The sequence below is a fragment of the Stegostoma tigrinum genome, chromosome 8, assembly GCF_030684315.1.
Source record: "Stegostoma tigrinum isolate sSteTig4 chromosome 8, sSteTig4.hap1, whole genome shotgun sequence".
NCBI lineage: Eukaryota > Metazoa > Chordata > Chondrichthyes > Orectolobiformes > Stegostomatidae > Stegostoma > Stegostoma tigrinum.
This window is the reverse complement of record NC_081361.1, coordinates 91,143,668-91,287,846: the sequence shown is the minus strand read 5'-3', so window position 1 is coordinate 91,287,846 and position 144,179 is coordinate 91,143,668. Positions and strand designations below refer to the sequence as shown.

Here is a 144,179-nt window from a genome sequence, read left to right as displayed (position 1 = left end):
AAAACATCAGTGTCTGAATTATTGAGAATAACTAATCTGGTTTAGGGGCACCATTTGACGTGCAGGAAACATTCTTGATCAGACTGAAGATTGGGTGAGCGATAAAGTTCCAAAAACATCCTTACCTTAGCTTTCTCCTTTGTGATTATTCTATAAAGCGCTCAAGAGAAAAGCTGGAGAATAATATATATAGAGACATAATTATGTCTATTAACCTGGAATTTGATATAGTGACAAAATTATTGAAAATATTCAGGTGAAAGGTTGCGGTGCTGTCTGCAGCGAATTAATTATACTGTTTTATTGTATGTTTTTAATATTATATTTTACTGTTTACAATTGAGGACTTGCTGGGAGGAGACGGGGTTAAAATAACACATTAAGTTCTCTTTCCTGTCAGCATTTGATTTTAAACCTGGGTTTTTGCTTTACAGGAAATAGTGGCTGCAGCCTCCTCCTACCTTCACCGAGCTAGCAAACAGCAAGTTTATTTCGCAGATGTGAAAATCCTGCTGCCTCTCACATGGCCAGTAGGTTCCCACCTGGTTCAGACGCCAATGGCTCAATCCTGCAAGAAGGTAAGGATAAGTTGAAAAGAGATTAGCCACCTGCACCTTCCTCCTGCTCAGCCAGTCTGGCTTCCCCTGAAAACCTGGTGCCAGTAGCAGTACAGGCTCTGCTCAGAGCTAATTCCCAGAAGGATCTGACACTTACCGGAAGTTTTTTCTCATTTTTGGTTTTTGAATTGATTTGATTTATTGTTATCTTGCAAAACACACGTAACAAACAAGGACACAGTGATCATAGATAGAACTAAGCAGACAAGAAGGAGAGCATTACTAATAAGTTTTAACAGACTTAGAATTCAGGTTTAAAAGCCCAGAACAGTTGTAACAAATGTGAGAATAAGATCTGCTGTCAGAGCGCGCAAAGAGTCATCCCTTGTCAGTGCCATCTTAAAAAATCTACAAGTTGCTTGGCAATTCTGCAGCAGAAAGTTAAGGAATACCTCCTTCAGTAATAAAGAAGGGCATAGTACTTAATGTGGAGTGATTGTATTGTCAGGTTCAGATCATTGAATTCCCACAGTGTGGAAATAGGCCTTTCAGCCCAACAAGGATGCTGTAGGTTGCAGAGAGACATAGATAAGCTGCAGAGCTGGGCTGAGAGGTGGCAAATGGAGTTTAATGCAGACAAGTGTGAGGTGATGCACTTTGGTAGGAGTAACCAGAAGGCAAAGTATTGGGCTAATGGTAAGATTCTTGGTAGTGTAGATGAGCAGAGAGATTTTGGTGTCCATGTACGCAGATCCTTGAAAGTTGCCACCCAGGTTGACAGGGCTGTTTAGAAGGCATACAGTGTTTTAGCTTTTATTAATAGAGGGATCGAGTTCCGGAACCAAGAGGTTATGGTGAAGCTGTACAAAACTCTGGTGCGGCCGCACTTGGAGTATTGCGTACAGTTCTGGTCACCGCATTATAAGAAGGATGTGGAAGCTTTGGAAAGGGTGCAGAGGAGATTTACTAGGATGTTGCCTGGTATGGAGGGAAGGTCTTACGAGGAAAGGCTGAGGGACTTGAGGCTGTTTTCATTAGAGAGAAGAAGGTTGAGAGGTGACTTAATTGAGACATATAAAATAATCAGGGGCTGGAATTGAACCCGGGTCCCTGGCGCTGTGAGGCAGCAGTGCTAACCACTGAGCCAGCATGCCACCTGGTTGCTGGCTTCATGTTCAGTTAGGTGCACCTTCACACCTTTCAGAGCAGAAGAACCAAGGCTGATTCTTTAATTTCATGCAAAGGGAGTGCTGCACTCATTCTTCGAGTTGAAATGTTAAACAGGTGCCATCTGCCCCCATCACCTGGATATAAAAGATCCCAGGAGTTAGCCCTAGTGACTTGGCCAATATTTATCCCTCCAACAAGATGACTACAGTACATCATCTGATCATTATCTAATTACTGTTTGTGAGAGTTTGCTTTGTGCAAATTGCCTGCTGTGTTTTCTACAATACAGCAGGACATTAATTCACAGCGTTCATTAATAAATCACTTTAGAAAGTGTGTCATTTACTGAAAAGTGCTTTGAGACATCCAGTGGTCATGAAATGCATTACATAAATACCAATTGTTCTTGCCTGTCAGTCAAGGATGTCTGAATATGTATTCAAAATGTACAGCATTCTACAATTTATTTTGGGGTACTTTGGGGATGGAATTCTACAATTCTGTTTTGTTCATTACAAAGATATGATCCCAGTGGGTTTGAATCTTGTTAAATGTTCTTTTACCTCTGCTTAAGATAAATTTCTGATCTATTTGAGTCTAACGGACACAGTGTTACAACCAGTCCCAGGGCAAGGGTCCCTAATTTGTTATAATCCCAGGTAAGGATGGATGAACTGTTTCTCCTCTTCTTTATTCACAACCCTACCTTTGCTGGCTGCAGCCACGTTAATTTGAAAGGACCCCTTCCCTTGTGGATACTTTTTCCCAACCCAAATGCATTTATGTTTTAAAAGAACATGGTCTAGCCACGCTTACTAGAGTTAAAGAATGTGAGTTTATTGGTTAATAAAGCATTCGAAAAGATAATGAAATGTGATACTGTGATACAGTAAAAGGCAGAACCCTTAAGTGTACTGATCGGCAGAGGGATCTGAGTGTACAAGGAACACAGGTTACTGAAAGTGGCAATGCAGGTGGGAAAGGTAGTCAAAAAGGCATACAGCATGCTTGCCTTCATCGGCCGCATCATGGAGTTTAAAAATTGGCAGGTAATGTTGTGTCTTCATAGAACCTTAGTTAGGCCACATTTGGAAGATGGTGTTCAATTCTGGTCGCCTTATGACCAGAAGGATGTGGTAGCTTTGGAGAGGGTACAGAAAAGATTTACCAGGATGTTGCCTGGTACGGAGGGCATTAGCTACGAGGAGAGGCTGGAGAAACTTGGGTTGTTCTCACTGGAACAACGGAGGTTGAGGGACGAATTGATAGAGATCTACAAGATTATGAAGGGCATTGAGAGAGTGGGCAGTCAGAAGCTTTCTTCCAGGGTGGAAGAGTCGTCACCAGGGGCCATGGGTTTAAGGTGCGAGGGGCAGGGATTAAGAAAGATGTATGAGGCAAGTTTTTTACACAGAGGGTGGTGGGTGCCTGGAACTCGCTGCTGGGGGAGGTAGTAGAAGCAGATACTCTACTGACTTTTAAAGGGCCTCTTGACAAATATATGAATAGAATGGGAATAGAGTGATACGGTCCCCGGAAGGCTAGGGGGTTTAGTTGTGACGGGCAGCATGTTAGTGCAGGCTTGGAGGGCCAAAAGGCCTGTTCCTGTACTGTAACATTCTTTGTTCTACCCAGACACACAGATTAGAAATAAGTTCAAAATATAAAGTTTAAAAAGGAGTGCATGGATCAGTCTTTGTGTGCACGTGACAAATTGGTTGTGAAATATTACAGCCAATAGGGCTGGGTGATTCTGGCAGCACTGACCTTGAGCTGTTGTCTGGAGATTCTAAGTGGTTCCAGCAGGATGACCACTTTACAATCACTACAGAGGACCAGCCAGTTGGTTTTTCTAAAACACTTCTATGGTGGGTGGCTCTGTGGGGGAGGGAGTAAGTGGTTGTGAGTTTGTCTTCCTGTCTTTTTTCTGGGCTTTAGTTTGCTGCTACAAAGAGACCATTAGAGCACTGAGTCACCGAGACCTGTCTCCCGTTGCTCATGGAGGGGAAACTCTTTCCAGTCTGCGCATCAAATGGACATGTCTCAATAGCAGGTACTGACTCCGTCACAGTTCCAGGCAACTTCCGACTGAAGAAAGGGAAGAAGTACATAAGGAAACAGAAGCTGCAATTCACAAATCTCTCTTGGAGTTGCAGTAAACCACATCTGTGCAACTGAAGCTGATTGTAGGAAGAGTCAAGCTAAGTGTCTATAGAGGAAATGTCCTGTCGAAAAGTAAGGGAAGGTCTTGTGGTTCCTGTCTGGGTAAAGTTGAGGGAACGTGGGTCCAAGATAATAAAATGTGAGGCTGGATGAACACAGCAGGCCAAGCAGCATCTCAGGAGCACAAAAGCTGACGTTTCGGGCCTAGACCCTTCATCAGAGCCTGAGAGCCTGAGATGCTGCTTGGCCTGCTGTGTTCATCCAGCCTCACATTTTATTATCTTGGAATCTCCAGCATCTGCAGTTCCCATTATCTCTGGAACGTGGGTCCAGCTGTTTTATCTAGTTGTATAACATCTCTCAGACATTGTGCATGTAGTTAGGTAAAAAAGGTTGAAACAAAAATATCACTGAAAGAAAGGAAATGGTAAAACCGCTCTGCTATGGAAGAATGTGATGGTAAAATAGAGAAGTAATCACTAAACTGTAGGTAAATATACATTGAGACTTCCTGGCTGAATTCAACTTGTTATATAATATGACGTCATGTTTCAAAATATACCAAGCTTTTTTTTAAGAAAAGCCCATATCTAAGGTAAAGCAGTAAAATATATGACAAGGTTGCATAGAAAGCAAGGATTTGGTCATGTGAAGCTAGGGTTTTAAAAGCTTGCATTTTCTAAGATAGGGATAAACAAGGTTGAGTTAAAGAATTCCAATTGTACAGCAGAAAGTCTTGTTTTCAATGCTGGATCACGTAAAAGAGGGGTCAGTGCATCGTGTTTTCAGAACATATAAGGGAGATGAATATTCAATGGAATAATTAACATAATTGTGAAGAAAATGTGGTCATTCTAAACTATTTCATAAATGTGCCACAAAACCAAAGATTTAACCTTACTTCCTGCAAAAACTGAAACTCTTAAGTGTTTATTCGTGCTGCCGTTACCAGAAGGTCAATGGAGATGTCTCCAGTTCTGTTCAGTTTAAATCAAATGCTCAAAAATAATAATATGGAACATCCTTTATTGTCACTTGTGCTACAACATAGAAGTATGGGAGTACAGTGGAAAGTTTTTACAATGGCTGCTTTTTAGTGGCACAATCTTAGGTACAAGTCCCTAGGTACAAGCCTTACAGAGTAAAAAAATGGCCTTACAAAAAGAGGATTAGAGGAAAGCATAAGCATTACTTGCAGATGTAGTTAAAACATAGTGAAAGGTTTTAAGTTACAGCCTGATAACAGTATCCAGGCCCAAGTCCATCAATTGTCCCACATCTCTCCAGCCTTCAGTCTGTTTCTCACCGGCACTCAGCAGCATCCAGGTAAGTTGCGCTGTACTGGGATTCGTATCTCAGCCCCTCCATCACTCTGGGACATGGTCCCCCTCTCACTCTGGAAACTCGACGCCTCCATCCCTCCAAGGGCTTGGCCCCTCTGTCATCATCTCGGGCAGACTACTGCAGGGTTCTTCCCCGCACTGCTCTGGGGCTTGCAGCCCATGCACTGCTGCAGGACTCGCTGCTTGCATTGTTCCAGGGCACGAGGTTACCATTTGGGCAATCGGGCAATGTAAAAATGTTGCAAAAACAAAAAACTTTATTGTTCAAGAACAGAAACAAACACAGGAGCTGCTTAAGAAGCTCAGCAGGTCTGGCACAATCTGTGGAATCCAATATAACTCTAAGATCGAGAGTGGATTTGAGACATGCCTCCAATCCATGTTCTTCCTCAGACATGGATCCATAACAGTAACTCTGATGCTGCCTGACCTGCTGAGATTTTCCAGCAATTTCTGTTTTTCTTTCAGATTTCCCAATATCTGCATTCTTTTGGTTTTTTTGTCCAGATCAAGAAATGCACACTTGTGCAAAATCTGAAATAGCATGACCACTTCCATAAAGTTTTGTAATCAACAGTAATATTTACTAGTGGATCAGTGACACTCTACAGGATTATTTCTGTATTTCAGACTGTCTTGTGCAACTTCTTACATTTATATGTTTCGGAGTATCTTTGTTTAGGATAGTTGCCTTGAATGTCTATGAACTGCTTTCATTGTAAATCTGCTTAGATTATTCATCCCTCTCTAATGAGAGAGCAGCCCAATGATCATTTTGGACTAGGATGGCATTAGTGTACTTTTTATTTGGATTGTTTCTGATTATGTCCAGGGTTTTAATGAATCAGGAAGGCACAGTTGCCACATCAGATGCAACTTTGGTACCTTCCTTCCCTGTATGTCCCGAGGACTGGCTGCTCTCCTACTTGCCTGTCACTGAGATGGTAGGGGGTGCTGTTCCAGTCCAATCTAAAGTCGTGTTATAAAAGTGCCTGCCAATTACCATCTCCCACAAAGGGGAATATAACCACCTGTCTCTCTTTCACCACAACTGAGATCACCCACCCCTCCACAATCTAGCTATCAACATGCTGGGAGTTACCACTGATGACTTGAACCCAGCCAGCAATACAAATCCTGTGGCTACAAGAGCAAGTCAGAGTCTGGCAACTCTGCAGCAAGTAAATCCTGACTCCTCATAGCCTGTCCACTATTTACGAGGCACAATTCAGGATTGTACACTCTCCACTTGCCTGGATGGATGCAGCTCAATTGACATGTAAGAAGCTCATCCAGGGACGAAGTAGATCATCTGACTGGTACGCCACCCACAGGTTAAATGTTCCCTCCCTTCGCCACTGATGCACCGTGGCAAGAGTTTGTTGTAAAAGGGTGTAAAGGTCTGAAAGGGTTCGTACTTAAGAATGCCTTAAATACTGGCCACTAACATGAGTTTATGCAAAATGTGGACAAAACAGGTTAGGAACTCGGAGCAGTGATTCCTAACATCCAGATTGTTCTCAGTCTGTGGAACAATGCCTATTGTATCGATATGACCCATAACTAATAGCTAACATGCAGTAAATGACATCTTGCTCATCACAAGTGCCTCTTCTAGTTAGACCTGGAAGAGGTTTGCTTCAAACACATGAGACCAACCAGGTCCTATACACCTTACGGTTAAAGAAGATAGTGGCAGCAAACCTGCCCCATGGTGAGATTCAGACTCAGTTTAAGTGCACATTCAACGTTAAGTGCCAACTATAAGATACACTGCAGCAACTCACCAAGGATGTTTTAACAACCAGTTGCAAACCACCAGTTTGGCCACGGAGAGACACATGCACGGAAATATTATTGCTGGGCTGGCTGTGTCTAAGATATTTGTCTCTTCGAATCATTTGATTAAGGCTCAGGCTGCAATTAGCATCCAGGACTGGCCTCACAGATGAAAAATGCTTGCTTGTGTTCAGCCTGGTGTTCTTGGAGAGGAAACACGCAGTGTCCACCAATGCTCTTGAAGTCCAAGGGGTGGAGTGCTTCCTTTCTCTTCCAATTCTGTTTTGATTTGATACCTACCCTGCCCCTTCATGTTTTTCACATAGGTATTCCCCCTACTGAGCTTTGCTCGTTACTGGTTCCCTGGCCACATCGGTGTATTTCCTGGTGGTGGAAATATAGAATAAAATTGTTCAAACAAATGCTGTTTTTACTGAGTCCCTGCACAACAACATAGGTGCTGTGGAGAAAATAAGCTCTACTACTGTGCAGTAGAGCAGGGGAAAGAGAAAAAAAACAGGAGATTTGACAAAGATAAAGAAAAAGATCAAAGCTTGCATGGTCTGTTCCTTTTTTTAACTCACATTGTCCCAAAGTCTGTCAGGCATTTTGTTATAGACCAGACCAGACCAGAATTTGAGAGCTTTATTAAGCTGCACAATCAAATCCTTACATTCTACTGCAGATTTAAAGGTTGCGAACGGATCATCTAAGTAGTGAAGTAAGCATGGAGTGGGAGATTTTATAGATTTGGAGACAACTGATGGACCAAAAATTATGATATCTAACTTAAAGAAAAGCAAATGAGTGCAGGAAAAGCTCCAGGTATTGAGGAAGTAACACAGATCATCTAAAAGGTGTGAGCGAAACCAATGACAGGATTTTGTGACCAAATATATCCCTAAACATACCTTCCTAGTGATTTGCAACATTCAGTATCTTTCCTGAGTCCACCTTGAGACCAAACAATAAGTATCAAGCTGGAAGAGAGACAACCGAGTATATTTCGAGTGAAGAACAGGGTATGATGAGGCTTTGGACTATCTCCAAGATTGTTTATTTTGTACACAGATTAAATGCTGAGAGAATTCACTGTACTTCTGGTGATCAGAATTAGAGGGATAAAAAAAACCAACCTGTGGCTCAGGGAAGACACAGCATTATTTACAGAATTAAGAAGCTCAACAAAATAACATAAATCCTATACAATGTGGAATAAATCTTGAATATAGATGAAGCAAGTCCTTTATATGATTCACAGCTTTTGGTCATTTGGTCAGCAATCTCTTTCTGTGGCAAAGTGATGGGGAGCAGAAAGAGGGGTTGAACTAAATGTCATTGTATGATCAAGTTTACAGAGTGGTCTGCTGAGAATCACAGTGAATGTGTGAGCATTGTGCAAAATAGACGAGAGGCACTAGATCCTGGCAAGAGTAGCTACAAGCGAAAGGAGTCCAAGTCTCATCCGTTAAAAACATTCAAGGGAGCCAAAGATGTTAGGGTGTCAGTTTTCAAATCAATAATGTAAGCCTTTTGCTGTTTCCAATTTTTCATCATTTTAAAGGCATCTTACTTATGCTTTTAGGATCCAAATCGGATGACCTCACATTTGCCTACATTGAAATGCATTGTCACAAATTTGCCTCGTTTTGTCCATTAATGTCTGTTTGTAATTATATTCATCTTTTACATGGCTTATATGTGGCATATATTTATGTCCTCAGCAAGCAAACTCTCCACCTAACCCACTGACTATAGTGAATGTGGTGTTCCTTATGGACCATCACCTGTCAAATTCAATTCAAGTACCTGCCCATTATCCCTGCTGTCTACTTCCTTCTGCTCAGCTAATATCCCAACAAAGTCAATCTTCAACTCAATGAGTTGCTACTTTAACGAACAGAGTTCTGTGAGAAGCTTTATTAAATGCCTGTTGTAAGTCCACATTAATGTTCACAAACGTTCCCTGTCATTTTAAAGAGAGTTTCAAAATAATGAGTGGGTTGGACAGAATCAATAGGGAGAAGACGTTCCTGCTCATGAAGGAAAAAAGGAATGAGAGAGCTGAGGTTTACATTGAAATGCAAATAAAGCAAGGGTGAAATAGGTTAAAGAAAAAACTTTTTCATACAGCAAGGAATTACAGTCGTGAATGCACTGCCTGGAAATGCGGTGGAGGCAGGTTCAATTAAGGCATTGAAGAAGGCATCCAATGAGTATTTGTAGGGAAATGAGGTACAGGGATATGGGGAACAGGCAGGAGATTGGCACGAGGTAGTAGAACTGGTACAGTCACGATGGGCTGAATGGCCTCATTCTGCATCACATCAAATCTGTGATGTCAACAAATGAGACATTTAAAATTTATTTTTACTTTTATCGTTATATTTGCATTTACCAATCCACGCTGATTCTCTCTGATCCAAACAGATTGAAACAGTCCAAGCTTTCACTCACTCAATCCTCAATGATAGCTCCTCGAAATTTCTTCATTACAGATGTTTGGTTGAAGACCATCAAAGTTGCCTTCTTTCATTTTGGAATTTTCATCATTGATTTATCTTCGCCTGTTTCTTTAGATATCTGAAGCATAATTGTAAAGACCACTTCCCATCAAAATTGTGCAGTTGTAATATTTGTAGGTGTAAAGATATTGTCTTTTCCTCTTGTCTGGATCTAGGGGCCTCTGGTTTACAATAGTAGGAGATCAATCAGCAGAAAGTCTGAACCATGCTTTTGTCTTTAACAAGATATGGTTTACTGCATGATAGCAATTACTGCATATTGTGTTGATTTGTTAAGCATTATTATAATAATAAGAGCATCCCACCCAAACCCACCCCTCTTCCCGATCCTCAATACCCCACACTTACCATGGTTAATCTACCTAACCTGCACATCCCTAGGCACCATGGACAATTTAGCATGGCCAATCCGCCTAACTGCACATTTTTACTCTACGGGAGAAAACTGGAGCACTCGGAGGAAACCCACACAGATACGGGGAGAATGTATAAACTTCGCATGGACAGGTTCCCAAGGCTAGAAGTCAACCCAGGTCCCTGGCACTGACTCCAGCTCTCATTCAAAGCAGTTTTATTCTCTTACTTGGTACCAAGGAAAGTGAGTGTCGATCTTCACTGGCACCCGACTCTGCTAACACAATGTACAACAGTCTCATTTATACAATTAACTTCAGAGCGCGACGTTCGCGTGACATCTTGTGCTTGTTGATTCACTCGTGGTAAGTTTAAAGAAAAACAGACACTGCTCGAGATGACAGGAATGCTGTTTTACAGATACTTCAATAATTACTTTTTCAAATGACCTTCGGCATGCAGCTAGCATGAGGGAGTGGTACACGGTTCGATTGACCTCTAGCTTATCAGTAACTACGTTCCACGGGGATAAAAGGGACATCTCTAATTCATCCTAAAACCTTGGTATAGTGACAATATATCAAGCGATCCTCCTCTAGCTTGAGCTAAGATAACATGCACATAGTGATGACGCAGGCTGAGTACCTACCTCCCGACTTCTGCCAAGCTCATTAAAACCCCACACGCTAAGCTAATGAAAAATTCTTTCTCTATGCAATCAGCTTCTCCCATGTCTGCCCTTTCTGTCTTGCCCTAAATTCCCATCTACCTTTGTGATGTAAAATTTTACTTCCACACACATCCCAATGTCAGCACATTCGAAGACAATATGACAGTTTTCTGCCCTGCACCATGGATAAGTGATGTCAAAGACAGGGTTGTGAATCTAAAGTTCTCAGTCAAAAATATGCACACAGGCTGTGAATGCTGAATGGCCTCTGAACCCTTAGAACTGGGCAAATGTCGTTCCTCTGAGACTATCTCTGTGCAGTGACTGGCTCATTGGGTGGAATTTAATGCTTTCCCTTGTGACTTCTTTTGTGGTGGGAACAGGGACATTTAATCCAGAGGGACAGTGACTGAGACTTACTGCTCACTTGCCTCCATCACGAAGTCTGTGGTAGGAATATCTGTGGATGGTATGCCTGTGGAGCCCTTCTGCAATCAAACCCCTTATCTCAGCCATTAGTGCATGTTTCGGAGTCTCATGCCTGTTGTTTCTGGTATTCATCCAGCTTGGAGCTCACCATTCAGGGAGTGTAGCAAGAACTCACTATTGGCTCACTTGTCATTATTTAAGATTGATCCCATAGCGCAGAAGGCTGTGTCATCGATAATTTGGATAACAAGGAGATGAAAGACACTCAGTATGTAATAAGGAGACCTGGCCTCAGGAAGGAGGTGGGAGCTATTTGTCTTGCTGATAAACAGCTCCACTGCGACAAATCTCCAACCACAGAGGCCTCATTGAATGCCCAGCAGCTTCAATGGGCTGAATGGCCTGCTTTTGGTTTAAATTACAAGCAAATATAAAACAACTTGGCATAGAAAATGTGTAACCATGTCCCTGATACTTTTACCAAAAATTTCACCTCCTACTTTTCCATTTTTGTTATTCCTCTCATCATAGTTATTGATCACCATCTCTCTGCCCTCCATTTTGATTTTGACGTATATGTTTCCCTTAGTTCTGTTTCTCATTTTTTTTTGCCTTGACATTCTCAGTAATACCTGCAGTGCCCCAAGGGTACCAATGGGTGCCAATAAAAACCCAATTTACAGCTTTGACTTTTGAATCAGTCTTCGTGGGCAACACACTGCACTGAATTTGTCTTTTATGCCTCAAGTGGAGGCGTTGGATTGTTAATCCAGAGCCCCAAGTAATGTTCTGAGGATTTGGGTTCAAATGCCAGCGTGCCACAGGGTGGAATTTGCATTCAGTAAATGGAGAACATATAACATATACAGCATAGTACAGGCTCTTCAGCCTACAATGCTGTGCTGACCTATTATCCTGCTAAGATCAATCTACCCTTCATACCCTACATTATAATATCAGTCAGGTGCTTATCCAAGAGTTGCTTAAAAGTCTCTAAAGTATCTGATTCCACTCACTCTGCCGGCAGCACATTCCACACGCCCACCACTTCCTGTGTAAAGAACCTACCTCTGACATCTCCCCTATACCCTCCTCCAATCACCTTAAAATTATGCCCCCTCATAGTAGCCATTTCTGCCCTGGGAAAATGTCTCTGGCTATCCACTCTATCTATGCCTCTCATCATATTTTATGCTTCTATCAAGTCAGGTTTCATTCTCCTTCACTCCAATGAAAAAAAGGCCCTCAGTCCAGGCAGTATCCTGGTGAATCTATTCTGTACCCTCTCTAAAGCTTCCACATCTTTCCTATAATGAGGAGACCAGAACGGAACACTTCTAGGCCCGAAACGTCAGCTTTTGTGCTCCTGAGATGCTGCTTGGCCTGCTGTGTTCATCCAGCCTCACATTTTATTATCTTGGAATTCTCCAGCATCTGCAGTTCCCATTATCTCTGACAATATTCCAAGTGTGGTCTAACCAGGGTTTTATAGAGCTTCAGCATAACTTTGTGGCTCTTAAACTCAATTCCCTGAAAATGAAAGCCAACACACCATACGCCTTCTTTACAACCCTACCAACTTGGTCAGCAATTTTGAGGGATCTATGGATGTGAACCCCAAGATCCCTCTGTTCCTCTACACTGCTGAGAATTCTGCCAATAACCCTGTACTCTGCATTCAAATTCTACCATCCAAAATGAATCACTTCACACTTTTCTGGTTTGAATTCTATCTGCCACTTCTTTGCCCAGCTCTGCATCCTGTCAATGTCCTGTTGTAACTTACAGCAGCGTGCCACACTATCCACAACTCCACCAACCTTTGTGGCATCAGCAAACATACTAACCCACCCTTCCACTTGCTCATCCAAGTCATTTGTAAAGATCATAAAGAGCCGAGGTCCCAGAACAGATCCCTGCAGAACATCACAGGTCACCAATCTCCAGGCTGAATACTTTCCATCTATTAACACTCTCTGTCTTCAATTGGACAGCCAGTTTTATATCCATACAGCCAAATTTCCCAGAATCCCAAGCATCCATGCTTTCTGAATGACTCTACCATGTGGAAACTTATCAAATGCCTTGCTAAAATCCAAACATACCACATCCACTGCTCTGCCTTCATCGATGTGTTTTGTCACATCCTCAGAGAATTCAATAAGACTTGCCATGCATGACCAGTCCCTCACAAAGCCATGCTGACTATTCCTAGTCAAATTATGCTTTTCTAAATAATCATAAATATTATGTCTCAGAATCCTCTCCAATAATTTCCCCACCACAGAAGTAAGACTAACTGGCCTATAATTCCCAGGGTTATCTCTATTCCCGTTCTTGAACAAGAGAATGACCTTTGCCACCCTCCAACCATGTGATACTACTCCAGTGAACAGTGAGGGCGCAAAGATCATCACCAAAGGGACAGCAATTTCTTCCCTCGCTTCCAGTAGAAACCTTGAATATATTCCGTCTGGCCCAGTGGACTTAGCTATCCTCATGTTTTTCAAAATTTCTAGCACATCCTCCTTTTTAACATTAAACTGTATGAGCATATCAGCCTGTTTCACACTGTCCTCACAAACATCAAGTCCCTCTCACTGATGAATACTGAAGCAAAATATTCATTACCTCCTCCTCCGACTCCATGCACAAATTCCCTCTGCTATGTTTGATTGACCCTACTGCCACTCTGGCCATCCTTTTGTTCCTCAAATAAGCATAGAATGCCTTTAGGTTTTCCTTGATCCTACTCACCAAGGCTTTTTCTCCTTCTACCTCTCCTAAGTCCTTCCTGGCTACCTTGTAGATGTTTAGAGTCCTGTCTGATCCTTCCTTCCTCAACCTTAAGTAAGCTTCCTTCTTCCTCTGGACTAAATGTTCCACATGTCTTGTCACCCAAGGTTCCTTCACCTTGCCATCCCTTCCTTGCCTCAGTGGGACAAACCTATCCAGTACTCATCGCAACCTCCATAATTCTTTCACGCTGGAAAATCTGTAATAAAAGCCTAATGATGACCATCAATCCATTTTTGATTGTAATAAAAACCCATCTGGTTCACTAATGTCCTTTAGGGAAGGAAACTGCCATCCTTACCTCGTCTGGCCTACACGTGACTCCAGACCCACAGCAATGTGGTTGACCCTAAACTGCCCTCTGGGCAATTAGGGATGAGCAATAAATGCTGCCTGGTTAGCGATGCCCTCATACCGTGAATGACTAAAAGAAAATGGTGCAGTTTCAAGACAGGATGATGTTGACGTGGAAAGGACCTTGCAACTGTTGGAGTTCCTGCTGCTCTGGTCATTCGAAATTGCAGAGCTCATGAATTAGTATGGAGGTGTAACAAGTGCTGGTCTAACCAGAAATGTCCTCATCTTGAGGAATCCAGAATCCCTACAGGGTCGATTGAAGACCATCCCAACCTATCCCTGCAATTACCATGGTTAGCCCACCTAACCTGCATATCTTCAGATTGCTGGAGGAAACCAGAGCACCAACAGCAACCCATGCAGGGAGAGCATGCAAACTCCACACCGACTGTTGCCCATGGCTGGAATCGAGCCCAGGTCCCTGATGCTGTGGACCACTGTGAAAGAATTAATAAAAGAATTCCTGCCGCAGTTCCCACATCCGAGGGAAGTGATACCCACAGTCATCACCTGATCTTCCAGGTTCGGAGCAGCGAAATGGATTTTGTGTAGTTTAGAAGGGTGTTGGTGTCTGGAGAATAGAGTGAGAGGGAATAATGATTGACCATTAAAAAAAAGTCACTTGGCGATCACAAAGACAGCTACAGTGGCTGTCCTAATATTCCCTTAAGTCGACCTTAATGCTTGACAGCAAGTGGTGTTATAAGTGATTGTTAAACAGATAAAAATGCAAAATGGTTAGAAGCAAAGTCTGATATATTTCTTTGACCCTCCTTAGGCAATCAAAAATGTACCAGATGACCTAACTGACCAGGTTATAGGTACTGAGCTTCCTGTATTTGTTAATGTACCACAGAACAGATGTGCTAGCAAAGCTGAGGTTTCTGGGAATTAAGGGATTGTGGCTAACTGGCCCCGAAATCATATAAGAAACAGAAAGTTGACAAAAAGAGAGATGAATAACTCTGGCTGTTCCCAGTTAGAATTGTTGTGTTTTATGAGAAATATTAATGACTGGAACTTGACACAAGAGGAGTTCATTTCAGAGTTTACAGATGTTGTGAAATGCCTTTGAAGCGAGAAGGCTGATGACAGATTTAGGAGAACACAGATGGTTGAAGCAAATGAAGCAGATCCATTTAACAGGGGGAGGCAATGGCCTAGTGGTATTATCGCTGGACTGTTAATCCAGAGACCCAGACAATGTTCTGGGGTTCTGGGTTCAAAACCCACCACAGCAGATGGTGGAAATTGAATTCAATAAAATAACTGGAATTAAGAGTCTAATGATGACCATGAATCCATTGTCAATTGTCAGGGAAAAACCCATCTGGTTCACTAATGTTCTTTAGGGAAGGCATTTGCCGTCCTTACCTGGTCTGGCCTACATGTGACTCCAGACCCACAGCAATGTGATTGACTTTAAACTACCCTCTGGGCAACTAGGGATGGGCAATAAATGGTGCCCTAGCCAATGACACCCTCATCCCATGAATGAATAAAGGAAAAAAATGTTGCAGTGTAGAAGAGAGATAAGGTCCCTCTCACTGATGAATACTGAAGCAAAATATTCATTACCTCTTCCTCCGACTCCGCGCACAAATTCCCTCTGCTATGTTTGATTGACCTTACTGTCACTCTGGCCATCCTTTTGTTTCTCAAATAAGCATAGAATGCCTTTAGGTTTTCCTTGATCCTACTCACCAAGGCTTTTTCACACCTCCTTCTACCTCTCCTAAGTCCTTCCTCGATAAGGTGTAGAGCTGGATGAACACAGCAGGCCAAGCAGCATCAGAGGAGCAGGAAGGCTGACGTTTCAGGCCTAGACACTTATTCAGAAAGTGTAGAAGTAGGCATTTCAGCCCATCAAGCCCATGCCAGCTAGCTGCAAGAGGGTGCTGGGAGTTGAATAAATTCAGTGAGATATTACACAGGTCTTTGAGGGAGATAACCTTACAGCTCTACAAGGTTGGGGCTGGGGAATGATTGAACCACACCCCAGGGAAATGGTCTTGATGCACCAAGCCAACTCTCTGTGCCATCATGACTTGATTTGTGGTCTTACATAATTTGGTGTCGGGACCCATGTTAACCCAATCAATTTACTTGAATTGAACTGTCTACTGAAAAACAATCTATTATCATCATTATTTTGTCAGAATCACACTTGGGACTATGTTTCTCTCAATTGTGAAGTGCTTGCTATTCGATCCTACTTTGGGAGCTAAGAGGCTTTAAACTAGGTGTTACTCTGATGGGGTCATCCAGGCAATTTCAGTATAGTACAGAGGGGTTACTTCCCTGTAGCAATGTAATCTCTTAGACGTCGTATCATCACAGGGCTCTGTCTGTTGAAGCAGGATGTAAAAGATCCCAAAGCATGTTTCAATGTTGAGAAAGGAAGTTTTCTCTGGTGTTCTGACTGTTATTTAGGCTTTAAACCACCATCACAATAAATAGACTACCTCGCCATTATCACATTCGAGCGATAGTGAGCCACATTTCTGCCACTACAACAGTCGCTGCATAGTTTTAAAAAAATGTATACTTTATTGGCTTCAGCATGGCCTTAGATTGTGAAACATCAAGCATAAATTCAAGCCTTATTTCTTCCAAGAGCCACACACTTGAATTGTCCACGTTATGTTCATTTTCCACTGGTGTGCGTACTTTTCCTCGAACCTATATATATGCATAACAGTCATTCGGTTCACCTGCATAACTTTGACCTTTTGTAAATTAGGCATCATTGGCCAGTCACAAAACATGTCTCAATCTGACTGTTGTAGTTGTGGATTGTCTGCTGTCCTCTCTCTTGCACTTAACTTGGTGTCAACTGGAAACTTGTAGATCATTCCTCCACAAGATGCACATCGAGAGAAAATCGTTAGCAGCAACAGTTCCACAGTTACACAGCTCCAACATAATCACCAGGAAATCCAATGGGGAGCTCTTGTAGTGCAGTGGTAGCATCCTATCAAATGCCACCTGCTCCAGAAAAGTATCATACTTCTGAACAGTTTGTCCATATGGAACACCACTGCAAGTGCCCAGGATCTTACAGGACCTTTGTATCAACAAAATACACAGCAGCCATTCTCTTGTGCATTCATCAGTATAATGCCTTAACCAATTAGAATCAATCTGCCTCAGTTTCATTTAAACAAAGCTCAGCAATTAGCTTATGATCATCATCTAACTGGAGCATTCCCTGTGGCAATGCCTCTGCTGTTGCCAAATATCAGCACTCATTTCTCATACAGGATAAAATATTAAGTTATAACTTGATAAGACATGACCTTTCCTGCACAAAACCAAATTGTTTATCACTGACAAGCCCATTTTCTTCCAAATGGGAATAGATCCTATCTCTCAGTATCTTCTCTAGCAGCTTCCCTACCACTGACGTCAGGCTCACCGGTCGATAATTACCTGGATTATCCTTGCTGCCCTTCTTAAACAAGGGGACAACATTAGCAATTCTCCAGTCCTCTGGGACCTCACCCATGTCTAAGGATGCTGCAAAGATACCTGTTAAGGCCCCGGCTATTTCCTCTCTTGCTTCCCTCAATAACCTGGGATAGATCCCATCTGGACCTGGGGACTTGTCCACCTTAATGCCTTTTAGAATACCCAAGATTTCCTCCCTCCTTATGCCGACTTGACTCAGAGTAATCAAACATCTATCCCTAACCTCAACATCCATCATGTCCCTCTCCTTGGTGAATACCGATGCAAAGTATTTGTTAAGAATGTCACCCATTTTCTCTGACTCGACGCATAACGCTCCTTCTTTGTCCTTAAGTGGGCCAATCCTTTCTCTAGTTACCCTCTTGCTCTTTATATGAATAAAAGGCTTTGGGATTTTCCTTAATCATGAGCTAAAGATATCTCAAGTCCCTTCTTAGCCCTCTTAATTCCTCGTTTCAGATATGGCCTACATTCCCGATATTCTTCCAAAGCTTCATCTGTCTTCAATCGCCTAGACCTTATGTTTGCTTTCTTTTTCCTCTTAACTAGTCTCACAATTTCACCTGTCATCCATGGTTCCCTAATCTTGCCATTTCTATCCCCCATTCTCACAGGAACATGTCTCTCCTGCACACTAATCAACCTCTCTTCAAAAGCCTCCCACATATCAAATGTGGTTTAACCTTCAAACAGTTTCTCCCAATCTACATTCCCCAGATCTTGCCGAATTCTGGTATAGTTGGCCTTCCCCCAGTTTAGTCCCCTACTGTAATTTCAACCATCTAGCCAGGCTCATTCCCCAAAACCAACCAGCATGGCACCTTCCCGAGTTGGACTACATACATACTGCTCTAGAAAATGCTCCTGGATGCTCCTTACGAATTCTGCTCCATCTTGAACCCTAACACTGAGCGAACCCCAGTCAATGTTGGGAAAATTAAAATCTCCCATCACCACCACCCTGTTTCTCCTACACCTTTCCATTATCTGTTTACATATTTGTACCTCTAACTCATGCTCGCTTTTGGGAGGCCTGTGGTGCAGCCCCAACATTGTTACTGCATCGTTCCTATTTCTGAGTTCTGCCCATATTGCCTCACTGCTTGAGTCCTCCATAATGCCCTCCTTCAGTACAGCTGAGATATCATCTTTGACCAGTAATGCTACTCCTCCCCGCCTTTTACCTCCATCTCTATCCTGCCTGAAGCATCGATATCCTGGGATATCTAGTTGCCAATCATGACCTTCCCTGAACCAAATCTCAGTAATTGCAATGACATCATACTCCCAGGTACCGATCCAAGCCCTAAGATCATCTGCCTTATCTACTACACTTCTCGCATTAAAACAAATGCACCTCAGACCACCTGTCCCTTTGTGTTCATCATCTGCTCCCTGCCTACTCTTCCCTTTAGTCGCACTGACTTCATTGTCTAGTTCCCTACAGGCTTTAGTTACTACCTCCTTTCTGTCCAATAACCTGCCCAATATTTGGTTCCCATCCCCCTGCAACATTAGTTTAAACCCTCCCCACAGCATTAGCAAAAGACCCCCCAAGGACATTGGTTCCAGTCCGGCCAGGTGCAGACCATCCAATTTGTAATAGTCCCACCTTCCCCAGAACCAGACCCAATGTCCCAAAAATCTGAGCCCCTTCCCCCTGCACCATCTCTCAAGCCACGCATTCATTCTGGCTATTCTTTCATTTCTGCTCTTACTAGCACATGGCACTGGTAGCAATCCTGAGATTACTACCTTTCAGGTCCTACTTTTTAACTTGGCTCCAAACTCCCTAAATTCTGGTTGTAAGACCTCATCCCATTTTCTACCTATATCATTGGTGCCTATTTGCACCATGACAACTGGCTGTTTGCCCTCCCCCTTCAGAATGTTCTCCAGCCGACCTGAGACGTCCATGACCCGTGCACCTGGGAGGCCACATACCATGCGAGAGTCTCATTTTCGACCGCTGAACCACCTATCTGCTCCCCTTAAAATGGAATCCCCAGTAACTATAGCCTTTCCACTCTTTCTCCCGCCCTTCTGTACAGCAGAGCCAGCCACAGTGCCATGAACCTGGCTACTGCTGCCTTCCCCTGGTGAGCCATCTCCCCCAGTAGTATCCAAAATGCAATGCCTGTTTCGGAGGGAGATGACCGCAGGGGACACCTGCACTGCCTTCCTGCTCTTCCTCTGTCTTTTGGTCAACCATTCCCTTTCCCCCTCAGCAATCCTAATCTGCGGTGTGACCAACTTGCTAAACGTGCTATCCACGACCTCCTCAGCATCACGTATGCTCCAAAGTGAGTCCATCCGCAGCTCCAGAGCCGTCATGCTGTCTAACAAGAGCTGCAGCTGGACACACTTCCTGCACATGAAGGAGTCAGGGACATCAGCCGTGTCCCTGAGCTCCCACATTGAGCAAGAGGAGCATAACACGGGCCTGAGATCTCCTGCCATTTTTAATCTTAAACTTAATTTAGATAAATGAATAAGGAACGAAAAAGGGTTCTGGCAATCACACGATATAAAAACTGAAATAGAAAAAGCCTTATCTTATCTACACACCACCGAACCCTTTTAGTTGGTCAGAGGAGGGCAGGTGGGAGATACTACACCTGCTCGAGGTAAGCTTTTTAAATTGGGAAAAATTTACCTTCCCGGCAGAATCCTGGAGCTCTCTCTCTCTCTCTCGCTACTCCTGACAAAATGATGTTAGTATGTTTGGGCCCTTGGATACTGAGGAGGGAGGAGGCAAGGACAGGACTGACAGCTCAATGTTCTGGGTTTCAATACGAAGGATAGAAAGGGAGGTGCCGTAGGGCTGTGGGGTCATGTTGGGGGTGATGGAAGAGTGGACCACCGGAGGGAACGGTCCCTGCGGAAGCCAGACAACAGAGGGGAGAGGAATATGCGGCTGGTGGTGGCATCTTGCAGGAGATGGCAGGAATGGTGTCTGATGATGATTCAAAGATTTGGGAGGGAATTGGCAGCTCTTCTAATGTTGATGGCAAAATAAAATGGTGAGGGAGAAATGGTGACTCACAGAGTTGAACGAGGATCATGATAAATCAGTGTTACTATTCCAATGAGTGGCAGGAAAGTTCTGCTTCAAGCTGTTTCTCACCCAAGACGGTGAAGATCCACTGGTAGACCCTTTACTAATGTCATTTCTAAACACGATGAGCTGAATCTTACAATATTGTGACTGTGCCAGTTTTGTCAAGTTCCAGGGACAGTTTCTCTCTGGGCGACCGAGCAATGTTTCTTCCAGAAACATCCCAAAATCACTCCATTAGCTCTCTACTCTGTCCTTGTATCACCACTCTATTTTCAATTTTCCTTTTTATAATTTTCCCTTCACACTGCCATATGGCAGCAGTAGTTTCTGCCATGAGACTTTTTTTTCCCCTTACTTTAAACTCTATGTCCCTGGGCAATCAGGTTTCGCCAGCCTGGATCCCACCTTTTGGTTTTTACGGGGACCTTTCTTCCCGCTACTCTTGCTATTTCCTCTTGATTTACAACCTTATTATCCTTACACATTTCCAAGATCTTTCTATATATTTGTTCTTCAATATCCCTCTGACTATTGGGAGGTCTAAATTACACTCTCATCAGGGTGATCATGTCTTACTTATTTCCAAATTAAACCCATATATATGTTCACTGGGAGATTTTTCAGAAATATCTTCTCTAGTTCCAGTAGTAATGTTTTTCGTAAACAAACACACCACTCCCCATCTTCTTTTTCACCTCCCTTTCTATCCTTCGTATTGCATCTGAAACCCAGAAAATTGAGCTGTCAGTCCTGTCCATTCCTCAGACAAGTTTCTATACTAGCTATGATGTCCCATGTTCCTGAACATGCTGGGAGTTCATTATCCTTATCTGTAAGATGAAACACAAAGTTGCTGGAAAAGTTCAGCAGTCCTGGCGGCATCTGTGAAAGCAAAAACAGACTTAATATTTCGGGATAATAAAATGTGAGGCTGGATGAAAACAGCAGGCCCAGCAGAATCTCAGGAGCACAAAAGCTGACGTTTCAGGTCTAGACCCTTCATCAGAGAGGGGGATGGGGTGAGGGTTCTGGAATAAATAGGGAGAGAGGGGGAGGCGGACCGAAGATGGAGAGAAAAGAAGATAGGTGGAGAGGAGAGTATAGGTGGGGAGGTAGGGAGGGGATAGGTCAGTCCAGGGAAGACGGACAGGTCAAGGAGGTGGGATGAGGTTAGTAGGTAGATGGGGGTGCGGCTTGGGGTGGGAGGAAGGGATGGGTGAGAGGAAGAACAGGTTAGGGAGGCAGAGACAGGTTGGACTGGTTTTGGGATGCAGTTCAAGCCCACCGGCTCCCACAGCTACCTAGAATACACCTCCTCCCACCAACCCTCCTGCAAAAATTCCATCCCCTATTCCCAATTCCTCCGCCTCCGCCGCATCTGCTCCCACGATGAGGCATTCGACTCCCGCACATCCCAGATGTCCAAGTTCTTCAAGGACCGCAACTTTCCCCCCACAGTGGTCGAGAACGCCCTTGACCGTGTCTCCCGCATTTCCCGCAACAAATCCCTCACACCCTGCCACTGCCACAACCGCCCAAAGAGGACCCCCCTTGTTCTCACACACCAACCGACCAACCTCCAGATACAACGCATCATCCTCCAACACTTCCGCCATCTACAATCCGACTCCACCACCCAAGACATTTTTCCATCCCCACCCCTGTCTGCTTTCCGGAGAGACCACTCTCTCCGTGACTCCCTTGTTCACTCCACACTGCCCTCCAACCCCACCACACCCGGCACCTTCCCCTGCAGCCACAGGAAATGCTACACTTGCCCCCAAACCTCCTCCCTCACCCCTATCCCAGGCCCCAAGATGACTTTCTATATTAAGCAGAGGTTCACCTGCACATCTGCCAATTCGGTATACTGCATCCATTGTACCCGGTGTGGCTTCCTCTACATTGGGGAAACCAAGCGGAGGCTTGGGGACCGCTTTGCAGAACACCTCCGCTCGGTTCGCAATAAACAACTGCACCTCCCAGTCGCAAACCATTTCCACTCCCCCTCCCCTTCTTTAGATGACGTGTCCATCATGGGCCTCCTGCAGTGCCACAATGATGCCACCCGAAGGTTGCAGGAACAGCAACTCATATTCCGCCTGGGAACCCTGCAGCCTAATGGTATCAAAGTGGACTTCACCAGCTTCAAAATCTCCCCTTCCCCCACCGCATCCCAAAACCAGCCCAGTTCGTCCCCTCCCCCCACTGCACCACACAACAAGCCCAGCTCTTCCCCTCCACCCACTGCATCCCAAAACCAGTCCAACCTGTCTCTGCCTCCCTAACCTGTTCTTCCTCTCACCCATCCCTTCCTCCCACCCCAAGCCGCACGTCCATCTCCTACCTACTAACCTCATCCCACCTCCTTGACCTGTCCGTCTTCCCTGGACTGACCTATCCCCTCCCTACCTCCCCACCTATACTCTCCTCTCCACCTATCTTCTTTTCTCCCCATCTTCGGTCCGCCTCCCCCTCTCTCCCTATTTATTCCAGAACCCTCACCCCATCCCCTTCTCTGATGAAGGGTCTAGGCCCGAAACGTCAGCTTTTGTGCTCCTGAGATTCTGCTGGGCCTGCTGTGTTCATCCAGCCTCACATTTTATTATCTTGGATTCTCCAGCATCTGCAGTTCCCATTATCATTAATATTTCGGGTCTGGTGACCCTTCATCAGAACTGATGGTGGCTGGGAAAATGTCAGTTCATCTGCAGAAAATAGGAAGGTGGGTGGAGTAGGGAGTAAACAATAGGATGGAGCCCAAAGAGAGAGAAAGACAGTTGGGCAGATAAAGGAGTTGCTAATGATCAGGCTGGGAGGGTGAATAGTTGTTAATGGGGACTGTTAGTGACTAACCACAGGGGGTATGTAATGGCAGGCTATGTGATAACAAGGCCTGGTGTGTCGGGGAGGGGGCTGGGACATGGGAGAGTTTAGACCCTAAAATTATTAAACTCAATATTGAGTCCAAAGTGCAGTAGGGTCCCAAAGTGGAAAATGTTGTTCCTCTAGCTTGCGTTGGGCTTCACTGAAACACAGCAGCAAGCTAGAGAGAGAGACGTTGGGCAGGGAGCAGCATGGTGCAGGAAGGTAGCAGGCAAGATGTACCTCAGGGTCTTTTTTGAAAGCAGAAGATAGATGTTCTGTGAAGCGGTCGCCCATTGTGCAGGTGAAGTGTTGCTTCACGTGGAAGGTACGTTTGAGCCCTTGGATACTGGCGAGGGAGGAGGTAAGTGGGCAGATGTTGCACCTTCGCTGGTTTCAGAAATTTATTTACAGAAATTACACTGCAGAAATTCACCAAAGATACTCAGACAGCACCTTCCAAACCCAAAACTACTTCAAACCAGAAGGATAAAGGCAACAGCTATATTGAAATTGGCACTGTCTTCAAGTTCGCCTCCAAATCATTCACCATCCTGACTTGGAAATAAATCGCCATTCCTTCACTGTCACTGGGTCGAAATCCTGGAATTCCCTCCCTAATACCGTTGTGGGTCAACACACAGCACGAGGAATGCAGAAGTTGAAGAAGGCAGATCACCACCATCTTTTCAAGGACAACTAGGGATTGGCAAGAAATGCTGGCCCAGCCAGCGACATCCACATTCCATGAATGAGTAAAAAAAAGCCACGATTGTATTAAATACAATGATTTTACACATCATGGTGCTGTCGGTGGTATTATCAGGTGGAATGCAGTGGAGATAGAAATTATTACAAATACATGGAGTCTTTACAGGAAGCACAGTGCATTCTTAAGAATATATGCACAGCATTATCTTATTTCCAACTGTCAAAAGAAACTCCCGATGTTTAGATTCACAATCCGTTCTCTATGGTGGGAATGTTAATTGTTTAACAATCCCAGTACTAGTGGTATTTTACCTCATGATTTACAATAATCTAAAATATGTTTTCCTGAGTAAAACTACATTTTCTATCACAATAAATGCATTGAGGTTTAATGAAAGAGTACTCCAGGGATGGGTTACAAATGATGTTGAATTTTGGAGCAACTTCAATACTGACTCATATTTATGACAGAAACAACAGGACATTTTGTTTCTGCAACTTGCTAGCCTCCAGTGACTGGTAGGATTCAGCAATAACTGTTCCCTGTTTTGAATGTTACGGTGAGGATAATGGTTAGATTACTGGGCTAAAGGCCTAGGCTAAGGTTCTGGGGACTCAGGCTCAAATCTCACCACATCAGCTGGTGACATTTAAATTCAATGAATAAAATAGACCATGGGGAAAATCTCATAACAGCCTGGGTGAAGCTGGTTATGGTAAGATTTGCAGCAGGTTTCAATGGAAAGCCTGGTTATGTTCAAAGTGATGGGAGTATATTTGTGCATTCTCTAATGTTTTTGACAAGTGGCACAGTGAGTTTCTTGCTAGGCAGTGGCAAGTTGCATTTAAGGGGTATTATTCCCTGTTAAGCACCAAGTTAATGGCCCAAATTACTACTGTCCTTCCGTTCTCACATTCTGATCACGCAATTTGCTCAATCGGCACACTTTCTCCTCCAGCTCTCCACCCCCTCCAACTATTACAGAAATGCTGTCCCTTCCACACTTCACATGTCAGCTCTGATGAAGATTCACCCAGACTCGAAACATTAGCTTGCTTTCTCTCCACGGATGCTGCCTGACCCGCTGTGATTTCCAGCATTTTTTGGTTTCAGGGCAACGACTAACTTGTTGGCACTGCGTAGGGACTATTTCTGCCCTTACAAACCTTGATGTGCATATCTCCCTGAAGTAATTTCCTCTTAAACAGAAGAGAGGAAGGAACAGTTAGTACAGATCGTGTGGTTGATGGATGGATGATTATTATTTTAATGCTGCCTTATTAACGATGTGAAACAATGGCACTGACCCTCTCTCAGTACATGGATAGGTTTTGTGCTTTGACGGAAGCGAGTGTGGAGCAATAACATGGAAAGTGAAGGAACACAAATAATTCCAAGAATTTTAGTTGTCACTATAATATGTTGTGTTCCTGGTGCCAGGATTAAGGACATTTCAAAATGTTTGAAGCATTTTGTTAAAGTGGAGAGTCAGAAGCCACAAGTATGAAGGAAGACATTAGCGCAGTGTGGAGGGGCGATGTTTTCCCACGTAGGCGAGTAAATATTAAGATAACCGAGGATGAATGTGAATTTGAAAGGAGCAAGTCAATTCAAAAAGACAGACATGAGCAATTCACTGCACGTCGTAACTCAAAAGGAGTGCATTTTATCTCATCGCAAGAGATCTTACAGGTAAAAACCAAAAGAACTGCAGATGCTGTCAATCAGGAACAAAAACAAAAGTTGCTGGAAAAGCTCAGCAGGTCTGGCAGCATCTGTGAAAGAAAATACGGTGTTAATGTTTCGGGTCCAGTGGCCCTTCCTCAGAACTGATGGTGGCTGGGAAAACACCAGTTTATGTGCAGAAAATAGGGAGATCATTGGGGTAAGGAGTAAACGATAGGATAGAGCCCAACGAAAGGCAGTTGGATAGACAAAGGATTTGATAATGATCAGGCTGGAAGGGTGAATAGATGTTAATGGGGTCTGTTAGTGACTAACAACACGGGGTGTGTGGTGGCAGGCTATGTGGAAACAAGGCTTGGTGTCTGTGGTAGGGGGCTAGAACATGGGAGCGTTTAGGCCTTAAAATTATTGAACTCCATCTTGAGTCCAGAGGGCTGTAGAGTCCCCAAGCCAAAAATGAGCTGTTGTTCCTCCAGCTTGCGTTGGGCTTCGCTGGATCACTGCAGTAAGCCAGAGACAGACGTTGGCCAGAGAGCAGGATGGTGCATTAAAGTGGCAGGCAACAGGTGGCTCAGGGGCTTTTCTGCAAGCAGCACGTAAATATTCTGTGAAGCGGTCACCCATTCTACGCTTTGTTCCCCCACTGTAGAGGAGACCATGTTGTGAGCAGCAAATGCAGTAGATTAGGTTCTGAGAAGTGCAAGTGAAGTGTAGCTTCACGTGGAAGATGTGTTTGGGCCCCTGGATACTTAGGAGAGAGGAGGTAAGTGGGCAGATGTTGCACCTCGGCTGGTTACAGAAATTTATTTGCAGAAATTACACTGCAGAAATTCACCAAAGATCCTTAGACAGCACCTTCCAAACCCACACCTACTTCAATCTGGAAGGACAAAGGAAACAGCTATATTGAAATTAGCACCGTCTTCAAGTTCGCCTCCAACCCATTCACCATCCTGACTTGGAAATATGTTGCTGTTCCTTCACCGTCACTTGGTCCAAAGCCTGGAATTCCCTCCCTAATACCATTGTGGGTCAACACACAGCACGAGGAATGCAGCGGTTCAAGAAGGCAGCTCACCACCACCTTTTCAAGGACAACTAGGGATTGGCAAGAAACGCTGGCCCAGCCAGAGACGTCCACATTCCACGAATGGATAAAAAAACAACAGCCACGATTGTATTAAATACGATGATTTTACACATCATGGTGCTGTCAGTGGTATTATCAGATGGAATGCAGTGGAGACAGAGAAGCTATTACAAATACATGAAGTCTTTACAGAAAGCACAGTGCATTCTTAAGAATATATGCACAGCATTATCTTATTTCCAACTGTCAAAAGAAACTTCTGATGTTTAGATTCACAATCCGTTCTCTGTGGTGGGAATGTTAATTGTTTAACAATCCCAGCACTAGTGGTATATTACCTCATGATTTTCAGTAATCTAAAATATATTTTCCTGAGTAAAACTACATTTTCTGTCACAATAAATGCATTGAGGTTCAATGAAAGATTACTCCAGGGATGGGTTACAAATGATGTTGAATTTCGGAGCAACTTCAATACTGACTTATATTTTTGACAGAAACAACAGGACATTTTGTTTCTGCAACTTGCTAGCCTCCAGTGACTGGTAGGATTCAGCAATAACTGTTCCCTGTTTTGAATGTTATGGTGAGTATAATGGTTAGATTACTGGGCTAAAGGCCTAGGCTAAGGTTCTGGGGACTCAGGCTCAAATCTCACCACATCAGCTGGTGACATTTAAATTCAATGAATAAAATAGACCATGGGGAAAATCTCATAACAGCCTGGGTGAAGCTGGTTATGGTAAGATTTGCAGCAGGTTTCAATGGAAAGCCTGGTTATGTTCAAAGTGATGGGAGTATATTTGTGCATTCTCTAATGTTTTTGACAAGTGGCACAGTGAGTTTCTTGCTAGGCAGTGGCAAGTTGCATTTAAGGGGTATTATTCCCTGTTAAGCACCAAGTTAATGGCCCAAATTACTACTGTCCTTCCGTTCTCACATTCTGATCACGCAATTTGCTCAATCGGCACACTTTCTCCTCCAGCTCTCCACCCCCTCCAACTATTACAGAAATGCTGTCCCTTCCACACTTCACATGTCAGCTCTGATGAAGATTCACCCAGACTCGAAACATTAGCTTGCTTTCTCTCCACGGATGCTGCCTGACCCGCTGTGATTTCCAGCATTTTTTGGTTTCAGGGCAACGACTAACTTGTTGGCACTGCGTAGGGACTATTTCTGCCCTTACAAACCTTGATGTGCATATCTCCCTGAAGTAATTTCCTCTTAAACAGAAGAGAGGAAGGAACAGTTAGTACAGATCGTGTGGTTGATGGATGGATGATTATTATTTTAATGCTGCCTTATTAACGATGTGAAACAATGGCACTGACCCTCTCTCAGTACATGGATAGGTTTTGTGCTTTGACGGAAGCGAGTGTGGAGCAATAACATGGAAAGTGAAGGAACACAAATAATTCCAAGAATTTTAGTTGTCACTATAATATGTTGTGTTCCTGGTGCCAGGATTAAGGACATTTCAAAATGTTTGAAGCATTTTGTTAAAGTGGAGAGTCAGAAGCCACAAGTATGAAGGAAGACATTAGCGCAGTGTGGAGGGGCGATGTTTTCCCACGTAGGCGAGTAAATATTAAGATAACCGAGGATGAATGTGAATTTGAAAGGAGCAAGTCAATTCAAAAAGACAGACATGAGCAATTCACTGCACGTCGTAACTCAAAAGGAGTGCATTTTATCTCATCGCAAGAGATCTTACAGGTAAAAACCAAAAGAACTGCAGATGCTGTCAATCAGGAACAAAAACAAAAGTTGCTGGAAAAGCTCAGCAGGTCTGGCAGCATCTGTGAAAGAAAATACGGTGTTAATGTTTCGGGTCCAGTGGCCCTTCCTCAGAACTGATGGTGGCTGGGAAAACACCAGTTTATGTGCAGAAAATAGGGAGATCATTGGGGTAAGGAGTAAACGATAGGATAGAGCCCAACGAAAGGCAGTTGGATAGACAAAGGATTTGATAATGATCAGGCTGGAAGGGTGAATAGATGTTAATGGGGTCTGTTAGTGACTAACAACACGGGGTGTGTGGTGGCAGGCTATGTGGAAACAAGGCTTGGTGTCTGTGGTAGGGGGCTAGAACATGGGAGCGTTTAGGCCTTAAAATTATTGAACTCCATCTTGAGTCCAGAGGGCTGTAGAGTCCCCAAGCCAAAAATGAGCTGTTGTTCCTCCAGCTTGCGTTGGGCTTCGCTGGATCACTGCAGTAAGCCAGAGACAGACGTTGGCCAGAGAGCAGGATGGTGCATTAAAGTGGCAGGCAACAGGTGGCTCAGGGGCTTTTCTGCAAGCAGCACGTAAATATTCTGTGAAGCGGTCACCCATTCTACGCTTTGTTCCCCCACTGTAGAGGAGACCATGTTGTGAGCAGCAAATGCAGTAGATTAGGTTCTGAGAAGTGCAAGTGAAGTGTAGCTTCACGTGGAAGATGTGTTTGGGCCCCTGGATACTTAGGAGAGAGGAGGTAAGTGGGCAGATGTTGCACCTCGGCTGGTTACAGAAATTTATTTGCAGAAATTACACTGCAGAAATTCACCAAAGATCCTTAGACAGCACCTTCCAAACCCACACCTACTTCAATCTGGAAGGACAAAGGAAACAGCTATATTGAAATTAGCACCGTCTTCAAGTTCGCCTCCAACCCATTCACCATCCTGACTTGGAAATATGTTGCTGTTCCTTCACCGTCACTTGGTCCAAAGCCTGGAATTCCCTCCCTAATACCATTGTGGGTCAACACACAGCACGAGGAATGCAGCGGTTCAAGAAGGCAGCTCACCACCACCTTTTCAAGGACAACTAGGGATTGGCAAGAAACGCTGGCCCAGCCAGAGACGTCCACATTCCACGAATGGATAAAAAAACAACAGCCACGATTGTATTAAATACGATGATTTTACACATCATGGTGCTGTCAGTGGTATTATCAGATGGAATGCAGTGGAGACAGAGAAGCTATTACAAATACATGAAGTCTTTACAGAAAGCACAGTGCATTCTTAAGAATATATGCACAGCATTATCTTATTTCCAACTGTCAAAAGAAACTTCTGATGTTTAGATTCACAATCCGTTCTCTGTGGTGGGAATGTTAATTGTTTAACAATCCCAGCACTAGTGGTATATTACCTCATGATTTTCAGTAATCTAAAATATATTTTCCTGAGTAAAACTACATTTTCTGTCACAATAAATGCATTGAGGTTCAATGAAAGATTACTCCAGGGATGGGTTACAAATGATGTTGAATTTCGGAGCAACTTCAATACTGACTTATATTTTTGACAGAAACAACAGGACATTTTGTTTCTGCAACTTGCTAGCCTCCAGTGACTGGTAGGATTCAGCAATAACTGTTCCCTGTTTTGAATGTTATGGTGAGTATAATGGTTAGATTACTGGGCTAAAGGCCTAGGCTAAGGTTCTGGGGACTCAGGCTCAAATCTCACCACATCAGCTGGTGACATTTAAATTCAATGAATAAAATAGACCATGGGGAAAATCTCATAACAGCCTGGGTGAAGCTGGTTATGGTAAGATTTGCAGCAGGTTTCAATGGAAAGCCTGGTTATGTTCAAAGTGATGGGAGTATATTTGTGCATTCTCTAATGTTTTTGACAAGTGGCACAGTGAGTTTCTTGCTAGGCAGTGGCAAGTTGCATTTAAGGGGTATTATTCCCTGTTAAGCACCAAGTTAATGGCCCAAATTACTACTGTCCTTCCGTTCTCACATTCTGATCACGCAATTTGCTCAATCGGCACACTTTCTCCTCCAGCTCTCCACCCCCTCCAACTATTACAGAAATGCTGTCCCTTCCACACTTCACATGTCAGCTCTGATGAAGATTCACCCAGACTCGAAACATTAGCTTGCTTTCTCTCCACGGATGCTGCCTGACCCGCTGTGATTTCCAGCATTTTTTGGTTTCAGGGCAACGACTAACTTGTTGGCACTGCGTAGGGACTATTTCTGCCCTTACAAACCTTGATGTGCATATCTCCCTGAAGTAATTTCCTCTTAAACAGAAGAGAGGAAGGAACAGTTAGTACAGATCGTGTGGTTGATGGATGGATGATTATTATTTTAATGCTGCCTTATTAACGATGTGAAACAATGGCACTGACCCTCTCTCAGTACATGGATAGGTTTTGTGCTTTGACGGAAGCGAGTGTGGAGCAATAACATGGAAAGTGAAGGAACACAAATAATTCCAAGAATTTTAGTTGTCACTATAATATGTTGTGTTCCTGGTGCCAGGATTAAGGACATTTCAAAATGTTTGAAGCATTTTGTTAAAGTGGAGAGTCAGAAGCCACAAGTATGAAGGAAGACATTAGCGCAGTGTGGAGGGGCGATGTTTTCCCACGTAGGCGAGTAAATATTAAGATAACCGAGGATGAATGTGAATTTGAAAGGAGCAAGTCAATTCAAAAAGACAGACATGAGCAATTCACTGCACGTCGTAACTCAAAAGGAGTGCATTTTATCTCATCGCAAGAGATCTTACAGGTAAAAACCAAAAGAACTGCAGATGCTGTCAATCAGGAACAAAAACAAAAGTTGCTGGAAAAGCTCAGCAGGTCTGGCAGCATCTGTGAAAGAAAATACGGTGTTAATGTTTCGGGTCCAGTGGCCCTTCCTCAGAACTGATGGTGGCTGGGAAAACACCAGTTTATGTGCAGAAAATAGGGAGATCATTGGGGTAAGGAGTAAACGATAGGATAGAGCCCAACGAAAGGCAGTTGGATAGACAAAGGATTTGATAATGATCAGGCTGGAAGGGTGAATAGATGTTAATGGGGTCTGTTAGTGACTAACAACACGGGGTGTGTGGTGGCAGGCTATGTGGAAACAAGGCTTGGTGTCTGTGGTAGGGGGCTAGAACATGGGAGCGTTTAGGCCTTAAAATTATTGAACTCCATCTTGAGTCCAGAGGGCTGTAGAGTCCCCAAGCCAAAAATGAGCTGTTGTTCCTCCAGCTTGCGTTGGGCTTCGCTGGATCACTGCAGTAAGCCAGAGACAGACGTTGGCCAGAGAGCAGGATGGTGCATTAAAGTGGCAGGCAACAGGTGGCTCAGGGGCTTTTCTGCAAGCAGCACGTAAATATTCTGTGAAGCGGTCACCCATTCTACGCTTTGTTCCCCCACTGTAGAGGAGACCATGTTGTGAGCAGCAAATGCAGTAGATTAGGTTCTGAGAAGTGCAAGTGAAGTGTAGCTTCACGTGGAAGATGTGTTTGGGCCCCTGGATACTTAGGAGAGAGGAGGTAAGTGGGCAGATGTTGCACCTCGGCTGGTTACAGAAATTTATTTGCAGAAATTACACTGCAGAAATTCACCAAAGATCCTTAGACAGCACCTTCCAAACCCACACCTACTTCAATCTGGAAGGACAAAGGAAACAGCTATATTGAAATTAGCACCGTCTTCAAGTTCGCCTCCAACCCATTCACCATCCTGACTTGGAAATATGTTGCTGTTCCTTCACCGTCACTTGGTCCAAAGCCTGGAATTCCCTCCCTAATACCATTGTGGGTCAACACACAGCACGAGGAATGCAGCGGTTCAAGAAGGCAGCTCACCACCACCTTTTCAAGGACAACTAGGGATTGGCAAGAAACGCTGGCCCAGCCAGAGACGTCCACATTCCACGAATGGATAAAAAAACAACAGCCACGATTGTATTAAATACGATGATTTTACACATCATGGTGCTGTCAGTGGTATTATCAGATGGAATGCAGTGGAGACAGAGAAGCTATTACAAATACATGAAGTCTTTACAGAAAGCACAGTGCATTCTTAAGAATATATGCACAGCATTATCTTATTTCCAACTGTCAAAAGAAACTTCTGATGTTTAGATTCACAATCCGTTCTCTGTGGTGGGAATGTTAATTGTTTAACAATCCCAGCACTAGTGGTATATTACCTCATGATTTTCAGTAATCTAAAATATATTTTCCTGAGTAAAACTACATTTTCTGTCACAATAAATGCATTGAGGTTCAATGAAAGATTACTCCAGGGATGGGTTACAAATGATGTTGAATTTCGGAGCAACTTCAATACTGACTTATATTTTTGACAGAAACAACAGGACATTTTGTTTCTGCAACTTGCTAGCCTCCAGTGACTGGTAGGATTCAGCAATAACTGTTCCCTGTTTTGAATGTTATGGTGAGTATAATGGTTAGATTACTGGGCTAAAGGCCTAGGCTAAGGTTCTGGGGACTCAGGCTCAAATCTCACCACATCAGCTGGTGACATTTAAATTCAATGAATAAAATAGACCATGGGGAAAATCTCATAACAGCCTGGGTGAAGCTGGTTATGGTAAGATTTGCAGCAGGTTTCAATGGAAAGCCTGGTTATGTTCAAAGTGATGGGAGTATATTTGTGCATTCTCTAATGTTTTTGACAAGTGGCACAGTGAGTTTCTTGCTAGGCAGTGGCAAGTTGCATTTAAGGGGTATTATTCCCTGTTAAGCACCAAGTTAATGGCCCAAATTACTACTGTCCTTCCGGTCTCACATTCTGATCACGCAATTTGCTCAATCGGCACACTTTCTCCTCCAGCTCTCCACCCCCTCCAACTATTACAGAAATGCTGTCCCTTCCACACTTCACATGTCAGCTCTGATGAAGATTCACCCAGACTCGAAACATTAGCTTGCTTTCTCTCCACGGATGCTGCCTGACCCGCTGTGATTTCCAGCATTTTTTGGTTTCAGGGCAACGACTAACTTGTTGGCACTGCGTAGGGACTATTTCTGCCCTTACAAACCTTGATGTGCATATCTCCCTGAGTAATTTCCTCCTAAACAGAAGAGAGGAAGGAACAGTTAGTACAGATCGTGTGGTTGATGGATGGATGATTATTATTTTAATGCTGCCTTATTAACGATGTGAAACAATGGCACTGACCCTCTCTCAGTACATGGATAGGTTTTGTGCTTTGACGGAAGCGAGTGTGGAGCAATAACATGGAAAGTGAAGGAACACAAATAATTCCAAGAATTTTAGTTGTCACTATAATATGTTGTGTTCCTGGTGCCAGGATTAAGGACATTTCAAAATGTTTGAAGCATTTTGTTAAAGTGGAGAGTCAGAAGCCACAAGTATGAAGGAAGACATTAGCGCAGTGTGGAGGGGCGATGTTTTCCCACGTAGGCGAGTAAATATTAAGATAACCGAGGATGAATGTGAATTTGAAAGGAGCAAGTCAATTCAAAAAGACAGACATGAGCATTTCACTGCACGTCGTAACTCAGAAGAATTAAAGTGCTTTTTATTTTATTGCAAGTGATCTTAACAGCTAAGAATCAAAAGAACTGCAGGTGTTGTAAATCAGGAACAAAACCAAAGTTGCTGGAAAAGCTCAGCAGGTCTGGCAGCATCTGTGAAAGATAAAACAGTGTTTACGTTACAGGTCCAGTGACCCAACCTCAGAACTGATGATGTCAGCTTATTCACAGAAAATAGAGAGGTGGGTGGGGTTATGAGTAAACGATAGGCTGGAGCCCAAAGGGAGAGAAAGACAGTTCACAAAGGACTTGATAATGATTAGGCTGGAAGGGTGAATAGTTGTTATTGTGGACTGTTAGTGATTAACAACACGGGGGTGTGTAATGGCAGGCTATGTGGTAACAAGGCCTGGTGTGTGGTGTAGGGGGCTGGGACATGAGGGAGTTTAGGTCCTAAAATTATTGAACTCAATATTGAGTCCAGAGGGCTGTTGGGTCCCCAAGTGGAAAATGAGGTGTTGTTCTTCCAGCCTGCGTTGGGCTTTGCTGGAACACCGCAGCAAGCCAGAGACTGTAATGTTGGCCAGGGAGCAGGGTGGTGCATTAAAGTGGCAGGCAAAAGGTAGCTCAGGGTCTTTTTTGCTAGCTGAAAGTAGATGTTCCGCGAAGTAGTTGCCAAGTCTACACTTTAGTTCCCCAATGTAGAGGAGACCACATTGTGAGCAGTGAATGCAGTAAACTAGATTTTGGGAAGTGCAGGTGAAGTGTTGCTTGGGCCCTTGGATACTGGGGAGGGAGGAGGTAAATCAGCAGGCGTTGCACCTTCACCGTTTACTAAGTTCGACATCATGTCGTGCCTGAAATTCATTAAGGTGGGGACACAGAGGAATAAAGGTGAGGCCTTTGCTGAGTATAGAACATTGAGCATCAGAGAGTGGAAGGGTACCCTCCTGGGCGCTCGTTGTGCATGTCTCTTCATGTGGTACGTGGAACGTTCCTTGTTCCAGTCCAATTCCAGAACGCAACCACAACTCTTTCTCCGATACATTGATGATATCATCCACGCTGCTTCTCTCTCTCTCATCTGGAAATGGAAAACTTCATCAATTTTGCCTCAAATTTCCACCCTGCATTCACTTTCACCTGGTCTATCTCTGACTCTTCCCTTCCCTTCCTCAACATTTCTGTTTCCATTTCTGTGGATAGACTGGACAATAATATCCATTACAAACTCACTGACTCCCACAGCTACCTGGCCTATACATCTTCACACCCCACTTCCTGTAAAGACTCCATCCCATTCGCTCTGTCTCTGTTGCTTATGCTCAGGTGAGGCCAACTGGGACAAGGGACCCTCTGAAATGTCCACCTTCTTCCTCAACCGAGCCTTCCTCAGCTCCATTGTCGAAAAGGCACTCTACCAGGCCTGACACATCTCCCACACTTCGACCCTCACTTGTTCTCTTCCCTCCCACAACAGCGATAGGGTTTGCTTAACTTTACGGGCCATCTCACCAGCATCCACATCCAGAAGATCATCAAACATCACTTCCACCACCTCCAACGAAATGCCACCACCAGACACCTATTCCCCTCCCCTCCGTCGTCCACCTTCTGCATGGACCGTTCCCTCTGGGACACCCTGGTCCACACTTCCTTCATCCCCAAAACCCCCAACAGCCCTACGGCACCATGCCCTGTAACCAGCAAAGTAGCAACACCTGCCCATTTAGCTCCTCCCTCCCCAGTATCCAGGGGCCCAAACATACCTTCCACATGAAGCAACACTTCACCTGCACTTCTCAGAATCTAATCTACTGCATTCGCTGCTCACAACATGGCCTCCTCCACATTGGGGGAACAAAGCACAGAATGGATGACCGCTTCACAGAACATCTACATTATGCTTGTAAAAAAGACCCTGAACTACCTGTTGCCTGCCATTTTAATGCGCCACCCTGCTCCCTGGACAACATCTGTCTCAGGCTTGCTGGAGTGTTCCAGTGAAGACCAGAGCAAGCTGGAGGAACAACACCTCATTTTCTGCTTGGGGACCCTACAGCCCTCTGGACTCCATATTGGGTACAATAATTTTAGGGCCTAAACACTCCCATGTCCCAGCACCCCATCCCACACACCAGGCCTTGTTATCACATAGCCTGCCACTACACACCCCCATGTTGTTAGTCACTAACAGTTCCCAGCCTGATCATTATCAAGCCTTTTGTCCAAATGTCTTTCTCTCTCTTTGGGCTCTATCCTATCTTTTACCCCCTACCCCGCCCACCTCTCTATTTTCTGTGCATAAACTGATGTTTTGCCAGTCACCAACAGTTCTGAGGAAGGATCACCGGATCCAAAACGTGTATTCTGTTTTCTCCTCCACAGACACTTCCACATCTGTTGGGTTTTTCCAGCAACTTTGTTTTAGTTCCCTCTTAAATCTGCCTTGATGCTGGTAAGAATAGACAGTGAAAAATTCACAAGAAAATTATGACTTGTCCATCTATAGCTGCCCTGTACCAACAACAGATTGCTGTTTGTTTTCAGCTGTTGCTGGCACTTTGACAGCAGTCAAATCTTTTGGATGCCAGTGGAAACCATGTGCCCTGCGTGTCACTGCAGAAAAGCCTTAAGTTACGTGTTATGACAGCGGAGGCTATTACATATGTACATGACAAGGTACAGTCTGGGGACAATCTGAGCACATTGTGAAACACTGCTCCCTCCGTTCACACCAGTTCTGATGAAGAATGATCTAGACTCGTAACTTTAGCTTGTTCTTTCCACGCATGCTGCCTGTTTGCTGAGAACAACAGTGATGAGATTCCAAAAAATCTTCATCTTTGGGCTCGGCTATCTTCTCTGCGGTTCTATTCTCAAGTGTTCCGGAATAAGGCTGGAGAATAATGGATATAAAGACACAGTTTTTGCCATTAACCCTCAAACCCAATATAATGAACAGCTTATTGCAAATATTCAGGTGAGTTATTGAGGTGCTGTCTGAAGTGAATTAATTATTTTGTTTCACTGCATGTTCCTTTAAGTTATATTTAATATTTAGAATTCAGCATTTGCTGAGAGGAGGGGGAGTGAAAGGAATATATCGCTTTTTGTTTTGTGCTTAACTCACTGCCACATCTCCTACAGGTTTACCTACCTTGAAGAAGCTCTGCTTCTCAATTGTGAGGAAGTGTCACTGGACTTGAAACATTGACTCGGCTTTCTCTGGACGGAGCTGTTCGACCTGCTGAGATTTCCGGCAATTTCTGATTCTTTTCCTCTCTCACCATTTGATGAACGAAGGGAGCTGTTTTGATTATAAACCTGGGTTTTTGCTTTACAGGAAATAGTGACTGCAGCCTCCTCCTACCTTCACCGAGCTACCAAACAGCAAGTTTATTTTGCAGATGTGAAAATCCTTCTGCCTCTAACGTGGCCAGTAGGTTCCCACCCGGTTCAGAGTCCGACGACTCAATCCTACGAGAAGGTAAGGACCCAGTTGTGAAGAGTAACAATGACCTGGAATCTCCTCCTGCTCAGCTGCTGGGGCTTCACAAAACCCATCCACAATTGAGTGGGTTTTATTTTGCCCCACTGGTGTAGCAGCAGCGACTCCAAAGCAATTTTCACAGAATGTGGGGCTCAAGAAAGGTTTCCTTGAGTGTGTTTGCTAACCCCTGAAGATTATCTGTGGCTTAACAGCTCACAGGGAATATCTTCTGTGTGAACTAAAGCAATACCCAGGTGTCAGTCACTGAACAGAATAATTTTCCTTTCTATTGCACAGCTTTCGAGAATTTACACTGGTACTTTGGGGACTAAGTTTCACAAGCCAGTCCATTCTTGTATGCAACAGATAGATCAGTTGTGCAGAACATCATGACTTCACCAGAGTGTTAGATTTAACATAATGGTCAAATTCGTTTTGTACAGCTCAAATGAATGATTATTTGTATGTATTCTTGTTTTTTATTTCTTTCCTCCCTCTGCGAGTCTCTGATGCCAATTTGAAATACTAAACCAGAGCAATTAGCCAGTACAATTAAGAGGGTTGTGTGATTCTGGAGAACAGATGCCTCTTTTGAGATTTAGGAAGCCTGCAAAGTAGTTCTGCAAGTGGTTGGCAGAGCTGCCTCCCACTGCCAAGGACATGGGTTCACTTCCAGTCTTGGGCAACAGCCTGTGTGCAGTCTGCACATTCTCCCCATGTTTGTGTAGATTTCCCTGAGATGTTCTGGTTTCCTCCCATAGCCCACAGGCGTGCAGGTTATGTCTATTGGCCATGGGAAATACAGTGTTACAGGGAAGGGGGATTGTGGTGATCTAACCTGGTCAGCTAGGGTTATTTGTTCAGACTCCATGTATAAATAACCTCCATATGCAAAGCCAAGAAGAATATCCAGCCCTATCCAAAAAGGAAAAAGAAATTCTCAAGTAAGTATTTTTTTTAAATTCATTTGTGTGAGGTGGTATTGCTGGCTGGTCTAGTATTCAAGGATAATGGGAACTGCAGATGCTGGAAAATTCCATGATAATAAAATGTGAGGCTGGATGAACACAGCAGGCCAAGCAGCATCTCAGGAGCACAAAAGCTGACGTTTCGGGCCTAGACCCTTCATCAGAGAGGGGGATGGGGAGAGGGAACTGGAATAAATAGGGAGAGAGGGGGAGGCGGACCGAAGATGGAGAGTAAAGAAGATAGGTGGAGAGAGTATAGGTGGGGAGGTAGGGAGGGGATAGGTCAGTCCAGGGAAGACGGACAGGTCAAGGAGGTGGGATGAGGTTAGTAGGTAGATGGGGGTGCGGCTTGAGGTGGGAGGAAGGGATGGGTGAGAGGAAGAACAGGTTAGGGAGGCAGAGACAGGTTGGACTGGTTTTGGGATGCAGTGGGTGGAGGGGAAGAGCTGGGCTGGTTGTGTGATGCAGTGGGGGGAGGGGACGAACTAGGCTGATTTAGGGATGCAGTAGGGGAAGGGGAGATTTTGAAACTGGTGAAGTCCACATCCTCAACAACTTCTCTTTTGACTCCTCCCACTTCCTACAGACTAAGGGGGTGGCCATGGGCACCCGCATGGGCCCCAGCTATGCCTGCCTCTTTGTAGGTAACGTGGAACAGTCCCTCTTCTGCACCTACACAGGCCCCAATCCCCACCTCTTCCTCCGGTACATTGATGGCTGTATCGGCGCCGACTCTTGCTCCCCAGAGGAGCTCGAACAGTTCATCCACTTCACCAACACCTTCCACCCAAACCTTCAGTTCACCTGGGCCATCTCCAGCATATCCCTCACCTTCCTGGACCTCTCAGTCTCCATCTCAGGCAACCAGCTTGTAACTGATGTCCATTTCAAGCCCACCGACTCCCCAGCTACCTAGAATACACCTCCTCCCACCCAACATCCTGCAAAAATTCCATCCCCTATTCCCAATTCCTCCGCCTCCGCCGCATCTGCTCCCACGATAAGACATTCCACTCCCGCATATCCCAGATGTCCAAGTTCTTCAAGGACCCAAGCAACTTTCCCCCCACAGTGATCGAGATCGCCCTTGACCGCGTCTCCCGTATTTCCCGCAACACATCCCTCACACCCTGCCCCCCCCCACAACCGCCCAAAGAGGATCCCCCTCGTTCTCACACACCACCCTACCAACCTCCGGATACAACGCATCATCCTCCGACACTTCCGCCATTTACAATCCGACCCCACCACCCAAGACATTTTTCCATCCCCTCCCCTGTCTGCTTTCCGGAGAGACCACTCTCTCCGTGACTCCCTTGTTCGCTCCACACTGCCCTCCAACCCCACCACACCCGGCACCTTCCCCTGCAACCGCAGGAAATGCTACACTTGTCCCCACACCTCCTCCCTCACCCCCATCCCAGGCCCCGAGATGACATTCCACATTAAGCAGAGGTTCACCTGCACATCTGCCAATGTGGTATACTGCATCCACTGTACCTGGCTTCCTCTACATTGGGGAAACCAAGCGGAGGCTTGGGGACCGCTTTGCAGAACACCTCCGCTCAGTTCGCAATAAACAACTGCACCTCCCAGTCGCAAACCATTTCCACTCCCCCTCCCATTCTCTAGATGACATGTCCATCATGGGCCTCCTGCACTGCCACAATGATGCCACCCGAAGGTTGCAGGAACAGCAACTCATATTCCGCCTGGGAACCCTGCAGCCATATGGTATCAATGTGGACTTCACCAGTTTCAAAATCTCCCCTTCCCCTACTGCATCCCTAAACCAGCCCAGCTCTTCCCCCCCACCCACTGCATCCCAAAACCAGTCCAACCTGTCTCTGCCTCCCTAACCTGTTCTTCCCCTCACCCATCCCTTCCTCCCACCCCAAGCTGCACCCCCAGCTACCGACTAACCTCATCCCACCTCCTTGACCTGTCCGTCTTCCCTGGACTGACCTATCCCCTCCCTACCTCCCCACCTACACTCTCTCCACCTATCTTCTTTACTCTCCATCTTCGGTCCGCCTCCCCCTCTCTCCCTATTTATTCCAGTTCCCTCTCCCCATCCCCCTCTCTGATGAAGGGTCTAGGCCCGAAACGTCAGCTTTTGTGCTCCTGAGATGCTGCTTGGCCTGCTGTGTTCATCCAGCCTCACATTTTATTATCTTGGTCTAGTATTCATGCTGGTCCCTAGTTGCCCTTGCGAAGGTCGTGTGAGCTGCCTTCTTGAACCGTTGCCGTCGGTAGACCCACAACGTTGGGAGCAAGATCTCAATGAAATGTACTTCTCGGGATAGACAGAGCTTTGAACTAATTACTGCAGGGAGTGAACATTTGAAGTGAAGATTTAAAATCAAAACCAGGATTAAAATTAAGGGTCGCGAAGAGGCGAATGATAATCAATGTGTGACAGGAAGCAGTAGAAAGTATGTGCAGAATACATCACGAAACGGAAGCAGAATAATTAATAACAATGAAAAGCTTTTGGCTTTTTATCTGAACACATACAGTGTTTGTAATGTGTAGGTGGTAACCTAGCAGCATTACTGCTATTGTATTAATCTGGAGATGCGATTATGTTCTGGGACATGGCTTCCAATCCCACCCTGACCTGTGGTAGAGTTTGAATCCATTTGAAAAATCAGGAATTCAGAATCTGATTATGACCATGAGGCTGTTGCTCATTGTTGTGGGGACAACCCATCTGGTTCACCAATGCCATCTGGACCAAAAGATAAAGGAGCATAATTAGGCCATTTGTCCATTGAGTCTGCATTGTAAATTGATCATGGCTGATATGTTTCTCAACCACTTTCTCCAACCTTCTCCCCAAGTCCCTTGATCCCTCTACTTATTAAGAGCCTATCTACTGCAATGATGTGGAGGTGCTGGGGTTGGAATGAGGTGGACAATGTCAGAAGTCACACACCAGGTTGTAGTCCAACAGTTAATTTGGAAGCACACAGGCTTTCCTATGCTGCCCCTTCGTCAGGAGCGGTCAGACTCCAGAGCACACAGACATAGTTTATAGGCAAACACATCAAACGATCACAGAACTGGTATGAGTGGAGTGCTAAATGGTAAGTTTCTGCAGGTGACCTACAGTGTTAGACGGTGAGCAAAGTGTTTATAAAGTCAATGTCAGTACTGTGCTACCATGACAATCAGAGTGATAGGAATATACAAAAGGTATTATTCAGATCAGACACTGAATTGTAGGTGTGAGGCTTTGTTCAAAATCTGTCTCAGAGTTTTAACCTGGAATCAGGCTGGTTTTACTCCAAAAGCTGGAATTTAGAAGATACCACACTGACTGCGATTACAAATTGTGTGTTTTTTCAACAAAATTGAATGTATCCGTAAATAAACAAATATCTTGGATGAATGATTTACTCCATAGATTTCTGTGTGTGTGCGTGTGTGGTGGGGTGAGGGTGTGGAGCGGAGTGGGAGCATGTGGGACTGTGAGAGTATATGTATGAGAGAGTGTGTGTGAGTGTGAGTGTCTGACCTGAGAAGTCACCTTTTGTATATTCCTGTGGCTCTGCCTGATTGTCATGACAGTACAGCTCTGACATTGACTTTTCAACACTTTACTCACTATCTGACACTCGTGGTCCTCTGTAGATGCTTATCATCTGACAGTCCACGCACACCAGTTGAATGATCTTTTGATCTCTCTGCCCTTGATCTCTCAGCCTATACACTCTGTGTTTGTGTGCTCAGCACTGTCATTACACCTGATGAAGGGCTGCGCTCCAAAAGCATATGTGACTTCAAATAAACCTGTTGAACTATAACCTGGCGTCATTTGACTTCTGACTCTACCTACCACGGATATAAATACACTCAATGACTTGGCTTCCATAACCTTCTGCTGCAATGATTTCCACAGATTCGCTGCCTCTGCCTGAAGAAATTCCTTCTCATCTGAGCTCTGAAGACTCATCCCTTCACTTTGAGCTGTGCCCTTGGGTTCTTGTCTCTCCTACAAGTGAAAGTATCTTCTTTGTGGTCACTCTATCCAGGCCTCACAGTATTCTGTAAGTGTCAGATTCCCCTCATCCTTCTTAACTCCATGTAGAGACCGGGAGTACTTACCCACTCCACATATGACAAACCCTTCATCCCCAGGATCATTCTTGTAAATCTCTTCTGGCAATGTGTCCTTCCTTGGATGTGGAGTCCAAAACTGCTTACGTTATATTTCAAATGCATTGTGCCCAGACCTTTACAGTGCCTCAGCATCACATTCCTACTTTTGTATTCTAGTTTTAGGGATGGAAATTGCCAAGTTTAGTTTAGATGAAATTTCAAGTGACACCAGACCCACAACGATAGAATTGTCTTTTAAATGATATTCCCTTGCTGCTCGTGAGAAGATAGCAATGAGCTGCCTTCTTGAACTGCTGCAGTCCATGTGGATAGAACCACAATGCCATAAGGGAGGGAATTTTGAGATATCACCCAGTGACAGTGAAGGAATGGCAGTATATTTCTGAGTCAAGGTGGTGAGTGGCTTGGAGGGGAACTTGTAGGCGTTGGTGCTCCCATGTAGCTGCACTTCTTATCCTTCAGGATAGCAGTGGTTCAGGGTTGGAGGAATGGTCAAAGGATCTTTGGTGAATTTCTGCTGTGCATTGTGCAGATAGTACATGCTGCTGTTTCTGGGTGTGGGTGGTAGAGGGATTTGATGCTTGCAGATGTGATGCCAATCAAGTATACTGCTTTGTTTGGATGGTGTTTTGAGTGCTGTTGGAGCTGCAGCCATCCAGGCAAATACACAGCATTACATCACACTCCTGACTTGTTCCTTGAAGATGGTGTCAGGTTTGACAAAGCCAGGAGGTGACATATTCTTTGCAGGATTCTGACCACTGACTTGCTGCTGGATCTACAAATTTATATAACTAGTCCAGTTCAGTTTCTGGCCAAAGGCCACCCCAGCATGTTAATCGTGGGTGATTCAGTGAGTGATTTCAAGGGACAATGTTTAGATTCTCTCTGGTTGAAGATTCCCCTGGTACATGGATGTACAAGCATTGCAGGTAGTTCAAAAGAGATTCACTGGGCTTGGTCCTGGGATGAAGGGGTTGACTTATCATGAACAGTTAAACAGGTTAGTGTTAGAAGAACGATGGGTGTGTTATTATTGAAACAAAAAGATTCCAAGGGGACCTGTGTAACAATACTTCAGCTTTAAAAGGCAAAATTTGTCCATTTTTTAATGAAGGACAGTTGAGAAAGCGGTGGTGAGAGTATGCGCATGCCATTAACGTAAACAGCTAGTGAGGCTTCAGCTTTTTTAAAAAAAGAGGTTGGGACAATAGAAGCAGCCTGAATGGGTGGGGCCACACTCCCATCAAACCAAGATTTTTAGTGATAACACAATGTGGAGCTGAAGGAATACAGCAGGCCAGGCAGCATCAGAAGAGCAGGAAAGCTGATATTTCGGGCCAGGACCCTTCTTCAGAAAGGGTTAGTTTTAGTTTTGGTTTCAGTTACAGTTCCTGGTCAGGTTGTGAAATTGGAATGTGAAAGCCTTTATCCCTGTTTGTGTTACAGCTAAAACTTGAGTTTTTTTTGCTGTTAGAATTACATGTGAGACAGTCTAGTTTATTGAATAAGCCTTTGCAAAGGGTGTGTTATGAGATGTTACTACATTAGAACAGTTAATTATTAGTAGTTAATACCAATTTAATTTAGTTAAGCATTTCAACAGAGTGAATTAAACCAATTCTTTTCTATTACTTTTATTTTGTCTGTATTTTTACAGGACAGTTGAAACAAAGTGTGTTTTGCTTTAAGTCCAGTAATATGACCAATTGAATGGCATCTGGAATGTAACACCTCACACTTACCTTGAAAATAACAACAAGTTAGGGTCTAGATCATTTTCTTAAAATATTTGGAGGGCTTTGGTCCTGTCCATAACACCCGATAGTGTAGAAGTTTAGATGTTGCTTCCATTCGTGGGGAAGCTCAAACTAGTTCCAGATTAAATGAACATTTGTTTAAAACTGAGGTGTGAAAGAATTTCTTCTCCCAGAGTGGAGTGGAACCCCAAAGAGTTGAGGAGGCTAGATCATCGAAAGTGTCTAAAGAGGAGGTATTATAGGGAGTTGTGGGCTATGAGGAGCTGGCATTAAAGATGTGTTGAGGTCTCTCTCAGAATAGCCACAGTATTGTTGACTGCCAGGCCATGCCTGGGAATTGGGGGTGAATGGCCTAATCCTGCTCCTTTGTTTTATGTCCTTTTATTCTTATGAGGATGGTAACAATTACATCCCATGAGAGAATAACTTTTAAAAGAAGGATGGCATTTGTTTGCAGTCAATAAGGAAAATCAGCATTTTCCAATGTTGTGACACATTATTATTTCCTCAGCCACTTGGGAAATGAAAGCATCCACTTTGGATCTGCGATAATTGTTTTTTCTTCTGGTTGTAGCATCATTACCTTCAGGTGTAACATTAGAACTGAGTAAAATTGCTTCTTCTTTCACAGCTGGCATGCCATATGTTTAAAATCAACCACTTGTTTTGCCTTGTGAAGGAGAATCCAGAGCTAAGTGTTGCAAACAAAATTATCAGTAGGAAACACAGCCGCCCAAGACTTCAGGAGAAGCTTCTGACACAAATAACAGGGAAAATGTGGAACTGTCAGAATAATAATGGCTTGGGTATTAGATATTACACAATAACAGGGCCAAGAACCAAAAGCACACAGGAGAGAGTTCAAGAATTTGAATTTGAATCTTTTATGGTCATGTGTATCCCATGTAAACTACAGTGAAAAATGTGTACCATTGCCGTGCGTAGATGCCATTCTCATTAACTTAAACCAAGATAAAAAATGTTGAAAGATAACTTGAAAAGAGTCTAAGTTTTCCTTCCTCTACCTCTGCGGTCCTGCTTCAGGCTGCACAAGCCCACACCATGCAGCCAGCAGGGACCCCGCTCTGGGCTTCACAAGTCCTCGCCACAACGCTGCCAGAGACCCCTACAGGGCCTCACGAGGCCAGGCGATGCACTATCAGGGGCCCCCTTCAAGGGCCTCACCAGGCCAGGCCATATCACCACCAGGAGACCCCTCCAGGGCCTCACCAGCCCAGGCCATGTCACTGCCAGAGGCCCGCTCCACATGAAAGCGAGAGCCCGGTCCAGGCTTCACAGGCCAACCGACTCTATAGTCATACTGCCTGTGAAGACACCGCTGCTCCAGAACCCATCAAAGCTGACTTCCTGCTCTCTTTATCAGGTACGTTTTCGTGAAAACTAAACCAAACAGAGAAAAGATGAAAGGGAGTAAAGGAAAACAAAAGAAAAAGAGGACAAGTCTGAGGACAGGAGCCCAGATGGTGCCGACTCCACAGTCACTAACTTCCAAATTTGGGGACAGACTGAATAGCACATTTCATACCAATGATAGGAAGCCTCGATCAAAGTTTGTCAAGTTAACTCTATCAGTTTGAGTCTGTTACAAAAACCTACATATGAAGATCACCATAACTGAGCAAATGAGATGGATTTCATTATCTACTTAAGGGGAAGCTGGAATAAACAAACAGGCAAAAAAGAAATAAAACGTTATGCAGGTAGGGTTAGAGGAAGGAGGCTCATGTGAAACATAAGCCCAAGTACGGGGAGGTGACGTCTTTGTGATAACATTGCTGGACTCTTAACCTAAAGACCCAGGGAATGTTCTGGGGACTTGGGGTCAAATCCAAGGGCGTTTTTTTTACACCGAGAGAAGTCTGGAATGCACTATCCAGGGGTGGTGGTGGAGGCAGATATGTTAAAGGCATTTAAGGGACTTTACATAAGCACATGAATATGCAAGGAACGGAGGGATATGGACCAAGGGCAGGCAGAAGGGATTAGTTTCATTTGGCGTCAAGTTCGGCATAACATCGTGGGCCAAAGGGCCTGTACTTGTTGTTAAAACCGAAAGTTGACTCCCCACCCCCCTAACCTGTGATAACAAAAACCAAAACACCCAGAGAGGCACACCCTACCTTATAATCAGTTAAAAGAAGTGTGAAGAGTGGCATCGCCTGCCTTTCATCCTCAAGCTATAATAAAGGGGACGTTAAATAAACTCCTGACGGTCACTCTAGAACCAACAAGTAACAATTTACTTATCTAACTCAAACAGTGAACAAATTAACAGAGCTAAACAAACTGAACAATTCTTGTGCAGTTCCAAAAACAAATCCCTCTTAATTTCAAAAAAACGTAAAACTTAAACTCTTAAAAATTACAGACATGACATGTCTTCCAGAATATCAGTGCCTTCTCTGCTTCCTTTGGTCAGGAACGCCTTCTGCTGTCAAATTCTTTTAAAAATCTCACAGAGAGTTTTAAAATCTTCAATCATGGAAAAAGTACATCATCTTCTAAAGGGACCACACATTCTTCCCCTCCATCATTTTACGAACTCATTCTAACATTCTGCCTCCCAATCCACAAATACTCTACTCAACTTTGCAACACTGTGCTCCACTGTTCTATTTTCTATGTTCTAAAGCCTGTTACAGCCAATGTTAGAATTTGAAATGAGTGATGCCCAGCAGCTATAAAAGCACAACAGAATTACTGATAGCACACTAACCCTGTAACTAAGACAACCATAATAATTCAGATTTTATGATAGTTAGTTTTCAGGAAGCAGGCATTGTTAACAAGGCCAGCATTTATTGACCAGCCTTAACTGCCCCAGGGAAGGTAGTGGTGAGCTGCCTTCTGGAACCATTGTAGCCCATGTTGTGCAGTGCACTCACAGTGCTGTTAGGAAGGATTTTGACACAGTGACAAGTTTTTGACTGTTGGTGGAGCTGCACTCATCCAGGGAAATGGGGAGTATTCCATCACTAGTCAGGTGAGTTACTCCTTGTATAATCCCTAGCTTCAAGCCTACACTTGAACCTCCTATTAGTCCGATTCAGCTTCTGGTTAATGGAATTACTCTTCCCAGGATGCTGACAGTTGGGGATTCAGCAACAGGAAAGTCATTGAATGGTAACAGGCAATACTTGCATTCTCTCTTGTGGTCACTGACTGGTAATCATGACACATAAATATAACTTACTGCTTAATAGTCCGACCCTGAATGTTATTCAGATCTCATTGCATTTGAACATAGATCTCTTCACTACCTGAGGAGTTGCAAATGGTGCTGAACGTTATACAATTATCAGTGAACATTCCTCTTCATGAAGGAGGGAAGATCATTTATTAAGTAACTGAAGATGGTTGGGATCTGGTCACTGCCCTTAGGAATCCCTGAAGTGATGTCTTGGAGCTGAGATGATTGACTACAAACAATCACAGCCATCTTCCTTTGTGCCAAGTATGACTCCAAACAGTGGAGTCTTTGACCCTGATTCCCATTGACCTCAGTTCTTTTTAGGGCTAATTAATGCGACTTGACAGGTATCTGTTGACCTGGGTATGAATCCTGCCATAACAGATGGTGGAATTTGAATTCAATTTTTAGAAGAATCTGGAATCACGAATCTACTGATGACCATGAAACCAATGTTGATTGCTGGTAAAATGCTTTCTGGCTCCCTAATGTCCTTCTGGCAAGGAAACCTGCCATCCTTCTCTGGTCTGACTTATATGACTCCCAACCCCACAGCAATCTGAGATAACAAGGTGTGGAGCTGGATGAGCCAAGCAGCATCGGAGGAGCAGAAAAGCTGATGTTTCTGGCTGGCAGCTGCAGTTCCTACTATCTCTGCAACAATTTCCCCCCCTGCCAACAGCAATCTGGTTGATTCTCACTTTTCTTCTGAAATGGCCCAGCAAGTCACTCAGTTCAAGGGCAGTTCAGGGCAGGCAATAAATGCTGGCCAGCCAGCAACACCCATACCTCATGAGTGAATTTTAAAGAAACTATTGGTCAGAACTTGGTTCAATGTCAACAGCGGTCACCTTCACCTCCTCTCCGGAGTTCATCTCTTTTGTCCATGTTTGGACCAAGGCCGGAATGAAGTTCGGGGCTGAGTACTCCTGGCAAAACCCAAACTGAATGTCAGTGAGAAGATCAGTCTGAGGTGAATGCTGTGATAGTGTTGCCAATGATACTTTTAGGCGTAACATTTCAGTTCAGGCTTGCACAATACGAGCCAAAGTTATGACAGCAGATATCAGATATCAACAGATTCTTATATCCGTTGCCTTTTCCTAGGCGGATGTGATCATTGCTGAACCAAACCGTAAATACGGAGATGACCCATACACCCTTCAGTATGGCGGATGTGGTGAGAAAGGACGGTACATTCACCTCACACCGAACTTTATACTGAACAGCAGCCTGGCTTCAGTTTATGGACCGAAAGGTAAATCATCTGAAGTAATTTAGAATGTAGAAGCATACGCTTTGCGCACTGAATTAAGATTGCTAGCTGGTAAACATTATCCAAGCTGATACTTATAATGTGGAGGTGCCGGTGTTGGACTGGGCTGGACAAGGTCAGAAATCACACAACACCAGGTTCAAGTCCAACAGGTTTATTTGAAATTGCAAACTTTTGGATAAAATGAATGTAGGAGTTATTATGATAATGAGGTATGATGAAAGCAAAGTTGGAAATACTGCAAACCTTTTATTATCTGGCACCTATTGGACCAGGAGTGTGTCGGTTGCTCAAATATTTTGGTTGATCAAGAGGCTATTTCTTTCAGCAAGTGTATGTATTGGATTTTTATTTTAACAGAAAGTGCTCTTGTTTCTACAGATAGAGTATTTGTTCACGAATGGGCTCATCTTCAGTGGGGAGTTTTCGATGAATATAATGAACTAGTGCCCTTCTATTTACATGAAGGAACCAGTGAAGTAACAAGGTCGGACAACATTGAAAAATGTCTCCTGTGTTATCTTGGTAACTTACAGTGCCGACAGGGTAACATTTTGTTTGTGCAATCTGCTCCAGTAGATGTAAGACAGGAAGTTTGTAAATGTTAGAACATCATGACCAAGATTGAACTTCTGTATCAGTCATCAAAGGCGATGAAATTTTGCCTCACTACCTCGCATAGGAATGTAGAAACATTGGAAGAAGAATAGGGTTTTTAGCTCCTCGATCCACCATTCAATGAGATCCTGGCTGATCTGTGGCCTAACTCCATACACCCTCCTTTGGCCAATATCCCTTGATACCTTTGCTAAACAAAAAATAAACAATCTCAGATTTTAAATCATCAGCCGATCCAGCGTGCACTGCTGTTTGCAGAAGGGAGTTCCAAAAATCATTGTGTGTAGAAATGCCTCCTTACATCTCCTGTCCTTCCTCCTGCCTCAAGCCCCATGCCCATCTCCTACTTACTAACCTCATCCAGCCCCCTTGACCTGTCCATCCTCCTTGGATTGACCTATTTCCTCCGTTTCTCACCAGCTACACTCACCTTCACTGGCTCCATCACCACCTCTTTGACCTGCCTGTCTCCTCTCCATCTACCTTCCCTTCCATCCGTCATCTATCTGCCTCCCCCCTCTCTCCCAATTTATTTCAGAACCCCCTTCCCCTCCCCCATATCTGAAGAAGGGTCTCGGCCTGAAATGTCAGCGTTCCTGCTCCTCTGATGCTGCTTGGCCTGCTGTGTTCATCCAGCTCCACACTTTGTTATCTCAGATTCTCCAGCATCTGCAGTTCCTACTATGTCTCCTGAATGGCCTGGCCTTAATTCTCAAACTACGCTCCATGACAATCCTGTCCAAAAGAATTTTGTCCTCAGCTTTTCTAAATAAACATGTCTTGTCTCGTTGGTGGGACAATCATTAAAAAAAAGCCCAAGGAACAGCATAGGTTATCATTTAAAAAGGTGCAAACTAATCAAGGACAGACGGGATGGATTTGTTCAGCAAGGACTGAGTCTGACTAACCAGGTTGAATTGTTGAACAAGTGATACGAAGGGTTTATCTGGTTAATGTATTTGCCATGGTTTCCATGGATTATTGAAAGCAAAATCTCACATGACAGGCTGGTCAGAACAGTAAAAGTTTATATGGGATCTATGAACAAGTGAGAAGTCGGATAAAACATTAGCTCTGATGTCCTAAGTAGGATCTAGTGATATCTTTGTGACTGGAAGCTTGTTCTCAGTGGTGTGTATGAGATTCCACATTTTTCATGATATATGTAAGAGATTCAGATTTAAGTTATTAAAATGTTTGTCTTTATTATCAGAACTTGGCTGCATATTTAATGTTTGAAAAGCAAACTGCAGACAGCAGAAAATATAAATGGATTAGTCAGGCAGGTGATAAATGAAATTCCATCCAGAGAATGGAGAGGGAATGCATTTACAGGGGTGAGGCAGGTGAAAACAAGGAAAATGAATATACAATAAATGGTAAATTACAAGTGTAGGAGAAAAGATTAGGCTTAGAGTGCATGCTCCCTGAAGATAAAAAAGGACAGTTGGATAACGTGATAAATACAGATACATGCCTGTATTTATTCAGGCCTCGAGCATGAAGGCCGGGAGGCTATGCAAGAACCATATATAATACTGGTTAGGGAACACCTCATGTACTGCACACTGCAAAGAGCATATCTTTTTATTTTCTGCATTTCTGATTGTAGTCAGAAATATCAGAAATAAGAAAATGACTGGTTTAAAAACCGAGGCTACTGAAGGATTTGCAATATATTCCTGAAGCATATTACCTGTTACTCATTACAAGAGCTATCTGTGCAAGTGGTGGGGAATCTCTCATCACAGATGGCCTAGAGCCAGGGGGTTGTGTTTAAATGGAGATTCATCAGGCAACAAGTAGTTGATTGTTGCATGGAAGACTGATCAGCTAATGATGACAAAAGCCATCCCCCTGTCGACAGCAATATGATTGGTTCCCAGTTTGCTGAATGGCTTAGGGATGAGAATGTTTAGGTCAGAAACATTCAGAACTCTGGAAGGGAAGGGCCTGTATTTCTGCTCTGCAGGAAAAAGCATCTCAAGCCTGAAGGTAATAAAATGTGAGGCCGGATGAACACAGCAGGCCAAGCAGCATCTCAGGAGCACAAGAGCTGATGTTTCGGGCCTAGTCCCTTCATCAGAGAGGGGGATGGGGTGAGGGTTCTGGAATAAATAGGGAGAGGGGGGTGGCGGACCAAAGATGGAGAGAAAAGAAGATAGGTGGAGAGGAGAGTATAGGTGGGGAGGTAGGGAGGGGATAGGTCAGTCCAAGGAAGACGGACAGGTCAAGGAGGTGGGATGAGGTTAGTAGGTAGGAGATGGGGGTGCGGCTTGGGGTGGGAGGAAGGGATGGGTGAGAGGAAGAACAGGTTAGGAAGGCAGAGACAGGTTGGACTGGTTTTGGGATGCAGTGGGTGGAGGGGAAGAGCTGGGCTGGTTTAGGGATGCGGTGGGGGAAGGGGAGATTTTGAAGCTGGTGAAGTCCACATTGATACCATTAGGCTGCAGGGTTCCCAAGCGGAATATGAGTTGCTGTTCCTGCAACCTTCGGGTGGCATCATTGTGGCACTGCAGGAGGCCCATGATGGACATGTCATCAAGAGAATGGGAGGGGGAGTGGAAATGGTTTGCGACTGGGAGGTGCAGTTGTTTGTTGCGAACCAAGCGGAGGTGTTCTGCAAAGCGGTCCCCAAACCTCCGCACAGGTCAAAACCATGATGGGCTGCTTCCTGTATGACTGTAACTACAAAATAGTTCAACATCATCAACACAAAGAAGTCCATTTGGCCAGTTCCATTGGGCACTTTAAACATTCACTTGCTCCACTATTAACAAACAGCAGTTTGATTGTATAACAGTTACAGGGTGCATTGCATCTGTCACTAAGGCTTCTTCAACAGGACCTTACAGTTAAGCAAAAAAAGCAGAAAATTGTTTTGTGACTGAGATTGGGGAGTGCACTGCCTCCGCTTAGTGCCATCATTCCACTGTTCACATTATAAATATATATATTTTATCCAGTTACCAATATACCCAACAATACTTTATCAATATGAAATTCAGAATACAAAAGCTCCATTAAACTAATCTTTAGTCTCTAATAAAGAACAAATTGATTGATTTATTATAAAACAAAATTGATTCAAGAAAGATACAACCACACAATCAGAAGGCATAAAATATAAATCTAATAAATAACCAAACATAGTTCAATTAAAAAAATTAAATTCAACACAGAACAAATTTTTGAAAATGAAATGTCAAAAAATGATTAACTCTTTGAAGAAGAAAGGAAACAGAATGAAGAATAAGGATAAGGCTTTCAAATAGCTTCCTGGCACATACACATCAAAGACAGACAGTCACCACAGAGATCCTTGCAGATATAATTTAGTTGCAAAGAAATACAGATCAATAAGTATTCCTGGAGAACAGCTGAAACAGTGTTTGGTTACTGCACTGGTCCCTCAAAAGATCAGCAGAGGCTGATGTGTTTATCTGAACTATTTTAGCAACTGAATTCCAAACAATATTGACAGCCATGATCCAGTAAATGAGTGCAAGTAATTAACTTAAGCTATGTGACTTCCAAGAAGCGTCTTTCTGAAAATGTTCCAATGAGTCATTTAGTGATCCGTTCAAGAAAGAGGTCCAGATGTGTGCCGAGAGTTGACAAACAAACAATTGCCTGTAATTCTTTCAACACAAATCCTCAAAGAAAATACTAATAAGGAAATAACTTCATAACAATGGGAATGCAAACTTGATGGGCCACATGGTGTCTTTCCACACTGCCGGGATTCTATGAAATTGCAGGTCTCTATCAAAGTGCTGCCCATACAAAGATTTCAGTTGGCTGGACAGCATGTTTATAATGCAGAGTGACACCAATAACATGGGTTCAATTCCTTCACTGGCTGAGGTTTCCATGAAGGACTGTCCTTGTCAATCTACTCCCTCACCTGAGTTGTGGATACTCTCTTGTCCAGATCCTCCTCAAAGTCCCATATTAATCCCAATTTTGAAAATTATCATTAATCCTTCATTATCACTGAAATCCCCCTCTTGTTACAAAGGGTACAGGCCATGTACACTGCTGAGATTCAAGAAGGTCCTCATCACGGTCAATCAGATCCTGCCGGAGATACCTATACCCTCGTACTGAGCGTAAAAGTAAAGTGAAGATTCCCATTGGACTGAGGCAATGGGTGATTGCTTAACAAGAGAGTATCCACAACTCAGGTGAGGGAGTAGGTTGACAAGGACAGTCCTTCATGGAAACCTCAGCCAGTGAAGGAATCGAACCCATGTTATTGGTGTCACTCTGCATCATAAACATGCTGTCCGGCCAACTGAAATCTTTGTATGGGCAGCACTTTGATAGAGACCTGCAATTTCATAGAATCCCTTCAGTGTGGAAAGACACCATGTGGCCCATCAAGTTTGCATCGCCCTCCAGTTACCCCATTTATCATGGCCAATCCACCCAGCCTCTACGTCTTTGGAATATGGGAGGAAACCACAGCACTCAGTGGAAACCCATGCAGACATGGGTAGAGTGTTCAGACTTCACACAGATAGTCACCTGTGGCTGAAATAGAGCCTGGACTCCCTGGCGAATGAGGCAGCAGTGCTAACCACTGAGCCACCATGCCATCTCCCTCAATTCCTCAGCATCACTTTCCCCTTTGTAGCTGCAGATTGGAAGAGTCTCCTCTTCAATGGAGTGACAGCTGTCACCTGCAATTTCCACATCTCCAGCTTCCTCCTGCAGGTGACATAGAGCCGACCCCTTGAGATTGATGATAATGTACAGTTTGGTGTCTGTCGGTTATCAGACGCCATAGCCTGGGGAAAGGCAGTACACAACATACAATATTGAAGCATTTGACAATTTTGTCCTTTTCTTGGTTAAAATGCATATCATGATGTTATCAGCAAATTAGAGATGAGTTATAATCACCAAGAGCCGCTGTAAATTTACATCGTGGATTCCTTCTTGCACTGGATCTGTGACGTGTCCTTGAGAATCAATGCAATATTGATCTGCTGAGTTTCACAAGGGGGGTGGGGGGGGCGACACTATTCTTCCTGGGTACAGAAGGTAAAAATAACCCACCCCTACCCCAATCTATCTGTAGCCTGATAACCTGTTGCATCATGTTTTTACCCAGGTGGCTGAATTCTGTGATGATAAGACTCACAATCCTGAAGCACCGAATATGCAAAACAAAATGTGCGACTCCAGGAGCACTTGGGATGTAATCAGCAAGTCGCAGGATTTCAGAAACAATCGCTCACCTTACAGTGGGTCAGTGACACCAACCTTCACACTGCTACAGGCTAAAGACCGTGTGCTCTGCTTAGTCCTAGATGTTTCTGGGAGTATGGACCAGGTAAGATTTTTCATAAAATTTATTTCACACAAAGCATTGACGAGACACAGGTTTGTGCTGTGAGTGGCTTCGTGTAGCAAGCTGAGGGTAGTCAGAAGCTGGATATTCTGAAATGAGTAGATCATCTCCTGACTCCCAGATCCTCTCTATCATGGACAAGGTACAAATCAGGTGTGTGACAGAACACTGTAGCTTTTATAGCAGGCAGTTGTACAGTGATAATGTCAGGGTGGAAATGTAGAGCATCATGCTAATACTCTGGAGATACGGGTTCAAAGGGGAAGGGGATGGCCTGGTGTTATTATTGCTCGACTATTAATCCAGAAACTCAGTTATCATTCTGGAAACTTGGGTTCAAATCCATCCATGCCAGAATGTGGAATTTGAATTCAATAAATCAAAAAAATGGAATTCAGAATCTACTGATGACCATGAAGCTATTGTCAATTGTAGGAAAAGTCCATGTGCATCACTAATGTCCTTCAGGGAAGGAAATCTACCATCCCCACCTGGTATGGCCGACACGTGACTACAGATCCGAGTAATGTGGTTAACTCTTCATTGCCTTCTGAAATGTCCTAGCAAGCCATTTAGTTGTAACATTTGTTACAAAGTCTCAAAGAAATAAAACCGGATGTATCAACTGGCATTGACCAAGGCATTGGAAAAGACAACAGCATTGAACAGCCTTGTTGACCCTGCAAAGTCCTGACCATGTCCTCCCTACGCTCATCCTCCTGTTTACTAGGACTACACCTCAGTTTCCCATCCCCCTTCTGAGCTAGTTTAAATCCACCCGAATAGCACTAGTGAATTTCCCACCCAGGATATTAGTGCCCCTCTGGTTCAAGTGGATACCGTCCTGTTTGTAGGGGTCCCACCTTCCCCAGAATGAGCTCCAATTGTCTATGTACCTGAAGCCCTCCCTCCTGCACCATCCCTGCAGCCACGTGCTCAGCTGAAATCTCTCCCTGTTCTATGCGTCGCTATCACGTGGCACGGGTAACAAACCAGAGATTACCACTCTGTTTGTTTTAGCTCTCAACTTCCACCCTAGCTCCCTGAAATCCTGCCTGACATCCCGCTCCCTCTTTCTGCCTATGTTGTTGGTGCCTACGTGGACCGCGACTTAGGGCTGGTCACCCTCTCCCCTCAGGACCCCAAAGACATGATCCGAGACATCACGGATCCTGGCACCTGGGAGGCAACACACCAATCGTGAGTCTCTTTCATTCCCGGCAAACCTTCTATCAGTCCCTCTAACTATTGAGACTCCAATGACTATCACTCTCTTCCTAAACCCCCTTCCCTTCTGTGCAAGAGGGACAGACTCTGTGCCAGAGACCTGCACCCTGCTGCATGCCCCTGGAAAGTCCCCCCTCACCCCCCACACCCGCCAACAGTATCCAAAACGGTATACTTGTTTTTCAGGGGAACGACCACAGGGGATCCCTGCACTGACTGCTTTCTCCCCCTTCTAACAGGTGCGAACATTCCAATTACTGGACAGACTCCGACAGGAAGTTGGTGGGGCTTTGTTTCTGATGCTGTCTGTAAGCACAGCTTCTGGGAATTAAACCAAGTGCATTGTTTCTTTTAAAAACTTATTTTAAACAACGTCACACAAGTTTGACATACAATAAAAGCTGTGGGCATATCTCTCGTCAGTCATATTTGATTCTCCAAGCTTTCCATGAACATTCCAGGCAATGGGAACACAGCGGCTACCACTGCCATTTTAATTCTTCGTCTCTCAACCCCACACACATTGCTCCTGCGAATCAGATGGGATTAAAATGAATGTTTACACGTTTGTTAGGTTTATTCCAAACAATTTGACAATAGGCAGTTACTGTAACATTGCAGAAATCCCTGATACCCTCTTTTTCATTTAGGTCTTCAGTGACATTGCTTATTGCCCATGGATTTGATCAATGTTTACAAGTCTCTTACCCTCTCCATTCTCTAGGGGGTCTACAGTTTTCAGCCACTGATAATATGGATGCAAGTGGATTAATCGATGCCTTCTCTCGATTAGTGATTGCAATTGGATTAAGAGATCTCTTCTCTGGAATAGTAGCAGGAAATGGCGATGTTAGTAAGCAGTCAATTCAGGTTTGTTTTCCCTCTGATAATTACCTTCTCATTATACTTCTGTGAATTTAATGTTAGATTCAATTGTTCCATTTCTTTGGTCCCAGCTTGAAAGTTCTGGAACGAAGGTTTACGATGACAGTTGGTTGAACGGGACAGTTTTCATCGATAAGACCGTTGGGAATGACACATTTTTTGTCATTACATGGCAAAAACAGTCACCGACTGTGTTTGTATATGACCCCAGTGGAAAGGTGTATGCAGCCAGTGAGTTTAAGTTTGATAACAGTGTGCTTACAGCCCGTCTGAACATTCCAGGCACTGCACAGGTATGGATCAGAATGTATCTTCAATTCTTCATGCATTACACTGTCCATCGTACCGTGTTTAATCATGTTTTCCGGTAAAGTTACTGAGAAACAGCTTGCTTACTCTCAACAATCCTCTATTTTGTCAAGTGTCCATTATAGAGAACAGTCTTTCACGTGCTTGCTGCCATTAGCCAGTTGAGTGCGCAGTACAAATGGAAAGAAACAACAAGGCAAAGTAACAGTTTGAAATGTATCACTTCCGCATGGTACAGCTTCCAGTGCATTGGTGAGGACATGGGTATTAGGATTATTCAATGCCATTGAGAGCCTTGGGAGCCCCTGGAGTTATCACAAGCAAGGACAGTCCTGAGTTCATTTTGGTTTTGCAGAAACGCTTTATAGTGAAGAGAATTAAACACTTAAAGGACTGTGAAGTATGCTCAAGATGGATATTGGCAGATTTCCAGATGATAAAGACATTAAAAGATCCAGACATAGTGCAGGTCAATGGCATTGAGGTAGAAGATCATCTATGATCTAGTTAAATGACAGGGTAAGTTTGATGCGCTGAAAGATGTGCTGTTCTTGTTTCTTACGCTCCAAAGTGTACACAGCTTAATCAATGAAGTGTCAATGGCAAATAGGAACGACAAGGATAGGCAGTCCATTAAATCACTTCTGTCATTCAGTTAGACTGTGGAGGATCTGTGTCCTAAGTCCATTTATTCTGTTTGGCTCCATAGTCATTGGCTTCTTTGCCTTTCAATATTCATTGATCTCAATTTTGAATTATTTATTTGACCAGCTCAGAGAACTCTAAATTTCAATTAGTCCTTATGTGCTTCCTAGATTCACCTGCTATACCTGATTCCTCATCTTAGAGTTATATTACTTGCCTAGATGTTCCCCATGGAGGCAATAACATCCTTTAATCATCATAACCACAATGATCACATTTACTATGAATCTTCTATTGTCAAAAAACCCTCAGTTTCTGAAACCATTCCTCGTCATTTTATTCTCAACACAGCAGGAACATTGTGAAGAATCTGTGCTGCAAAATAGAATATGAAAATTAAAATTGCTGGGGAACACAACATCTGTGAAGAGAGAAACAGAGTCCAATAACTCTTCTTCAGAATCTATTGTATTCTTCATAATGTGAGAATACAATATTCCAGATTAAGTATGGACAGAGCTGAATACATCTGGACAATAATATCCACACCATTATATCCCAGCCCCCTTCATATGAAGGCTACCATTCTTGTAGCTGTCCGTTAGTAAACTGTGATTGATCTCGATCATTCCCACAACTACATTTCTCACAACTACTCGGATCTATCTTTCTTGGCCATGGAGTGAATGATCTTACATGTACCTGCACTGAACTCTATATCTCATGGTTTTGATTATTCACTTAGAACATAGAACAGCACAGCACAGTACAGGCCCTTCGGCCCGCAGCGTTGTGCTGACCAATTATCCGACTCTCAAATCAAACTATCTTTCATTCCTTTCATTTTACTATCATCCATGTGCCTCCCCAAGATTCACTGCATGTCCCTATTGTATTTGACTCCACTACCACTGTCGGTAGCGCATTCCATGCGCTCGCCACTCTCTGTGCAAAGAACCTACCTCTGACATCTCCTCTATACCTTCCTCCAATCACCTCAAAATTATTCCCCCTCATAATTGCCAGTTCTGCCCTGGGAAAAAGTATCTGACTCTCCAGTCTATCTATGCCTCTCATCATCTTGTAAATCTCTATCAAGCCACCCCTCATTCATCTTGCCTCCAATCAGAAAAGCCCCAGCTCCCTCAAACTTTCCTCATAAGACTGTCCTCCAGTCCAGGCAGCATCCTGGTAAATCTCCTCCGCACCCTCTCTGAAGCTTCCACATCTTTCCTATAATGAGGTGACCTTTCCTATAATGTGGTCTAACCAGAGTTTTGTAGAGCTGCAGTATACCCTAGCGGCTCATAAATTCAATTCTCCTGCCAATGAAAGCTAACACACCATAAGTCTTCTTTACAAACCTATCAACTTGGGCAGCAACCTTGAGGGATCTAGGGACATGAACCCCAAGATCCCGCTGTTCCTCTGCACTGCCAAGAATCCTGCCAATAACCCTGTCTTCTGCATTCAAATTCAACCTTCCAAAATGAATCACTTCACACTTTTCTGGATTGAATTCCATCTGCCAGTTCTTTGCCCAGCTCTGCATCCTGTCAATGTCCTGCTGCAACCTACAACAGCGCTCCACGCTGTCCACAGCTCCACCAACCTTTGTGTTATCAGCAAACGTACTAACCCACCCTTCCAAAGAATAATTCTTATAAAGATCACAAAGAGCAGTGGTCCCAGAACAGATCCCTGCAGAACACCATGGTCATCGAGCTCCAAGCTGAATGCTTTCCATCTCCTTCCACCCTCTGTCTTCTACTGGATTGCCAAATTTCCCTGAACCCCATGCCTCCTTACTTTCTGAATGAGCCTACCATGAAGAACCATGTTAAATGCCTTGCTAAAATCAATTTATACCACATCCACTGTCCTACCTCCCTTTTGTCACATCCTCAAAGAATTCAATCAGGCTTGTGAGATATGGCCTGCCCATCACAAAGCCATGCTGACTATCTCTAATCAAGCTTTGTTTTACGGAACAATCATAAATACTATCTCTCAGAATCCTCTCCAATAATTTGCCCACCACAGAAGTAGGACTGACTTGTCTGTAATTCCCAGGATTATCCCTATTCACTTTCATGAACAAGGGAATGACATTTGCCACCTTCCAACCATCTGATACTACTCTAGTGGACAGGGAGGATGCAAAGATCATTGCCAAAGGGGCAGCAATCTCTTCCCTCGCTTCCCATAAAAACCTTGAGTATATTTCGTCTGGCCCAGGGGACTTATCTATCCTCATGTTTTTCAAAATTTCAAGCACCTCCTCCTTCCTAACATCAATCTGTTCGAGCATATCAGCCTGTTTCATGCTGTCCTCACAAATGTCAAGTTCCCTCTCACTGGTGAATACTGAAGCACAGTATTCATTGAGGACCCTCCACCACCTCCTTCGACTGCATGCACAACTTCCCTTCATAATTACTGATCGGCCCTACCCTCACTCTGGCCATCCTCTTGTTCCTGACATAAGTATCGAACACCTTGGGGTTTTCCTTAATTCTACCTACCAAGGCTTTTTCATACCCCCTTACAGCTCTCCAAAGTCCATTCTTCAGTTCCTTCCTGGCTATCTTGTAGAATTCTATACTCCTGTCTGATCCTTGCTTCCTCAACCTTAAGTAAGCTTTCTTCTTCCTCTGGACTAAATGTTCCTGTCATCCAAGGTTCCTTCACCTTACCATCCCTTCCTTGCCTCAGTGGGACAAACCTATCCTGAACTCATAGCAATGCTCCTTTTGCTCCTTTCTGCTTCCTGTTCATTGTGCTAACTAATTTAGTGCTGATCAGAGTGGGTGCCACATTCATTTTATTTTCTGTTCCCCATCGAGTGACACTGAGGCCATATGTAAATTAGATCCCATTACCTAAACTCATACCAACAAAGAAGGCACAAACCATCAGGTGAATCTGGGACTTACCTGGGCTGCATTGAACAGCAGGACACAGTACAGCACGGCTCGACCATGGATACATCTCCATCTGAATCCAAGAGCTCCACGACTTAGAATGTCCAGGGTAGCAGGAACTCCTTCAATTGCAAGTTCCCTTTCAAGTCAACACCATCCGGACTCGGAACTGTACCGTTATTTATTCACAAATAGTAGGTCAAAATCCTTAAACTTTCTTCACATAGCAATGCTAACCTAGCTTAATTGCAACAGTTCAAGTCACTTTCTCAAGGACATTTGGGGATAGGCAATAAATTTGAGCTGATGTTCTAAAGACAAAGTTAGAGAAAGCATTGAGATCTTACGGGAGCTCTTATTTATCCAGCCATTGAAAATAAATATCCCAGCAGGACCTTGGAATTATGGTATCCTGAACCCTGGAAGCGAACAGATTATAACTGTTGTAGTGACATCTCGAGCAGTAGATGAGAAAGTTCCCCCAGTCACAATCAACGTGCACTTCAGTGAAATGGATTCGAAAGGTGGAAGAACAATTTACGCAGAAGTCACTCAGAGATTCTCACCCGCCCTGTTTGTAAACGTGACAGCTATTATTGAACGACCCACTGGCCCTCCAATTGAGCAGGAACTTTCTGATAATGGCCTGGGTAAGATTGATAATGTTATTCAATTAAGTAGAATGCATATTCATACTGTTAGTGTCTGATATGTAGATGTATCCAATTATAACTTTGATAGCATAAAACTAATCTCAAAGTGAGCTCTGATGGATCTGTTGACTGTTCCTGCATTCAGCAGCAGTGCTCACAGCAAACATGTGCATTGAGTACATTGACGTGAACCCATGAGTTCTCATGATATCAGATCAAACATGGGGAAGGGAGCCTCCCGACAATTTACTACATACAACACCCATCGACTGATAGCTCAATACTCCTGCATGCTAAACCACACTTGACACCATCCAGGACAAAGCAGGTATCGCACCACATCAACAGACATTCCCTCTCGCCGCTACTGACGCATGGTAGCAGCAGTGTGAACTATCTACCAGATACATGACGGAAATTCACTGAGGATCCTTCGACAAAGCACTGAGATCTTGCAGGATCTCTTACCTACCCAGCGATTGAAAATAAATATTTGTATCCCAGACAGGATCTTGGAGTTATGATACCCTGAATCCCCGAACTGAACAGCTTATAACTATCATTGTGTCATCTCAAGCAGCAGATGAGAAAGTTCCCTCAGTCAAACCCATGACCGCGTCCAACTAGAAGGACAAGGGCAGCGAATACATGGGAACAGCCCCCCCTGCAGATTTCCCTCCAAACCACACACCATCCTGACTTGGAAATATATGATTGCTCCTTCATTGTCAATGGGGCAAAATCCCGCAAATCCCTCCCGAAAGGCATTATGGGTCTATCTACAGCACATAGATTGCAGCAATTTAAGGTGGCAGCTCCATGCCACGTTTGCAAAAGCAACTTGGCGTGGGTAATAAATGCTGGGCGTGGGTAATGAATGCTGGGCGTGGATAATGAATGCTGGTCTTGGGCAATGAATGCTGGGCGTGGGCAATGAATGCTGGGCGTGGGTAATAAATGCTGGGCGTGGGTAATGAATGCTGGTCTTGGGCAATGAATGCTGGGCGTGGGTAATGAATGCTGGGCGTGGGTAATAAATGCTGGGCGTGGGTAATGACTGCTGGGTGTGGGTAATGAATGCTGGGCGTGGGAAATGAATGCTGGGTGTGGGTAATGAATTCTGGGCGTGGGTGATGAATGCTGGGTGTGGGTAATGAATGCTGGGCGTGGGTAATGAATGCAGGGCATGGGTAATGAATGCTGGACGTGGGTAACGAATGCTGTGCGTGGGTGACGAATGCTGGGCGTGGGTAATGAATGCTGGGCATGGGTGACGAATGCTGTCCATGGGTAATGAATGCTGGGAGTGGATAATGAATGCTGGGCATGGGTAATAACTGCTGTGCGTGGGTAATGAATGCTGGGCGTGGGTAACGAATGCTGCGCGTGGGTGATGAATGCTGTGCGTGGGTGACGAATGCTGGGCGTGGGTAATGACTGCTGGGCATGGGTAATGAATGCTGGGCATGGGTAATGAATGCTGGACGTGGGTAATGAATGCTGGGCATGGGTAATGAATGCCGGGTGTGGGTAATGAATGCTGTGCGTGGGTAATTAATGCTGGGCGTGGATAATGAATGCTGGGAGTGGGTAATGAATGCTGGGCATGGGTAATGAATGCTGGGCATGGGTGACGAATGCTGTGCATAGGAAATGAATGCTGTGCGTGGGTAATGAATGCTGGGAGTGGATAATGAATGCTGGGCATGGGTAATAACTGCTGTGCGTGGGTAATGAATGCTGCGCGTGGGAAATGAATGCTGTGCGTGGGTAACGAATGCTGGGCATGGGTAATGAATGCTGGGCATGGGTAATGACTGCAGGGCGTGGGTAATGAATGCTGTGCGTGGGTAATGAATGCTGGGCATGGGTAATGAATGCTGGGCGTGGGTAATGAATGCTGGGTGTGGGAAATGAATGCTGGGTGTGGGTAATGAATGCTGTGTGTGGCAAATGAATGCTGGGCATGGGTAACGAATGCTGTGCGTGGGTAATGAATGCTGGCCATGGGTGATGAATGCTGGGCGTGGGTAATGAATGCTGGGCATGGGTAATGAATGCTGGGCATGGGTAATGACTGCAGGGCGTGGGTAATGAATGCTGGGCGTGGGTAATGAATGCTGTGCGTGGGTGATGAATGCTGGGCATGGGCAATGAATGCTGGGCGTGGGTAATGAATGCTGGGCGTGGGTAATGAATGCTGGGTGTGGGAAATGAATGCTGGGCGTGGGTAATGAATGCTGGGCGTGGGTAATGAATGCTGGGCGTGGGTAATGAATGCTGGGTGTGGGAAATGAATGCTGGGTGTGGCAAATGAATGCTGGGCATGGGTAATGAATGCTGGGCATGGGTAATGAATGCTGTGTGTGGGAAATGAATGCTGTGCGTGGGTAATGAATGGTGGGCGTGGGTAACGAATGCTGGGCGTGGGTAATGAATGCTGTGTGTGGCAAATGAATGCTGGGCGTGGGTAATGAATGCTGGGCGTGGATAATGAATGCTGGGCATGGGTAACGAATGTTGTGTGTGGGTGACGAATGCTGTGCGTGGGCAATGAATGCTGGGCGTGGGTAACGAATGCTGGGCGTGGGTAACGAATGCTGTGCGTGGGTCATAACTGCTGGGCGTGGATAATGAATGCTGTGCGTGCGTAATGAATGCTGGGCGTGGGTAATGAATGCTGGGCATGGGTAATGAATGCTGTGCGTGCGTAATGAATGCTGGCCGTGGGTAATGAATGCTGGACGTGGGTAACGAATGCTGGGCGTGGGTAATGAATGCTGGGCATGGGTAATGAATGCTGTGCGTGCGTAATGAATGCTGGCCGTGGGTAACGAATGCTGGGCGTGGGTAATGAATGCTGGGTGTGGGTAATGAATGCTGGGCGTGGGTAACGAATGCTGTGTGTGGCAAATGAATGCTGGACGTGGGTAACGAATGCTGTGCGTGGGTAATGAATGCTGGGCATGGGTAATGAATGCTGTGCGTGCGTAATGAATGCTGGGCGTGGGTAATGAATGCTGGGCATGGGTAATGAATGCTGTGCGTGCGTAATGAATGCTGGCCGTGGGTAATGAATGCTGGACGTGGGTAACGAATGCTGGGCGTGGGTAATGAATGCTGGGCATGGGTAATGAATGCTGTGCGTGCGTAATGAATGCTGGCCGTGGGTAACGAATGCTGGGCGTGGGTAATGAATGCTGGGTGTGGGTAATGAATGCTGGGCATGGGTAACGAATGCTGTGCGTGGGTAATGAATGCTGGGCATGGGTAATGAATGCTGGGCATGGGTAATGAATGCTGGGTGTGGGTAATAACTGCTGTGCGTGGGTGTCGAATGCTGTGCGTGGGTAACGAATGCTGTGCGTGGGTAATGAATGCTGGGTGTGGGTAATGAATGCTGTGCGTGGGTAATGAATGCTGGGCATGGGTAATGAATGCTGGGCATGGGTAATGAATGCTGGGCGTGGGTAATGAATGCTGGGCATGGGTAATGAATGCTGTGCGTGGGTAACGAATGCTGTGCGTGGGTAATGAATGCTGGGTGTGGGTAATGAATGCTGGGCGTGGGTAATGAATGCTGGGCATGGGTAATGAATGCTGGGCATGGGTAATGACTGCAGGGCGTGGGTAATGAATGCTGGGCGTGGGTAATGAATGCTGGGTGTGGCAAATGAATGCTGGGTGTGGCAAATGAATGCTGGGCATGGGTAACGAATGTTGTGTGTGGGTGACGAATGCTGTGCGTGGGCAATGAATGCTGGGCGTGGGTAACGAATGCTGGGCGTGGGTAACGAATGCTGTGCGTGGGTCATAACTGCTGGGCGTGGATAATGAATGCTGGGCATGGATAATGAATGCTGGGTGTGGGTAATGAATGCTGGGCGTGGGTAATGAATGCTGGGCGTGGGTAATGAATGCTGGGCATGGGTAATGAATGCTGTGCGTGGGTAACGAATGCTGTGCGTGGGTAATGAATGCTGGCCATGGGTGATGAATGCTGGGCGTGGGTAATGAATGCTGGGCATGGGTAATGACTGCAGGGCGTGGGTAATGAATGCTGGGCGTGGGTAATGAATGCTGGGCGTGGGTAACGAATGCTGTGCGTGGGTAATGAATGCTGGCCATGGGTGATGAATGCTGGGCGTGGGTAATGAATGCTGGGCATGGGTAATGACTGCAGGGCGTGGGTAATGAATGCTGGGCGTGGGTAATGAATGCTGGGTGTGGGAAATGAATGCTGGGTGTGGGTAATGAATGCTGTGTGTGGCAAATGAATGCTGGGCATGGGTAATGAATGCTGTGTGTGGGAAATGAATGCTGTGCGTGGGTAATGAATGCTGGGCGTGGGTAACGAATGCTGGGCGTGGGTAATGAATGCTGTGTGTGGCAAATGAATGCTGGGCGTGGATAATGAATGCTGTGTGTGGGAAATGAATGCTGTGCGTGGGTAATGAATGCTGGGCGTGGGTAACGAATGCTGGGCGTGGGTAATGAATGCTGGGCATGGGTAATGAATGCTGTGCGTGCGTAATGAATGCTGGCCGTGGGTAACGAATGCTGGGCGTGGGTAATGAATGCTGGGCGTGGGTAACGAATGCTGTGTGTGGCAAATGAATGCTGGACGTGGGTAACGAATGCTGTGCGTGGGTAATGAATGCTGGGCATGGGTAATGAATGCTGGGCATGGGTAATGAATGCTGGGTGTGGGTAATAACTGCTGTGCGTGGGTGTCGAATGCTGTGCGTGGGTAACGAATGCTGTGCGTGGGTAATGAATGCTGGGCATGGGTAATGAATGCTGGGCGTGGGTAATGAATGCTGGGCGTGGGTAATGAATGCTGGGCATGGGTAATGAATGCTGTGCGTGGGTAACGAATGCTGTGCGTGGGTAATGAATGCTGGGTGTGGGTAATGAATGCTGGGCGTGGGTAATGAATGCTGGGCATGGGTAATGAATGCTGGGCATGGGTAATGACTGCAGGGCGTGGGTAATGAATGCTGGGCGTGGGTAATGAATGCTGGGTGTGGCAAATGAATGCTGGGTGTGGCAAATGAATGCTGGGCGTGGGTAATGAATGCTGGGCGTGGATAATGAATGCTGGGCGTGGGTAACGAATGTTGTGTGTGGGTGACGAATGCTGTGCGTGGGCAATGAATGCTGGGCGTGGGTAACGAATGCTGGGCGTGGGTAACGAATGCTGTGCGTGGGTAATGAATGCTGTGTGTGGCAAATGAATGCTGGGCATGGGTAACGAATGCTGGGCGTGGGTAACGAATGCTGTGCGTGGGTCATAACTGCTGGGCGTGGGTAATGAATACTGGGCATGGATAATGAATGCTGGGTGTGGGTAATGAATGCTGGGCGTGGGTAATGAATGCTGGGCGTGGGTAATGAATGCTGGGCGTGGGTAATGAATGCTGGGCATGGGTAATGAATGCTGTGCGTGGGTAACGAATGCTGTGCGTGGGTAATGAATGCTGGCCATGGGTGATGAATGCTGGGCGTGGGTAATGAATGCGGTGCGTGGGTAACGAATGCTGTGCGTGGGTAATGAATGCTGGCCATGGGTGATGAATGCTGGGCGTGGGTAATGAATGCTGGGCATGGGTAATGAATGCTGGGCATGGGTAATGACTGCAGGGCGTGGGTAATGAATGCTGGGCGTGGGTAATGAATGCTGGGTGTGGGAAATGAATGCTGGGTGTGGGTAATGAATGCTGTGTGTGGCAAATGAATGCTGGGCATGGGTAATGAATGCTGGGCGTGGATAATGAATGCTGGGCATGGGTAACGAATGTTGTGTGTGGGTGACGAATGCTGTGCGTGGGTAATGAATGCTGGGCGTGGGTAACAAATGCTGGGCGTGGGTAACGAATGCTGTGCGTGGATCATAACTGCTGGGCATGGATAATGAATGCTGTGCGTGGGTAATGAATGCTGGGCGTGGGTAATGAATGCTGGGCGTGGGCAATGAAGGCTGGGCGTGGGTAACGAATGCTGTGCGTGGGTAATGAATGCTCGGTGTGGGTATTGAATGCTGGGCGTGGGTAATGAATGCTGTGCGTGGGTAATGAATGCTGGGTATGGGTAATGAATGCTGGGCATGGGTAATGACTGCAGGGCGTGGGTAATGAATGCTGGGTGTGGGTAATGAATGCTGTGCGTGGGTAATGAATGCTGGGCGTGGGTAATGAATGCTGGGCATGGGTAATGACTGCAGGGCGTGGGTAATGAATGCTGGGCGTGGGTAATGAATGCTCGGCGTGGGCAATGAATGCTGGACGTGGGCAATGAATGCTGTGCGCGGGCAATGAATGCTGGTAGTGGGTAATTAATGCTGGGCGTGGGTAATGAATTCTGGGCGTGGGTAATGAATGCGGCGCGTGGGTAATGAATGCTGTATGTGGGTAATGAATGCTGGGTGTGGGTAATAACTGCTGGGCGTGGGTAATGAATGCTGGGCGTGGGTAATGAATGCTGGGTGTGGCAAATGAATGCTGGGTGTGGCAAATGAATGCTGGGCGTGGGTAATGAATGCTGGGCGTGGATAATGAATGCTGGGCATGGGTAACGAATGTTGTGTGTGGGTGACGAATGCTGTGCGTGGGCAATGAATGCTGGGCGTGGGTAACGAATGCTGTGCGTGGGTCATAACTGCTGGGCGTGGATAATGAATGCTGGGTGTGGGTAATGAATGCTGGGCGTGGGTAATGAATGCTGGGCGTGGGTAATGAATGCTGGGCATGGGTAATGAATGCTGTGCGTGGGTAACGAATGCTGTGCGTGGGTAATGAATGCTGGCCATGGGTGATGAATGCTGGGCGTGGGTAATGAATGCTGGGCATGGGTAATGACTGCAGGGCGTGGGTAATGAATGCTGGGCGTGGGTAATGAATGCTGGGTGTGGGAAATGAATGCTGGGTGTGGGTAATGAATGCTGTGTGTGGCAAATGAATGCTGGGCATGGGTAATGAATGCTGTGTGTGGGAAATGAATGCTGTGCGTGGGTAATGAATGCTGGGCGTGGGTAACGAATGCTGGGCGTGGGTAATGAATGCTGTGTGTGGCAAATGAATGCTGGGCGTGGATAATGAATGCTGTGTGTGGGAAATGAATGCTGTGCGTGGGTAATGAATGCTGGGCGTGGGTAACGAATGCTGGGCGTGGGTAATGAATGCTGGGCATGGGTAATGAATGCTGTGCGTGCGTAATGAATGCTGGCCGTGGGTAACGAATGCTGGGCGTGGGTAATGAATGCTGGGTGTGGGTAATGAATGCTGGGCGTGGGTAACGAATGCTGTGTGTGGCAAATGAATGCTGGACGTGGGTAACGAATGCTGTGCGTGGGTAATGAATGCTGGGCATGGGTAATGAATGCTGGGTGTGGGTAATAACTGCTGTGCGTGGGTGTCGAATGCTGTGCGTGGGTAACGAATGCTGTGCGTGGGTAATGAATGCTGGGTGTGGGTAATGAATGCTGTGCGTGGGTAATGAATGCTGGGCATGGGTAATGAATGCTGGGCATGGGTAATGAATGCTGGGCGTGGGTAATGAATGCTGGGCATGGGTAATGAATGCTGGGCATGGGTAATGAATGCTGTGCGTGGGTAACGAATGCTGTGCGTGGGTAATGAATGCTGGGTGTGGGTAATGAATGCTGGGCGTGGGTAATGAATGCTGGGCATGGGTAATGAATGCTGGGCATGGGTAATGACTGCAGGGCGTGGGTAATGAATGCTGGGCGTGGGTAATGAATGCTGGGTGTGGCAAATGAATGCTGGGTGTGGCAAATGAATGCTGGGCGTGGGTAATGAATGCTGGGCGTGGATAATGAATGCTGGGCATGGGTAACGAATGTTGTGTGTGGGTGACGAATGCTGTGCGTGGGCAATGAATGCTGGGCGTGGGTAACGAATGCTGGGCGTGGGTAACGAATGCTGTGCGTGGGTCATAACTGCTGGGCGTGGATAATGAATGCTGGGCATGGATAATGAATGCTGGGTGTGGGTAATGAATGCTGGGCGTGGGTAATGAATGCTGGGCGTGGGTAATGAATGCTGGGCATGGGTAATGAATGCTGTGCGTGGATAATGAATGCTGGGCATGGGTAACGAATGTTGTGTGTGGGTAACGAATGCTATGCGTGGGTCATAACTGCTGGGCGTGGATAATGAATGCTGGGCATGGATAATGAATGCTGGGTGTGGGTAATGAATGCTGGGCGTGGGTAATGAATGCTGGGCGTGGGTAATGAATGCTGGGCATGGGTAATGAATGCTGTGCGTGGGTAACGAATGCTGTGCGTGGGTAATGAATGCTGGCCATGGGTGATGAATGCTGGGCGTGGGTAATGAATGCTGGGCATGGGTAATGACTGCAGGGCGTGGGTAATGAATGCTGGGCGTGGGTAATGAATGCTGGGTGTGGGAAATGAATGCTGGGTGTGGGTAATGAATGCTGTGTGTGGCAAATGAATGCTGGGCATGGGTAATGAATGCTGTGTGTGGGAAATGAATGCTGTGCGTGGGTAATGAATGCTGTGTGTGGGAAATGAATGCTGTGCGTGGGTAATGAATGCTGGGCGTGGGTAACGAATGCTGGGCGTGGGTAATGAATGCTGTGTGTGGCAAATGAATGCTGGGCGTGGATAATGAATGCTGTGTGTGGGAAATGAATGCTGTGCGTGGGTAATGAATGCTGGGCGTGGGTCACGAATGCTGGGCGTGGGTAATGAATGCTGGGCATGGGTAATGAATGCTGTGCGTGCGTAATGAATGCTGGCCGTGGGTAACGAATGCTCGGCGTGGGTAATGAATGCTGGGTGTGGGTAATGAATGCTGGGCGTGGGTAACGAATGCTGTGTGTGGCAAATGAATGCTGGACGTGGGTAACGAATGCTGTGCGTGGGTAATGAATGCTGGGCATGGGTAATGAATGCTGGGCATGGGTAATGAATGCTGGGTGTGGGTAATAACTGCTGTGCGTGGGTGTCGAATGCTGTGCGTGGGTAACGAATGCTGTGCGTGGGTAACGAATGCTGTGCGTGGGTAATGAATGCTGGGCATGGGTAACGAATGCTGTGCGTGGGTAATGAATGCTGGGTGTGGGTAATGAATGCTGGGCATGGGTAATGAATGCTGTGCGTGGGTAACGAATGCTGTGCGTGGGTAATGAATGCTGGGTGTGGGTAATGAATGCTGGGCGTGGGTAATGAATGCTGGGCATGGGTAATGAATGCTGGGCATGGGTAATGACTGCAGGGCGTGGGTAATGAATGCTGGGCGTGGGTAATGAATGCTGGGTGTGGCAAATGAATGCTGGGTGTGGCAAATGAATGCTGGGCGTGGGTAATGAATGCTGGGCGTGGATAATGAATGCTGGGCATGGGTAACGAATGTTGTGTGTGGGTGACGAATGCTGTGCGTGGGCAATGAATGCTGGGCGTGGGTAACGAATGCTGGGCGTGGGTAACGAATGCTGTGCGTGGGTAATGAATGCTGTGTGTGGCAAATGAATGCTGGGCATGGATAATGAATGCTGGGTGTGGGTAATGAATGCTGGGCGTGGGTAATGAATGCTGGGCGTGGGTAATGAATGCTGGGCATGGGTAATGAATGCTGTGCGTGGGTAACGAATGCTGTGCGTGGGTAATGAATGCTGGCCATGGGTGATGAATGCTGGGCGTGGGTAATGAATGCTGGGCGTGGGTAATGAATGCTGGGTGTGGGAAATGAATGCTGGGTGTGGGTAATGAATGCTGTGTGTGGCAAATGAATGCTGGGCATGGGTAATGAATGCTGGGCGTGGATAATGAATGCTGGGCGTGGGTAACGAATGTTGTGTGTGGGTGACGAATGCTGTGCGTGGGTAATGAATGCTGGGCGTGGGTAACAAATGCTGGGCGTGGGTAACGAATGCTGTGCGTGGATCATAACTGCTGGGCATGGATAATGAATGCTGTGCGTGGGTAATGAATGCTGGGCGTGGGTAATGAATGCTGGGCGTGGGCAATGAAGGCTGGGCGTGGGTAACGAATGCTGTGCGTGGGTAATGAATGCTCGGTGTGGGTATTGAATGCTGGGCGTGGGTAATGAATGCTGTGCGTGGGTAATGAATGCTGGGTATGGGTAATGAATGCTGGGCATGGGTAATGACTGCAGGGCGTGGGTAATGAATGCTGGGTGTGGGTAATGAATGCTGGGTGTGGGTAATGAATGCTGGGCGTGGGTAATGAATGCTGGGCATGGGTAATGAATGCTGGGCATGGGTAATGAATGCTGGGCATGGGTAATGACTGCAGGGCGTGGGTAATGAATGCTGGGCGTGGGTAATGAATGCTGGGTGTGGCAAATGAATGCTGGGTGTGGCAAATGAATGCTGGGCGTGGGTAATGAATGCTGGGCATGGGTAACGAATGTTGTGTGTGGGTGACGAATGCTGTGCGTGGGCAATGAATGCTGGGCGTGGGTAACGAATGCTGGGCGTGGGTAACGAATGCTGTGCGTGGGTAATGAATGCTGTGTGTGGCAAATGAATGCTGGGCATGGATAATGAATGCTGGGTGTGGGTAATGAATGCTGGGCGTGGGTAATGAATGCTGGGCGTGGGTAATGAATGCTGGGCATGGGTAATGAATGCTGTGCGTGGGTAACGAATGCTGTGCGTGGGTAATGAATGCTGGCCATGGGTGATGAATGCTGGGCGTGGGTAATGAATGCTGGGCGTGGGTAATGAATGCTGGGTGTGGGAAATGAATGCTGGGTGTGGGTAATGAATGCTGTGTGTGGCAAATGAATGCTGGGCATGGGTAATGAATGCTGGGCGTGGATAATGAATGCTGGGCGTGGGTAACGAATGTTGTGTGTGGGTGACGAATGCTGTGCGTGGGTAATGAATGCTGGGCGTGGGTAACAAATGCTGGGCGTGGGTAACGAATGCTGTGCGTGGATCATAACTGCTGGGCATGGATCATGAATGCTGTGCGTGGGTAATGAATGCTGGGCGTGGGTAATGAATGCTGGGCGTGGGCAATGAAGGCTGGGCGTGGGTAACGAATGCTGTGCGTGGGTAATGAATGCTCGGTGTGGGTATTGAATGCTGGGCGTGGGTAATGAATGCTGTGCGTGGGTAATGAATGCTGGGTATGGGTAATGAATGCTGGGCATGGGTAATGACTGCAGGGCGTGGGTAATGAATGCTGGGTGTGGGTAATGAATGCTGTGCGTGGGTAATGAATGCTGGGCATGGGTAATGAATGCTGGGCATGGGTAATGACTGCAGGGCGTGGGTAATGAATGCTGGGCGTGGGTAATGAATGCTCGGCGTGGGCAATGAATGCTGGACGTGGGCAATGAATGCTGTGCGCGGGCAATGAATGCTGGTAGTGGGTAATTAATGCTGGGCGTGGGTAATGAATTCTGGGCGTGGGTAATGAATGCGGCGCGTGGGTAATGAATGCTGTATGTGGGTAATGAATGCTGGGTGTGGGTAATAACTGCTGGGCGTGGGTAATGAATACTGGGCGTGGGTAATGAATGCTGGGCGTGCGTAATGAATGCTGGCCGTGGGTAACGAATGCTGGACGTGGGTAACGAATGCTGTGCGTGGGTAATGAATGCTGGGCATGGGTAATGAATGCTGGGCGTGGGTAACGAATGCTGTGCGTGGGTAATGAATGCTGGGCATGGGTAATGAATGCTGGGCATGGGTAATGAATGCTGGGCGTGGGTAATGAATGCTGGGCATGGGTAATGAATGCTGTGCGTGGGTAACGAATGCTGTGCGTGGGTAATGAATGCTGGGTGTGGGTAATAAATGCTGGGCGTGGGTAATGAATGCTGGGCGTGGGTAATGAATGCTGGGCGTGGGTAATGAATGCTGGGCATGGGTAATGAATGCTGGGTGTGGCAAATGAATGCTGGGCATGGGTAATGAATGCTGGGCATGGGTAATGAATGCTGTGTGTGGGAAATGAATGCTGTGCGTGGGTAATGAATGCTGGGCGTGGGTAACGAATGCTGGGCGTGGGTAATGAATGCTGTGTGTGGCAAATGAATGCTGGGCGTGGGTAATGAATGCTGGACGTGGATAATGAATGCTGGGCATGGGTAAAGAATGTTGTGTTTGGGTGACGAATGCTGTGCGTGGGCAATGAATGCTGGGCGTGGGTAACGAATGCTGGGCGTGGGTAACGAATGCTGTGCGTGGGTCATAACTGCTGGGCGTGGATAATGAATGCTGGGCATGGATAATGAATGCTGGGCGTGGGTAATGAATGCTGGGCGTGGATAATGAATGCTGGGCATGGGTAACGAATGTTGTGTGTGGGTGACGAATGCTGTGCGTGGGTAATGAATGCTGGGCGTGGGTAACAAATGCTGGGCGTGGGTAACGAATGCTGTGCGTGGATCATAACTGCTGGGCATGGATAATGAATGCTGTGCGTGGGTAATGAATGCTGGGCGTGGGTAATGAATGCTGGGCGTGGGCAATGAAGGCTGGGCGTGGGTAACGAATGCTGTGCGTGGGTAACGAATGCTCGGTGTGGGTATTGAATGCTGGGCGTGGGTAATGAATGCTGTGCGTGGGTAATGAATGCTGGGTATGGGTAATGAATGCTGGGCATGGGTAATGACTGCAGGGCGTGGGTAATGAATGCTGGGTGTGGGTAATGAATGCTGTGCGTGGGTAATGAATGCTGGGCATGGGTAATGAATGCTGGGCATGGGTAATGACTGCAGGGCGTGGGTAATGAATGCTGGGCGTGGGTAATGAATGCTGGGTGTGGGTAATGAATGCTGGGCGTGGGTAATGAATGCTGGGCATGGGTAATGAATGCTGTGCGTGGGTAACGAATGCTGTGCGTGGGTAATGAATGCTGGCCATGGGTGATGAATGCTGGGCGTGGGTAATGAATGCTGGGCATGGGTAATGACTGCAGGGCGTGGGTAATGAATGCTGGGCGTGGGTAATGAATGCTGGGCGTGGGTAATGAATGCTGGGTGTGGGAAATGAATGCTGGGTGTGGGTAATGAATGCTGGGCGTGGGTGATGAATGCTGGGCGTGGGTAATGAATGCTGGGCGTGGGTAATGAATGCTGGGCGTGGGTAATGAATGCTGGGTGTGGGAAATGAATGCTGGGTGTGGGTAATGAATGCTGTGTGTGGCAAATGAATGCTGGGCGTGGGTAATGAATGCTGGGTGTGGGAAATGAATGCTGTGCGTGGTAAATGAATGCTGGGCGTGGGTAATGACTGCAGAGCGTGGGTAATGAATGCTGGGCGTGGGTAATGAATGCTGGGCGTGGGTAATGAATGCTGGGTGTGGGAAATGAATGCTGGGTGTGGGTAATGAATGCTGGGCGTGGGTGATGAATGCTGGGCGTGGGTAATGAATGCTGGGCGTGGGTAATGAATGCTGGGCGTGGGTAATGAATGCTGGGTGTGGGAAATGAATGCTGGGTGTGGGTAATGAATGCTGTGTGTGGCAAATGAATGCTGGGCGTGGGTAATGAATGCTGGGTGTGGGAAATGAATGCTGTGCGTGGTAAATGAATGCTGGGCGTGGGTAACGAATGCTGGGCGTGGGTAATGAATGCTGTGTGTGGCAAATGAATGCTGGGCGTGGATAATGAATGCTGGGCATGGGTAACGAATGTTGTGTGTGGGTGACGAATGCTGTGCGTGGGTAATGAATGCTGGGCGTGGGTAACGAATGCTGTGCGTGGATCATAACTGCTGGGCATGGATAATGAATGCTGTGCGTGGGTAATGAATGCTGGGCGTGGGTAATGAATGCTGGGCGTGGGCAATGAAGGCTGGGCGTGGGTAACGAATGCTGTGCGTGGGTAATGAATGCTCGGTGTGGGTATTGAATGCTGGGCGTGGGTAATGAATGCTGTGCGTGGGTAATGAATGCTGGGCGTGGGTAATGAATGCTGTGCGTGGGTAATGAATGCTGGGTATGGGTAATGAATGCTGTGCGTGGGTAATGAATGCTGGGTGTGGGTAATGAATGCTGGGCATGGGTAATGACTGCAGGGCGTGGGTAATGAATGCTGGGTGTGGGTAATGAATGCTGTGCGTGGGTAATGAATGCTGGGCATGGGTAATGAATGCTGGGCATGGGTAATGACTGCAGGGCGTGGGTAATGAATGCTGGGCGTGGGTAATGAATGCTCGGCGTGGGCAATGAATGCTGGACGTGGGCAATGAATGCTGTGCGCCGGCAATGAATGCTGGTAGTGGGTAATTAATGCTGGGTGTGGGTAATGAATTCTGGGTGTGGGTAATGAATGCGGCGCGTGGGTAATGAATGCTGGGCGTGGGTAATGAATGCTGGGTGTGGGTAATAACTGCTGGGCATGGGTAATGAATACTGGGCGTGGGTGATGAATGCCTGGCATGGGTAATAACGGCTGGGCGTGGGTAATAACGGCTGTGTGTGGGCAAAAACTGCTGTGCGTGTGTTATAACTGCTGGCCCAGCCAATGACGCCCACACCCCACGAGTGAATACATGACAAAACGTCCGAGTCCGACAACAATAGCTATTGACCTTCTGGCAATCTTCTCCTAATCTCAGCTGAGGATTGTTCCTGAGGACCTCACAGCTGCACTCCCTCAAGAACCAAAGAGTCTCTCCTCCTTTATACCTCCACCACAGAAGGCAATCTGCAGCACCTATTCCCTGTGCAGTGCAGTCTTGAACACAGTACAGGGAACACATAGCACACTGTATATACATGAAATGGCAGTGTAAGATTAATGCTTTTCCCATCTGCACCAGGCTCAGAATGAGCAGACCATGAATTGTAACCATAGTGCCTGAGAAATAGCATGGAATCAATTTTTAATTCCCAAACTTTCCTTTTTAACAATAAACAAGTAAAGAATAGCGAGTTTTGAGAAGATTTGTAGCTCAGGTTGAGGCTCTGGATGTGAGTTTGCTCGCTGAGCTGGAAGGTTAGTTTTCAGACTTTTCGTCACCTTTTTTTTTATTTGAAAAAATATACTTTATTCATAGAATGTACAAAAAATAAAACATTTATACACCTACCCAGTCATGCAAGCCACTCCGGGTTACCTGGGGGTACGTACACCAACTAAAGGGAAAAAAAAACAAAACAGAGAAAAAAGAAACCAAGCAAAGAAACCACCCCGGCAGTCGTCACCCCGCACAGTCCCAGTTTGCCCCCTGACCAGTTGGGGAAGGCGCCAGCTGGGCCCAGTTACCAGATAGGGTTCTTTTCCCTTTTCTGGACGAGGGGCCTCACACGGTGGTCTTTCCCCACCGCACCTTGGCGGCGGCTGCCCCAAGCTTTAGTGCGTCCCTCAGCACGTAGCCCTGGACCTTGGAGTGCGCCAGTCTGCAACACTCGGTCGGGGTCAGTTCTTTCAGCTGGCAGACCAGCAAGTTGCGGGCAGACCAAAGAGCGTCTTTCACCGCATTGATGGTCCTCCAGGCGCAGCTGATGTTGGTCTCGGTGTGCGTCCCCGGAAACAGCCCGTAGAGCACGGAGTCCCGCGTCACGGAGCTGCTCGGGACAAACCTCGACAAATACCACTGCATCCCCCTCCAGACCTCCTGCGCATAGGCACACTCCAGAAGGAGGTGATCGACAGTCTCGTCCCCCCCGCAGCCACCTCGAGGGCAGCGTGCGGTGGTGCAGAGATTCCGGGCATGCATAAAGGATCTCACTGGCAGAGCCCCTCTCACCGCCAGCCAAGCAATGTCCTTGTGCTTGTTTGAAAGTTCTGGCGATGAGGCATTCTGCCAAACGACTTTGGCAGTCTGCATGGGGAACCACACGACGGGATCCACCCTCTCCTTTTCCCGAAGGGTCTCGAGGATACTACGTGCTGACCACTGCCTGACGGCCTTGTGGTCAAAGGTGTTTCCTTTCAAAAATTTCTCCACGAAGGACAGGTGGTACGGAACGGTCCAACTACTCGGAGCGTTCCGCGGCAACGAGGCCAGGCCCATCCTTCGCAACACCGGGGACAGGTAGAACCTCAGTAAGTAGTGACACTTGGTGTTTGCGTACTGAGGATCTACGCACAGCTTGATGCAGCCACACACAAAGGTAGCCGTCAGGGTGAGGGTGGCGTTCGGTACGCCCTTTCCCCCATTTCCCAGGTCTTTGTACATGGTGTCTCTGCGGACCCGGTCCATCCTCGACCCCCAAATGAAGTGGAAGATGGCCCGGGTGACCGCAGCGGCGCAGGTCCAGGTAATAGGCCAGGCCTGCGCCACATACAACAGTACCGAAAGCCCCTCGCACCTGACAACCAGGTTCTTACCCGCGATGGAGAGGGACCGGAGCGTCCACCTGCCCAGCTTCTGCTTAAATCTGGAGATACGCTCCTCCCAAGTCTTAGTGCATGCCCCAGCTCCACCAAACCAAACACCCAGCACCTTCAGGTAGTCTGTCCTGACGGTGAAGGGGATGAAGGAGCGGTCGTCCCAGTTCCCGAAGAACATGACCTCGCTCTTACCCCTATTGACTTTGGCACCCGAGGTCAGTTCAAACTGGCCGCAGATGTCCAACAGCCTACTCACCGACCGACGATCGGTGCAGAAGACGGCGACATCATCCATGTACAGGGAGGTCTTGATCTGAAGGCCTCCGCTGCCTGGGATAGTCACGCCCTTCAGGCTCACGTCCTTCCTGATGGAGGCGGCGAAGGGCTCCACACAGCACACGAACAAGGCAGGAGAGAGCGGGCAGCCCTGCCTGACTCCAGATCTAACAGGAAAACTGTCTGATTCCCACCCGTTGATCGAGACTGCGCTAACGATGTTGGCGTAGAGCAGCCGGATCCAATTGCAGATGCCCTCCCCGAACCCCAATTTGGAGAGGACGTCCCTCATGTAAGCATGAGAGACCCTGTCGAAGGCTTCTCCTGGTCCAGGCTGACGAGGCAGGTGTCCACCCGCCTGTCCTGTACATAGGCGATCGTATCCCTGATGAGCGCGAGGCTCTCAGCGATCTTCCTGCCCGGCACAGCACAGGTTTGGTCAGGGTGAATCACCGACTCCAGGACAGACCTGACCCGGTTGGCAATGACCTTGGCCAGGATTTTGTAGTCCACGTTCAAACGTGAAAAGGGACGCCAATTCTTAATTTCTTCCCTCTCCCCCTTCCTCTTGTAAATGAGGGTGATGATGCCCTTCCTCATGGACTTGCACATTTCCCCTGCCCGAAGCGCACTATCGTACACCTCCAGCAGGTCCTGGCCGACCAGGCCCCACAGAGCAGAATACAGCTCGACCGGTAAGCCATCGCTTCCGGGAGTCCTATTCCTCTGCAAGGACATGAGGGCTCTGGCCAGCTCGTCCAGGGATATCGGCCGGTCCAGCCACTCCCTCGTGCCGTCGTCTAAGACCTCTGTGATAGACGACAGGAACGACTCGGAGGCCGTGCTGTCCGTGGGCTTCGTGTCGTACAGTCCGGCATAGAAGGATCTGCTGATCCTCAAAACGTCGGGCCGAGACGACGTCACCGAGCCGTCGTCCTCCTTCAGCCGGCTAAGCACAGAGCTCTCTTTGTGCACCTTCTGAAAGAAGAAACGCGAGCAAGTCTCGTCCTGCTCCACGGAGCGGACCCTGGACCGGAAGATTATCCGGGAGGCCTCCGCGGCAAAGAGCGAGGCTTGCTGGCCCCTCACCTCGCGGAGGTCCTCCGTGACATCGACCCCCATCGACTGCAGAAGGAGCAGGTTCTGCACCCTTTTCTGGAGTCGCGACAGCTTTCCCCGCCTCTCTCTTGCCTTCTGAACACCCTTGAGGACAAAGAACCTCTTGATGCTCTCCTTCACCGTCTCCCACCAGTCGCCTGGAGACTCAAAGAGGGGTTTCACGGTTCTCCAACCGGTGTACTCCCTCTTAAGCTCCTCGACGTTCTCTGGGGTCAACAGAGTCGTGTTGAGCTTCCACGTCCCCTTGCCGGCCGGCTGGTCGTCCTGTAAGTGACAGTCGGCCAACAGGAGGCAGTGGTCAGAGAAGAACACCGGCTCGACACCAGTGGATCTGACCGAGAACGCCCGTGACACAAACAGGAAGTCTATCCTTGAGCAGATAGACCCGTCTGGCCGCGACCAGGTGTATCTCCGCTGCGCTCTGTCTGTAGTAGTGCTGAAGACGTCGAGCAGCTTGGCGTCCTTCACCGTGCCCATCAGGAATCTGGACGTGACGTCCAGTTGACTCCCCCCACCCGCTGTCCCCATGCCGGATCTTCCATCTGCATCGATGATGCAGTTGAAGTCTCCGCCTAGGATGACCGGCCTGGACGTAGCCAGCAGGGGTGGAAGCCGCTGCAGGACGTCCAACCGCTCACTCCGTACCACTGGGGCGTACACATTGATCAGCCTCAGGGGAGCGTTCCTGTAGGTGATGTCAGCCACTAGGAGGCGCCCCCCACCACCTCCTGAACTTAAGGGATGGTGAAGTTGTGCCCCCGCAGCAGAATAGCCAGGCCCGAGGAGCGACAGTCGTTACCCCCCGACCAGATCGAAGGCCCACAGGTCCAGGCGCCGGACCATTTCCCGTACCTGCCGAGGTGCGGTATCCCGCACTCCTGCAGAAACAGGAGGTCTGCCTTGATGGCGGTCAGGTAGGCCAACGTGGACACACATCTCGTGGTTGACTTGACGCTGCGCACATTAATGCTCGCAATTCGTACCCCCATTGTGGGCAGTGACCGCAGTACCCTCCCCAAGTCCAAGGTCCAGCCCCTCCATCTGTCCCTTCATGCCCATTGCCCGGGCTAACTGCTGGACGCTCTCTGGGCTCAGGAAACCGTCTGTGCTGCCTTCCGGGTGGCATCCCCCCGTCAGGGGTGCGGAGGCAGGAGGGTCCGGCTCCGGATCAGGCTGGGGACGTGCTGTTTCCTCCTTCCCGCCTGGAAGTTCCGGGGGGCCCTCCAGTGCTCCAGCGGCACTTGACTGGGTGTCGGAGTGAGCCTCAGGACGCCTCCCGTCACCTGGAAGCGGGATGCTGCTTTCCTTCCCCCTCGAGACCTTTAACTTCTGCTTCGGGTGGGCCCTCTCCGAATCCTCCTCGTCAGAGGAGCTCTTATAGCCCCCCTGTAGCTGTCTCTTCCCTCCTGATTGTTGCGGTTCCTGGGCCCGTCGACGCACCTTCCTCCTCGCTTTCCGGACTGTAGTCCACTCCCCTGGGTCGCCTGTCGCCGCCTCCATTGGCTCCGGGTTGTCGGGGGGGATTGGAGCCTGCAGGGGTGCTTTGCTGGCCTCGGGCCCATCCTGCAGGGCTGGGCCCTCCTGCACGGCCTGGCCCTCCCGCACATTAGTGGGGTCCTTGCTGGGCCCTGGTGCCTTCCTCTCCTCCTGGGGGGCTGGCCCCGCATTTCCCCTGCCGGCGACCTGGGCGTAGGTGGTACCCCGCCGCGGGCATGCCCTATAGAAGTGGCCCGCTTCCCCGCAAAGGTTGCAGCTTCTCTCTCGTGGGCAATCCTTTGCAAGGTGTCCCTCCTCCCTGCAGTTCCTGCAGATGGTGGCTTTGCAGTCGGCCGCCATGTGACCTGACCTACCACAGGCGTGGCAGACTTTAGGTTGCCCTGCATAGGTCAGGTAGCCCCTGCTCCCGCCGATCGCGAAGCTGGACGGTGGGTGTACGACGTTCCCGTCTGCGCCCATCCTCAGCGTCACCTTGACCTGCCTCTTACTCGTCCAGATGCCAAAGGGGTCCACCATGTCAGTTAGGTCCCCTTCCACCTTCACATACCTTCCGAGGAAGGTCAGGACATCAACTGCTGGCACATGCGGGTTGTACATGTGTACAGTCACCATACGGCTCCTCTGTGCTGGCATCACAAACAGTGGGACAGCGGTCAATACAGAGAGGGGGCCCTCACCTCCTTTCTCCTTGAAAACCTCCAGGAAGCGCTCGCAAAGCTTGGCACTCCGGAAGGTCACATCGTAAAAACCTCCTCCAGGGAAATCCTGCAGGCAGTAAGTGTCCGTGGCAGCGAACCCACAACAGTCCAACAGGACCCTCTTCACGAAGAAGGTGCGGTCCACAGGTGCACCTTCATCCACCTTCTTTACGGAAACACGGATGGTGTTCCGGACCCCCTGACCTGGGGCACGAGCACTTGCCGCAGCCATCGTTGCAGGTTGGCTGCTCCCCTGAACCAGCGTTAGGCCGAAGCCAGCATTAAGATCCACCGGTTGCAAGGGTGCACAGCCAACCCGACGTCCTCCTTTCACCTCCAAGACTGCACTCTCGTCCTCTCAGTCCACAAGAGAGTGGGTCTTTATTGTGTTCGAGATGTAAGCTGGTTCACTGAGCTGTAAGGTTTGTCCCCAGATGTTTCGTCACCATTCTAGGTAACATCATCAGTGAGCCTCCGACGAAGCACTGGTGTTATGTCCCGCTTTCTATTTATCTGGTTAGGTTTCCTTGGGTTGGTGATGTCATTTCCTGTGTTGGTGATGTCATTTCTTGTTCTTTTTCTCAGGGGATGGTAGATTGGCTCCAAATCAATGTGTTTGTCGATGGAGTTCCTGGAGTCTACAGGAAAACAACACATACGGACCAAATACTGAACTACAGGAGCAACCATCCCAACACCCACAAACGAAGCTGCATTAGAACATTATTCCAACGAGCCACCACACACTGCAGCACAGAGGAACTACGCAGAGCAGAAGAAAATCACCTATACAGCATATTCAAAAAGATTGGGTACCCTATGAACACAGTCCGCCAATTCCTCAGCAATAAACCCAAACAAACAGACAAAACGGGTTCAGAAACCATAACCACTTTCCCCTACATCAAAGACATTTCCAAAATGACTGCCAGACTACTCGGACCTCTTGGCATCAGGGTAGCCCACAAACCCACCAACACACTAAAACAGCAGCTAATGAACTTAAAAGACCCTATACAGACAACAAACAAAACAAACGTCATCTACAAAATACCTTGCAAGAACTGTGACAAACACTACATTGGACAAACTGGCAGAAAGCTAGCCACCAGGAAACATGAACATCAACTAGCCACAAAACAACATGACCCACTATCACTCGTATCCTTACATATAGATGAGGAAGGACACCACTTTGATTGGGACAACACATCCATCCTAGGACAAGCCAAACAGAGACACACACGAGAATTCCTAGAAGCATGGCATTCCAACCGGAACTCCATCAACAAACACATTGATTTGGAGCCATTCTACCATCCCCTGAGAAAAAGAACAGGAAATGGCATCACCAATGCAGGAAATGACATCACCAACCCAAGGAAACCTAACCAGATAAATAGAAAGCAGAACATAACACCAGCGCTTTGTCAGAGGCTCACTGATGATGTTACCTAGAATGGTGACGAAATGTCTGAAAACTAACCTTCCAGCTCAGCGAGCAAACTCACATCCAGAACAAGTAAAGAATGAATAATGTGTTACATTATGAAGAATTCACATATCATTTGGGATTTGAAATTGGGATTCCCAAATCAATTTGACTTTGTATTTTTCTGCTAGCCCAAATACAGAATAATTATTCCATGTTGCACTCAGTCTACAGCTACTCACCCCTTTCTCGCCTTGAGGCGCTGATATTACCAAGAATGATGGTATTTATACTATGTATTTCCTCAAGTATTCTGGAATTGGAAGATACAACTTTAAAGTACGAGTGCATGGAAAGGAAGGAACGACAAAGACGGCAATCCCAAAAGGAGGACATGCCTTTTATATACCAGGATACGTAGAAAATGGTATTAAACAGTTGGCAATGGCAGAGAAGAATGTGCAGGAATGCCCTGGCAATGTTGTATGGTTTTATGGTGCGGTAAACCATTGAGTTGTAAGCTCTCCAGGGAACCATGGGCTTATTTCAAAGCCACTCGGTGCCTGAATGAGGGGCTTAGCATTAAGAAGGAGCTGGGCTGTTGAGAGCCAACCTGTCTGCCTGTCCTACCAACACTCCTCAACCACTCACCGTACTTCCTTCTTTCCCACCATCACTCACCTGTATTCCTCGGGTCATCCTTGATTCAAAGCCTTGGCTGCATGTCATACCAGCAACAGCCATCACCCAGTGGTGGCACTGCTGAGTAATGAGGAGCAACTCCGCTATGACTGGCCAGCAGTCCCTGGCACCAACCGTCCCACCTCACCTTCCCACCTCACCCAACTCCCACGCCCCTCCCCGGGTCCTATCTCCCGATCAGGTTTTATGAGTAGCACGAGATACACAGGGTTTTCTTGAAAAGATGTCATGCTGGGGCTATGCATGCTTCTGCGAATAGCTGAGATCAGTGCACCTTCCTCGAACTCTCACCAATTACTCATAATTTCATAATGCTGCCTGGGTTATTCCATTCTGTACGTCTGGCAGCATCTGTTAAGGTAAAAATAGAGTTAGCATTTCGGATCCAGTAACCCTTCCTCAGAACTCAACACAAAACATTAACTCTGTTTCTTTCATTCACAGGTGCTGCCAGACCTGCTGAGCTTTTCCAGTGACTTTGTTTACGTTCCTGATTTATACCATCCACCGTTCTTTTGTTTTTTATTCCATTTGGCAATTGTATGTTTATCTTTGGACAGTGAGCATTATAAGCTCGCCATGTATTACAGTTTAAAATTAAAATTAACTGACCTAACCCTTGCTCAGCCAGATCCCAGAATGAAATCTGGCTTGACTTTTTTTTGCTTTGTTTTGGTTGACGACCTTAAATGTATTGTCAGTGTTATTGCTGACGCATTCAGAATTATCCAGCAATTGTTGTCCAGTCTCAAAGATTTGAACAATAGGTGAAGCTATCTGTTTCACTTTCTTACTGTGCAAATAACAGCACGAGAGGTGTTCACCAACAAAAAGATACTGACATCAAACCAAAAAGACAGTGTCTAACATTAGACGTGAGTTTGCAATTAGACAGCATTTGCTGGATTAGCCTAAGTGTGTGAGGATTTATGCCAACAACGAATTTCAGATTGTCAGTCAGGATCAAAGTGTGGTGCCCTTGTGTGGACTGGAAGCTACACGTAATACCACACCAGGCCCTTTCTAGACAGAATTTACACGTACACGCACTGGTCCTATTTCAACTCAACAAGTCGGTGACAGTCAGTAATTGGTCAGGGAATTGCTCTGAGAAATTAACCAATCAGAGTCTACCACACTTGGTTGAAGATTTAACAGAGCTGGCTGTCCGCTGTCAATCAGCATTAATGGGTGCATTTTCAATGGCTATGACTCTACCAATGAGAGTCCTCTTGCCAACCAACTGGCACTGTCCTGTCATGTGGTCTAAATGTTGAAATTCTCCCTGACTTTGTATTCTTGTGTAATGTCCAGATGCAAGATGAAAAAACATAGATAAAAAGAAGTGTCTTCAAGTTCTGTACTACCAAGCAACTATTGAACTTATTAGATACATGAATATGTAGATAGAAAATATATAAATTACTCACCTTCCATCAAAGTATCTTGGGTGTCATACTAGTTGATAGGTTCTTGAATGATAACAAACAACACAATCAACATAAACATTTACTGCAGGATAAAATCATCCTTTTCCTCGCACCGCATTTGCCAAACAGAACAATTCATGATGTTCATGTGCTTGTTCTTTTTACAAGGAGCTGGATACACCTTGAAACCAAAATATTAATCATTACTAAATTTCAGAACAAAACCAGAGGAGAAAGAGAGTTTGAACAAAACCATTCAACAAAAGACTGAATAAAATAAGACGATAAAAACAGCAAATTAAGAGTAGAGAGAAACAACAGTTTGAACAAGAAGAAAATAACACAAGGAGGAGAAATTCAAGTTAAAACAAGAGGCAGAAATAAAACCAGAAAATGACAGAACCATTCTGCAGGTTAGCTGGTTGCTCTCGAAACATAAATGTAGGGTTAGTTGTTCAGGGAAATATCTATGTGTCATATCATGCTGCTTGATAATGCGGGTATTGGGTAGATAGTTCCCCTAATCAGGAAATCTAAAAGTACAGATCGTTGCCTCAGAATGTGATGTTGGCGAGTTAGGGCTGAGCTGAAGCAAAGTTTCTTCTCTCAGAAAGTTATGAATCTTTGAAATAAAGAGCAAAATTGCAGGTGAAATACACCTCATCTGGAAACATCGATGGAGAGAGAAACAGAGTTAACATTTCATGTCTGATATTAGACTCAGAAATTGAACACTGTTTCTCTCTCTATGGATACTGCAAGAGTTCCTGTGTTTCTCCAGCAATCTCTGTGTTTGTATGTGTTTCTGCAAGCATACTCCCTCACACCATGTAGCCAAGGCCAGAAACATGTCCTGTAGGAAATTGTAGGCAAGCCCTGCAGATCAAAGCTTTAATTAAAGGATCACACTCATTCAGTCTGTGTGGTCTGGGCATAACTAAGATATGGGTCTTTCTTTTCATGCAGGCAAAATTCAAACAAATTCACCAAGACCTTCAGTCTACGTGGACGATCTGGAGGCTGACTTTGGTGATTTTAACAGGATCAAATCTGGAGGAACCTTTTCAGTTCCCAAAGTGCCACCCACTGTTGATATTACACCATGTAAAGTCACAGACCTTCAAGCAACACTAACTCAAAATAAAGTTAAGTTGGAATGGACGGCACCAGGAGAGGACTATGATCAGGGAGCGAGTAATTATGGTAGAATACTGGTTATTTATATGGATATTTTCTTTGTGGGACTGAATTGATTTGATTATTTGCCATGTGTTTCTATGTCCAGTGAAAAGCGTTGTTTGCGAGTAGTACAGGCAGATCATAGTAATCAAGGAGATACAGAAGATTAGGTGAAAAAAGCTTGGACAGAGTAGGGCATAGACAGGTGGTAGAGAAGATGGACAAGGTTGTGTCAGGTCAAGGAGGTGGGGATGAGTGGGAGGGTTGGTTATGGGATGAGGCTGGGGGTGGTGGGTAGATTTTAAAACTGGTAAAATCCAGGTTTACGCCATCAGGCTGTAGGTTCCTGAGGTGGAATATGAGGTGCTGCTCTTCCAGTCTGTGGGTGGCGTTGTTGTGGCACTGGAGGAGGGCCAGGATGGACATGTCATTCAAGGAGTGGGAGGGGGAGTTGAAATGTAGTGGTGAGTGTGGAGCGGACGAGGGGCTCAGCAGGAGAGGTGATGGTCAATGGTGTCAGATGAAGGGGTGCTGTCCACTGGCGGCAATGCATCCCATTACCCCTCACAACCCCCAGATTCATGCTGAATCTGCCAGCTCCCCCCTCCCCCAGAATACTCACACTGGTGTATGCAGAACTGACAGCAGCAACACGGATGAATTGATAAGCAGCTCCTGGTGGGTGGGTCTCATCCAATTCCCCACATCCATCCCCCTGGCCAAACCGTCCATTTTCTTGGTTCACCATGGGTTTGCTAAATGACTGAATGGCACAAGATGTTGTCCAAGATCATGTTGTATTCCCCAGGTTCCACCTTTTCACTCTGTTTAGAAAGTCACTGTTGATAAGTCTAGATGTGAACTCATTCATTTCTTTCCTTTCTTATTTTTGATTTCTCTCTTTCATAGCGTCTCGCTATGAGATGAGAATGAGCGACGACCTCCTCCAGCTACGGGACAACTTCACAGCAGCTGCCCTGATTAACTTGACCGACTTGAATCCACACCCGTTTGGATCAAGGGAAACAGTCACATTTGTTCCCGAAAGTATAGAACTGAAAAATGGGACATCACTCTACTTTGCGCTCTGTGCCTACGATAAACAGGATCAGTCCTCTGAGATGTCCAATGTGGCCAGGATTTATGTCTTTGTCCCTGTACCTCTGGTAGAGCACCCAAAAGGTAACAGAGCATTGCAGGCCATTTGGATCGCAGTAGTTGTCGCAGGCCTGGTGTGTTTGATCATTGGGATTGTTAAGTACCTGCTTCACAAAAAATCCACAAGTACAACTTTTGAACCAGTTTAATGTCCTCGCTGGAGGAATAAGTAGGCAGCATGCAGTTAATTGGGATAAATATTCAAACATTCAATCAGATTACGCAGTATATTTTAGACTTGATTCTCAGGGGTGGCAGTCCATGAAGGCCCACGCTTTTTCTCCTCTGCTTTTCTCCAATATTCATGCTATTTTCCAGGGATTTCACAGCCTTTCTGCCAATGTTTTAGTTTACTTATCCTCATTATTGGCTTGGAAGATGTAGGAAGCTGCATGTTTAAATGCAGAAAGGATGTTCCTGTTATCAGGGGAGCCCTGAACTGGGGGTCACAGTCTATAGATACAGGGTCAGCCATTTCGGACTGGGAGAAATTCCTTCACCCAGAGAATGGTCAGCCTGTGGAACTCCCTGCCACAGAAAGCAGCTGAGGCCAAAACATTGGATGTTTACAAGTGGTTAGATATAGTTGTTGCGGCTAAAGGATGTAGGGACAGCACAGGAACAAGGTAATGTGTTGGATGATTTGCCATGATCATATTGAATGGAGGGGCAGGCTGGAAGGAACGAATGGTCAAATCTTGCTCCTATTTTCTATGGTTCTATGTTTAAACTGCCAAGGTATTGCGGGTACAGTGCAGGGTACACAAGCTTTGGTTGTCACCAGCCTTTGCATGTAATTTTTTGGCAGTTGGTCAACTCTGAGGGCTCTCACGTTCTGTGTAATTGATTTTTAAAAAGATCTTACTTCTGTACTTTTGCTTTAATAAACCACATCTCTTGTAATCAGAATGCTGTTTTCTTGGAAAATTGTGGCACCATTAATGAGAAATTCAAGGAGGCAACATTACCATCTGAAGTAGATTCTAACAGAGAAAGTTTTCTAAAAGCATGAGGCAATTCAACTTCCGTACTACTGTCATCAGAAATAACAACATCAACATCCTTATTGACTCATTTAATATAAGAATTTATATCAACAAGAATCACAAATGGAAATATGCATCATGAGGAAATCTGAGCCAAGAACGGAGGGATTAGATGACTGAGACTAAAAGAGAAATTGCTGGAACACTTCAGCAGATTTGTCTGCAACTGTGGAGAGAGAAAAACTGGGGTTTTAGAACCTGAAGAAGGGTCACTAGGGCCGAAATGTTTCTGTCTCCACAGATACTGCCATTCCCGCTGAGGTTCTCTCCAGCAATTTCTCTTTTTTAATTTAAAATTCCAGCATCCACAGTTCTTTATCTCTTAGTTAGATGTTTGAGTGTCCAGTCGTCGAGATGTTGAGGAAGTGTTTAAGGGAAGAAAGGAGAAAAGGAGTGGCTAATCCAGAAAGCAAGGTGAAGTGTCACTGATGGCACAGTTATCTGTGTCTAGGCACAGTTAAATCAAATAACGAGGCACTAAAATGTCAGGGGCCGCAACCAAATCACCAATGGATGACATGAGGCTGCAAAGTCCTCCTGCTTTGCAAACAAAAGGATGGAAATTGAGGTACTGGTGGAATTCAGGGTGCTTGGAAAGTATTCAGAGAGAACACAGTGTGGCTCAGTGGTTGGCACTGCGGCTTCACAGCGCCAGGGACCCGGGTTCAATTCCCCTCTCAGATGACTGTCCATGTGGGTTTCCTCCGGGTGCTCTGGTTTCCTCCCACAGTCCAAAGATATAGAGGGTAGGTGGATTAGCCGTACTAATTTGCCCCATAGTGTTCAGGGAAGTGTAGATTAGGTGGTGTGTAGGGGGATGGATGTGTTTGGGATGCTCTGAGGGGTGGTATTGGTTTGTTGGGCCAAAGGGCCTCTTTCCACACTGTAGGGATTCTATGATCTGAGGACACAGGGAGCCAATATAGAGCTGTGCGATTGAGGCTAATGCAGAATAAAGGTGGAGCTATGGTGGATGAGTTAACAATTTGGGTTTGAAAGGAGTCCTTTGGAATAATTATGTGAATATTATCGATGCAGAGAGATGTGGGATAATTTCTCCCCCTTGTCCTCTCTTAGCTGATGGTAGGGAGGGGATAGATCAGTCCAGGGAGGACAGACAGGTCAAGGGGGCAGGATGAGGTCAGTAGACCTGTCTGTCCTCCCTGGACTGATCTATCCCCCAACTAAACTCACCTTTACTGGCTCCATCCCCGCCTCTTTAACTTGTCTGTCTCCTCTCCACGTATCTTCTCCTCTATCCACCTTCTATCCACCTCTCCCTCTCTCCCTATTTATTTCAGAACCCTCTTCCCCTCCACCATTTCTGATGAAGGGTCTAGGCCTGAAACATCAGCTTTTGTGCTCCTGAGATGCTGCTGGGCCTGCTGTGTTCATCCAGCCTCACATTTTATTATCTTGGATTCTCCAGCATCTGCAGTTCCCATTATCACTTGTCACGGAACCAGCCTCCTTGTTTGATTATATCAACAGGAGACTATTTATTGGTCACATCATCTGAAATGTAATCATGACACCTCCAACCTTATACATGTTTGCACAAAATATAAACACATGGGAGAAGATCATTTTTAAAGCTGTAACATGCACCTGAGGTGCTGTACAGGCCAGAGAAAGAAGTCCCCTTGGCCCTGGAATTTCCTTTCTGCTGCCGTGACACTTCCTGCTTTTTAATACCCTATAGGTCAACCAATCAGAAGCTGTTCGCAGGCAGAATTACCTGAAATCAAAAGCCTCTCAGTGCCACACAATCTCAAATTCTCCCGTTCACAGCTTCAAAATTAACACTGTATTGTGCAACTCAAAAAACATGCAGCACTTAATATTTAAGTTGCTAAATGTATCTCAGTTATAGCAGGGATTATAAAACTCATTTGTAGAATGTGGGCATCACAGTCTGGGCTAGCATTTCTTGCCCATCCCTAATTGCCCCTTGAGAAGGTGGTGGTGAGCTGCCTTCTTGAACTGCTGCAGTCCACTGCTGTTGGTTGACCCACAATGCCATTAGGGAGGAAATTCCAGCATTTTGTCCCAGCAACAGTGAAGGAAAGGCGACATATTAATTTACTTTAAGACCGCACAATGCAGAAAGAGAACTAGGCCATTCAAGACATTGAGTCTGCCCCAACATTCAATATGAAGTTGGCACAATCCGATAATCCTCAACTCCACTTTTCTGTCTTTTCCCCATAACCCTCGATTTCTTTACAGATTGAAAATATGTCTGTCTCAGACTTGGATATCCTAAATGACCGCAGCCTCAACATCCCTCTGTGATAGAGAATTCCACTGATTCACTACACTCTGAGAAGAAATTCCTCCTTATCTGCATCTTAAGTGTGTGACCCTTTATTCTGAGATTATTCCCTTTGGTCCTAGACTCTGTCAACAAGAGAAAGAACCTTTACGCATCTATCCTACAAGTCTCCTGGGAAGCTTTTCTGTTACAACAAGGTCACCTTTCATTCTTCTGTATTTGTACAATTGTAAGAAGCATACAAGTCCAAACTACTCAAGCTCTTCTCATAAAATAATCCCTCCAAATGAGGATCAACCTAGGATCCTACTCTGAACTCCCTCTAATGCCACTATATCTTTCTTTAGATAAGGGGCCCAAAACTGTTCACACTATTCCTGCTGTGGTCTGACCAGTGTCTTGCTTAGTTTTAGTGAAAGCTTCCTACTTTTATCCTCAGGAACAAAACAGAAGTTGGGTTGTAGGTGTTGTAGGTGGTTGGCTCGCTGAGCTGGTTCATTGTTCCGCAGATGTTTCATTACCCTGCTGGGTAACATCATCAGTGCAGCCTCGGATGAAGCGCCGTTGTGTTTCCCCCACTTGTCATTTAAACCCTGGGGTCTGTTCAAGGTGATTACCTCATTTCCAATTTTTCCAATAACCAATCAATCCAATCAGTGAAACAGGACTGAATTTATCCTTAACAGCAAAGATGTTTCTCCATCGAAACTCAAACACAACTCTGGAAGGAACCTAGAAACATTCGAGCTTCATTTTTTAACTTTAAAGAATGTGAGTGAAAGCTACCAGATATTTCACCAGTCAATGTCACATGATTGGTTGCCAGGTAACTGACCAGGTTGGGTCTGAGAAGAAGATACAAAGAACAGTTTTGATCTGCACCAGCACAGGAGCTCTCTCATCTCTGCAGTCAAACCTCGCTTTAAGCCTGAAGGAAAACAGTTACGCTGTCCTTCAACAGTTGCTGTAAGCTGTGACTTTAAACTGATAAATCAAAGGCACCATTATGTTACCCAATCATATCATTAAATGTACACATCTCCTAGCTGCACGTTCATTTGACACTACAGAAAAGTCTATAGTGCATACATAAACCACAAGCTCCCACACCCACTCCCCCACGGACTGAATTTATATCATTAGATTATACAGCAAGTTTATCTGAAGAATCAGGAGTAATGTTAATGGGCAGCGTGGTTTCTGCAGCCTACTTTCGGATTTGTCCATTTATTCTTGTTTGTCAGCTGTCAACATCCATGATGTACATGAAACAAAGTAAATAAGGGAATCATATATTGTAATAATATTTAATATAGGACGCATATCCAATTACTTCACTTTAAATAGTATGCATTTTCATATGAGAAAAAATATTCCACAAAGTACAAATCTACCATTTCACTTCAATTGTGTTTTATCTGTTTTCCAGAACAGCATGCTGCCACGCTTTCTCCTCAACTGCAATAATTTTCCCTTGATATTTTTTATTTGATCTTCCACTAACTCTGTAAGGTTAATTGTTACTGTATGCAAAAGCATTACAAATAATTGAAGATGTCTTAAACATCTCATGTCATTTTTAACTGTTGCCAAGGCTTCTTTGCTCCAGTTTTGATTTCTTCAAGCCATTCGCAGTTTATTCTAATGACATTGCAGCTAGTGACTTCAGTGTGGTCAATTAATATATTTACTCAGGAAAGTAGCTGCTAAAAGGAATGTCATTGATGTTTAGAGCATTGCATGCCTATGGCCATAATATTCCCCATCTGACAGCTTGTTGACTTGTTCTTTATTTCAAAATAATTAGCTGATACTTCTTAGCGGATGCTAACAGTTATCGTTCATCAGACCAGCATTTGAAGACTCACTTCTCTGCTTTCATGCCTTAGATTCTATCACCCATCATTATTTTGAATCGAACTTTCTTAGCAAAACAAACAGGTCTTACATTTCCCTTCTACAACCTCAGCACTTTCCAAACTGCCTTAAATGCTTTTGAGCAGTTGTTACAAAGTAGGGTAATAAAACGTGAGGCTGGATGAACGCAGCATGCCAAGCAGCATCTCAGGAGCACAAAAGCTGATGTTTCGGGCCTAGACCCTTCATCAGAAAAGGGGGATGGGGTGAGGGTTCTGGAATAAATAGGGAGAGAGGGGGAGGTGGACCGAGATGGAGAGAAAAGAAGATAGGTGGAGAGAGTATAGGTGGGGAGGTAGGGAGGGGATAGGTCAGTCCAGGGAAGACGGACAGATCAAGGAGGTGGGATGAGGTTGGTAGGTAGGAGATGGGGGTGCGGCTTGGGGTGGGAGGAAGGGATGGGTGAGAGGAAGAACAGGTTAGGGAGGCAGAGACAGGTTGGACTGGTTTTGGGATGCAGTGGGTGGAGGGGAAAAGCTGGGCTGGTTGTGTGGTGCAGTGGGGGGAGGGGACGAACTGGGCTGGTTTAGGGATGCGGTGGGGGACGGGAAGATTTTGAAGCTGGTGAAGTCCACATTGATACCATTAGGCTGCAGGGTTCCCAAGCGGAATATGAGTTGCTGTTCCTGCAACCTTCGGGTGGCATCATTGTGGCACTATAGGAGGCCCAGGATGGACAGTCGCAAACCATTTCCACTCCCCCTCCCATTCTTTAGAAAAATGACATGTCCATCATGGGCCTCCTGCAGTGCCACAATGATGCCACCCGAAGGTTGCAGGAACAGCAACTCATATTCCGCTTGGGAACCCTGCAGCCTAATGGTATCAATGTGGACTTCACCAGCTTCAAAATCTCCCCGTCCCCCACCGCATCCCCAAACCAGCCCAGTTCTTCCCCTCCCCTCACTGCACCACACAACCAGCCCAGCTCTTCCCCTCTACCCACTGCATCCCAAAACCAGTCCAACCTGTCCCTGCCTCCCTAACCTGTTCTTCCTCTCACCCATCCCTTCCTCCCACCCCAAGCCGCACTCCCATCTCCTACCTACCAACCTCATCCCACCTCCTTGACCTGTCCGTCTTCCCTGGACTGACCTATCCCCTCCCTACCTCCCCACCTATACTCTCCTCTCCACCTATCTTCTTTTCTCTCCATCTTCGGTCCACCTCCCCCTCTCTCCCTATTTATTCCAGAACCCTCACCCCATCCCCCTCTCTGATGAAGAGTCTAGGCCCGAAACATCAGCTTTTGTGCTCCTGAGATGCTGCTTGACCTGCTGTGTTCATCCAGCCTCACATTTTATTATCTTGGATTCTCCAGCATCTGCAGTTCCCATTATCTCTGTTGCAAAGTAGGAACTGGAGTGTCAAACTTACACACAATAGAAGGAAGCAATATATTAGGCAGGTGTGAAGAGGCTACTGTACCTTTCGCCAACTTGAGCATGCGTGGCATTGTTTTCAAGAACAACACAGAAGTTGACCCCACCATACTGTTCTTTATCTGTAAAATCTCCCTTACTCTCCGGTTTTGACAGCGTCACCTTGATAATAGGGCGTCCAGTTCTGGGCGCCCTATTATAGGAAAGATGTGGATGCTTTGGAGAGGGTTCAGAGGAGGTTTACCAGGATGCTGCCTGGACTGGAGGGCTTATCTTATGAAGAGAGGTTGACTGAGCTCGGTCTCTTTTCATTGGAGAAAAGGAGGAGGAGAGGGGACCTAATTGAGGTATACAAGATAATGAGAGGCATAGATAGAGTCGATAGCCAGAGACTATTTCCCAGGGCAGAAATGGCTAGCACGAGGGGTCATAGTTTTAAGCTGGTTGGTGGAAAGTATAGAGGGGATGTCAGAGGCAGGTTCTTTACGCAGAGAGTTGTGAGAGCATGGAATGCGTTGCCAGCAGCAGTTGTGGAAGCAAGGTCATTGGGGTCATTTAAGAGACTGCTGGACATTCATATGGTCACAGAAATTTGAGGGTGCATCCATGAGGATCAATGGTCGGCACAACATTGTGGGCTGAAGGGCCTGTTCTGTGCTGTACTGTTCTATGTTCTATGTTCTATGTTCTAAATTATTATGATCTCTCTACCTTAATTGGTTTGTACAGTTTTAAATTTGGCATGCAATTCCAGTCATTTAGTTTGTCACCAGCACCACCTTATTTTTCATTTTTTGTAATTATCTCTCTGCCTCACTTAATCCGATTATAGGTCATCCCTTCACCGGTTATTCAGCTGTTGACACTTTACTCACCGTTTAACACTCTTGGTCACCTGCAGAGATTTATCATCTGACACCCCACTCACACCAGTTTTTATGATCTTTTGATCTCTCTGCCTTTGATCTCTCTGTCAATAAACTCTGGGTCTGTGTTCCTTTCTGAAGAAGGGTCTAGGGCCGAAATGTCAGCCTTCCTGCTCCACTTGTGCTGCTTGGCTGCTGTGTTCTTCCAGCTCTATGATAACAAAGTGTGGAGCTGGATGAACACAACAGGCCAAGCAGCATCTCAGGAGCACAAATGCTGACGTTTCGGGCCTAGACCCTTAATCAGAGAGGGGGATGGGGAGAGGGAACTGGAATAAATAGGGAGAGAGGGGGAGGCGGACCGAAGATGGAGAGAAAAGAAGATAGGTGGAGAGGAGAGTATAGGTGAGGAGGTAGGGAGGGGATAGGTCAGTCCAGGGAAGACGGACAGGTCAAGGAGGTGGGATGAGGTTGGTAGGTAGGAGATGGGAGTGCGGCTTGGGGTGGGAGGAAGGGATGGGTGAGAGGAAGAACAGGTGAGGGAGGGGGAGACAGGCTGGGCTGGTTTAGGGATGCAGTGGGGGGAGGGGACGAGACACACACACACACACACAAACACACGCACACAGTCTCTCACGTGCACACACACAGATACACACACACACACACACACACACACACACACACACTCTCTCTCTCACACTGACACACACATGCACACTCCCTCTCTCTCTCTCTCTCTCACCAACACATACACACACACACACACACACACACAAAATCACACATGCGCACATACACAATGTGCATGTGGGCATCCACTCACACACATATGCAAGCAGACATGTGCAAACACATATACACACACAAGTGCGCATATACACAAGCACATGTGTGCGCGCACATGTAAACACACATCCGCACATGCATGCACATACATACACATGCATGCACAGACACGCATGCACAGATACACATACACACAAACACACATTATCTCACACACGCACGCACACAAATATACACACAAACACATACACACAAGCACACACACATGTACACACACACAAAGATACTTGCACACACACATACACACAAACACAAACACATACACACTCAGAAACACACACACACATACACTAACACTCACAAATGCCCACACTCCATTAAGCACAACAAATTTGGACTACAGTCAAGCAGAAATTTCTTACAAATCAACAGTGGAGCTGAATATGAATAAGTCACCATAAGTTGTTTAGAGTGGGGTGGTGTCTCATTGGTTAGCACTGCTGCTTCACAACTCCAGGGATACCAGTACAATGTATCATTCGGGGCAAGGGAGGGTGGAGTTTGCACATTCTTCTTGTGTCTCTGTAGGTTTCCTCCCACTATTCAAACATATGCAGGTTAGGGGTCAACTTGTTGTGCTAAATTGCCTCATGATGGCCAGGGATATGCAGGCAAGATGGATTAGTTATGGGAAGTGCAGGATGGTAGGGTAGGAGGATTGATTCTGGGTGGGATGCTTTTCAGAGAATCTGTGTGGATTCAGTAGGCGTTATAGTCTGTTTCCACCCTATAGAGATTCTTTCATTCTATATCTGCTCAGCATAAAAACTAAACAAGACAATTTCTGTCAGAAAAGGAAGAGCAAGATCAAGATAACATCTTGGTAGCCTCTGCCAAACATTTTTCCTTTAAAATATGTTCTCACTGGATAACTAACATTAATCACTGATGTTACAGATATATAAATCTTTACGCAATATGTCTTTATTGCAACAAAATTTAAAATTGCTAATGTACACATCACAAGATTTGGTACAAGGTTGTGCACAAGAATGTGAGATAACAAAGTGTGGAGCTGGATGAACACAGCAGGCCAAGCAGCATCTCAGGAGCACAAAAGCTGACGTTTCGGGCCTAGACCCTTCATCAGAGAGGGGGATGGGGAGAGGGAACTGGAATAAATAGGGAGAGAGGGGGAGGTGGACCGAAGATGGAGAGAAAAGAAGATAGGTGGAGAGGAGAGTATAGGTGAGGAGGTAGGGAGGGGATAGGTCAGTCCAGGGAAGATGGACAGGTCAAGGAGGTGGGATGAGGTTAGTAGGTAGGAAATGGATGTGCGGCTTGAGGTGGGAGGAAGGGATGGGTGAGAGGAAGAACAGGTTAGGGAGGCAGAGACAGGCTGGGCTGGTTTTGGGATGAAGTGGGGGAAGGAGAGATTTTGAAGCTTGTGAAGTCCTCATTGATACCATTGGGCTGCTGGGTTCCCAAGCGGAATATGAGTTGCTGTTCCCGCAACCTTCGGGTGGCATCATTGTGGCACTGCAGGAGGCCCGTGATGGACATGTCATCTAAAGAATGGGAGGGGGAGTTAAAATGGTTCGCGACTGGGAGGTGCAGTTGTTTACTGCGAACTGAGTGGAGTTGTTCTGCAAAGCGGTCCCAAAGCCTCCGCTTGGTTTCCCCAATATAGAGGAAGCCACACCGGGTACAATGCCTACATTTCCTACCTACTAACCTCATCCCACCTCCTTGACCTGTCCGTCTTCCCTGGACTGACGTATCCCCTCCCTACCTCCCCACCTATACTCTCCTCTCCACCTATCTTCTTTTCTCACAATCTTTGGTCCGCCTCCCCCTCTTTCCCTATTTATTCCAGAACTCTCTCCTGCATTACACCAGTCAACACACTTCAAAGTGGCTGTGAAGCACATTAACTTCTTCAGTGATGTTGGTTTGCGCATGATAGCTTAGGAAACTGGGAATGAACACCCTGCTCATCTTAAAAGTATCTCTCTGGGGATGCAATTGTGCAAAATGGTGTTGGCCTCTTATTCAATTGCTCAAAATTTTTCTTCTCTCCAACCTCCACTGTCAAATTAGCTGATTTGTTGAAGTCATTTTCTTGTCAGATATTTGCCTCTCATTAGTCCATCTCAGATGATGCCACTTGGAGCAATTGGTTTTTGATGTTTAAGCTCATGTCTTTCAGTGCAGCAGGATTCAGAAATTGTAGTTATATTGGTTTGTAATGGTAGGGCCTAGAAGAGATGGTGGCAATTTAATGTAGCACCTTTTAAGTTACTGGAACATCCAAAAATGCTTCACAATATGACACCAAGCCACACAGAGTTGGAAAGATCTACAGCTCAGAAAAAGGCCATTTAGCCTGTTGAATCTGTGATAGTCAAAATCAACCACCAAACTATTCTAACCCAGCTTTCCAACATTTGGCTCATAGCCTTGTATGCCTTGGCATCATGTACTCATGTAAATACTACTCCAAACTTGTGAGAATGTCAAGTAGTCAATACCTCCACACAGACCTACAGATGCTGTGTGCTTTTCTTGATATGGATGTAGCGAGAGAGTGGGCTATCGAAAGAATCCTCTTGCAACTCCCTGCATCTGATCTGGCTGCTTTTTCTGTTTTCTTTCCTTATATTTCTGAAGTTCTCTCTCTCTTTCTCTGCTGCGCCCTCTCTTTACTGCTTTCTCACAAAGAAATGCTCAAGAATGCACTCTTGGTCCAAAATTTCAGAGGGCACCTGTCTCCAGTCCAAATAAATCAGTTACTGTTTCGCTGAGGGGACTTGGGCACAATCTGGTTTCTGTTGTCCACCTCAAAACTGAAAATGCTGACTCCAGATTTATTTAAATAGTTTCCAAATTCAACACATTCTTAAATACAACTTTGCACCTAGTCTTAGGGTGGAGCCCTTGGCAATATTAAATTCTGTTGCAATAAAAACATAGCACCTAAATCATATATCTGCATTGTCAGCGATTAATGTTGATTATCCAGACGTAACTTGTTTCAAAGAACAAATATGCTTTTGTTAGACTAACCATGATGTTATCTTAATCTAGTTAATTGTTTCCTTACTGCAATTAGCATGTGCTTACTATTTATTCTGAGTGGACACAGAATTATAGAATCCCTACAGTGTGGAAGCAGACTATTCAGCCCATCCAATTTACCCTGATCCTTTAAAGAGCAGAGTGAAGGGCTTTGAAATATTTTATCAGCCATAATCAAATTAAATGCTAGAGCAGAGGTTTTTACTCCTGTTCCCCTAAAATTGTTATTGGATACAATTTTCAAAAGGTGAGCTAAAACTGATGATGTTAAAGAGAATAAGGCTGACATATTTAGCCTATCTTCTTTAATGAAAGTGTAATGAATGGATTCAACATTAAAAGAGTTAAACAAAACAGCCTACCAATTTGGTTTTTTTCTGTTTTCTGTCTTTCAGTGCAATCCTTTGTTTTCTTTCCCATGTCACTGTGCTTCAGTTCCACCAAACTACCATTCCAGTTTAAACTTGCCCCAACCTCACTGACAAGTACTTGCTTCTAGAACATCCATTACAGTCCTGCCCACGTGTAAGTAGAGAGTGAAGTAAAGATATTAGAACATTTAGAAAATGAATCAGAAACTGTAAATATAATCGTCCAACGATCGGGTTGGAAAACATGGAGTTGCTTAAACAACATCATCCTTTATCATCCAGAAAGCTATCAAGGTGACTCTCAGAATTATAAACCAAATTGTGGGAATAGGTCAGGAAAATGGCTGCGGCCTTGATAGTGATAATGAGGGGAATGTATTACACAACTAGAGGCTCAAGCTACAGTGATTAACTCATGTGAATGATGGGATTAAGTTCATGATAGACCATAGCTCCTGATCGAACTGAGTTATAGGTTTTGTGTTTACCTGTTGTAATGATGTCAAAACCAAATGTACCACAAAGATTCGATACTGAATATCTCAATTAATGCGGTAACAAAAACTGACTCATTTTTCCAAGATTGAAGGACTACATTGAGTAATTTGGACATGAACGATTTGACACAAAAAAATCCTATTTGCTACAGGGATATTGACAAATTCTATTCATTGATGGAACCAAAGAAAAAGTGAGTAACTTTATCAATATGCTTGGAATGAAAAATGCACCGGCAGTACATTAACCATGAAAGGCATTGAAGACTATTTAACCGTGGTGTTTACACCAATGATTTGATTGTTTTTATCCCAACTTGGGAAGAACACTTATAACCCCTTGACCTAACTGGTCGGTTGGCCATAAAATTCCAATTTGGTAATAAACCTGGTTAAGACTGAATTTTGCCAAAGCAAGGGAGGCCTATTTGGACTACACTATGGATTAAGTCCAATTAGCACCTACAGAGGTGGAAGTATGAGCTATTTTGGATTTTTCTGTGCCTATGACAAAACCTGAAATTGTGAGCTATGTTAACGTGAGTGGAGTCTACCACAAGTGTGTTCTGAATTTCAGCACTGAAGTTCCAAATTTGTTGAAGAAAGGTACAAAATCTGAATGCTGCTAGAGTAACAGAGGGTTTTTGGGAGCGTGAAAGCACTGCCGCCAACCACAGCAGTTTAAGGTACATGTAATTATGAAAGTGGTTATTGATGCCAGCATTGTGGGGGGGAGCTGTTTTACTGCAAAGGGGGCAAGGTGGGAATTGAACAGCCTGTCAGTTACCTCACAAAGAAGCTGGCTGCATATCGGCGAGAAAATTCTGCAGTGGAGGAAGTCTCGACGTCTCAATGACATTTCGAATCATACATCACCAACGTTGTGGAAGGAAGTATTCATAGATTGTTCATTTATATATTCATACATAAGGAAATATTTCAAAACAAGAGTTTGGGATATTTGGATGGAACTTAATTCTGAAGCTATGTCATTTGAAAATTGCTCATGTGCTGGGTAAGAAAGGAACACAGAAACATAGAAGACAGGAGCAGGAGGAGGCCATTCAGCCCATTCTTCATGATCATGGCTGATCGTCTGATTCAATAGCCTAATCCTGTTTTCTCTCCATAACCTTTGACCCCATTTACCTCAAGTGCAAAACTAGTCACCTTTTGAATATATTAAATGTTTTGGCATCGACTACTTCCTATGGTAAATGAATTCCACAGGCTCACCACTCTTTGGGTGAAGAAATGTCTCCTCATCTCTGTCCTTAATCATTCACACCGAATCCAAATTTTTGAGGTGGATACTTTACAAAGAGCACGCTTAAAGGACACCTGACTAATGTGGTATCTATGAACCTCTGTGAAATACGATTGGTGTGTGCCTCATTGTGTGGTTAACATCAATATGCACCTAACTGTTAATGTGACAAAACTATAGTACTAAGTCAAGGGGTAGTAGGAACTGCGGACGTTGGAGAATCTGAGATAACAAGGTGTAGAGCTGGATGAACACAGCAGCATCAGGGGAGCAGGAAGGCTGACATTTCGAGCCTAGACCCTTTTTCAGAAATGGGGGAGGGAGGAGGTTAGCTTCTTCAGGGTAGGCATCCTTAGAAGAGGCTTCGCAGTGGGGTTAAACTTATTTCAGACATAGTAGGAACTGCAAATGCTGGAGAATCTGAGATAACAAGATGTAGAGCTGGATGAACACAGCAGGCCAAGCAGTATCAGAGGAGCAGGAAGGCTGACGTTTCGGGCCTAGAGCCTTCTTCAGAAATGGGCTCCAGTTTATTTTTGAAGAAAGGTCTAGGCCCGAAGCATCAGCTTTCCTGCTCCTATGATGCTGCTTGGCCTGCTGTGTTCATCCAGCTCTACACCTTGTTATCTTAGTATTAAGTTAATCTTTGATTTGTCTGTATCTGTGCTATTACTCTCAATAACTTCATGTGCTAGCAAGTTCCACACACTAATCAGGTTCCTATTTGGATTTGGGTTTGAGTTAGACTGCCTTTTATTTTTGGACTTTAGTTTTCAACTCTTGTCAAGAATGGAACATCTACCTTGCAGAACAGTTTAAAGACCCCCTTACAGATCACCCATCAAATGTCTCTTTTACGAGTTTGGAAAAGATGAATGGCAATTGATTGATAGAAAGACCAAATAAATTAGTTTATTAGAATTAGTTAAGTAAACAAAATGAATGATGACTAAGGTTTCACTATGTTCAGTTTAAATCATATTGTGGTTTCTCAGCTCTAATCCCTTCCAATCATAATTTGACAGAAACATCCTTATTCGCTATGTGTACCCAGTTTTATTATGAAAATATCTTTTGCTGATTTTGGGAACAGGGCAAGAATAAGCAACAGGTGAATAAACATTGGACAGTGACTTTTTCCATTCATTCCCATGACATAAGGCCTGCATTTATTGCTGATCCCTAATTGTCCTTGGGAGTGAGTCGCCTCCTTGAACTGCTGTGGTCTGTGTGGTGAAAGCACAACCGCAGTGCTGTAAAGGAGGGAGTTCGAGGTTCTTGACCCAGCCACAGTGAAGTTGCTGCACAGTTCCCAAGTCTGAGAAGGAGGACTGGCGGTGTTCCCATGCAGCATGTCCTTCTAGATGATACAGGTCTTGAATTTGGAAGGTGCTGTTGAAGATGCTTTGGCACAGTTTGCTGCAATGTAACTTGTGTAATACAGAATACAGCCTGACACTGGCTGCAAGTTTGAGAACATTCTCTTCCTGTATTATACATTCGAGGTCCGGGATTGATTCTGCGCCTGGCGGAGCCTGTGCGAAGCTTTCTTAGTGCAATGTTGCTTGAAAGCTTTAATTTAAGAAACTTGTAACCATGTGCGATGTTAACTTTGCATGTAATGATGTAGTTTTAACCCATCACACTTCAAAATAATTTGTACAGGTACTTCCAAACAGGAGAAGTAACATGGGTGACCAACTCTGAGAGAAGTATCTGTGGCCCATTGGAAACACATACACCGTATGTTTAAAAGGGATGTGTGCGGCTGTCAGTTAATTTACACCAAAGCTCAAGAGTTACCACAAGAGGAGACGTGGTATTTAACTGGATGAAAGAAAGTTGATATTTACTAGTGCTGATGGCAAGACCATTGGTTACAGTTTGTTCAGCGGAATGTAATGGGGGTTGGGCTGTGAAACAAAATGTTAGATGCAGCAGAGCTATCACCTAATGCTGATAAGAATGGATGAAGAGGAGCACTGTCTACTTCTGGATAAGGATCTCCAAAAAGGTCCTTCACAGAAAAGTAAACTTCAGGCAATATGTTCCGGCCATCTAGTGGGGATGTCATAGGCCAGCAAAGTTCAAATCACAAAGGTCTTCTAACAGCCTTCGGTGATGGTAGAACGCAGGGCCAACGGGGAATTTCTGACCAAAGTATACAGAAAGGCCACACACCTGGATCAAGTCCTAAATTTCAACAGTAACCACCCCAATGCCCACAAACGGAGTTGTGTGAAAACACTGTTCAAACGAGCTACAACACACTGCTGCAACTGTACAAAGCGCTAGTGCGGCCCCATTTGGAATATTGCGTGCAGGTCTGGTCACCCCATTACAGGAAGGATGTGGAAGCATTGGAAAAGGTGCAGAGGGGATTTACCAGGATGTTGCCTGGTCTGGAATGCAGGCCCTATGAAGAAAGGCTGAGGGACTTGGGTCTGTTCTCATTGGAGAGAAGGAGGCTAACAGGGGATTTAACAGAGACATACAAGATGATCAGAGGATTAGATAGGGTGGACAGAGAGTCTTTTTCCGAGGATGATGACTTCAGCTTGTACAAAGGGGCATAGCTACAAATTGAGGGGTGATAGATTTAAGACAGATGTCAGAGGCAGGTTCTTTACACAGAGAGTGGTAAGGGCATGGAACGCCCTGCCTGCCAATGTAGTTAACTCAGCCACATTAGGGGCATTTAAACAGTCCTTGGATAAGCATATGGATGATGATGGGATAGTGTAGGGGGAGGGGCTTAATTAGTTCACAGGTCGGCGCAACATCGAGGGCTGAAGGGCCTGTTCGGCGCTGTATTGTCTATGTTCTATGTTCTAACTATGCCAAAATGAAGAAGAATACCTTCACCAAGTATTTACAGACAACGGATACTGAAACAGCTGGGTCTGACGATGCCTGTCACACAAACAACAGGAAGATACAGTACACCCCATTACAAATCTGTCACATTACCGTACATCAAGAACATATCTCAGCTGATCACAAGACTCCTGCAACCACTGGGCATCAGAGTGGCACACAAACCTACGTCAACCTGACGCCAACTGCTAACTCAAACCAAAGATCCCTTACCCACAATGGACAGAACCAACATGACATACAAGATTCCATGCATGGACTGCAATAAACATTACATTGGACTGATGGACTGTGATTAACATTACATTGGACAGATGGACTGTGATAAACATGACATGGGACAGCCAAGAAGGAAACTGGCTACGAGAATACATGAACACCAACTAGCAACAAAAAGGCACGACCAATACTCAGTCATCTCCATACACACAGACAAGAAGGACCATCAGTTCGATTGGGACAACACCAGGATCCTAGGACAAGCCAAACCGAGACAAGCACGGGAATTCCTAGAGGCCTGGATTTCCACCAAGAAAGCCATCAATAAACACATAGAATTAGACCCTGTACACACACCACTGCAAAGAAAAATTGGAATCACCTTGAACAGACCCCAGAGTTTAAATGACAAGTGGGGGAAACACAACAGCGCTTCACCGGAGGCTGCACTGATGATGTTACCCAGCAGGGTAATGAAACATCGGCGGAACAATGAACCAGCTCAGCGAGCCAACCACCTACAACACCTACAACCCAACTTCTGTTTTGTTCCTGGCTATAAAAGTAGGAAGGTTTCATTAAAACCATGCAAGACACTGGTCAGACCACAGCAGGAATGGTGTGAACAGTTTTGGACCCCTTATCTAAAGAAAGATATAGTGGCATTAGAGGGAGTTCAGAGAAGGATCCTAGGTTGATCCTCATTTGGAGGGATTATTTTATGAGAAGAGCTTGAATAGTTTGGACTTGTATGCTTCTTACAATTGTACAAATGCAGACGAATGAGAGGTGACCTTGTTGAAACAGAAAAGCTTCCCAGGAGACTTATAGGATAGATGCATAAAGGTTCTTTCTCTTGTTGACAGAGTCTAGGACCAAAGGGAATAATCTCAGAATAAAGGGTCACACACTTAAGATGCAGATAAGGAGGAATTTCTTCTCAGAGTGTAGTGAATCAGTGGAATTCTCTATCACAGAGGGATGTTGAGGCTGCGGTCATTTAGGATATCCAAGTCTGAGACAGACATATTTTCAATCTGTAAAGAAATCGAGGGTTATGGGGAAAAGACAGAAAAGTGGAGTTGAGGATTATCGGATTGTGCCAACTTCATATTGAATGTTGGGGCAGACTCAATGTCTTGAATGGCCTAGTTCTCTTTCTGCGTTGTGCGGTCTTAAAGTAAATTAATATGTCGCCTTTCCTTCACTGTTGCTGGGTCAAAATGCTGGAATTTCCTCCCTAATGGCATTGTGGGTCAACCAACAGCAGTGGACTGCAGCAGTTCAAGAAGGCAGCTCACCACCACCTTCTCGAGGGGCAATTAGGGATGGGCAAGAAATGCTAGCCCAGACTGTGATGCCCATATTCCACAAATGAGTTTTAAAAACACTGCTATAACAGAAATACCAATGACATTTTGCAACTTAAATATGAGGTGCTGCAATTTTTTGAGTTGCACAATACTTTGTTAATTTTGAATCTATGAATGGGAGAATTCGAGATTGTGTGGCACTGAGAGGCTTTTGATTTCAGGTAATTCTGCCTGAGAGCTGCCTCTGATTGGTTGACCTATAGGGTATTAAAAAGTGGGAAGTGCCACGGCAGCAGAAAGGAAATTCCAGGGCCAAGAGGACTTCTTTCTCTGGCCTGTACAGCACCTCAGGTGCATGTTACAGCTTTAAAAATGATCTTCTCCCATGTGTTTATATTTTGTGCAAACATGTGTAAGGTTGGAGGTGTCATGATTACATTTCAGATGATGTGACCAATAAATAGACTCCTGTTGATATAATCAAACAAGGAAGCTGGTTCCACAAGCGTTGATGAAATACTATTTCACTGAAGTTCTATTCAGCTAAGAGAGGACAAGGGGGAGAAATTATCCCACATCTCTGCGCGTCGATAATACTCCCATAATTATTCCAAAGGACACCTTTCAATCCCAAATTGTTAACTCATCCACCATAGCTCCACCTTTGATTCTGCATTAGCCTCAATCGCACAGCTCTATATTGACTCCCTGTGTCCTCAGATCATAGAATCCCTACAGTGTGGAAAGAGGCCCTTTGGCCCAACAAACCAATACCACTCCTCAGAGCATCCCAAACACATCCATCCCCCTACACACCACCTAATCTACACATCCCTGAACACTATGGGGCAAATTAGTACGGCTAATCCACCTACCCTCTATATCTTTGGACTGTGGGAGGAAACCAGAGCACCCAGAGGAAACCCACATAGACAGTCATCTGAGAGGGGAATTGAACCCGGGTCCCTGGCGCTGTGAAGCCGCAGTGCCAACCACTGAGCCACACTGTGTTCTCTCTGAATACTTTCCAAGCACCCTGAATTCCACCAGTACCTCAATTTCCATCCTTTTGTTTGCAAAGCAGGAGGACTTTGCAGCCTCATGTCATCCATTGGTGATTTGGTTGCGGCCCCTGACATTTTAGTGCCTCGTTATTTGATTTAACTGTGCCTAGACACAGATAACTGTGCCATCAGTGACACTTCACCTTGCTTTCTTGATTAGCCACTCAGAACCCCTTTGTGCTCCTTTTCTCCTTTCTTCCCTTAAACACTTCCTCAACATCTCGCCGACTGGACACTCAGCCATCTAACTAAGAGATAAAGAACTGTGGATGCTGGAATTTTAAATTAAAAAAGAGAAACTGCTGGAGAGAACCTCAGCGGGAATGGCAGTATCTGTCGAGACAGAAACATTTAGGCTCTAGTGACCCTTCTTCAGGTTCTAAAACCCCAGTTTTTCTCTCTCCACAGTTGCAGACAAATCTGCTGAAGTGTTCCAGCAATTTCTCTTTTAGTCTCAGTCATCGAATCCCTCCGTTCTTGGTTCAGATTTCCTCATGATGCATATTTCCATTTGTGATTCTTGTTGATATAAATTCTTATATTAAATGAGTCAATAAGGATGTTGATGTTGTTGTTTTGGGTGACAGTAGTACGGAAGTTGATTTGCCTCATGCTTTTAGAAAACTTTCTCTGTTAGAATCTACTTCAGATGGTAATGTTGCCCCCTTGAATTTCTCATTAATGGTGCCACAATTTTCCAAGAAAACAGCATTCTGATTACAAGAGATGTGGTTTATTAAAGCAAAAGTACAGAAGTAAGATCTTTTTAAAAATCAATTACACAGAATGTGAGAGCCCTCAGAGTTGACCAACTGCCAAAAAATTACATGCAAAGGCTGGTGACAACCAAAGCTTGTGTACCCTGCACTGTACCCGCAATACCTTGGCAGTTTAAACATAGAACCATAGAAAATAGGAGCAAGATTTGACCATTCGTTCCTTCCAGCCTGCCCCTCCATTCAATATGATCATGGCAAGTCATCCAACACATTACCTTGTTCCTGTGCTGTCCCTACACTCTTTAGCCGCAACAACTATATCTAACCACTTGTAAACATCCAATGTTTTGGCCTCAGCCGCTTTCTGTGGCAGGGAGTTCCACAGGCTGACCATTCTCTGGGTGAAGGAATTTCTCCCAGTCCGAAATGGCTGACCCTGTATCTATAGACTGTGACCCCCAGTTCAGGGCTCCCCTGATAACAGGAACATCCTTTCTGCATTTAAACATGCAGCTTCCTACATCTTCCAAGCCAATAATGAGGATAAGTAAACTAAAACATTGGCAGAAAGGCTGTGAAATCCCTGGAAAATAGCATGAATATTGGAGAAAAGCAGAGGAGAAAAAGCGTGGGCCTTCATGGACTGCCACCCCTGAGAATCAAGTCTAAAATATACTGCGTAATCTGATTGAATGTTTGAATAATTATCCCAATTAACTGCATGCTGCCTGCTTATTCCTCCGGCGAGGACATTAAACTGGTTCAAAAGTTGTACTTGTGGATTTTTTGTGAAGCAGGTACTTAACAATCCCAATGATCAAACACACCAGGCCTGCGACAACTACTGCGATCCAAATGGCCTGCATTGCTCTGTTACCTTTCGGGTGCTCTACCAGAGGTACAGGGACAAAGACATAAATCCTGGCCACATTGGACATCTCAGAGGACTGATCCTGTTTATCGTAGGCACAGAGCGCAAAGTAGAGTGATGTCCCATTTTTCAGTTCTATACTTTCGGGAACAAATGTGACTGTTTCCCTTGATCCAAACGGGCGTGGATCCAAGTCGGTCAAGTTAATCAGGGCAGCTGTTGTGAAGTTGTCCCGTAGCTGGAGGAGGTTGTCGCTCATTCTCATCTCATAGCGAGACGCTATGAAAGAGAGAAATCAAAAATAAGAAAGGAAAGAAATGAATGAGTTCACATCTAGACTTATCAACAGTGACTTTCTAAACAGAGTGAAAAGGTGGAACCTGGGGAATACAACATGATCTTGGACAACATCTTGTGCCAATCAGGCATTTAGCAAACCCATGGTGAACCAAGATAAAGGACTGTTTGGCTGGAGGGATGGATTTGGGGCATTGGATAAATCCCACCTGCCGGGAGCTGCTTATCAATTCTTCCTTGTTGCTGCTGTCAGTGCTGCGTACACCAGTGTGAGTATTCTGGGGGAGGGGGGAGCTGGCAGATTCAGCATGAATCTGGAGGTTGTGAGGGGTCATGGGATGCATGCCGCCAGCGGACAGCACCCCTTCATCTGACACCATTGACCATCACCTCTCCTGCTGAGTCCCTCGTCCGCTCCACACTCCCCACTCCCCACTACATTTCAACTCCCCCTCCCACTCCTTGAATGACATGTCCATCCTGGCCCTCCTCCAGTGCCACAATGACGCCACCCACAGACTGGAAGAGCAGCACCTCATATTCCACCTCAGGAACCTACAGCCTGATGGCGTAAACCTGGATTTTACCAGTTTTAAAATCTCTCCACCCCCTCAGCCTCATCCCATAACCAACCCTCCCTCTCATCCCCGCCTCCTTGACCTGACACAACCTTGTCCATCTTCTCTACCACCTGTCTATGCTCTACTCTGTCCAAGCTTTTTTCACCTAATCTTCTGTATCGCCTTGATTACCATGATCTGCCTGTACTACTCGCAAACAAGGCTTTTCACTGGACATAGAAACACATGACAAATAATCAAATCAATTCAGTCCCATAAAAAAAATCCATTCAAATAACCAATGTTTAGCCACAATTACCTGCTCCCTGATCATAGTCCTCTCCTGGTGCCGTCCATTCCAATTCAACTTTATTTTGAGTTAGTGTTGCTTGAAGGTCTGTGACTTTACACGGTGGAATATCAACAGTGGGTGGCACTTTGGGAACTGAAAAGGTTCCTCCAGATTTGATCCTGTTAAAATCACCAAAGTCAGCCTCCAGATCATCCACGTAGACTGAAGGTCTTGGTGAATTTGTTTGAATTTTGCCTGCATGAAAAGAAAGACCCATATCTTAGTTATGCCCAGACCACACAGACTGAATGAGTGTGATCCTTTAATTAAAGCTTTGATCTGCAGGGCTTGCCTACAATTTCCTACAGGACATGTTTCTGGCCTTGGCTACATGGTGTGAGGGAGTATGCTTGCAGAAACACATACAAACACAGAGATTGCTGGAGAAACACAGGAACTCTTGCAGTATCCATAGAGAGAGAAACAGTGTTCAATTTCTGAGTCTAATATCAGACATGAAATGTTAACTCTGTTTCTCTCTCCATCGATGTTTCCAGATGAGGTGTATTTCACCTGCAATTTTGCTCTTTATTTCAAAGATTCATAACTTTCTGAGAGAAGAAACTTTGCTTCAGCTCAGCCCTAACTCGCCAACATCACATTCTGAGGCAACGATCTGTACTTTTAGATTTCCTGATTAGGGGAACTATCTACCCAATACCCGCATTATCAAGCAGCATGATATGACACATAGATATTTCCCTGAACAACTAACCCTACATTTATGTTTCGAGAGCAACCAGCTAACCTGCAGAATGGTTCTGTCATTTTCTGGTTTTATTTCTGCCTCTTGTTTTAACTTGAATTTCTCCTCCTTGTGTTATTTTCTTCTTGCCCAAACTGTTGTTTCTCTCTACTCTTAATTTGCTGTTTTTATCGTCTTATTTTATTCAGTCTTTTGTTGAATGGTTTTGTTCAAACTCTCTTTCTCCTCTGGTTTTGTTCTGAAATTTAGTAATGATTAATATTTTGGTTTCAAGGTGTATCCAGCTCCTTGTAAAAAGAACAAGCACATGAACATCATGAATTGTTCTGTGTGGCAAATGCGGTGCGAGGAAAAGGATGATTTTATCCTGCAGTAAATGTTTATGTTGATTGTGTTGTTTGTTATCATTCAAGAACCTATCAACTAGTATGACACCCAAGATACTTTGATGGAAGGTGAGTAATTTATATATTTTCTATCTACATATTCATGTATCTTATAATTCCAATGGTTGCTTGGTAGTACAGAACTTGAAGACACTTCTTTTTATCTATGTTTTTTCATCTTGCATCTGGACATTACACAAGAATACAAAGTCAGGGAGAATTTCAACATTTTGACCACATGACAGGACAGTGCCAGTTGGTTGGCAAGAGGACTCTCATTGGTAGAGTCATAGCCATTGAAAATGCACCCATTAATGCTGATTGACAGCAGACAGCCAGCTCTGTTAAATCTTCAACCAAGTGTGGTAGACTCTGATTGGTTAATTTCTCAGAGCAATTCCCTGACCAATTACTGACTGTCACCGACTTGTTGAGTTGAAATAGGACCAGTGCGTGTACACGTAAAATCTGTCTATAAAGGGCCTGGTGTCGTATTACGTGTAGCTTCCAGTCCACACAAGGGCACCACACTTTGATCCTGACTGACAATCTGAAATTAGTTGTTGGTATAAATCCTCACACACTCAGGTTAATCCAGCAAATGCTGTCTAATTGCAAACTCACATCTAATGTTAGACACTGTCTTTTTGGTTTGATGTCAGTATCTTTTTGTTGGTGAACACCTCTCGTGCTGTTATTTGCACAGTAAGAAAGTGAAACAGATAGCTTCACCTATTGTTCAAATCTTTGAGACTGGACAACAATTGCTGGATAATTCTGAATGCGTCAGCAATAACACTGACAATACATTTAAGGTCGTCAACCAAAACAAAGCAAAAAAAAGTCAAGCCAGATTTCATTCTGGGATCTGGCTGAGCAAGGGTTAGGTCAGTTAATTTTAATTTTAAACTGTAATACATGGCGAGCTTATAATGCTCACTGTCCAAAGATAAACATACAATTACCAAATGGAATTAAAAAACAAAAGATTTGGGGATGCCATAATCAGGAAATGAAAAGCTCAGCAAGTCTGGCAGCATCTGTGAAGAAAAGAAACTGAATTAATATTTTGGTCAGAGATGATGGGAACCGGAGATGCTGGCAAATCCAAGATAACAAAGTGTGGAGCTGGATGAACACAGCAGGCCAAGCAGCATCTTAGGAACACAAGGTCTGACATTTTGGGCCTAGATCCTTAGGTCTCGACCGAAGGATCTAGGCCCAAAACATCAGACTTTGTGCTCCTAAGACGCTGCTTGGCCTGCCGTGTTCAACCAGCTCCACACATTGTTAATGTTTTGGGTTGAGTTCTGAGGAAGGGTCACCGGATCCGAAATGTTAACTCTGTTTTCACGTTTACAGATGCTGCCAGACCTACCGAAAGGAATAAGCCAGGTAGCATTGTGAAATTATGAGTTATTGCTGAGAGTTTGAGGAAGGTGCACTGATCTCAGCTATTCGCAGAAGCATGTGTAACCCCAGCATGACATCTTTTCAAGAAAACCCCGTGTATCTTGTGCTACTCGTAAAACTTGATCAGGAACGAAAACGCAGGGAGGGGCAGGGGAGTTGGGTGGGGTGGGGAGGTGAGGTGGGACGGTTAGTGGCAGGGACTGCTGCTAATCATAGCGAAGTTGCTCCTCATTACTCAGCAGTGCCACCACTGGGTGATGGCTGTTGCTGGTATGACATGCAGCCAAGGCTTTGAATCAAGGATGACCCGAGGAATACAGGTGAGTGATGGTGGGAAAGGAGGAAGTACGGTGAGTGGGTGAGGAGTGTTGGCAGGAAGGGCAGACAGGTTGGCTCTCAACAGCCCACCTCCTTCTTAACGCTAAGCCCCTTATTCAGGCACTGAGTGGCTTTGAAATAAGCCCATGGTTCCCTGGAGAGCTTACAACTCAATGGTTTACCGCACCATAAAACCATACACCATTGCCAGGGCATTCCTGCACATTCTTCTCTGCCATTGCCAACTGTTTAATACCATTTTCTACGTATCCTGGTATATAAAAGGCATGTCCTCCTTTTGGGATTGCCGTCTTTGTCGTTCCTTCCTTTCCGTGCACTCGTACTTTAAAGTTGTATCTTCCAATTCCGGAATACTTGAGGAAATACATAGTATAAATACCATCATTCTTGGTAATATCAGCACCTAAAGGCGAGAAAGGGGTGAGTAGCTGTAGACTGAGTGCAACATGGAATAATTATTCTGTATTTGGACTAGCAGAAAAATACAAAGTCAAATTGATTTGGGAATCCCAATTTCAAATCCCAAATGACATGTGAATTGTTCATAATGTAACAAATTATTCATTCTTTACTTGTTTATTGTTAAAAAGGAAAGATAGAAATTGATTCCATGTTATTTCTCAGGCACTATGGTTACAATTCATGGTCTGCTCATTCTGAGCCTGGTGCAGATGGGAAAAGCATTAATCTTACACTGCCATTTCATGTATATACAGTGTGCTATGTGTTCCCTGTACTGTTATCTGCCACTGTGTTCAAGACTGCACTGCACAGGGAATAGGTGCTGCAGATTGCCTTCTGTGGTGGAGGTATAAAGGAGGAGAGACTCTTTGGTTCTTGAGGGAGTGCAGCTGTGAGGTCCTCAGGAACAATCCTCAGCTGAGATTAGGAGAAGATTGCCAGAAGGTCAATAGCTATTGTTGTCGGACTCGGACGTTTTGTCATGTATTCACTCGTGGGGTGTGGGCGTCATTGGCTGGGCCAGCAGTTATAACACACGCACAGCAGTTTTTGCCCACACACAGCCGTTATTACCCACACACAGCCGTTATTACCCATGCCAGGCATTCATCTCCCACGCCCAGTATTCATTACCCACGCCCAGCAGTTATTACCCACACCCAGCATTCATTACCCACATACAGCATTCATTACCCACGCGCCGCATTCATTACCCACGCCCAGAATTCATTACCCACGCCCAGCATTAATTACCCACTACCAGCATTCATTGCCCGCGCACAGCATTCATTGCCCACGTCCAGCATTCATTGCCCACGCCGAGCATTCATTACCCACGCCCAGCATTCATTACCCACGCCCTGCAGTCATTACCCATGCCCAGCATTCATTACCCATGCCCAGCATTCATTACCCACGCACAGCATTCATTACCCACGCACAGCATTCATTACCCACACCCAGCATTCATTACCCATGCCCAGCATTCATTACCCACGCACAGCATTCATTACCCACGCACAGCATTCATTACCCACGCCCAGCATTCATTACCCATACCCAGCATTCATTACCCACGCACAGCATTCGTTACCCACGCCCAGCCTTCATTGCCCACGCCCAGCATTCATTACCCACGCCCAGCATTCATTACCCACGCCCAGCATTCATTACCCACGCACAGCATTCGTCACCCACACACAACATTCGTTACCCATGCCCAGCATTCATTATCCACGCCCAGCATTCATTACCCACGCCCAGCATTCATTTGCCACACACAGCATTCATTACCCACGCCCAGCATTCGTTACCCACGCCCAGCATTCATTACCCACGCACAGCATTCATTTCCCACACACAGCATTCATTACCCATGCCCAGCATTCATTTGCCACACACAGCATTCATTACCCACACCCAGCATTCATTTCCCACACCCAGCATTCATTACCCACGCCCAGCATTCATTACCCACGCCCTGCAGTCATTACCCATGCCCAGCATTCATTACCCATGCCCAGCATTCATTACCCACGCCCAGCATTTATTACCCATGCCCAGCATTCGTTACCCACGTCCAGCATTCATTACCCACGCCCAGCATTCATTACCCACGCCCAGCATTTATTACCCACTCCCAGCGTTTATTACCCACGCCCAGCAGTCATTACCCACGCACAGCATTCATTACCCATGCCCAGCATTTATTACCCACGCCCAGCATTTATTACCCACGCCCAGCATTCATTACCCACTCCCAGCGTTTATTACCCACGCCCAGCAGTCATTACCCACGCACAGCATTCATTACCCATGCCCAGCATTTATTACCCACGCCCAGCATTTATTACCCACGCCCAGCATTCATTACCCACACCCAGCAGTCATTACCCACTCCCAGCATTCATTACCCATGCCCAGCATTTATTACCCACGCCCAGTATTAATTACCCATGCCCAGCAGTCATTACCCACACCTAGCATTTATTACCCACGCCCAGCAGTCATTACCCACGCCCAGCAGTCATTACCCATGCCCAGCAGAAATTACCCACACCCAGCATTCATTACCCACGCCCAGGATTCATTACCCACGCCGAGTTGCTATTGAGAAAATGGCGTTGATCTGCCACATTGAACAGCTGCAGTCTACGCGCTGTTGATAGACCCATAATGCCTTTAGGGAGGGAATTCTGGGATTTTGACCCAATGATAACAAAGGAAAAGTCATATATTTCCAAGTGAGGATGGTGTGTGGTTCGGAGGGAAATCTGCAGGGGAGCTGTTCCCATGTAACTGCTGCCCTTGTCCTTCTAGTTGGACACGGTCATGCGTTTGACTGAGGGAACTTTCTCATCTGCTGCTTGAGAGGTCACAATGATAGTTATAAGCTGTTCAGTTCGGGGATTCAGGGTATCATAACTCCAAGATCCTGTCTGGGATACAAATATTTATTTTCAATCGCTGGGTAGGTAAGAGATCCTGCAAGATCTCAGTGTTTTGTCGAGGGATCTTCAGTGAATTTCCGTCATGTATCTGGTAGATAGTTCACACTGCTGCTACCATGCGTCAGTAGCGGCGAGAGGGAATGTCTGTTGATGTGGTGCGATACCTGCTTTGTCCTGGATGGTGTCAAGTGAGGTTTAGCATGCAGGAGTATTGAGCTATCAGTCGATGGGTGTTGTATATAGTAAATTGTCGGGAGGCTCCCTTCCCCATGTTTGATCTGATATCATGAGAACTCATGGGTTCAAGTCAATGTACTCAATGCACATGTTTGCTGTGAGCACTGCTGCTGAATGCAGGAACAGTCAACAGATCCATCAGAGCTCACTTTGAGATTAGTTTTATGCTATCAAAGTTATAATTGGATACATCCACATATCAGACACTAACAGTATGAATATGCATTCTACTTAATTGAATAACATTATCAATCTTACCCAGGCCATTATCAGAAAGTTCCTGCTCAATTGGAGGGCCAGTGGGTCGTTCAATAATAACCGTCACATTTGCAAACAGGACGGGTGAGAATTTCTGAGTGACTTCTGCATAAATTGTTCTTCCACCTTTCGAATCCATTTCACTGATGTGCACATTGATTGTGACTGGGGGAGCTTTCTCATCTACTGCTCGAGATGTCACTACGACAGTTATAATCTGTTCGCTTCCAGTATTCAGGATACCATAGTTCCAAGGTCCTGGCTGGGATACAAATATTTATTTCCAAATGCTGGATAAATAAGAGCTCCCATAAGATCGCAATGCTTTCTGTAACTTTGTCTTCAAAACATCAGCTCAAATGTATTGCCCACCCCAAGTGTCCTTGAGAAAGTGACTTGAACTGTTGCAATCTAGCTAGGTTCATGGTGCTAAGTCGTAGAGCTGTTGGTTTTGGATGGAGGTGTAGCCATGGTCGAGTTGAGTTGCTGTACTCTATCCTGCTGTTGTTCAATGCAGCCCAGGTAAGTCCCAGATTCACCTGATGGTTTGTGCCTTCTTTGTTGGTATGAGTTTAGGTAATGGGATCGAATTTACATATGGCCTTAGTGTCACTTGTTGGGGAACAGAAAATCAAATGAATGTGGCACCCAATCTGGTCAGCGCTAAATTAGTTAGCACAATGAACAGGAAGCAGAAAGGGGCAAAAGGAGCATTGCTATGAGTTTGGGATAGGTTTGTCCCACTGAGGCAAGGAAGGGATTTTGCGATGACAGAACCTTGGGTGACAAGTCATGTGGAACATTTAGCCCAAAGGAAGAAGGGAGCTTACTTAAGGTTGAGGAAGCAAAGATCGGACAGGACTCTAGAATTCTACAAGGTAGCCAGGAAGGAACTGAAGAATAGACTTAGGAGAGCTAGAAGTGGGTATGAAAAAGCCTTGGTGCGCAGAATTAAGGAATACCCCAAGGTGTTCCATACTTACATAAGGAACAAGAGGATGACCAGAGTGAGGGTAGGGCCAATCAGTAATTATGAACGGAACTTGTGCACGCAGTCGGAGGAGGTAGCGGGTGGTGGTCCTCAATGAATACTGTGCTTCAGTATTCACCAGTGAGGACAGTGTGAAACAGGCTGATATGCTCAAACAGGTTGATGTTAGGAAGGACGAGGTACTTGAAATGTTGAAAAACATGAGGATAGATAAGTCCCCTGGGGGCCAGATGAAATATACTCAAGGTTTTTACGGGAAGCGAGGGAAGAGATAGCTGCCCCTTTGGCAATGATCTTTGCATCCTCACTGTCCACTGAAATAGTATCAGATGGTTGGAAGGTGGCAAATGTCATTCCCTTGTTCATGAAAGGGAATAAGGATAATCCTGGGAGTTACAAACAAGTCAGTCCTACTTCAGTGGTCGGCAAATAATTGGAGAGGATTCTGAGAAATTGTATTTGTGATTATTTCATAAAGCAAAGCTTGTTTAAAAATAGTCAGCATGGCTTTGTGAGGGGCAGATCATACCTCACAAGCCTTATTGAATTCTGTGAGGATGTGACCAAACACGCTGATGAAGGTCGAGCAGTGAATGTGGTATAAATGGATTTTAGCAAGGCATTTGACATGGTTCTTCATGGTAGGCTCATTCAGAAAGTCAGGAGGCCTGGGGTTCAGGGAAATTTGGCAATCCAGTAGAAGACAGAGGGTAGATGGAGATAGAAAGCATTCAGCTTAGAGCTCGGTGACCAGTGATGTTCTGCAGGGATCAGTTCTGGGACCATGCCTCTTTGTGATCTTTATAAATGAATTGAATGAGGAATTGGAAGGATGGGTAAGTAGGTTTGCTGTTGGCACAAAGGTTGGTGGAGCTGTGGACAACGTGGAGGGCTGTTGTCAGTTGCAGCAGGATGCAGAGCTGGGCAAAAACTGGCAGATGGAATTCAAACCAGAAAAGTGTGAAGTGATTCATTTTGGGAGGGTGAATTTGAAGGCAGAGTACAGGGTTAATGGTAGGATTCTTGGCAGTGCGGAGGATCAGCAGGATCTTGGGGTTCATGTCCCTAGATCCCTCAAAGTTGCTGCCCGAGTTGATAAGTTTGTAAAGAAGACTTATGGTGTGTTAGCTTTCATTGGCAGGAGAATTGAGTTTAAAAGCCATGAGGGTATGCTCCAGCTGTATATAACTCTGGTTAGACCACACTTAGAATATTGTGTTCAGTTCTGGTCACCTCATTATAAGAAAGATGTGGAAGCTTCAGAGAGGGTGCGGAGGAGATTTACCAGGATGCTGCCTGGACTGGAGTGCAGTCTAATGAGGAAAGCTTGAGGGAGCTGGGGCTTTTCTGACAGGAGGGAAGGAGGATGAGGGGTGGCTTGATAGACATTTACAAGGTGATAAGAGGCATAGACAGATTGGATAGTCAGAGACTTTTTCCCAGTGCAGAACTGGCAATTATGAGGGGGAATAATTTTAAGGTGACAGGAGGAAGGTACAGGGGAGATGTCAGAGGTAAGTGGGTGCGTGGAATGCACTGCCGACAGTGGTAGTGGAGTCAAATACAATAGGGACATGCAGTGAATCTTGGGGAGGCACATGAATGATAGTAAAATGAAAGGAATGAAAGATAGTTTGATTTGAGAGTCGGATAATTGGTCAGCACAACGCAGCGGGCCGAAGGGCCTGTACTGTGCTGTGCTGTTCTATGTTCTAAGTGAATAATCAAAACCATGAGATATAGAGATCAGTGCAGGTACGTGTAAGATCATTCACTCCATGGCCAAGAGAGATAGATCCAAGCAGTTATGAGAAATGGAGTTGTGGGAATGATCTGGATGAATCACAGTTTACTAATGGACAGCTACAAGAATGGTAGCCTTCATCTGAAGGGGGCTGGGATATCATGGTGTGGATGTTATTGTCCAGATGCATTAAGCTCTGACCATACTTAATCTGGAATATTGCATTCTCACATTATGAAGAATATAATGGATTCTGAAGAAGAGTTATTGGACTCTGTTTCTCTCTTCACAGATGTTGCTCAACCTGTTGTGTTCCCCAGCAATTTTAACTTTCATATTCTATTTTGCAGCATAGATTCTTCACAATGTTCCTGCTGTGTTGAGAATAAAATGACGAGGAATGGTTTCAGAAACTGAGGGTTTTTTGACAATAGAAGATTCATAGTAAATGTGATCATTGTGGTTATGATGATTAAAAGATGTTATTGCCTCCATGGGGAACATCTAGGCAAGTAATATAACTCGAAGGTGAGGAATCAGGTATAGCAGGTGAATCCAGGAAGCACATAAGGACTAATTGAAATTTAGAGTTCTCTGAGCTGGTCAAATAAATAATTCAAAACTGAGATCAATGAATATTGAAAGGCAAAGAAGCCAATGACTATGGAGCCAAACAGAATAAATGGATTTAAAACACAGATCCTCCACAGTCTAACTGAATGACAGAAGTGATTTAAAGGACTGCCCATCCTTTTCTTTCTTATTTGCCATTGACACTTCATTGATTAAGCTGTGTTCACTCTGGAGCGTAAGAAACAAGAACAGCACATCTTTCAGCGCATCAAACTTACCCTGTCATTTAACTAGATCATAGATGATCTTCTACCTCAATGCCATTGACCTGCACTATGTCTGGATCTTTTAATATCTTTATCATCTGGAAATCTGCCAATATCCATCTTGAGCATACTCCACAGCCCTTTAAGTGTTTAATTCTCTTCACTGTAAAGCATTTCTGCAAAACCAAAATGAACTCAGGACTGTCCTTGCTTGTGATAACTCCAGGGGCTCCCAAGGCTCTCAATGGCATTGAATAATCCTAATACCCATGTCCTCACCAATGCACTGGAAGCTGTACCATGCGGAAGTGATACATTTCAAACTGTTACTTTGCCTTGTTGTTTCTTTCCATTTGTACTGCGCACTCAACTGGCTAATGGCAGCGAGCACGTGAAAGACTGTTCTCTATAATGGACACTTGACAAAATAGAGGATTGTTGAGAGTAAGCAAGCTGTTTCTCAGTAACTTTACCGGAAAACATGATTAAACATTGTACGATGGGTAGTGTAATGCATGAAGAATTGAAGATACATTTTGGTCCATACCTGTGCGGTGCCTGGAATGTTCAGACGGGCTGTAAGCAGACTGTTATCAAACTTAAACTCACTGGCTGCATACACCTTTCCACTGGGGTCATATACAAACACAGTCGGTGACTGTTTCTGCCATGTAATGACAAAAAATGTGTCATTCCCAACGGTCTTATCGATGAAAACTGTCCCGTTCAACCAACTGTCATCGTAAACCTTCGTTCCAGAACTTTCAAGCTGGGACCAAAGAAATGGAACAATTGAATCTAACATTAAATTCACAGAAGTATAATGAGAAGGTAATTATCAGAGGGAAAACAAACCTGAATTGACTGCTGACCAACGCCACCATCTCCTGATACTAATCGAGAGAAGGCATCGATTAATCCACTTGCATCCACATTATCAGTGGCTGAAAACTGTAGGCCCTCTAGACAAAGGAGAGGGTAAGAGACTTGTAAACATTAATCAAATCCATGGGCAATAAGCAATGTCACTGAAGACCTAAATGAAAAAGAGGGTATCAGGGATTTCTGCAATGTTACAGTAACTGCCTATTGTCAAATTGTTTGGAATAAACCTAACAAACGAGTAAACATTCATTTTAATCCCATCTGATTGGCAGGAGCAATGTGTGTGGGGTTGAGAGAGGAAGAATTAAAATGGCAGTGGTAGCCGCTGTGTTCCCATTGCCTGGAATGTTCATGGAAAGCTTGGAGAATCAAATATGACTGACGAGAGATATGCCCACAGCTTTTATTGTATGTCAAACTTGTGTGACATTGCTTAAAATAAGTTTTTAAAAGAAACAATGTACTTGGTTTAATTCCCAGGAACTGTGCTTACAGACAGCATCAGAAACAAAGTCCCACCAACTTCCTGTCGGAGTCTGTCCAGTAATTGGAATGTTCGCACCTGAAATTCCTTTGCCCACTGTCTTCACTGAGGTGCCACACAGCTCATTATAAACCTGCTCACCTCCAACACAATTAAAGTTGGGAACAGAGCTTGAAACAAAGAGGCTGGAAGTCGTGTTGGTCTCCTGAGAATTCATGAGAAATTCTTTGTGTTCTTATTACCTGTCCTTATTGACATCTGTTCCAGCTCTTTGGCTGCACTTGGTCCTAACGCTATTGTGTGGATAACTGCACCACTTTGTTCCACCTCTGAGAAGCAATTGCTTATTCCACTGTCCTCCCCATCAGTCAGCAAAACAATTTCATCACCATTGGTAGCACCGTCATCACCACGAAGTACCTGCAAAGCCACAAATTTGTTGTCAACATGGGAACACTGTGAAAAGTAAAATAAGTTACAAGAGTTTGCATAAACTTCTCAGTTTCTACCTGAAAACCAGAATGGACTCCTGAGCAGATATTTGTTCCCCCATTCGCTGTTGTAGGTAGCAACTGGGCAAGTTGGTTCCTCATAACTTCATTATCAATCAATTGCAAATTTGTTTGGATAGTTGCAGCTCTATTAAAAGTAACAATTCCAACTCGTGACTTTGCTTCAATGATCTGTAGTAAGAATATCTCGGCTGCTTGTCGGAGTCTGTTCAAACGATTCTCCTATTTAATGAAAAGAAGACAACGTCATGTGCAGCTCACTGCTCTTCAGCTGATTTATTTTTGAAAATTAATTTAAAGTTCGGGTTAAACAGGGTGCTTTGCCCTAAATGGTGTCCAGGTTCTCTCTCATGATTGTTTTGGATGCATGAACACAAGCAAATGTTACCTTTTATTTCAAAGGATGTGCGTGTCACTGGCAAGAGCAGTGATTATTACCCGTCTCTGTTTGTCCTTGAATTGACTGACTTGGTGGGCATTTCAAGGGTAGTTAAAAGTCAACCACAATGCTCTGGGTCTGGAATCACATGTAGGCGAGATCAGAACTGTAGGTTTACTTCCCCAAAGGGCAATATTGAACAACCTGGTTTCTCAGAACAATGATTGCCATTTGACCTCTACAAGGTCACCCCTCAGCCTCCGATGCAGGGAAAATAGCCCCAGCCTATTCAGCCCCACCCACAGCTCAAACCCTCCAACTGTGCCAATAGCCTTGTAAATCTTTCCTGAGCCCTTTCAATTTTCACAACAGTTTTACTATAGCAGGGAGACCAGAATTCAATGCAGTGTTCCAAAACCGGTCTAACCAATGCCCTGTACAGTGCAATATGACCTCCCAACGCTTATACTCAATGCACTGAACAATGAAGGCAAGCACACCGAACGCCTTCTTCACAACCCTGTCTACCTGTGACTCCACTTTCAAGAAACTATGCACCTGCACCAGGACATACCCCAGGACCTTAACATTAAGTGTACAATATGGCTTTCCAAAATGCAGCACCTCACATTTATCTAAATTAAACTCCATCAGCAGCTCCTTGGCTCATTGGCCCATCTGATCAAAGCCCAGTTGCACTCCAAGGTAATCTTCTTTGTTGTCCGCAACACCTTCCATTTTAATGTTAAATGCAAGCTTACAAACTATACTTCCTATGGTTACATCCAAATCATTTATATAAATGACACAAAGCAGTGTACCTAGCATCGATTCTTATGGCACACCACTGGTTGCAGGCCTCCAGTCTGAAAAGCAACCATCCACCACCACCCTCTTCGAGCCAGTTCTGTGTCCAAATGAATATTTCTCCTTGTATTCCATGTGATTTAACCTCGCTAACCAGTCTACAATGTGGCACCTTGTCATCTTACTGAAGTCCAGATAGATCACACCACTCCGCCTGCATCAATTCTCTTACATTACTTTTATGAAAATCTCAATCGAGTTCATGAGACACGATCTCCCTTGCACAAAGCTGTGTTGACTATGCCTAATCAGTCCTTGCGTTCCAAATATATGTAAATCCTGTCCTTCTGGACTCCCTCCAACAACTTGCCCACCAGTGATGTGAGACTCACCGGTCTACAGCTCCCTGGCTTTTCCTTACCACCTTTCTTAAATAGAGGCACCATGTAAACCACCCTCTAGTCTTCCAGCATCTCACCCATGCCAGGCCATGAGGTAAAATTGTGCTGGAGACAATTCTGCTGCTGTTGATAGCCCACAGTGACTCATGGATGCCAGCTTTGAGTTGCTAGATCTGTTCTAAAGTCTGTCCCATTTAGGTGATAGGGTGACGCACACAGTGGAGAGTATTCTCAATGTGAAGGTGGGACTTTGTCTCCACAAGGACCATGTGGTGGTCTCTGTTACTAATTGTAATGGATAAATGCACCTGCAGATTGATAAGAATGTTGTTTCCCTCACTACCTGCCACAGACCCAGTCTAGCGGCTGTGTCCTTTAGGACCTAACCAGCTTGATCAGTAGTACCGCTACTGAGCCACTCTCGGTGATGGACATTGAAATCCCCCACCCAGAGTACATTTTGTGCCCCAAACATCCTTAAAGCTTCCTTCAAGTGTTGTTCAACATGGAGGAGTATCGATTTATTTGTCAAAGGAGGACAGTATCCTTGTCCATGTTTAACCTGAAGACATGAGACTTGGTGGACTCTGGAGTCAACATTGAGAACTCCCATCGTAACTCCCCCCCAACTGTAGACCGCTATGCTCAAACATCTGCTGGGTCTGTCCTGCCTGTGGAACAGGGTATATCCAGGGACGGTGATGGTGGTGTCTGGGATATTGCCTGTAAGGTATGATGCTGTGAGTATGACTATATCGGGCTGTTGCTTAACTCATCTGTGAGACAGCCCTCCCAGTTTTGGCACTAACACCCAGATGTTAGTGACGAGGGCTTTGCAGGGTCAACAAGGCTGTTCAATGCTGTTGTCTTTTCCAATGCCTTGGTCAATGCCAGTTGATACATCCGGTTTTATTTCTTTGAGACTTTGTAACAAATGTTACAACTAAATGGCTTGCTAGGACATTTCAGAAGGCAATGAAGAGTTAACCACATTACTCGGATCTGTAGTCACGTGTCGGCCATACCAGGTGGGGATGGTAGATTTCCTTCCCTGAAGGACATTAGTGATGCACATGGACTTTTCCTACAATTGACAATAGCTTCATGGTCATCAGTAGATTCTGAATTCCATTTTTTTGATTTATTGAATTCAAATTCCACATTCTGGCATGGATGGATTTGAACCCAGGTTTCCAGAATGATAACTGAGTTTCTGGATTAATAGTCGAGCAATAATAACACCAGGCCATCCCCTTCCCCTTTGAACCCGTATCTCCAGAGTATTAGCATGATGCTCTACATTTCCACCCTGACATTATCACTGTACAACTGCCTGCTATAAAAGCTACAGTGTTCTGTCACACACCTGATTTGTACCTTGTCCATGATAGAGAGGATCTGGGAGTCAGGAGATGATCTACTCATTTCAGAATATCCAGCTTCTGACTACCCTCAGCTTGCTACACGAAGCCACTCACAGCACAAACCTGTGTCTCGTCAATGCTTTGTGTGAAATAAATTTTATGAAAAATCTTACCTGGTCCATACTCCCAGAAACATCTAGGACTAAGCAGAGCACACGGTCTTTAGCCTGTAGCAGTGTGAAGGTTGGTGTCACTGACCCACTGTAAGGTGAGCGATTGTTTCTGAAATCCTGCGACTTGCTGATTACATCCCAAGTGCTCCTGGAGTTGCACATTTTGTTTTGCATATTCGGTGCTTCAGGATTGTGAGTCTTATCATCACAGAATTCAGCCACCTGGGTAAAAACATGATGCAACAGGTTATCAGGCTACAGATAGATTGGGGTAGGGGTGGGTTATTTTTACCTTCTGTACCCAGGAAGAATAGTGTCGCCCCCCCCACCCCCCTTGTGAAACTCAGCAGATCAATATTGCATTGATTCTCAAGGACACGTCACAGATCCAGTGCAAGAAGGAATCCACGATGTAAATTTACAGCGGCTCTTGGTGATTATAACTCATCTCTAATTTGCTGATAACATCATGATATGCATTTTAACCAAGAAAAGGACAAAATTGTCAAATGCTTCAATATTGTGTGTTGTGTACTGCCTTTCCCCAGGCTATGGCGTCTGATAACCGACAGACACCAAACTGTACATTATCATCAATCTCAAGGGGTCGGCTCTATGTCACCTGCAGGAGGAAGCTGGAGATGTGGAAATTGCAGGTGACAGCTGTCACTCCATTGAAGAGGAGACTCTTCCAATCTGCAGTTACAAAGGGGAAAGTGATGCTGAGGAATAGAGGGAGATGGCATGGTGGCTCAGTGGTTAGCACTGCTGCCTCATTCGCCAGGGAGCCCAGGCTCTATTTCAGCCACAGGTGACTGTCTGTGTGAAATCTGAACACTCTACCCATGTCTGCATGGGTTTCCACTGAGTGCTCTGGTTTCCTCCCATTTTCCAAAGACGTAGAGGCTGGGTGGATTGGCCATGATAAATGGGGTAACTGGAGGGCGATGCAAACTTGATGGGCCACATGGTGTCTTTCCACACTGAAGGGATTCTATGAAATTGCAGGTCTCTATCAAAGTGCTGCCCATACAAAGATTTCAGTTGGCTGGACAGCATGTTTATGATGCAGAGTGACACCAATAACATGGGTTCAATTCCTTCACTGGCTGAGGTTTCCATGAAGGACTGTCCTTGTCAACCTACTCCCTCACCTGAGTTGTGGATACTCTCTTGTTAAGCAATCACCCATTGCCTCAGTCCAATGGGAATCTTCACTTTACTTTTACGCTCAGTACGAGGGTATAGGTATCTCCGGCAGGATCTGATTGACTGTGATGAGGACCTTCTTGAATCTCAGCAGTGTACGTGGCCTGTACCCTTTGTAACAAGAGGGGGATTTCAGTGATAATGAAGGATTAATGATAATTTTCAAAATTGGGATTAGTATGGGACTTTGAGGAGAATCTGGAGGCGGATGTATTCCCATTGTTATGAAGTTATTTCCTTATTAGTATTTTCTTTGAGAATTTGTGTTGAAAGAATTACAGGCAATTGTTTGTTTGTCAACTCTCGGCACACATCTGGACCTCTTTCTTGAACGGATCACTAATGACTCATTGGAACATTTTCAGAAAGACGCTTCTTGGAAGTCACATAGCTTAAGTTAATTACTTGCACTCATTTACTGGATCTTGGCTGTCAATATTGTTTGGAATTCAGTTGCTAAAATAGTTCAGATAAACACATCAGCCTCTGCTGATCTTTTGAGGGACCAGTGCAGTAACCAAACACTGTTTCAGCTGTTCTCCAGGAATACTTATTGATCTGTATTTCTTTGCAATTAAATTATATCTGCAAGGATCTCTGTGGTGACTGTCTGTCTTTGATGTGTATGTGCCAGGAAGCTATTTGAAAGCCTTATCCTTATTCTTCATTCTGTTTCCTTTCTTCTTCAAAGAGTTAATCATTTTTTGACATTTCATTTTCAAAAATTTGTTCTGTGTTGAATTTAATTTTTTTAATTGAACTATGTTTGGTTATTTATTAGATTTATATTTTATGCCTTCTGATTGTGTGGTTGTATCTTTCTTGAATCAATTTTGTTTTATAATAAATCAATCAATTTGTTCTTTATTAGAGACTAAAGATTAGTTTAATGGAGCTTTTGTATTCTGAATTTCATATTGATAAAGTATTGTTGGGTATATTGGTAACTGGATAAAATATATATATTTATAGTGTGAACAGTGGAATGATGGCACTAGGCGGAGGCAGTGCACTCCCCAATCTCAATCACAAAACAATTTTCTGCTTTTTTTGCTTAACTGTAAGGTCCTGTTGAAGAAGCCTTAGTGACAGATGCAATGCATCCTGTAACTGTTAAACAATCAAGCTGCTGTTTGTTAATAGTGGAAGCAAGTGAATGTTTAAAGTGCCCAATGGAACTGGCCAAATGGACTTCTTTGTGTTTGATGATGTTGAACTATTTTGTAGTTACAGTCATACAGGAAGCAGCCCATCATGGTTTTGACCTGTGCCTTGTCTGAGGTAGACGGGCTTTGGGAAGTCAGAATATGAGACTTCCTAAAAAACAGCAAAGCATTGCAGATGCTGGAAATCTGAAATAAATTCTGATAATTGTGGAAATCTGGAGTGAGACATAATGTTATTGTTTCAGGTCAATAAACTTTTAACAGAACTATTCTATGACTACCCCACCTCTGATCAGCTCATCCAGAATGTGTGTGGCTCATTCAGTTGTGTAAACAACTCATTAATTCCATTTCTCTTCACAAGTGCTGCTAGAAATGCTGAGTCTCTGCAACAATTCCTGTTTTATTTATGTTGAAAATGCAGTTTAGTTTTGAGTCAAGAGTAACTTACAGGAATTCAGCAATGGTAATGCAGGGGAGGTGGTTAAATTCTCTCTTGTTGGAAATAATGTTGTCTGTCACTTGAATCTCTCAAATAGGACTTGCTTTATTTCAGACCAACCGTGGATTAACCTATCTGCATTACAGACTGCTTAGTTAGCGGAGAAATGATGAATTGAGTGGAAAACAGTACAATCATCCTCATGTCTGCCCTCGTAGTTGTAGGAAGGTTATGAATAGGCAGCTGAAGGTAGTTGGCCCTTGGATTACCGTCCTGTGGAGATCTTCCAGAGATGATATGGGAAATAAGACTGTTAGCAATATTGGAGAAATGTACCTCCCAGTGACTTAATTACCTCTGACAGTGCTTGTATGAACATTATTGAAGAGGTTGCAGTCTGGTTTTTCTCTGGATAAAATTTACAATTCCCAGTCGGCAGTCCTGACTTGGGATCTGTGACACACGATGAACAGGAGCTACCTGTGCAATCAGCGGTACGTCCTGTAATCTGTTTTGAACATCTGAAAGGAAAAAATGATCAAAGAGAATTTGTTGATTCCAAGTAACATTTTTACCATGGGAAATCACTGAATAAGGCTGAAACTTACAACATTTCCTCCATACCACAATTAATTTTCATCCATCATTTCTTGGCTGACTATGGAAGGATCACAACCAGCCACTTTCCTAACAGGAATGGATTTTTCCTTTCCACTCTTAGTCCATTATGACTTATCCCCACAGTTGCCTCTTTCCAAGAAAAGAATCTCAGCCAAACCAATTTTTATTAATACATCATTCTACAGTCATATTGTCACTGGGCTGTTAATCCAAAAACTCAGGTAATGCTCTGGGGTCCTGGGTTCAAGTTCTGCCATGGCAGTTGGTAGAATTTCGATTCAGTAGAAAGCAGTCTAATGATGACCATGAATCCATTGTTGATTGTTGGTGAAATGCCCATCTGGTTCACCGATGTCCTTCAGGGGAGGAAACTGCCATTTTCACCAGGTCTGGCCTACATGTGACTCCAGACCAACAGCAATGCGGTTGACTCTTCACTGTCCTCTGGGCAATTAGGGATGGGCCTAGCCAGCCTCGCCCACTTCCCATCAATGAATATAAAAAATCTCCCTTGTACCTTCTTGTACACCACCCGAGCTGTCATACAGTTACCAGAACAGTTTTGTTACATCTCACTGGGGTAGCACAGTGGAAAACAAACACCATTATAAGTGGATTCATCGCAAAAGTTAAAGTTCAAGATTTTAAAAAGTAGTCAAAATTCCCCAATCTGCCTGTCTTTTAGATTTAGATTGGCAGAAAGCATGGCCCAGGTATTTTAACTTAGAATCTGTCTATTCGTAATAAATAGTAATTCTTAACTGTGGATAAACAATTATGATCAGTTCACGTGTAATTCTACTGATTGAAACTCTAACCTACTTATAAAACTCCCACTACACAGACACACACACACACACACAGACACGCATACAGACACAGACACACACACACCCACACACACACACAGACACACACACACACACCCACACACACACCCACACACACACACAGACACACACACACACCCACACCCACACACACACACAGGCACACACAGACACTGAGAAAAGAGTATTTCGAGTGAAAGGAAAGACTGAGAAGGTCCAGAGGGTTTGCTCAGATGATCCTTTTCCTGATCAGAATTCTGCTTCTTTGTCTTCCTTCCCAAGGTACTCGTACTTGCTATCAGGAGGTAGAGGGGAACTGGTTCACATTTACAAAGGTCTCTTACTTATTAATTCAAAGTCATAGCCAACAGCAATTAATGAGGAGATACAAACTGGCTATCTTCAGGCTTGAGATGCTTTTTCCTGCAGAGCAGAAATACAGGCCTTTCCCTTCCGGAGTTCTGAATGTTTCTGACCTAAACATTCTCATCCCTAAGCCATTCAGCAAACTGGGAACCAATCATATTGCTGTCGACAGGGGGATGGCTTTTGTCATCATTAGCTGATCAGTCTTCCATGCAACAATCAACTACTTGTTGCCTGATGAATCTCCATTTGAACACAACCCCCTGGCTCTAGGCCATCTGTGATGAGACATTCCCCACCACTTGCACAGATAGCTCTTATAATGAGTAACAGGTAATATGCTTCAGGAATATATTGCAAATCCTTCAATAGTCTTGGTTTTTAAGCCAGTCATTTTCTTATTTCTGATATTTCTGACTACAATCAGAAATGCAGAAAATAAAAAGATATGCTCTTTGCAGTGTGCAGTACATGAGGTGTTCCCTAACCAGTATTATATATGGTTCTTGCATAGCCTCCCTGCCTTCATGCTCGAGGCCTGAATAAATACAGGCATGTATCTGTATTTATCACGTTATCCAACTGTCCTTTTTTATCTTCAGGGGGCTTGCACTCTAAGCCTAATCTTTTCTCCTACACTTGTAATTTACCATTTATTGTATATTCATTTTCCTTGTTTTTACCATCCTCACCCCTGTAAATGCATTCCCTCCCCTTTCTGGATGGAATTTCATTTATCATTTCCTGCTGTCTGCACTTTGCTTTTCAAGATTTAAATATGCGGCCAACTTTTGATAGCAAGTACAAACATTTTAATAACAAGTCTGAACCTTTTATATGTCATGAAAAATGAGGGATCTCAAACGCACCACTGAAAACAGGCTTCCAGTCACAAAGATATCATTAAATCCTGTTTCCTACCTCAGACCTAATTTTTCATCCAACTTTTCACCTCTTCATTGATCCCATATAAACTTTTACTGTGTTGACCAGCCTGTCATGTGAAATTTTGCTTTCAATAATCCATGGAAACCATGGCAAATACATTAACCAGATAAACCCTTCGTATCACTTGTTCAACAATTCAACCTGGTTAGTCAGACTCAGTCCTTGCTGAACAAATCCATCCCGTCTGTCCTTGATTAGTTTGCACCTTTTTAAATGATAACCTATGCTGTTCCTTGGAATCTTTTTTGATAATTTTCCCACCAACGAGACAAGACATGTTTATTTAGAAAAGCTAGGGATGAAATTCTTTTGGACGGGATTGTCATGGAGCATAGTTTGAGAATTAAGGCCAGACCATTCAGGAGACATAGTAGGAACTGCAGATGCTGGAGAATCTGAGATAACAAAGTGTAGAGCTGGATGAACACAGCAGGCCAAGCAGAACCAGAGGAGCAGGAACGCTGACATTTCAGGCCGAGACCCTTCTTCAGATATGGGGGAGGGGAAGGGGGTTCTGAAATAAACAGGGAGAGACGGGGAGGCAGATAGAAGAAGGACAAGAGGAGAAGGTAGGTGGAGAGGTGACAGACAGGTCAAAGAGGCGGGGATGGAGCCAGTCAAGGTGAGTAGAGGTGGGGAGATATGGAGGAAATGGGTCAATCCAGGGAGGATAGACAGGTCAAGGGGGCGGGATGAGGTTAATAGGTAGGAGATGGGCATGGGGCTTGAGGTGAGAGGAGGGCATAGGTGGGAGGAAGGACAGGAGATGTTAGGAGGCATTTCTACACACAATGATTTTTGGAACTCCCTTCTGAAACAGCAGTGCACGCTGGATCAGCTGATAATTTAAAATCTGAGATTGTTTATTTTCTGTTTAGCAAAAGTATCAAGGGGTATTGGCCAAAGGAGGGTGTATGGAGTTAGGCCACAGATCAGCCAGGATCTCATTGAATGGTGCATTCAGGGGCTAAAAAACCTATCCTTCTTCCAATGTTTCTACGTTCCTATGCAAGGTAGTGAGGCAGAATTTCATCGCCTTTGATGACTGATACATAAGTCCAATCTTGCTCATAATGTTCTAACATTTACAAACTTCCTGTCTTACATCTACTGGAGCAGATTGCACAAACAAAATGTTACCCTGTCGACACTGTAAGTTACCAAGAAAACACAGGAGACATGTTTCAATGTTGTCCGACCTTGTTACTTCACTGGTTCCTTCATGTAAATAGAAGGGCACTAGTTCATTATATTCATCGAAAACTCCCCACTGAAGATGGGCCCATTCGTGAACAAATACTCTATCTGTAGAAACAAGAGCACTTTCTGTTAAAATAAAAATCCAATGCATACACTTTCTGCAAGAAATAACCTCTTGATCAACCAAAATATTTGAGCAACCGACACACTCCTGGTCCAATAGGTGCCAGATAATAAAAGGTTTGCAGTATTTCCAACTTTGCTTTCATCATACCTCATTATCATAATAACTCCTACATTCATTTTATCCAAAAGTTTGCAATTTCAAATAAACCTGTTGGACTCGAACCTGGTGTTGTGTGATTTCTGACCTTGTCCAGCCCAGTCCAACACCGGCACCTCCACATCATAAGTATCAGCTTGGATAATGTTTACCAGCTAGCAATCTTAATTCAGTGCGTAAAGCGTATGCTTCTACATTCTAAATTACTTCAGATGATTTACCTTTCGGTCCATAAACTGAAGCCAGGCTGCTGTTCAGTATAAAGTTCGGTGTGAGGTGAATGTACTGTCCTTTCTCACCACATCCGCCATACTGAAGGGTGTATGGGTCATCTCCGTATTTACGGTTTGGTTCAGCAATGATCACATCCGCCTAGGAAAAGGCAACGGATATAAGAATCTGTTGATATCTGATATCTGCTGTCATAACTTTGGCTCGTATTGTGCAAGCCTGAACTGAAATGTTACGCCTAAAAGTATCATTGACAACACTATCACAGCATTCACCTCAGACTGATCTTCTCACTGACATTCAGTTTGGGTTTTGCCAGGAGTACTCAGCCCCGAACTTCATTCCGGCCTTGGTCCAAACATGGACAAAAGAGATGAACTCCGGAGAGGAGGTGAAGGTGACCGCTGTTGACATTGAACCAAGTTCCGACCAATAGTTTGTTCAAAATTCACTCATGAGTTATGGGTGTTGCTGGCTGGCCAGTATTTATTGCCTGCCCTGAACTGCCCTTGAACTGAGTGACTTGCTGGGCCATTTCAGAAGGCAAGAGAGAATCAACCAGATTGCTATTGGGTCGGGAGTCATATGTCAGTGAGACTAGGTAAGGATGGCAAGTTTCTTTGCCTGGAGGACATTAGTGAATGAGATGGGGTTTTCCCAAATTGATTTCATGGTCATCAGTAGATTCTTAATTCCAGATTCGTTTTTAATCAAATTCAAATTCCTCCATCTGTTATGGCAGGATTCGAACCAAAGTCCCATGAACATTAGCTGAGTTTCTGAATTAATAGTCTCGTGATAATACCACTTGGCTATTTCCTCCACAAGAAATGGCACGAAGGTGCCTTAGGAAAACTGAGGTTAATGGGAATCAGAGCCAAAGGCTCCACTGTTTGGACTATTAATTCAGAAACTCAGCTAATGTTCATGGGACTTTGGTTCGATGGCTGTGATTGTTGGTAGTCAATCATCTCAGGTCCAAGACATCACTTCAGGGATTCTTCAGGGCAGTGACCTGAGCCCAGCCATCTTCAGTTGCTTAATAAATGATCTACCCTCGACCACCAAGGGCGTTGTTCACTGATGACTGCACAATGTTGAGCACCATTTGCAGCTCCTCAGATACTGATTTGGTCTATGTTCAAATGCCATGAAATCTGGGCAACATTCAGGGTTGGACTAATAAACAGTAAGTAACATTTATGACTCACGATTGCCAGTCAATGATCACACCCAACAAGAGAGAATCCAGGCATTGCCCATTGACATTCAATGTTATTACTATTGCTGAATCCCAACTATCAACATCCTGGGAAGGGTGAACTGGACTAGCCATAAATAAAATGTTCAAAAGTAGACTTGAGGCTGGGGATTATGCAAGGAGTAACTCACCTCTTAACAAGTGATGGAATACTCTCCACTTGCCTGGATGAATGCAGCTCCACCAACACTCAAGTAGCTTGACACCACCCAGGACAAAGTACCCCTTCCACCACCTTCAACATTCACTGTCTTCATCAATGATGCGCAATGGCAATGGCGTGCGCCATCTACAAGAGACCCTGTAGTAACTCACCAGGGCTCCTGCAATAGCAGCATTAACACCTTCAAACTCTACAACTTATAAGGACAGGATTAATCCCACCAATGAGTTTCCCCCAAGCCACACACCATCCTGACTTGGAGCCAGATCTCGGTTCCTTCATTGTCATTGTATCAAAACCCTAGAATTCTCTTCTTAACAGCACTATGAGTGCAGCTACACAACATGGGGTGCAACAGTTCAAGAGGGTAGCTCACCACAGCCTCATCTGGGGCAATTAGGGGGTAGTCAATAAATGCTGGCTTAGTTAGCGATGCCCACATCCTGCAAAGGAAATGTCATAAAATCTGAACTATTATGGTTATGTTAGTTGTGGACTTAGTATGAAGTCAGCAGCTCTACTGTGTTATTATAGCTGCTGGGCATGATTCATTGTCTGAGAGATTTTATAAGAGAGCCTGATAACTTGGCACAGCCTAGGAACAGCCTGCCTCTTTTTAATACCCCTCCTCTGCCCCAATATTCCCATGCAACAGGTATATTCCTGTGCTGGTCCTGTAAATGACCACACCTGTGTTGTCACACCCTAAAAATTTGGAAAAGGATGTGCAGTTAATGCACACTTTGGAAACGAAACAGAATCATAAAAAGATTACAGCACAAAAGGAAGCCATTTTGCCTGTCATATCTCTGCCAGCTCCTTGAGAAGGCAACTCACCTTGTGGATCTACCATATCAAATGGACTGTAGTGATTCAAGAAGGCAGAATTAATCCAGTTCCCTTTGGAAGTAATAATTGAACTTGTTTATTTCAACCATTCAGGTAACATAACAACCAAAAAAAATTACCTTTTCTCCTCTAGGTCACAGTGTGTAAGCTAAGCTCTATCTTTTAGCCATAGCATACCATACCATAATTATTGGTTAGACTAAGTTTTTCAGTCAACAAATGCTTGCTTCATTCACTATGAAATTACCACTTGGCCACGAGGGATCAAGCAGATAATACGGAGTTTAAAATATTCAAGGGGCAGCAGGGTGGCCCAATGGTTAGCACAGCTGCCTCACAGCACCTGGGACCCGGATATGATTCCACACTTGGGGGACTGTCTGTTTGGAGTTTACACATTCTCCCCGTGCCTGCGTGGGTTTCCTCCAACAGTCCAAAAAACTGCAGGCTAGGTGGACTGGCCGTGCTAAGTTACCCATAATGTCCAGGGATGTTTAAGTTAGACAAGGGAGATGTAGGGGCGGGGGTGGGGGAATAGGTCTGGGTCGGATGCTTTTCAGAGGGGCTGTGTGGACTTGTTGGGCCAAAGGGCCTGTTTCCACACTGTCGAAAAATTTTAAAAAGTTAATACATGTCTGTGCACCACACATCAGGTAACTCAGTTTTCAGAGCAACTTACAGTATTATATATTTGGTAAGGTTTATTCATACCATGTGGGCATTGCTAGTTGCGCTAGCCTTTTGATCTGAGCGGGTTATTGGATCCTGTTAAGAGGCCAGTTAAGAGTTTACCCATTAAAATGGCAGTGAAGTTTCCCATATTACTGATGGTCTGAAATCACATGTAGACCAGAGCAGGTAAGGGTGATACTAGTGAACCAGATGGGTTTTGAACAATATTTAATGTTCCAGAAGTTAAAAAAAAACTGAAGTCGAACTTCACCATTTGTGACGATGGGATTTGAAACAGTCGAGCCAGGCCGTTAGTCTTGGGCTCAGGATTACTAGGTCACTGCCTTCCCATGTACTTTGAAGTCACAACTTTAATTGAGGGGAATACATCCAGATGCTGCTTCAGAATGTTATTAATTCAAATGTGATATAGAGGCAAATGAAATATTATGTCAGTTCACTAGATTGGGAGGTTTTTGGAAAAATATTTCAGGGTTTGCAGGATTTGGCAGCTGAAGGCATAGCTGCAAGTGACAGAGAATTAAAATCGCATGTATTCTAGAAGCCAGACTTAGTCAAATCTTGAAATTCTGATGGTTTATGGGGTTGGATTTGAGGATGGCTGGAGGCCATGGAGGGATTTAAAAATAAGGGCAAGAACGGGAAGTTTGAAATGCACTGCCTGTAGTTTTCCTTAAGTACTGGGACAAAAATCCATTTAACAGGTTTCCCATATCATGTATGGTATCTAGGAGGAGTGAAATCATGATGTGCACTCCCATTTGACAAATCTCTCTACTGGTAGTTTAATTTTGTAAACTGATCTCTTTAGTTATGACGTTAAATATTTTAGGGGGAAGAGGATTGTGGGATGTTAAGGGCACAAATACTACTTAACAGAGATTAAAGACTGTTATAAGTAGAAAAGTTTAGCTAGGAGTGGTTGAATATTATAAAATAATTTATATTCATATGTTGCAATGTACAGTCCATGAACCCAGAAGTTTAAACCATTCCTACCCTTGACAAAATCAGCTAAAGTTCAGAGAAAGGGTCACCGGACCCAAAACGTTAACTCTGTTTTCTCCTTCACAGATGCTGCCAGACCTGTTGAGCTTTTCCAGCAACTTTGTTTTTGCAGTTAAAGATTGGTCTGTCCTTCTTTGGCTACTGATGAATTTATGGTTATTTTCTACAGATATGTACATAGGCTGTTCATTCTTTACTGGACAGTACTTTTTTTAAAAATAGGATCATGTTCTTACTGGTTTTGACCATCTAATCTGACTCAGTGAAAATAGGAACATAGAATGTAGTTCGCAGAAAGAGACAATTTCATTCCATTTGTCTTTTTTTTATTCATTCATGCACAGGATGTGGGCATCGCTGGCTGGGACAACATTTATTGCCCAGAAGTCAGTTATTGAGACATATAAAATAATCAGAGGGTTAGATAGGGTGGATAGGGAGAGCCTTTTTCCTCGGATGGTGACAGCGAGCACGAGGGGGCATAGCTTTAAATTGAGGGGTAAAAGATATCGGACAGATGTCAGAGGTAGTTTTTTTACTCAGAGAGTAGTAAGGCAATGGAACGCTTTGCCTGCAACGGTAGTAGATTCGCCAACTTTAAGTACATTTAAGTCGTCATTGGACAAGCATATGGACGTACATGGAATAGTATAGGTTAGATGGGCTTCAGATCGGTATGACAGGTCGGCACAACATCGAGGGCTGTAATGTTCTATGTTCTATGTTCTAAAATGCAACCACATTGCTGTGGATTTGGTCTCATGTATAGTACAGACCAGGTAAGGCCAGGTCAGACCAGGCAAGTGAATGCATTGGGTTTTCCTAATAATCGGGGTCAACATTAGACATCTGATTCCAGGATTTTTAAAAATTGAATTCAAGTTCCACCATCAGCTGTGTTGGGCTTCGAACAATATAAGTCTCTTGAACATTTCCTGTGTCTCCAGATTAAGAATCCAGCAGTAATATTGTTAAGCCATTAACCATGCCCATACCTGTACTCATGCTCCATGTGAGCCTCCTTCAACTAACCCAGCCAGCAGAACTTTCTCTTCCTTTTTTGCCTTTTTGTTTATCTAGATTCCCCTTAAATGGATGGCAAGATTCACCTCATCCAGCCCAGTGATGGTGAGTTTCACATGTAAGTTGCAAGTAACACACTTGAACTGATAAATTTAACTTTAAGATTGATAAACACTGGAAACGTAATATCATTGGGGTTAAATTTTCTATATGGGACTCTCCATGTGCTTTTGGTTTTCTCCTCAGGTACCATATATTATCTACTATTCAAGCCATTGCCCTCACAGTTACACCTTCTCCCCAATATTTGGGGTAAGGTGATTCTCCTGGAATTTTGATTGTGTTTATTATTAACTGTATTTTATTTGTAACACTTGATTTTGGATTCTGCTCCAAAAGTCAAAACAGTTACACAGCCATTGAGTCATAGAGATATATAGCGGAAATAGATCCTTCAGTCCAACTCATCCATGCATATCTGATATACTGTATAAATCTAGTCCCATTTGCCAGTAGTTGGCCCATGTCCCTCTAAACCGTTTCTATTCATGTACCCACTCAGATTACTTTTAAATGTAATCATAAATGCCTCCACCACTTCCTTTGGCAGCTTATTCCACACACACACTATCATCTGCCTGAAAAGGGTGCACCTTAGGTCCATTTCATATCTTTCGCCTCTCCCTGGGGAAAAGTGCTTGGCTAAACACCTTATCCATCCCCCTCATGACTTTATAAACATCTATAACGTCACCCCTCATGACGACCTCCATGGAAAATAGCCCTAGCCTTTTCACCCTCTCCTTATAGCTCAAACCCTCCAACCCTGGCAACATCTTCGTAAGTCTTTTCTCAATCCTTTCTAGTTTCACAATATCCTTCTATCAGCAGGCAGACCAGAACTGCACACAGTATTCCAAAAATGGCCTAACCAATGTCCTGCACAGCCGCAATAAGACCTCCGAACTCCTCTACTCAAATGCACTGACCAATAAAAGCAAGCATACCAAACGTCTTCTTTGCCACCCTCTCTACCTGTAACTCCACTTTCAAGAACTATGAACCTGCACTCCAAGGTCTCTTTGTTCAGCAATACTTCCCAGGGCCCTAACATTAAGTTTTTCAGTCCTCTCCTGATTTGCCATTCCATAATACAGCACTTCACATTTATCTAAATAAAATTCCATCTGCCGCTCTTCAGCCCAATGGCCTATCTGCTCAAGATCCCATTGTACTCTGAGGTGACCTTCTTCGCTGTCCACTGCACCTCCAATTTTAGGGTCATCTGCAAATTTTCTGACTGTACGTTCTGTGTTCACATCCAATTCATTTTTTTATAAATGACACAAAGCAGTGGATCCAGCACTGATCCTTGTGGCACACTGCTGGCCAGGCGCCTCCCGTCTGAACAGCACCCCTCCACCACCACTCTCTGTCTTCTGCCTTCGAGTCAGTTTTCTATCCAAATGGCTAGTTCTCCCTCTATTCCCTGTAAGCTAACCTTGTTAATCAGTCTACCATGAGGAACATTGTTGTTTGATTCAATTGTATGATCTGCCAGTTGTGAATAGGGAAGGAAATTTACTCAGTTCCAATGCGACACCCAAAGCTAATAGTGCTAAAAACAGAAGAATTAGTCATTTGTCCTCGCAGATCCAAAGTAGATGATTTCATTTCCCATGTGGCTGAGGAACTAACAATGTGTTACAAATGTGGATTTTTCTTATTGACTACAAACACTGTAACCTTTCTTTTAAAAGTTATTGTCTCTTGGGATGTAATTGTCACCATCCTCATAAGAATAAAAGGACATAGACATAGGAGCAGGGTTAGGTCATTCACCCCCACACCCCAAATTCCAAGCGTGCCCCGTTATTCAACAATACTGTGGCTATTCTGAGCCAGACCTCAACACATCTTTAATGCCAGCTCCTCATAGCCCGCAACTCCCTATAATACTTCGTCTTTAGACACTTTCAATGATCTAGCCTCCTCAACTCTTTGAGGTTCCAGACATTCACCACCCTCTGGAGAAGAAATTCTTTCACACTCAGTTTTAAGCAAAAGTTTATTTAATCTGGAACTAGTTTGAGCTTCCCCACCAATGGAAGCAACATCTAAACTTATCAAGGCCCTTCAGAATCTTGCATGGTTGAGTAAGAATACTCCCATCATTCTTCAGAACTCTAACCTGTTTCACCATTCTTGATTCCAGGAGCATGCCTAGTGAATCTGTTTTGAACTGCCGAGAATGCTTGTACATCCATGTCAGGTAATGACCATCTTCAGCAAGAGAGAATCTAAACATTGCCCTTTGATCTTACTGTCACTGAATTACCCACTATCACCATCCTGGGGTGATCACTAACCAGCAACTGAACTGGACTAGCTATATAAATACTGTAGCTATAACAGCAAGTCAGTGGCTCAGAATCCTGCAGTGAATCAGTCACCTGCTGGCTCCTCAAAGACTGTCACCGTCTGTGCACCATTTGCTGGATGGGTGCAGTTCCAACAACACTTAAAACACCATCCAGGACAAAGCAGCCCTCTTGATTGGCACCACATGCACAAGCATCCCCTCCCTCCACCAACACTCAAGTCACAGCAGTGTGTGCCACCTAAAAGATGCATTACAAAAATTCACCAAAGATCCTTAGACATCTCCTCCAACCCTCAACCGTTACTATCCTGAAGGACAAGGATTGAAGATAACATGGGAGCAACAGCACCTAAAAGTTTCCCTCCAAGCCACTCACCATCCTGACGTGGAAATATATTTCCATTACTTCACTTTCACTGCTTCAAATCTCAAAATTTCCGCACAGAGAGCATTGTAGTTCCACCCACATGAACTACAGCAGTTCAAGGAGGCAACTTGCTACTAACTTCTCATGAGCAACTAGGGAAGGGCAGTTAAGAGACAATCACATTGCTGTGGATCTAGATTCACTTGTTGGCCAGGCAAGGTAAGGATGACAGCTTCCATCCCAGGGAAATGGGGTTGAGTCAAGATTGAATTATAAAGTGACTCGATGGGCTGAGTGGCCAAATTATGCTCCAATGTCTTACGGTCCAAAGGGCATGGGTGAACCAGATGAGTGACGCCCACAGCAATCAGCAACAGTTTCATAGTCATCATCAAATCCTTAATTCCTCGTTTTTTAATTGAATTCAAACTCCATCATCTGTCCTGGTGGGATTGGAAACAATGTTCCAGACCATTACTGCATCTCTGGTTTAATACTACAGCAGCAATACCACTAGGCTACCACCTACACGTTACTAATGCTGTTGCTGCAAGATTAAAAATCCGGAAATGTTTCATCATTATTAATTAGTCTGCTTCCATTTCGTGATGTATTCTTCTGCGTATTTTATTTATCCTTTCCTGTCACCCTTCGATTAGCATTCACCTCTTCACAACACTTAATCTTTGCCTAGTTTTGATTTTAAAAATTCCCTTCAAATGTATATTCCCTGCAATGATTAGTTCAAAGCTCTGTCTTCCCCCTATTTGTACTAATCATCCATCTGAGGTGCTGAGATACTAATCTCAATTTTATTACTAATCCCAAGTGGGCAGCAGTGGCTCAAGAAGGCAGCTCACCATCACCTTCTCAAGGACAGTTTGGGACAGCCGCCAAACGCTGGACCAGCCAGCAACACCCACATCCCACAAGTGAATGAAAAGTACAATAATTGCTTGACAATTTTGTTGCCCGTCTTTATTTTGCAATGGGCTGGATATTCTTAATGGCTTTGCATACAAAGTTGATGGAGTTTATTTCGACATATATCTAAGAGGGAAAAGATTTAAAAGGGACCTAAGGGGCAACGTTTTCATGCAGAGGATGGTGCATGTATGGAATCAGTTGCCAGAGAAAGTGGTGGATGCTGGTACAAATACAACATTTAAAAGACATCAGATGGGTATATGAACAGGAAGGGTTCAGCGGGATAAGGGCCAGATGCTGGCAAATGGGACTAGATTTATTTAGGATATCTGGTCAGCATGGACGAGTTGGACTGAAGGGTCTGTTTCCGTGCTGTACACCTCTATGACTCTATCTGAACATGGAACTTGAGCTGATAATTAAATGACAGCATTGAGGGAACAGTATGATGTTAGATGTGGTAATATATAAACATTGCACATTCTAAACCATCTACATTATGCCAATAAATCCGCCATAGCTGCTCACAGTGCACTCAGACTGCATCACCTCTTGCTCTCGCCATCTATGTGGCCCTCCAATAACACCATTCCCACCCCCACCTACTGCCATTATTCCTAGACACTAAAACTACTTTGCAGGCCTCCTAAATCTCAAAAGGCTCATCTGTTCTCCAGAATCACACAACCCTCTCACTTGCACTAGTTAATCACTCTGGTTTAAGACTTAAAATTGGCTCAAGAGAATCCCAGAGGGAGGAAAGGAAATAAAACAGTAATGCATATAAATAATCATCCATTTGAGGTGCACAAGATGAGTCTGACCACTGTTACACCAAACACTCTGGTAAAGTTATCGTGTTTTGAACAACTCATGTTTTCTTTCAGGCAAGAATGGACAGGCTTGTGAAACTCAATCCACAAAACACCAGTGTAAATTCTCAAATGCCGTGTAATAGAAAGGGAAATTATTCTGTTCAGTGACTGACACCTGTTTATTGCAAAGTACAAACCTGCTTTAGTTCACATAGAAGGTATTACCTGTAAGCTGTTAAGCCACAGATAACCTTCAGGGGTTAGCAAACACACTCAAGGAAACCTTTCTTGAGCCCCACATTCTGTGAAAATTGCTTTGGAGTCGCTGCTGCTACACCAGTGGTGCAAAATAAAACCCACTCAATTGTGGATGGGTTTTGTGAAGCCCCAGCAGCTGAGCAGGAGGAGATTCCAGGTCATTGTTACTCTTCACAACTGGGTTCTTACCTTCTCGTAGGATTGAGTCGTCGGACTCCGAACCGGGTGGGAACCTACTGGCCACGTTAGAGGCAGAAGGATTTTCACATCTGCAAAATAAACTTGCTGTTTGGTAGCTCGGTGAAGGTAGGAGGAGGCTGCAGTCACTATTTCCTGTAAAGCAAAAACCCAGGTTTAAAATCAACGCCTCACTCGTCAAATGGTGAGAGAGAAAAGAATATCATTGAATAAACCCAAAGAACAGTGGATGGTAGAAATCAGAAACAAAATCAGAAATTGCTAGAAAAACCCAGCCAGTCTGACAGCATCTGTAGAGTGAAAGTAAAGTTAATGTTTATGTCCAGTGACCCTTTTTCAGGACAGATAAGCAGAACTTCTTCAACGTAAGTCTACCTGGAAGAGATGTGGAGATGTGTTAAGCACTAAATAAAGAAGATATATTTCTTTAAGGCCCTCCCCCTCACCAAATTCTGAATTCTAAATATTAAATTTAACATAAAAGGACATAAAATGAAACAAAATAATTAATTCACAACAGGCAGCACTTTAAAAACTCACCTGAATATTTTTAATAAGCTGTTCATTATGTTGGGTTTGAGGGTTAATGGCAATAACTATGTTTTTATATCCATTATTCTCCAGCTTTCTTCCAGAACACTTTAGAATAGAACCACACAGAAGATAGCTGACCACCAAGATGAAGTTTTTTTGGAATGTCATCACTGCTGTGCTCAGATTGTATCCAGTCTGCAGCTTGTCAAATTCATATAATTGTCTCTGCTCGCGTAACCTGTAATCTAAGGCTTTTCTGCAATAAATCATGGAACGTGGTGTCCACTGGCATCCAATAGATTTTGACTGCTGCAAGAATGCCAGCAAGTACTTAAGAAAAACACACAGCAAATAGTTTGAACAGGACAGCTATAGCTGAGTGAATCACATTGTACTTATAAACTTTTCACAGCCTGTTCATTGGCATCCGAACAGATTTAAGAGGGAATTGGCAGCTCTTCCAGTGCCTTTGGCAAGATAACAAGTTTTGCCCGGAGTTCATCAGGAATTGTGAATAATACAAGTGAAACAACTCTGTGATGAGTAATTGGGATCAAGCTGGTTCTCACCCAAGATTGTGAACACCCATTTGGAATCATCTACTAATGCCATTTTGAAACACTGAGCTGAAACTTGCAATATTTTGACTGTGCCAATTTTGTCAAGTTCCAGAGAGGGTTTCTCTCTACCAGAACTCCTGTTCTTCCTTCGCTATTATCCGCAAATCTCCTCATTAGCTACCTACCCTGTCCTTGTGATGCCACTCTTTACTTTCCTAATTTCCTTTTTAATCTTCACCTCCCCGCACTTTTTTTACTCCTCTAGGGCCTCTACCATATTGACACATTAGAATCTGCTATAAGCCTCTATTTTTCCTTTGTCTAAATATCTTGTCCCTTGACAATCAGGTTCCCCAGCCTGGATCCCACCTTTGGCTTTGATGGGAGCCTAAATACCCTCGACTCTTGCTATTTCCTCTTGAATTCTTCCTACTGCCCTGACACTGTTTTATCTGCAAGTCACTGTTTCCAGTCAATATGAACCCTTTGGTCCAACCAGTCCATGCCGAACACAATCCCAAACTAAACCAGTCCCACCTGCCTGCTCCTGGCTCATATCCCTCCAAATCTTTCCTATTCACATATCCATCCTAATGTCTTTTAAATTGTACCTGCATCCACCACCTCCTCAGGAAGTTTGTACCATACACAAACCACCCTCTGCGTAAAAAATAGTCGTCTCTAGTGTCTTTTGTAAATCTCTCTCTGGACACCTTAAAAATGTGCCCCCTCGTCTTCAAATCTTAGGGAAAAGACAACTGCCATCAGCTCTGTCCATATCCCTTATTATTTTATCAAGTTTTATCAGACTGCCTTTCAACTTCCTACGATCCACTGAAAAGAGTCCCAGCCTACGCAGACTTTTTTTATAACTGAAACCTTCCAAACCCAGCAACATCTTCTGAACCCGCTGCAGCTTGATAATATCCCTCCTACAACTGGGTGACCAGACTGGACACAGTATTTCAGATGATGCCTCACCAATGTCCTCTACAACATCCACATAACATTTCCAACTCCGATACTCAAAGGACTGAGCAATGAAGGCAATCATGTCAAATGCTTTTATCACCACTCTGTCTATGTGTGATGCAAACTTCAAAGGATTATATACCTACAACCCTAGGTCCCTCTGTTCTACAACACTACCCACGGCCCTTCCATTAATTGTATAAGCCCTACCCTTGTTTGTTGTGCCAACAAGCAATACCTCGCATTTATCCAGATTGAAATCTATCCACCATTTTGCAACTCATTGGCCCATTTGCCTTACCCTTAACTCTAACAGGGGCAACATGCCTCTGAACTCTCATCATCACACACTTGAATGCCTCCCACTTGTCAGACATCCTTTTACCTATAAACTGTCTACTCCAATCAATTTTTGAAAGTTTTTGTTTCATTCCATTAAAATTTGCCTTACTCCATGTAAAAGTTTTAACTTTTATGGATGGTTTATCCATTTCCATAGCCATTTTGAAGCTAATAGAATTACGGCCACCAGACCCAAAGTGTTCTCCCACTTTTACGTCTGTCACCTGCCCTGCCTTATTGCCCCAAAGAAGTTACATTACTTTGCTCCTTCTCTAGTAGGATCATCCATTTTAAAAAAAAATTCATTAATGGAATGAGGGCTAGGCAGCATTTATTGCCTATCCTTAATTGTCCAGAGTCAACCACATTGCTGTAGTTGTGGAGTCACATGTAGGACAGACC

At 44.9% G+C, this 144,179-nt stretch overlaps 3 protein-coding genes across 3 annotated transcripts; 2 read left to right on the top strand and 1 right to left on the bottom strand.

Moving 5' to 3' along the window:
• The first annotated feature begins 37,108 nt into the window (after window positions 1-37,108).
• Window positions 37,109-86,611, top strand: LOC132209866 (calcium-activated chloride channel regulator 3A-1-like). The gene is made up of 10 exons (XM_059647693.1): window positions 37,109-37,270; window positions 37,634-37,777; window positions 48,952-49,102; window positions 49,502-49,645; window positions 54,378-54,457; window positions 54,858-55,079; window positions 56,564-56,606; window positions 57,049-57,194; window positions 57,281-57,502; window positions 86,168-86,611. The coding sequence occupies exons 1-10, from the start codon at window positions 37,109-37,111 to the stop codon at window positions 86,333-86,335; spliced, it is 1,482 nt and encodes a 493-aa protein (XP_059503676.1). The 3' UTR covers window positions 86,336-86,611.
• Window positions 86,612-87,237: 626 nt separating this feature from the next.
• Window positions 87,238-88,355, top strand: LOC132209923 (calcium-activated chloride channel regulator 1-like). Its single transcript, XM_059648265.1, has one exon. It carries the CDS (start codon window positions 87,304-87,306, stop codon window positions 87,685-87,687), a length of 384 nt encoding a protein of 127 aa, XP_059504248.1. The 5' UTR covers window positions 87,238-87,303; the 3' UTR covers window positions 87,688-88,355.
• Window positions 88,356-107,299: 18,944 nt separating this feature from the next.
• On the bottom strand, window positions 107,300-142,212 carry LOC125456356 (calcium-activated chloride channel regulator 1-like). The gene is made up of 14 exons (XM_059648264.1): window positions 141,910-142,212; window positions 141,361-141,504; window positions 131,415-131,565; window positions 130,910-131,015; window positions 127,301-127,466; window positions 124,129-124,350; window positions 121,002-121,226; window positions 120,735-120,912; window positions 119,979-120,085; window positions 119,671-119,892; window positions 115,550-115,811; window positions 112,378-112,545; window positions 109,266-109,493; window positions 107,300-108,368 (listed from the first exon to the last, which is right to left on the bottom strand). Exons 1-14 carry the CDS (start codon window positions 142,171-142,173, stop codon window positions 107,971-107,973), a joined length of 2,841 nt encoding a protein of 946 aa, XP_059504247.1. The 5' UTR covers window positions 142,174-142,212; the 3' UTR covers window positions 107,300-107,970.
• Between the last annotated feature and the right edge of the window lie 1,967 nt (window positions 142,213-144,179).

Coding starts and splice junctions, on each gene's coding strand:
- LOC132209923 (XM_059648265.1), top strand. CDS start 87,304: ATGAGAATGAGCGACGACCTCCTCCAGCTACGGGACAACTTCACAGCA.
- LOC132209866 (XM_059647693.1), top strand. CDS start 37,109: ATGAGATTCCAAAAAATCTTCATCTTTGGGCTCGGCTATCTTCTCTGC. Junction 37,778..48,951: donor CGACTCAATCCTACGAGAAG/GTAAGGACCCAG, acceptor GCCTTTTCCTAG/GCGGATGTGATCATTGCTGA. Junction 57,503..86,167: donor ACATTCCAGGCACTGCACAG/GTATGGATCAGA, acceptor CTTTTCATGCAG/GCAAAATTCAAACAAATTCA.
- LOC125456356 (XM_059648264.1), bottom strand. CDS start 142,173: ATGATTTATTGCAGAAAAGCCTTAGATTACAGGTTACGCGAGCAGAGA. Junction 120,086..120,734: donor ACAGATGTCAATAAGGACAG/GTAATAAGAACA, acceptor TCCTTTGTCTAG/AGGGCCTACAGTTTTCAGCC. Junction 115,812..119,670: donor ACATTCCAGGCACCGCACAG/GTATGGACCAAA, acceptor TTTGTATCCCAG/CCAGGACCTTGGAACTATGG.